The sequence below is a fragment of the Phoenix dactylifera genome, unplaced genomic scaffold (genome assembly GCF_009389715.1).
Source record: "Phoenix dactylifera cultivar Barhee BC4 unplaced genomic scaffold, palm_55x_up_171113_PBpolish2nd_filt_p 000275F, whole genome shotgun sequence".
Taxonomy (NCBI): Eukaryota; Viridiplantae; Streptophyta; class Magnoliopsida; order Arecales; family Arecaceae; genus Phoenix; species Phoenix dactylifera.
Window position 1 is genome coordinate 540,578 of NW_024067760.1, and position 144,179 is coordinate 684,756.

Below are 144,179 nucleotides of genomic sequence, written 5' to 3' on the forward strand. Positions count from 1 at the left end.
TCTGATTTTGTTGGCTGCACTCGTACACGTTTTGTATATGGGCCGTTGTACCTAAAAAATTAAAAAAAAAAAGATTAAGAGTAGAACTGGCATTATAGTTTTCTTATTGACCCAAAAACGCTTGAGGGGGAAGGAAAGCCTTGAGAATTAACAGCCGATGAAAAGAAAGATTGGAGGACCAATGGCTGAGGATCAAGGAGCACGCAGATACGTAACCTTACATGTGAGATTTGTACATCAGGGTGTACGGTGGTCTCGGGGCGTACATCACCCGGTGGTGGGGCAACTCGGATGGACGAAGGTTTCCGTCTCCAACATAAACTTGATCAAAATATAAATATGGTTGGGATTGGTATATATTGGGATTGAGAGTTATGTGAGAGGAGAAACATGAGTCAAAAAACTATGGACTATCAACGGAATATCGCACAGATGGAACCATTGTGTAGCGGGCATGAGATGTAATCCATCAAATGCTTGTCGCAGCTTGTATTGTAGCACCAATAACATTTATCTTCTATATCACCTGAGCTAAAAATGGGCTTGGCTAGCCCGAGGTCTGATAGGCTTGGTTTCAAAGAGTAGAACACAGAGATATTTGAAGTAGGCTCGAGTAGATACTTGGCCCAAGCCAAGGCTCGACCCGAGCTCGAGCCTGAACCAGGCTTGAAAATGGATTACAAATTCAAGCTTGAAAGCATCCCAAAATCATATATGAATTAGACTTAAGACCTGACCCTTTAATAATTTACAAGTGGTCTAAATGGGTTTAGTCCAAGTTGAGGGCCTGATCGCTTGATTGAGAGGCAATTCGAAAGAAGTTTTCGAAAGTTCTCTCAGCATAGGGTTTCTCTCTACCTCCACCTTCGCCACCTCTCTATCACCTTCCAACCTGAGTGCTCATCAAGTCATTGAGTTATTGCCATCATCCATCGCTAGTCTCTAGTTGTTGCCTAAACCTAGATCCCACCCAACTCTAATAGATTTATCTATGAAGGTGACCCAGTTTTCACCGATTCTAAGCTCCATGTCCCACTGCAGTCCTCCCAACACACCCACCCAGCCATGTGGTTCGTTGCAGCCTGTTGTGCCCTCATATTGACCATTGTCATCCTCGACGGCCTAATCATCTTCATATTTTACCTCATCTTGTGCCCCAAAGGCCCTGCCTCTACATCCAAAGTGCTGCCCGTATCGTCGCCTATCTTGACATTGGGACCCTCCTCAATGCTGACATCACAACCATCGCCAACTATTCAAATACGAACCACAAGGTAGACATGGCCTTCAGTTATGTGCAGGTGGAGCTCTAGTTCATGGGGATGATAATCCCGATGGAGGCGGTGGAGCTATTTGCCAAGCAACTAGAGGAGTTGGCAGAAGAGCTTGCACGTGCTAGCAAGCAAGGTGGTGCTACCATGGAAGACAACAGAGGAGTGGCAGCAAGGGATGGCAAGGTCGGCAAAATCGAGTTTTAGGTCAAGACGAGGCTTGTGCATAAGTTAGGTTTAGGCTTGGATTTTCCAAAATTTTTGAATCTAAGCCTAACTTGGAACCTGACAAAAAAAATTTGGGCCAAGCTCAGGTAGGGACATGGCTCGTCCCCCCGCCTAGCTGTTTCTAACTCTATGTGTGACGGAATTTATGATAGGTTTTGGGATTGACACTGTGAGTCAGATAAGGTAGGCCTAGAGCCTTGTGTGTAGAAAGTATGGGTGCCAACAGTGGCAGCAAGTATGCATGGCATATGAACAAATAAGGCATGCCCATATAAGATAGATCAGCAAGAGCATGCAAAAGTCCATTACCTCTTCAAAGATTTTGCCATGGTTTTCCAAGGATCCGCTATTAAGTTGCATCTATAATCTGATAACTGTATGGTATTTTGGATTCAATGAAATATACAGCCAAACAAGTGAGGGGAGTCATTTAAGTTAAGATAGGTCCTTTATGGTTAAATAGGATGGGTCAGATCACTTGCTTCTATTCTGATTGTAGTGACAATGAAGCTTTGATTAAGAAGCTAGTGTGTTGTAATGGCTAGCTAGACATTGAGCTCAATGAATCTTCCATCATATGAACCAATTTTTTGGGTTCAATTAGTTTTTGTCAAGGATACTTTGTTTACTAACATATATGCATGTATTCTAATACTACATTAATAAGTGGTCAAATGAATGGTTTCCTCATACTTGAGAAGCAAAACAGATTTAGACGAACTAGGACGTACACTTGGACTCTAGAAAACCTACTATTAGGTACCTATTAGTTCAACTGATGGAGACTCCTATGAAGTTTGAAGAGAATAGGGTTAATTGTATTGCTCTTCAAAATGGTTGTTAATAAGCCAACCTTGAAGTAGGGAATTAAAAGAAGGCTACTCAATGGCCAATTCTCACCTCTAAAGATATTCAAGTGGCAAACTAACCAATGAAAGCTTCAGAACTATAGTTTTACTGTGGAGTGATCGATTAAAACCCCGTTTGATTTTGATGAGCTCAAAGCATTTGAGTATATCTTGTGATTACTAATGAATTCAATTGAGTGTTTCAGTGAAAATCCTGTCCAAGTGTCTCTAGACTTGGTTCATAGCATTTTGGATAAGTTAAGAAGTCTGCATGAACCAATGTCTGAGATACGAGTCGACTCCCGAGTTTCACGAGTCGACTCCAAGCGTATCAAGGTCACTGGCACGAGCTCGAGTCGACTCCTGATCAGTACGAGTCGACTCCGACTGAAAACAGACAGAAGGACAGAAGAGCAGTTTTTCAGGTCTGAGATTCGAGTCGACTCCAGTGGAATGCGAGTCGACTCCCAGCGGTACACACAGAAAAAGTCAGAGAGCGTTTTATGGACTCTGAGATTCGAGTCGACTCCAGTGGAACGCGAGTCGACTCCCAGCGGTACACAAAGAAAAGTCAGAGAGCGTTTTATGGACTCTGAGATTCGAGTCGACTCCCGCAGTACGCGAGTCGACTCCGAGACTGTGCGACCATCGACAGACAGAAGACCATGTTACTGCCTCTGAGATTCGAGTCGACTCCCAGACAGCTCGAGTCGACTCCCAGACAAGCTTCACGTCAAAAGGCAGAAGACCAACTTTCGGAAACTGAGAGCCGAGTCGACTCCAAGGAAGTTCGAGTCGACTCCAAGACTGGATGAGCCAAAAGACAGAGAATCGGGAGTTCGGGCTCTGAGATTCGAGTCGACTCCCAGGACAGTCGAGTCGACTCGAGTGGACAAAATTCAAATTTGGATCCACGGACTACAGAGGATGAGCCGACTCCAAAATTGCCAGGTCAGCGCCAGAAGTTGGCGAGTCGACTCCGGGTCAAGACGAGTCGACTCCCAGTCAAGACGGCAACTTTAATTCAAACTGGGAACAGTTGCCGAGTCGACTCCGGAAAAGCTCGAGTCGACTCCTGCTACAGCCGAGTCGACTCCTGATCGCGCGAGTCGACTCCAACCCACCAACGGTCACATTGTCAGGCTGCGCAGAGTGTGCAGAACGGCCAGAAAAAGCAGAGTAACGGCTAGTTTCCGTGGGGGTTGGCTTAAATAGCCACAGAAGACTGTAGCAAGGTAGAGAACACACATTCCACTCCTAGCATTCAAGTCTTCAAGCTCTCTAAGTGCTCTTCAACGAGAAAAAGGGAAGATCTGCATTTACTGCTCCACCAACATCTTCCCAGCATTCAAAGCTTCCTCCTCCTGCTTTCAAGTCGATCACTCTTTCAAGAGGAGACCGGAGTTCCAGAAGCCACACCTCTTCACCATCTTAAAAGCGTTTGAGGGCTTCTAACTCCTTTATGATTATATTGTTTTAAATCTGCTTTTTGAGAAGCTATTTTCTGTTTTCTTCTATCTCGTGTATTTACTTGATTCAATCGGGAGATTGAATCAAGGGAATTAAGGTTGGTTGGTGAGCCGGTTTAAAACCAACGAGTGTAAGGGTTTGATTGTGAGCCCGGGAAAACAATCGGGGTTGGTTCTAGTCGGTGAGCCTGGAAAAACCGACCGAGTTCGTTGTGAGCTCGTAAAACAACAAGTTCGGTTGTGAGCTTGCAAAACAACCGGCTGTAATCCAAGGGGGTTATAGTGAAATTCCCAAGTGAGACTTGGGGAGTGGACGTAGGAGCAAGGGTTAGCTCCGAACCACTATAAAACTTTGTGTTTGTAGTGCATTGTCTCTCATCTTCTTCCCCACACATTACTCACAGCACTTAGCTTTAATTAAATAACTGGCTATAGTATTTAGTTAATCATCCACAAAGTTTTAATTAGCTAAGTTAATTTAAAAACCCAATTCACCCCCCCCCCCTCTTGGGTTGTCTATCTGGGCAACAAGTGGTATCAGAGCCAAAAACTCTTCCACTCAAGAGTTAAAAGATCAAAATGACAACCCCATTTGGATCTTCTCACATTGAGGGTCAGTCCACCCAAAGACCTCCTTTCTTCAATGGATCCGACTACTCATACTGGAAGGCTAGGATGAGAATATTCATCCAAGCCCAAGACTATGAGATGTGGACCATTGTAGTGAATGGCCCATACATCCCATCCACATATGTAGAGGGTGTTAAGGTACCCAAACTAGAAACGGATTGGGATGAACATGACATGAGGAAGGCACAACTAAACTCTAAAGCAATGAATGTGTTTTATTGTGCCTTAGACCGTAATGAATTCAATAGAGTTTCAACTTGTAATTCTGCAAAAGAAATTTGGGACAGACTTGAAGTGACCCATGAGGGCACGAATCAAGTCAAGGAATCCAAAATAAACATCTTGGTTCATAAATATGAACTATTTAAAATGGATTCAAATGAAACAATCACAAGCATGTTCACTAGGTTTACTGATATTGTCAATGGTTTAAAAAAGCCTTGGCAAGAACTATACTAACAGTGAACTTGTCAGGAAAATCCTTCGGTGTCTACCAAGGTCGTGGGAAGCCAAGGTGACGGCGATCCAAGAAGCTAAAGACTTGAACAAGCTTCAACTTGAAGAGCTCCTTGGATCCCTGATGACGCATGAGCTTACCATGAAACAACACAACGAGGAAGAGTCCTCCCATAAGAAAAAGGTAATAGCTTTAAAATCTACTTCTTCTAACAAGGACCTGTCTTGCAGCAGCAGCAGTGAAGAGGAAGAAGATGAGGAAGATGGTGGTGAGGCACTTCTTGTGCGCAAGTTCAAGAAGTTTATCAACCACAAGAAGACGTATCATCAAAGGAGAGGTCCCTCAAATTCCTACCGCAGAGACAAAGGTAAGGAAAGGGAAAATGAGGGGATTGGGTGTTACGAGTGCAAGAAGCCGGGACACATAAGAGCAGAGTGCCCCTTACTGAAGAAGGGGAGTAAGTACAAGAAGAAGAAGACACTTGTCACCACCCTATCGGACTCCGACGCATCATCTTCATCATCGGATGAAGAACAAGAAGAGAAGGCCAATTTCTGTTTCATGGCCAACGAAAATGAGGTAATTTCCGATACGCATTTTGATTTTACATTTGATGAACTTTATGATGCGTTCAATGAATTAATGATTGAGTATAAGAATATAAATGTTAAAAACAGAGAACTAAAAGTAACTAACCAAAGTTATATTCATAAGCATGATTCATTAATTAAGGATAAAGATAATCTCACCAAAGAAAATCTAGAACTTAAGACAAGCAACCAACTCCTAATTAAGAAGACTAACACCTTAACGAAAGATATTGAGAAACTAACAAAGGAATTTTCAGATCTCAAAAACCATAAACAAGTCTTAAACAAAGATCTAACTAAAGAGCTAAATGATCTAAAAACCGAAAATCAGACATTAACTAAAGAACTAAACAAATACAAACCCTTAGTTGAAAAATTCACATATAGTTCTGAAAAGTTAAACATGATACTTAATAATCAACGAGCCGTATTTAATAAAGCGGGTTTAGGGTATAAACCAAGGAATAAGCAAAAACTTCTTAGTAACTTCTTTGTTAAAGCTGGGAAAACTAAAATTAAGAAAATAACTTGCTTTTGTTGTGGAATAGTAGGACATAAAGCAAATGCATGTAATTTTAGGAAAAGTAAAACTAAAAGAAAAAATAAAAGGGTATGGGTTCCAAAAGGAACCAACTTGACTAACCATGAAGGACCCAAGAAAACTTGGGTACCTAAGATGACATGATTTGCTTGTGTAGGAGTGTCTTGCAGCCAAGGTCAACAAAAACTGCTGGTATTTGGATAGTGGCTGTTCAAGGCACATGACGGGTGATAAAGATCAATTTTTCACCCTTGAAGCTAAGAAGGGAGGTGCTGTGACTTTTGGAGACAACAACCAAGGTCACATCATTGGTATTGGTAAAGTTCAAATCACCCCTTCTACCTTTATAGATAATGTTAGATATATTGATGGTCTTAAGCATAACTTGTTAAGCATTAGTCAATTATGTGATAAAGGATATGATGTTATGTTTAAACCATCACTATGTATTATAACAAATCCTAATGATAATAGTTTAGTTTTTAAAGGGATGAGACGTGGAAATGTATATGTGGTAGATCTAGAAGACCTTACAAAACATAACCAATGTTTAGTTGTTAATGAAATTAAAGAAAATGATGCTAGTTGGTTATGGCACCGTAAGTTAGGTCATGCAAGCATGGACACAATAACTAAACTAGTTAAAAGAGACTCCGTGATAGGTTTGCCAAAATTAAAATTTGAAAAGAACAAAATATGTGAAGTATGTCAATTTGGCAAACAATCTAGAAACTCTTTTAAATCCATAAAATGTGTCTCTACTTCTAGGCCTCTAGAATTACTACACATGGACCTATTTGGTCCAACTAGAACAACAAGCCTAGGTGGAAATAAATATGGTCTAGTTATAGTAGATGATTACTCTAGGTACACATGGGTCATGTTTCTAGCGCATAAGGATCAAGCATTTTCTATGTTTAAGAAGTTCCATAAGGAAGTAACAAATGCTAGAGAGTCCTCAGTTATAGCTATTAGAAGTGACCATGGTACCGAATTCGAAAATCAATTATTTGATGAATTTTGTAGTAAAAAGGGGATAACCCATAATTTCTCAGCACCTAGGACACCACAACAAAATGGAGTTGTGGAAAGGAAAAATAGAACCCTAGAGAAAATGGCTAGAACGATGTTATGTGAAAGTAACCTCCCTAAGTACTTTTGGGGAGAAGCCATTAATACTTCTTGCCATGTATTAAATAGAGTTCTATTAAGACCCATCATAAAGAAAACACCATATGAACTGTGGAAAAACAGAAAACCAAAGGTTAACTATTTTCATGTTTTCGGATGTAGGTGTTTTGTACATAATAATGGGAAAGATAATCTAGGAAAATTTGATCCAAAATCTGATGAAGGAATATTCCTAGGTTATTCTACAACTAGTAAAGCCTATAGAATTTTTAATAAAAGAACCCTAGTTATAGAAGAATCTATACATGTTGTTTTTGATGACTCTAGTGACATCTCATCTAGTAAGAAGGTTAATTTTGATGATGATATTGAAATACTTGAAGAAAAGATAGATGAGATGGGATTACAAGATGATAATCAAAAGTTGATTGAAGGAGAATTATCAAACCAAGAGCCTATAGTGGATCATGGGCTAACTAAAGCTTGGAGGTATGCTCATGGGCATCCTAAGGAACTAATTCTAGATGATCCATCCCAACCCGTTAGGACTAGAGCATCCCTTAGAAATTTGAATAACCATCTAGCTTTTGTTTCACACTTTGAGCCCAAACATATAGAAGAAGCCGAAAATGATGTAAATTGGATAAATGCAATGCAAGAAGAACTAAACCAATTTACTAGAAACAAAGTGTGGGATCTAGTAGAGAGACCTTCTGAATATCCAATTATAGGTACAAAATGGATATATAAAAATAAGCTAGATGAAAATGGAATTGTTATAAGGAATAAGGCTAGACTAGTAGCAAAGGGTTATAATCAAGAAGAAGGTATAGACTTTGATGAAACCTTTGCTCCCGTAGCTAGACTTGAGGCTATTAGACTATTATTAGCATATGCATGCTCTAAGGACTTCAAGCTATATCAAATGGATGTAAAAAGTGCTTTTCTAAATGGGTTTATTAATGAGGAGGTATATGTGGAACAACCTCCTGGTTTTGAAAATCATCAATACCCCAATCATGTGTATAAACTGAACAAAGCACTTTATGGTCTAAAACAAGCACCTAGAGCATGGTATGAGAGACTTAGTAAATTTCTATTAGAACATGAATTCTCTAGGGAAAATGTAGATACAACATTATTTCTGAAAAAGAAAAATAAGGATATGTTATTAGTACATATTTATGTTGATGATATCATTTTCGGTGCTACTAACAATCGCCTCTGCGAGGAATTTGCTGATTTGATGCAGAGTGAGTTTGAGATGAGCATGATGGGAGAGCTGAACTACTTCCTCGGGCTTCAAATCAAACAATCTGAAGGAGGCATCTTCATCAATCAAGCCAAATATATCAAGGAGATGCTCAAGAAGTTCGATATGGAGGGAAACAAGTCAATCAGCACCCCCATGAGCTCATCATGTAAGTTAGACCAAGATGAATCAGGTAAATCTGTAGATCAAAAACTTTATAGAGGTATGATAGGTTCTTTACTGTATCTTACTGCAAGTAGGCCTGATATTATGTTTAGTGTGTGCATGTGTGCTAGATATCAGGCTAATCCTAAAGAATCACACCTAGCTGCAGTTAAGAGAATCTTTAAATACTTAATAGAAACTAAGAACATAGGGCTGTGGTACTCTAAAGAATCTAGCCTAAACTTAATAGGGTACACAGATTCAGACTTCGCTGGATGTAAGCTTGATAGAAAAAGTACCAGCGGGTCTTGTCAATTTCTAGGAGAAAACCTAATCTCATGGTTTAGCAAGAAACAAAACTCGGTTGCATTATCCACTGCAGAAGCTGAATATGTTGCAGCCGGGAGTTGTTGTGCTCAAATCTTGTGGATTAAACAACAATTAGAAGATTATGGCATTAAACAAGATAAAATCTCCATTAATTGTGATAATACAAGTGCCATAAACCTAACTAAAAATCCAATTCAACACTCAAGAACTAAACACATTGAGATAAGACATCACTTCATAAGAGATCATGTATTGAATGGTGATGTGACTCTCCAATTTGTTTGTACTGATAATCAATTAGCAGATATTTTCACAAAACCCCTAAGTGAAGAGAGGTTCAGTGTACTTAGGAGGGGATTAGGAGTGATTGACCCATCCTAGTGGGAGTTTCCACTAGATTAATTGATTTTGATGGTTAAAATGAGGTTAAAATAGAGTTTCTATTCAATGATCATCAAATCAGATCCCAACTAGGTGATTTTCCCTCATTTGGCACGGTTATAGCATGATTTTTAAGTGCGTGCCAAGGTTAGAGACGACTCGAGTAAGTTTCAGAGCCGGCTCCTAAGGGGGAGTCGACTCGCGCATTTGGGGGAGTCGACTCGCAAAGTTGGCAGCTGAGGGGGAGTCGACTCGCACATTGTCGGGAGTCGACTCGAAGTCTACAGGCGCATAAGGAGAGTCGACTCGCGCATTTTCTGGAGTCGACTCGAGGTCGAGTGGACTCGCGACTCAGGGGAGTCGACTCGCAGTCGGGATCCGACTTTTTAACCCTAGGTTTGTCGTTTCGCAAACACTTTTTCTCAAGCCGCCACTGTTCACAAAGCCCTAGAGCCGACTCCTAGGTCATCCTCGATCGTCTCCAAGCCCTTTTCCCGTCGATTCTTCACCGGACATTGAGTTTCCGTCCGTTCCTAGGTCTTTTCAGGTCAGTCCCGAGCTTCCTCTATCGATCCTTCTTCGTTCTCTAGGTTTTCATCTCGTTTAGGTCAAGATGCCTCGCAAGGGAGTTGTTAGAAAGAGGTCCCGTCCCGTGGCCGGTCCCGAGCGGCGCTCCAAGGCGCGGCACGATCCCGCGAGGCAACCTCCTCCGGATCGTTCCCCGCCTAGGGTGGTTCATGTTAGGCCGTTGGCCGGGAAGGCCGTCACCTCCGGGAGGTATGTCACTTTCGACTATCTCTCCCGGGAAGGATTCACCATAGGCGATAGGCTTAGAGCCCAGGGTCTAGAGTACTTCCTCACCTTGGACCTTCCCACCTATCCTGGCCTAGTTCAAGAGTTCTACAGTACCGTCCATCGGGGAGATGGAGGTATTGAGGGCACGGTATTAGGTGTCCCATTGCGTGTCACAGAGGACCTCATTGCCCATATCCTCCACCTTCCATTAGTAGGGGTGGCTCCTGCACATCCTGAGGATAGATTTGAGGCCCTTACGATCGTCTTAGGGCATCCACCTCAGTCTCCCCTAGATGAGGTATCTGCTAGCTCACTTCCTATTGAAGTGAGAATCCTTTTGAGCATTTTGTCCAGGTCCATCTTCCCTAAGACAGGGAGATTTGATTTTGTGAATGAGAGGGACCTAGCTATTATGTCTTACATTCTTCAGGACACCCCGGTCAACTTCCCCAAGCTCATTTATAGGTATATGTGTGAGCCCCTGGATAGACCTAGGCTCTCCCTCCCATACGGAATGATATTCACTCTTCTCTTTAGGCAGTACGAAATTTCCATTCCTGAGAAGGAACCCTCTCGTGCCTTGCGATGGACTGATCGCTTGGGTACGGGGACCATGCACAGGATGGGATTTCGGAAGAGAGAAGGGATCTGGGTTAGGAAGTCCACTCTCACCGCTCAGACCACCAGACCATCACCCAGTCCTGAGCCAGATTCTGACTACCCAGAGTTCCCAGACCATCCAGACCTTCCATCCACTCCTCCTGCTCCTACCACCTCTGCCGGACCTTCCTCCTCAGCTCCACCATCTATGGAGGTCCGTATTGATCCAGAGCAGCTCCGGGAGCTGCGGCAGGAGATCGTCCGAGATTTGAGGGACGAGCTGCTCCGGGAGCTCCGAGGTTCCGTGCCAGCTCCCACTCCTGCACCCACTCCATCCTCAGCATTGGTCCCATCCTTGACAGCCGTGACAGACATGACGGCTGAGGTGCGGCAGGAGATCTACAACATTAGGACCCTGGTGCAGGCCCAGTTCCACAGCATGAGCGAGGTCACGAGCACCACGAGGAGGATGCGGGATGACATCCGCCGTGACATGCACACCACCACCGAGGGGGCCGAGCGCTTGTCGAATGTGCTCATCGACAAGCTGGACGCACTTCAGACCTCGGTGACTGGGCTTCAGACGTCGGTGACTGAGCTCTCCACTACACATAGCAGAGCCACCACGTCTATTATCACGCAGCTGGGCCATGTTACAGAGGCAGTCGCCCTCCTCATGGAGCAGAGCCGATTGAGAGGAGGAGTCACATCCTCGAGAGGAGGAGCTACATCCTCCAGAGGAGGAGATGTATCCTCGAGAGGGGGAGCTACATCCTCCAGAGGAGGAGATGTATCCTCGAGAGGGGGAGCCACATCCTCCAGAGGAGGAGATGTATCCTCGAGAGGGGGAGGCACATCCTCGAGGAGGTCATAGATGATTTTGAGTTGTGTTTTGTCTTCTTTTGTATTGTTCTTGCTTTACCTATTGTATGCTCAAATGTATTCACCTTCATATCAATACAATGAGTAGAAATCTTATCTTCATTTCTGTGCCATTTGATGATTGACTGTGCCATTTGTGCCATTGATTGTGTGTGATTACCTCCTTTTTGGTATGATGACAAAAAGGGGGAGAAATGTGTAAGTATAAAATATGTAAAAGGGGAGAAATATTAAAAAATATGTAAAAGAAATCAATGGAAATAAATAAAACGATAAACTCTTAAAAACACACATAAATTTGTTCTAAGTGGATTCCGTACCTCGAGGCTCATTATCTCTCTTTTGGGGCTCCTAATGGAGTAATCTCCAGAATCTATTCAAGGGATATTCGGAGATTAGCTGAATCCTACTCAAGAACAAATTGACAGATTTTTCCTCTAAAAAGAAATGTGTAAGTATAAAATATGTAAAAGGGGAGAAATATTAAAAAATATGTAAAAGAAATCAATGGAAATAAATAAAACGATAAACTCTTAAAAACACACATAAATTTGTTCTAAGTGGATTCCGTACCTCGAGGCTCATTATTTCTCTTTTGGGGCTCCTAATGGAGTAATCTCCAGAATCTATTCAAGGGATATTCGGAGATTAGCTGAATCCTACTCAAGAACAAATTGACAGATTTTTCCTCTAAAAACAAAAATTTTAGTTCAAAAATTTCAAAGCATTAAAAGAAAATTCAGAAAATCAAAACATAGTTGAATGCATATGTTGAGGGGGAGAATCTGAATTTTAATCAAGCTAAATCATTAATGTCATATAAGCCAAACAATTGATTGCAGAATATGAAGGCTTATATAATTCCAAATGAAAGGGGAAACTTTAACTCCGAAATTTAATGTTTCACTCCTTTCAAACTTGGATAAATTAAATTATCAAGACATTTGAATTCATTTATGGAGTTTATTTCATTATTTACTGAGCAACTCATTTTACATATACTCAAAGTTTTGTCATCATCAAAAAGGGGGAGATTGTGGAGTGATCGATTAAAACCCCGTTTGATTTTGATGAGCTCAAAGCATTTGAGTATATCTTGTGATTACTAATAAATTCAATTGAGTGTTTCAGTGAAAATCCTGTCCAAGTGTCTCTAGACTTGGTTCATAGCATTTTGGATAAGTTAAGAAGTCTGCATGAACCAATGTCTGAGATACGAGTCGACTCCCGAGTTTCACGAGTCGACTCCAAGCGTATCAAGGTCACTGGCACGAGCTCGAGTCGACTCCTGATCAGTACGAGTCGACTCCGACTGAAAACAGACAGAAGGACAGAAGAGCAGTTTTTCAGGTCTGAGATTCGAGTCGACTCCAGTGGAATGCGAGTCGACTCCCAGCGGTACACACAGAAAAAGTTAGAGAGCGTTTTATGGACTCTGAGATTCGAGTCGACTCCAGTGGAACGCGAGTCGACTCCCAGCGGTACACAAAGAAAAAGTCAGAGAGCGTTTTATGGACTCTGAGATTCGAGTCGACTCCCGCAGTACGCGAGTCGACTCCGAGACTGTGCGACCATCGACAGACAGAAGACCATGTTACTGCCTCTGAGATTCGAGTCGACTCCCAGACAGCTCGAGTCGACTCCAAGACAAGCTTCACGTCAAAAGGCAGAAGACCAACTTTCGGAAACTGAGAGCAGAGTCGACTCCAAGGAAGTTCGAGTCGACTCCAAGACTGGATGAGCCAAAAGACAGAGAATCGGGAGTTCGGGCTCTGAGATTCGAGTCGACTCCCAGGACAGTCGAGTCGACTCGAGTGGACAAAATTCAAATTTGGATCCACGGACTACAGAGGATGAGCCGACTCCAAAATTGCCAGGTCAGCGCCAGAAGTTGGCGAGTCGACTCCGGGTCAAGACGAGTCGACTCCCAGTCAAGACGGCAACTTTAATTCAAACTGGGAACAGTTGCCGAGTCGACTCCGGAAAAGCTCGAGTCGACTCCTGCTACAGCCGAGTCGACTCCTGATCGCGCGAGTCGACTCCAACCCACCAACGGTCACATTGTCAGGCTGCGCAGAGTGTGCAGAACGGCCAGAAAAAGCAGAGTAACGGCTAGTTTCCGTGGGGGTTGGCTTAAATAGCCACAGAAGACTGTAGCAAGGTAGAGAACACACATTCCACTCCTAGCATTCAAGTCTTCAAGCTCTCTAAGTGCTCTTCAACGAGAAAAAGGGAAGATCTGCATTTACTGCTCCACCAACATCTTCCCAGCATTCAAAGCTTCCTCCTCCTGCTTTCAAGTCGATCACTCTTTCAAGAGGAGACCGGAGTTCCAGAAGCCACACCTCTTCACCATCTTAAAAGCGTTTGAGGGCTTCTAACTCCTTTACGATTATATTGTTTTAAATCTGCTTTTTGAGAAGCTATTTTCTGTTTTCTTCTATCTCGTGTATTTACTTGATTCAATCGGAGGATTGAATCAAGGGGATTAAGGTTGGTTGGTGAGCCGGTTTAAAACCAACGAGTGTAAGGGTTTGATTGTGAGCCCGGAAAAACAATCGGGGTTGGTTCTAGTCGGTGAGCCTGGAAAAACCGACCGAGTTCGTTGTGAGCTCGTAAAACAACAAGTTCGGTTGTGAGCTTGCAAAACAACCGGCTGTAATCCAAGGGGGTTATAGTGAAATTCCCAAGTGAGACTTGGGGAGTGGACGTAGGAGCAAGGGTTAGCTCCGAACCACTATAAAACTTTGTGTTTGTAGTGCATTGTCTCTCATCTTCTTCCCCATACATTACTCACAGCACTTAGCTTTAATTAAATAACTGGCTATAGTATTTAGTTAATCATCCACAAAGTTTTAATTAGCTAAGTTAATTTAAAAACCCAATTCACCCCCCCCCCTCTTGGGTTGTCTATCTGGGCAACATTTACAATATTAAAAGCTCATCTTGCAAGAGAGATTCGAAAGGTGTAGGTATGCTAACTTACAACTGCGGAGTGTTTATCTTCTCTTATAATGCTTACCTCATAGGTTCTATTCATTTTTGTCTACAACATCGAGATATGCTTTAGTTTCATGGGTTTGGTTCTATTTATAGTACATTTGATATTTTGTTATGCATTATCAAAATGAAGACACTAGAAAAGGATATATGCTTAAAATATGTAGGTAATACAAGTAGAATATCTATAGTAGTATATTTTGATTGGCAAATCTTAGTTGTGGGTTTCTTGTAGATATATTACAAATTAGAAATTATGGTTTACATCATTTGAAAATAGAGGTGAGTTGAGCAATAACCTAGTGGTCACACCCTTGCATATTTGGAGGACGTTCAAAGTTTAAAACATGGGTTGTTTTTCCAAGTCTTTGGACTAGTTAATTCCACTATAAAGATGTTTTTTAAAGGTTTTCATTTTGAATGCATAATGTTTTTTCTTCACATGTTCATAATGGATTTGTAGAGTGCATGATATCACTCACAAAAAATTTCATTAAAAAATATCTATACTAGGTGGTTACTTCTATTGCCATTAAGATGGATGACTAGATAGCCTGCTACTAAAAGATCAATAGTTTCTAGTGAAGTTACTTTTAAAAAAAAGATACAATATGTGATTTATAAATTATTGATTAATCAAACCTTTTCTTCATTTTTGTACAAATTAATATGGATCGGGGATTCTTATACTGAGAGAGCATGGAGCATTTTGTTGGATTATGGACTAATTATTATTTGGATGTTAGAATCTTAGTGAGTAGAATTCAGCTCGTTCCTTTTACTTTCTTGTTTGCTCTTGATCTTGTGACGGAATTCAATGATTGGCAATTGAAGCTCTCTCTCTCTATGGATGTTTCGAAGCTCACTCTAAAGGGGGGCTTTAAATGATCACTTCTGAGATCAATTCTCAAGTTGAAACTCAAGAAATGGTGTTTACTTATATTTCTTTTCTTTTACCTCATCCACTCAATCTCTTTAATCCATCATCTTCTCCAATTCAATTTAGAAGCATTTATAGCTTGAAAGAAAAACTAGCTGTTGGAAGCAGTTTTGAATATTTTGTCCTCACAGAAAAACTAGCCATTAAAGCTGTCACCGCAAAGGAGTCAACTTCTAAAATTTTGGGATCAACTCCTGAAATCTTAGAATCAGCTCCTGAGATCCTAGGGTTAGCTTCTGAAATCTTGGGATCGGCTCTTGAGATCCTAGGGCTAGCTTCTGAAATCTTGGGTCGACTCTTGAAGTCTTGGGGTTGACTCCTGAGATATCTGAAAGTGGTTATCTTTTGTTTTTGCCCTATGGCTTTTTGGGGTCAACTCTTGAGGTTCTGGGTGACTCCTCCACTAAAAAATCTTCTGAAATATTTCAAATACTTCTCCAACTTTGTGATTTATTCTTCTAGTCTTATTCATGCTTCTCTAACCTTTCAAACTTACTGAGCTCCCTATGAAACAAATTGACTACTCTACAAAATTATTAGTATCATACTCAAATATTTTGTACTCATCAAAATCAATTCATTGGATCAACAAACTGAAAATAATAAGTGTTTGTACTAGATACAGAAAAAAACCTAATGGTTAAAAAATAGGATTGTAAATACTAAATTATAATCCTAATAAGAGGCCCTTTGCCCATCAATGATCGGTAATTTTAATTTTATCTTTCAGTTATCTTCAGATCTCTTAATTTATCCCCTAGTTTGTGGTTCTTAGTATAGCACCATAGTTACCGCTCTATTTCCTCATAAATCAGCATCTCATAGTGAAAGTCTTTGAATATCAAGATAGCGGAATCCACTACCATCTATATTTTCTAGGTCGAACACTAGTGACACTCTCATACAACGATCCAAACCTGCTCTCCTTTCTAATCACATGAATAACTAATTAGCAATATATTCTTACCACATGAAGTTAAAATCATCAAGAAAATTTCTTTTACAACCCACTTACAGAGGATCATTTGGTATAGCACTTTTCATACATTGGTCAGCTCAAAGTTTGAAATGCTTATCATGTAGCATATATGATGAAGATTTACTCTACAAGTGCAGGTTCTAACTCTTGCGGGCATGACAACCCTTCATTGACTTGCTAAGGTTCATTGGGAAGTTTAAAGTATGTAACAAATAATATCTAGGATTTTAGGGGCATACATAATGATTCTACCAACGAGATACAAATTGAAGAAGAAAAGTTGACTATGGAATAAAGTAACTTTTTTATAAGTAGTTTTATTTTTAAAGCAATATCTAGGATTTGAATCTCGGACCTCTTGAAACGAAATTCATTAGAGTGAAATTCCAATCAATTGTACTAATAGTTGTTGGATTTATAAAGTAAATATTGATGGAGCTATTTTTTTGCATGATGAAATAGCTAGTGTCAGGATAATGATTAGAAATGAAAAAGGAGGGTATACAACAATTCAGCAAAACATGTTGAAGCACTAGATGCTAGAGAAAGGTTTATTTTGCACTAGATTTTGAAATTTTCGATATATATTAAAATGAGGCTCAAACAAATTACTTCTACAAAAACAAAAGATGGAATTGATTGTCTAAATGTGGGTGTGATAATCAAAGATAGTAAGGTTCCTCCCATAAGTTTCAGATAAAAAGCATCACAATCCTACTTATACTTGGATCAAAAATATTCCATAGAACATCAACAAGGTGATATGGTTAGAAAATTTTCCTTTTTAATACTGAATAAGTTTATAACAATATTATTAATTCATAAAGTAACAAAATATCATATATTAAAAAATACTTTTACAATATTTTCATCTAATTGCTCATCTTTTAATTATACATAAAAATAAAAAGTAAAAACATCTTTCCCATGTGCAGCCACTCGGTTGCATCTGCCCACCTAAATCCAGTGTCCGGATTTACTGCCCGGACGGTGCCGGTCTGCTGACGTCCTCACCCAGGGAAACTTCCCGGGTTTTGTCGGAGAGAAGTCCACACTATGACGTCACGTCTCGAACTGGTCCTCCTAGCTGGCAAGAAGGAATCTCCTAAGTCGAAACTACTAAGTAGACGTCGCCGATTCGCTAAACGGAAAGGTTCTTATCTGACGTGGCACTTCATAATTCGATCAATGTGCTCCTTGGCGGGATAATTGGGCTTGCTGAAAAAGCTTGTGTAAGTGATTGGTGCGTCAAACCATTTCTATGTTGTTTTTTTTGCTAATAAAAAGGGAAGGAGGGAGAAAGGAACAAACCCATCTCCCCGTAGCAGCCCTCACTGGGCCCCCGCCCCGTCAGGAGAATGTTCGATGCGGGCAGAAATGACTGTGTGTTGGGCATCCCGATCGGTTTTACTCATATCCTTCCCATTCGTGGGCCCAGCTCAGCTATCTCTCTGGGCTCTGGCTCGAGTCCCACGTGTAAGTACGTCACACCTGCCACCACCCTAGCTATTAGAGATATAAAAAACGTTCATGTGCCTCATGTCCAAGCAGTGGCCAAAGCCATATTTTAACCAACACTGCAGCTATTCAAATTTGAAACCATGACGATAGAAATTCCGCTCTGTACCACTAGGCTACCACCAGCTTTCTATGTTTACTTTTCGAAGCGACAGAGGCAGCCACTCCCTCTAAAGCCATACCCACACGAACTACGTAGAAAATTTCACCGGCTTCCCATTTTAACCACCTCTCGCCGTCTCAGCCCCTTCTCTTCTCATACACTCTCTTTCTCTTAACTCAGATGCCTCAGGTGGACATCGAGAACCTGGTCTGCGGCGGAGACCGGAAGGTCGCCTGCGAGACTCTGGCGGAAGCCGGCGGCGACCCGGACTTCCCAGCGGAGTCCTTCGAGGTCAGGATCGGGGACGAGATCGAGTGGGCGGACCTGAACGCCGTCTACGATCGAGAGGACTCCACCAAGGGAGGCACCAATCCCAAGTCCAACCACACCAATCCGCGGCCGCTGGCAGCTTCGAATTCCCAGCGCTTCTCCGCCAATCTCAAGGCGAAGCCCCCAATTATCGGCCTTCCGGGAAAGATCCACAACTCCGGCTACGACGGCCGGAGAGCCCACCGACCGCCGCACGTCCAGATCTTCCCCAAGAAGGCTGCAGGCGGCGGCGGCGGCGGGGAAGGAAGGAAGTCTCCGGTGCCGGAGTTGGAGCCGGGATCGCCGAAGGTGTCGTGCTTCGGTAAGGTGTCGTCGGATAGGGAGCGAAAGCGGTGTCAGAGGGAGTGCCCGGGGGCGGTGGCGGCGGAGGAGGAGAGGGAGGAAAGGGAGTGCTGGAGAGTCTTTGCGGCGATTTTCTGGCGCGGTGGGGGAGATCGGGCGGCTCCGGAGGAAGTTAAAGGGGAGGAGGAGAAGAAAGAGATCACTGTGCCGTCGAAGAATATTCCAGCGCCGGCGGGGAGAGCACCAGAATCGGCCGCGCGGGGAATAGGAGGGATGATGCGGTTCGCGTCGGGAAGGAGGGCGGCGTCGTGGGGAGCGGAGGCGGAGGTGGAAGAACACGCGGCAAGATCTGTGGCGATGGATCGAGTAGGGTCGTGGGGTCAGCAATCGGGTTCGGTGGAGGGTGGGAAGTGAAAGGGAGGACGCGAGGCTCGTGCCGTGCTATGTGGAATTTTTTGTGAAGTTAGGGTGGCACCAAAGTTTTGATATAATTAATAGATTTCTTGTACGATAATTGCATCGCTTTGGTGCGTTGGATTTAACATTTTTCTCCTTTTTTTTTTAATGAGACTTGTAATTCATACAATTCTCGTGTAAATAAAATCCATTACACAATTCTCGATCGGTGACTGGTAACCTAGTTGCCATGAACATCAGATAACACATGATCTTTCTTTTTGACTGAAAAAATAAAAAAACAAATGACTTGCTGTCAAATGTAAATCCAGTACGTTGCACAAGTTTTGAAAGTCCAAAAACCACTATTGAAGGTCAAGGATGATGATAAATAACAACATAAAGTGAGAGAAGGAAAAGCAATATGTTTAAACATCAACCATCCAAGGTGTGAGGCCCAGCCTCGTTTGGCCACCCTTTTTCTGCCTTTGATCTTCTCTTTTTCTTCTTTTTTCCGCCAATGCTTATCGTTGACATTAATTGCCGAAGCCATCAGTTGCTTCCCTACATCAGTTCTTGGTGGAAGTCGGATCTCCAGCCACCAACGAGCAAGTTGGGATCCGAGTATACCAAGCCAAGAAATTCTGTTTCTCGACCCTATTTTTAGTTTAATTTTTGAACCACCGACCGCCATCGTCGGCCGCCCCCTGCCTCATATCTCCACCTTTGGCTACCACCTCGCCAGACCACCATGACCACCGCCACCAACAACCTCCTTCTTCCTCCATTTTGCCAAAAAAAGAAAAAAGAGAAAAGGAGGAGGAGGAGGGAGAGAGATAAAGAGACATCTCTCTCTTGTTTGTCTCTTATTTTCGCTCTTCCTTTTCTCTCATCTCTCTATTTTTCTCTCTAAGAAGACCCATAGATCCTTGAACCGAGTTCCATCGACTTAATCTATGAGCCTGAGTTGATCCCTAAAAAGAGATCCTAAACTGCTCTTATGCCTGGGCCGCTTACTGGATCGATCACCCTGGTCCTGTTGAATATCCCTGAAACCCCCATTGATGAACCTTGTTGATTGATCTTGGTCTTATTGAGTCCAATTCATTGAGCGAACCATCCAGACCTAACATACTCGAAACTATCGTACACCTGTTCAAGTCTTCTAGTATTATTTTATTCAAGTCATCAATTAGAAATTAATTTTGCTGTTAATATTTTAAATAGGTTTAGCAGAGATAGATGCCTAGTGAAGTTTGACAATCTAAGACAAAAGAGGTAAATAAATCTTATACTTCTTATTTTTCAAATAATTATGTTTTTCATACATAAAATTTGCTTATAGAAATATCATACTTTTCTTAAAATTATGGATCAGTATATGTATTATGAAAATCATGTTTTATTATGAAAAATAGTTTCATAAATATTTTCATAAAAGTAGCTTTGTTTGTGAGATATGAATCCGATCATGCTATTTAGTATTTTCATCTATTTATATGTATTTTTAAGAAAAAGATATAAATTTTCTAGAGGCTTTCAGATTGCTGTGATCGCTCCTAGAAATGGGGGGCAATCGATACCTTGGAACTAGCATCTAACAAAAACGACCCTCTGCCAATGGGTTAAAGTTGATAACGAATACAAACTATGACATCTTATCGATTCTGAAGATGGCCCTGTCATGGGTTATAGTGATTATGGCACGAATATCTGTGAACAATATTTTGATCCATTACAGGATTAAATGACGTGAAAAAGGATTTACGAATTTATTTGCAATATAAAGTTGGAACTATGTTTATGAAAGATGGATGATTTGTTCATGCATAATTTGCTTTATCACTTATTTTAATATATTGCACTATAAAATGCTTATTTTGGAATATCTATTGTTGTCTTTAAATGATGCATTGACATAAAAAAACTTAGTTTTGATCTGGTAAGGTAATGAAAGGTTTACTTTCTGAGCTGTGTCACTCATATACCTATATTTTTATTTTTCTCTCTCCAAACAAATAAAGTCGATAGGAACGAAGGATGTTTCAGGCTTGGAGTTCACGCTAACAAGCTTGGCAATTTTATAGAAAAATATTAGTATTTTAAATTGACTATAAATTTGTAGTTAATGATTTTCTGAATATTGAGGATTATGAATTTAGTATTTATATTTGGATTTACATGCTCTGAACTAGTCTTGGTAGCATTTAATGGATAATGAAATTGGATTGCTATTTATTCTATTATATTTGAAATGAATTTGAAAACTAAATGTAATATTGGCTTTGTGTTAACGTGGACTGTATCCCTCGGTATAGTACTTGTTGTAAGCTTCTGAAAATTTCTTCTAGATCGCACAAAAAAATACCACAATTAATGCATCCATAAGATTTGTATAAAATAGATGTAGTTTCATCTACACTTTGATAAAATTTCACCTTTCAAATAATGAATACAGTCATTGTTGCAAACTTGCAATAAGAACATCACCCAAAATAACTTATATGTGCCTCCGATAAGAAATTTAAGGTAATTCTCATCCTTCAGATACTTTAATCATAGCAGTTAAAAGGTCTTATTGCAGTCGTCCATTATTATTCTTTTTTATATTACTTCCTCTTGACGCTCTCCCAACTACTCTTTTGGATCATCTAATCACGAGTCGAGCTTCACTTTGCATGCGGTAGGTGGGCGAGATTCTCGTGGAAAACTTTGACTTGCTTTGTTTGCCATCTTTAGCGCTAGGGTTCTCGTCCACATATTTGTCAAATTGAGTAATACCAGTAAACCAGCTGAATTAAATCATAAAGTTTCACAAACCCAATTCTAAAGACCCAATCACACACTCCATCACTAACACACCGGCCCCATTCTTATATGGCATCCACATGTGAGTGATAGGGGGACCCATTGGTGTGTGAGGTGTGGGTGCATCTTGCAGGGAATGATTCGAGCCTGAAAAGTTTGGTGAAGTGGTTCATGTTTGGTTGATGTGTCTATTTATAATCATACAACATGATCATAATCCTAAAATTGATAGAATTGAATAAAAACAAAGAGGCAAGTAATATGTAGCTATACATGGTTGTTATACAAAGAAAGATACAGGGACATTTGGGGAAGCAAACAAGGACAAGTAAGTGTAGATTCTTCTCATTACATTCCATATTGTAATATAAATATAGATATTCCATATCATAAGAATATATTTCCTAGTAATAATCCCATACCATAATAGTATTTTTCATGGTAGCCATCCCGTACTATAATGGTATCTTTCTAGCGGGGTCTAGCATTCCATAATATGAGGAAAAGTCTAATAAACTAATATTCAAAATTTAAATTCAAACACAAAATCAAATACCGTAAACAAATAATGAAAAATGGAGAGGCTAGACACTAAGCTTATAGCATCCAATTATTCCAATACCATGAAGGTACTTGGTAGGCATTCGGAAGCATCTATATATAATAGAAGGTTAATATGAACTGCGGTATCCATTTATCTTGACGGACGTGATAAAGAGATTAAAGAGCTTGTTAGGGTTGTTGAGATGCGGAATGAGTGCATATACGAGATATTTCCATACAAGCAAGAACCAAGGTTGCAAATGGATCGGATTGACCTGTGACCCAACCCAACCAACCTGCTTAGACTTGACTCGTGGGACTGGGTCAGGTTCTAAAATTGAATCCGTTTCATTTTTCGAGTCGGATCTGGATTTACTGAATTCAAATCCGACCGAATCTGACCTAACTCATTTGAATTTTGGATAATTTTAGATTTTCAATTCTACGACTTGTTTCGATCTAATCTGAATCTGTAAAATTATTTGAGCCGCAGGCCACAAGTTGTGAATCAAATAACTGTAGTTAGTCGAGAACTGCCTGGCAAAGGAACGAAGGAAAAAGTGGGAGAAATGGACGGATGTTATAGCACACCCATCAGGACCTTCTGGACTACCATACTTTGTTTTAAATGCAATTTTGTGTCCATAAAAATTATGAAATTAATACTGGGATCTTTGAGCCGCCATGATCCTTCATCTCTCTGACCCTGTGCATGTACAGATGATTCTACATCAATAGGTTGGTTGGTCATCCAACCATGCCCTAAAGATTTCTCAGCTGATATTTACGAAATTATCGTAGCAATAACCAACAGAATAAAAACAAGATTAAACATCTTTTTCTATTGCATTTTCCTAATAATTAGACATCAGAAAGCCATAATGAGAATCAATTGACAACAAGATGAAGCTTGAAAGAATCTCACCCAATATATTGTGTTTTAATAGTTGAGTAGTTTATATTAGCCAAGGGACCAAGAGTCGATACTCTATGCTCAGTTCTACCAATGGAGATCAAAATCATCCTCAAGATAAGATTATTATTATTATTTATTTATTTTGCATATTCTTCCAATAAATGCTCCATTATGTTATACGTGTGAATGCCATGTTGTACTAACAATGACTGCTTTCAATGTTGCACCAAACAAGACCGTTCTCTGACCCTTACTTAGTTACTTGTTGAGCTTACCTTTTGGGCCTCTTTGATCACCGAATGTGCTCAACGGAAAAACAAAAACAAAAAAAAAGCCTCTTTTTTTGATTGAAATTTAAAAAAAAATATAAAAAGTAACATTTTCATAAAAATAAAATTCCGATGCCTTATGAGAAAAACAAATCTATAGAGCAATAAAAAAAGCTATATTCCCACTGATTGAAAATTAAGTTTTTTTTTTCTAAAAATATCCTTAAGTAATCAACGTCCATGTATAAATTTTTTTTATTAATAAGAGTATAATAGATATTTCATACCACCCTAGAATGTGTCACTTTTTTATGATCGACCAATTATGCTAAAACTATTTTTTCAGACATTATATTCTCAAAAATCATCTTTTTTTTAAAAAAAATATTTTAGCAAGAAAAATTTATTTCTTCAAACCGTTTTAGTAGCGGGAGACTCCAGGTGGTCCTGCGCCTTGGCTTGGGGAATGATGCTGATGGCGCACGGAATCCACATTTAGGAGCGGCAGAGAACCGGCTTGGAGTGTTCTGTTGATAAGATAGACAAATTTCCATTATATAGATGTCACACAGTCATAGACAATACTTGGACCTGATTTACTAAGGTGTTATCATATACTTGAAATACTCCACAATAACCACATTCATATCAGTTTGAGAAAAAGGTTTGATATTGGCAATGAAATTCTAAACAGCTAACAGCACTGCAACTGAGATAAAGAAATTCCAAGAACCTTTTTCAGTGACAACAGAAGCATCCGGTTGGTCCTGATACATTTCAAACATTACCCCAAGCATATTTGTAGCAATCAATAAAGCTCACTTTCCTTATGAGTGTGAATAACACAGTCTTCCTTTGGGTAGGAGATGCATGTCAGGACATACCCCTTTTCCATTTGTGCTTCATCAAGGAAGGATCCATCGGACTGGTCGACTTTACCGGACGCCAGGCGTCCGGCACAAGTGGAGCATGCCCCAGCCCTGCATGAGTAAGGCAGCTCCACTCCTGCGGTCTCAGCGGCATCCAGAATGTAAGTGTCATCTGGAGCTTCAATTTCGTGCTCCTGACCCTCTGGCCCAATGAGCTTCACCTTGTAGACAGCCATGGCAGATGCCCTGAAGCAGTTAGATACTTTCAGACTGGAAGCTTTTGAGATGCTACTTATGGAGCTCAGGGACAAAGGGCTCTTCATCAGCATGGCAGGGCCCTGGCTTCTGATGCTGCTTGTGGCCATGCAGGCAGTAGGGATGGTAACAGCTGACATTATGCCACCTGAAGATTCTGAAAAACAAAAGGGACAATAATTATCTAACCATTTCATACATGAAGTCTATCTGATAACACAGTTAATAATCTGATCTGGGATTAGTGGGATGCAACTTGTGCACAAGGACTCGATTTAGCACTAATTTTAAGGACATGCTGAATGCAACAGATGATCTTAAAAGTTCTTAGAAACAGTGTTAGATTTGAATTTCTATGTAATTCCACCAAATTCAGCATATCTCATGCATGAGTATAGAAGATATTTGAAAATGAAAGACTTTGAATAACATAATAAAGGATATAGATTGATGGACTTAACACAACATGCAATCTTAAAACATAAAAAAATATTGTATGTCCAATTATAGCTAAGAATCTAGCAGAAAAGACTCAAGCATAAAATGAACTAGCAACTATGTTATGTTGAACACAACAATCATGGGGCTGCCAAGGGCTAAGAAATTAAAGCATTCTTGACAGGAGATTTTGAGGATAGATTATTATCTGTACATTTTTAGGAACAATAAGCTAAGACTCCACCATGTCAGGATGATTTTGACTCTGAAACCCCCAGAGTAAACAATATTCATTCCGAAATTAGCTGGAAAGATTTTCTAACTTTCCATTACATTGGAAGTAATGCTACTTGAATTGGCAAATGAGAGACAAGATCATATCATGGTAATTGCATCAACCTTGAGTCCTGATAAAAGCCAATATATGCCAAGAGACTAATATATGCCACATGAATGTCATAGAGAATCAAAATAGAGGTCAACATTTTGCTCTCATGAGATGGCATATTCACTCTCTGGAGCTTTATGAGAAAGGCAAGCATGTATCTCCTTACCCTTCACTCGAAGCTCCATTATCGGAGGGGAAAAACAGAGTATGACCCTTGATTCTAGGCCTCTGGCCAAAGGGTGGGATAAGATGCTGTTTTTAGGGCCTCACAAATAAATATCATGAATAATTGTGACAAAATTCCACAGGAAAGCTATCGATATAAAATACGTAAAGCTTATTTTAAAAAAATAGAAGGCTTACAAAACTAAAGGGACAAAAAAATTTTGTCACATGAATTGTCATACTCCAAGCTCAATCCTTAACCATTTCTACTATATAAAACATCATAAGTGTCAAACTAGAACGAACTTTGAGATATGGACAATTCAAGGGTAAAGTATTTTAGAGACTAATCTGGTCTCAACATCATCAGTGTCCTCACCATTGTACTCAAGTCCATCTAGGAATTGCAAAAAAAATTAGCATACCCTTCTCATGTCGTATCCAAGTAAGATGAAACTAATCCCTGAGTACCATAATCAAAAGTTTCATCTTCCTTTTACTACTATTACAAATAGCCTTAGCCAATGTCCAATTCAAAAAATTGTCTCAAGTCAGATACTACCACCAAACCAAAAAAAAAAAAAAAAATGGTTCCACAATCATCTTTTTTCCCTATATTATAATCTAATTAAACTCATCAGGGCAACTAGGTTGAAAAGGAAGACCAATATAACAATCTATGACGCGACAACTCCAAATCATCAACATCATAAATTTTCGCATATGAAAATCGCAAGACTCTATGCATACATAGATATATATATATACACATACATATACACATACATAGACATATATACATACATATACACATACATATATACATACATACATATACAAATACATACATATACGCATACATACATATACGCATACATACATATCCATACATACATACATACACACACACACATACATACATACATACATATACATACATACATATACATATATATATACATAGATATATATATATACACACGCGCGCGCGTAGAAACACACATATGTATATATATGTATGTATGAATATGTGAATATAGGTATATGTACATATATGTACATGTACACACATACACACATACATACATCCATCCTTAGCGATGTTAGTATAATCGAACACCAAAAAAAAAATCATGAGATGGTTAGTTTAAAACTGAATTTTGAATTTCAACAGCCAATACTGCACAGCTTAAAAACACCGCCAAGATGTTAATATATTCATCAAACCAGAGTGTCCAAGCGACAAGCAAAATCACTTTTTTATATAAAAAATTGATCACAAGGAAAAAGAATAGAAATCCAAGATATTCTAGAATACCAAAACCTAAACAGTAAGGAAAAGCGGATCGAGAAAAGGAACATGAAGAATTCGACCCACGAAAAGAGGGGGAATCGATCATCTTTATCCAATAAAAAAGAAATCTAGAAGAGAAAGGATCTGGAAAGGAAGAAATCTTCACCTCGATCGGAAGATGGCGGGTGTGGGGAGAAATCTTGGGGGAGAGAGGAGGGCGGAGATTGAAGGGGGGAACAAGAGGCGACAGTGGAGCGTGCCCTAATCCCAAAGCGGCGCGGTTGGGGACGGTCGGATGGGGGCCCACGTCCTCCCCACCTCCGGCGGCTATTTATTGGACAAGATACCGGCGTGGGAATTGAGACGTTGGAGAAAGAGGAATTTGGAACCATCGAGATGGTAGCACGAGTAATCCAAGTTCGTAATATACGGGCATCAATTTAATATAAAAATCGAATGCCCTCCGTCCGTTTTATCGGTTGAAAATACTACCAATCCTCTGATACCGAGATGATACTAGAGTGACCTATTTCCATGAAGGTTAACCCATGCTGATGAAATGGTTTTTTAACTGCGTCGAGCATTCTCTGATGGAAGAAGGATCCAATGGAACTGCTTTGCAGATGGGGTTAATTCCCACTCCCTCCTCTTTTTGCTTAAGCACAAAAAAAAAAAAAAGGGATTTGGAAAGATACCGCCGAGGGCCAAGTCCCCAGACCAATACAAAACGGTTGGCAGCTTAATTTAAACTTTTAAAAAATCCTATGTATTTATATTTAAAAAAAATCACCAAAGCTTATAAAACTATAGATTTAGGTAAAAAGATTTTTTTTTGTGTGTGTGTGTTTTAGATTGGATAGAAGACCTTTAATTGCATGCTACAAAAGACAGTTATAAGGCTACTTTACTAAAATTTTAAATAAAAGGATGGAGATGAATTCATTTTTAATTAATTTTTAAAAAAATATGCAAGAAGAGTATAGTCATTTTTATTTATAGATTTGATTTTTTTTAAAAAAAATTACACATCTAGTACAAATTTTTGAAACTCCTACAAAATTATCCCTTCTCCTTTCCAGCTAGCTCCTCCACTCACAATGTGGGTACAAGTTGCACAAATTATGAATAGAATTTGAAAAAATTGTAAATAGCTGACTTTAGAATATAGTTAGTATAATTGAAGCCTAATAAATCATATGAAAGTTTGTTATTTTATACTTTCTAGTTTATTTTTTAAAATAATTTATAGTATTATTTATTTATTATGGATGCTTATTGTTACTAAAAATTTATAATGTATTTTAAACTCAATTTTTTTTATATACAAATCCTATTTAAAACTTGTTTAAATTGTATTAAAAACTTGTGCACCAACATGACACGATAAAAAAAGAAATCAACCTTGGAAGGTCCAGAGGCACCCTTCCATAATACTTCACTGAACTATAACAGTGGTCTATGTTGTATAACATTTTACTAGAATTTGCACCGAGTTGTCGATAGCTTATTGAGAATATAGTTAGTACAATAGAAAACTTACATAGAACTTGTGCAAGTTTGCCAATATATTAGCTTTATATTCTAGTTGTTTATTGTGCTCTAACAAGTTCTGATATAGATTAATTTACCTATATATTTGTTATTGATTAATTTTATAGACAAGTTAGCATGTAACGTTTGTCTTTATAATCCATCCTTTTAAATTCTATGTAAACCTTGTTCAAAACTTGTGTAAAAGGTATTGACAACTTGATGTAAAATCTCAATATGCCAACATCGAAGGCAAAGAAATCTAACTCGAGAAGAATGTCTAGAGTTTGTCCAAATTTAAAAAAATGGTATGGAAACTATAAAAAATAAAACAATACTAAATATTACAAGTGTATTTTTCTTGTAAAATACTTAAGTTTTAAAGTGATAGCATGATTTAAAAGAAGAATGTCGCAAACTTATAATGTGACACCTTGGTAAAGCCTAAGCGCAACTTACTTCTTGACAAAAATAATAGATATTTAAATCATAATTTTACTTTTTAGAAAAATAAATATAAATTAGTTATAATAAAATTTTTACAAATGTGATATTAAAAAATGGTTTCTATATGACATTTTTATTATTCATTCTTAAAATAGAATTATTTCTTTAACATTTCTTATATGCTAGTTTCAAGGTATTTTCATTCCATAGATAGTCAATAACCTAACAATTTAATGAATAACCTTTTTTTTTTTTTTACTTTCTTATCATTCTGATTAATAATTACAATAATTCTATGTTAGCCTTAAAAAAATATCATCAAAATTTTTTAGTTAGCAAATAGTAGCTCAGATATATTGTGGTGGAAAATATCAACTTTGAAGGGGTCTATTATCAGGAGATCTCGATACCATTGAAACCTTAATCCAAGTTTTAGAGTATTAATTTGCATTATATAAAAATAAAATGATAAATGATGTTATCAAAATAGACTCTAACAACTATTATATTATTTCTATAACTGCAATAAATCACTATTATTTAAATATGTATTATGTATTGTTACCGCTAGATCCTGAAATACTGATTTGGATTGCCTTCATGGACCTACGAGACAACAAACAATGGATGAAGGCTTATTGAATTGGCTCCGATTTGACCCTCCAATATATAAGTTAGTATTAGGAATCTAGGTTTGGTCTGTCAGTGGCATGGTTATCACTGCATCCAGTCCACGGCTAAAGCAGAGGAAATAACAACTAGAGAAGAAAAACAAGATTTTTTATTATAATAATTAATAAATAAGGAAAATGGGAAGAAAATGAAGAAATTAAAGGAGGAGGGAGAAGAAAAAAATTGGGAGAAGAGAGGGAAGAGGAAAAAGAAGAGAGACCAGGGGGATGGCAACCAGTTGTGATGGTGGCGGAGGGATTGGTAGTGAAGGCGATGCTCAATGGTAGCCGCCGGCGACTAGCGAAGATGGAATGACCAAGAAGAGCATCTCGGTTTGGCCCAATATAGAGGAGTAGGATTGGGTTTAGAACTACCTAAAGATGATGAGAAGAGGGAGAGGGAGGCCAGGGTGGCATGGGTCACAGACATAGTGGCTACGGCTCGTCCTGTGCAATGGTGCTTCGAGCGCGTGCATAGAAAATAGGGCATGGGAGAAGAAAAAAGGATAGCGTCCCTAGCCACGATGGTTGCAACTTCTCTAACTAAAAGGGCCATAGATAGATAGAGAGAGAGAGAGAGCTTATAGACGAGTGTCATGGTGGTGGATCTCGGCCAACAGTGATGCATTCCGATAAGACAATATATCTCAGAACAAGGGAGGCCGAGCAACCAGAATCTAAAGAGAGGAAGGAGGGGGGTTGGTCAGTGGCGGTCGACTATGGTGGCACGACAGCTGTCAGAGATGAGAAAAGAAAATGAAGATCAGTGGTGGTTCATCCGGATGGAAAGAAGGGATTAAATAGAGCGATCGAGAAAAGGGAGGGTGGAAGATAAAGTCGGCGGTTCCAAGGATTGTGTCGGCCTTTCGACGATTAGGGGTGGCTCAAACGACTGTCAGCCATTCATATCGGCCATGCCTTGCACCAGAGGTGGATGCTCGAACAGGGGTCGTGATTTTTCTATTCCGATCATCTTTTTTTTCTTTAAAGTTTAGATTGAAATCGGTTGGGCCTGCCAACTTCAGTCCAATATGGGCCTAATTTGGGCCGGTTATCACATGCCCTTCACTATGCCTACCGGAATCACAACTAAAATACTTACCGGAGAAAAGGTATGAAGCCCCAAGTCCTTTTCAATATTCTTTTCCTAATTTTTTCCTTATTTGTTGAGTGATTTCCGGCCAGACTCCATCAAGATATCGTCCAAAAAAACAACATGGAACCACTCCCCTATTTTCTACTTGTCTTCCTTCATTTCTCTCCTTCCGTCCATCATTGTCGTCGCTACTTGCAACTGGAGCCCTATGATGATGCTCCGTGATCGGACACCAAGGTTCAATCGCCGGCAAGCATGTTAGAAGCATTGTTTCACGAGCTATGAACCCAAGTTTCATCAACCTCTTTTCTTTTTGGTTTCTCTGCTACCAACCACCTGTTGTTGATGGTTGTCACCATTCATAGTGGCCCTCTATCGTCGACCCTCTAGATATTGCCCATCACCACCATGGCCACCCGTTCATAGTCCTTCTTCCTCCTCTTCTTAATCTTTCTCTCTTTTGTTTTATCCCTCTTTCTCTATGATTTTCATTTAAAAAATATGATTTGGCCCTCTTTGTTCAATCTTCTGCTATCAGTCGCTGGCATGATTTCGTTATCTATGGTGGTCGTCGATCCTTGCCTCCGGCCACTATTGCTCCGACACCTAAAATGCTCTCTCTATAGCCTATTTCTCTTTTTTGTTTTATCTTTCTCTCTCGTCTCTCTTCCTTTCTCTCTTAGATGGCAGGTGACCCTAGAGGGTCCCTCTCTTGCAACTCGCATTGTTCTCAATAAAGGGGCCCTGACTTATGGTTATCGGATAGTGTACCAGCCCCCACATTGGCCTATATTAGATCCTATTAGAATTGGTCATCCTCGATTGCACTAATCAACCTGTATCCCACCTTGACCCCACATTACCCGGATTGAACGGTTCGGGTCATCGGGCTCTGCCACTTGACTAGCCTATCCTTGTTCTATCTTGATTCAAGTATGAAGTCACACCTTAGTCGTACCCCTAGTTGGGTTATTCTACTCACCTAACCTATTTTAATTCTTCAAGAGTTCTTATTTGTTGGGTTTTGAAGACATTGACTATAAAATTAATTAAATTTCGATGACCTTGAATGGGTGTATTTGACATGCTTGATTGAAGTGGAAATTCGAAGCGATAAAAGGTAAGTAACTTAACACTTCAAAGTGTGTTTTCTAAATAATTTTGAAAAATTATAGTTATATTGCTTAATAACATAGTTTTTATAGTTTCCTTCATTTATTTGATTAAATGGTCAAGCATGTTACGTTTTACCTTTGATATGAGAATAAAATATATATTTTGATATTTTTATAAATAAGTTAATTCGGATATATGATCTGTTTTGAGCAATGATTTTGGCAAATTGGACCGGTAACTTGTAATAATGCTTTTATATATATTTAGCATACCTATGATCTATTCTAATCCTGCTAATAGGAATTATATCCTTTATCGATTTGTAATTTGAGAAACTAATTTCGACACTGTGTAATCGGTTATTGGACTAGTGGTATTTGGGTCCATTATCTGCTATTTGTTATCAATTATATGGCCCATGCCACTAGGTTATATGGTCATAACCAATATTTTAGATTTAAAAAGAAAAAATATATTATTTCTAAAATTTGATGAGGAAGAAATTTTGCCAAGTTAATAATATGTTATATTTGCATTTGATTTGCTATCTGCTAGCATGCTTTAGCTCCACCCTGAAGTATTTTGTTACTTACTGGACTAGTGTAGCTTATTATTTTTTTCTATATTCCAAATCCTGAATCATAAATTACTCGAGAGATGAGGGGATGCACTAGATCTTCCGAAAATATTGGTGATTATTTGAGCTTCTTAATTTTGTTTTATTTATTTTTTTAATTTTTTATTTAGTTTAAATGATAGTAAGTGCTCGGAATAATATGATTCTTATTACTTTGAGATATTTGTTTATAACAATGATTTAATTCGATCTTTAGTACATTAATTTTGAAGAGTGAGATTATTTTGATATTGATTTAAAAGTTTTACAAAATAATTAAGTAGGCTATGGTTTGTCTTGCGGGCATGCAGCGTCTGTTATGCTCTGAGTTCCAGATGTGACACTGCAATTAGATAGGAATTTAGAAAACACTTTAGGGCGCTCAATTAAGTGCACACAAAAGGTTCCTAGGTTCAGTCATGATAGCTTGGCAACTTGATTTCATATAAATTCCTGCAGGTTACACCAATCCCCTCGAGGCATGCAGTACAACTTTTCATGCCCACAAACTGGGCACCGGCAAGCATCACTCGATAAGCTGATGCATCCATACTAGTAACAAAACAAACATCTGAAACATTCGGCTTTATCCATATTGTGCAAAAATAGTTTCGTGCAGAAAGCAATTCTACCACATGCACAAGAGACAATTACTGTTTACACTCAAAATTTTAATAAAAGAAGAGTAGCCATCCTCTCACATTTCAAAAAATAGAAGATCATACACTTGCACTGTAAGATGGTATAGGTTTTACAAGTACATCAACAGGACAAAATTCCCCCTAAATCACATAAAATGTCAGGTTATGAAAGGAACTTTGTATCAGCGTCGCGACATAATGTCATGATGCAAGGAACTTTGTATCCACAATCTAGAGAAAAAATTACAAAAGGAATCACCAAAACACAGGCTTCCTGGTACTGGATTGAACCTCCAATTGTGTAGCTCCCTTAAAGGGACAAAAAATTCGGTCCCAAAAGCACATCTGCAGGATCACAAAAGCCATTTAACTCAGTTAAAGACTTCACATCATTCATTTTCAATTTTATGATAGATTAAAGTAAAATTATAAAGTATATAATACAACATACAGCAAAACATTCAATTCTAATGGCTTCAAGAAAGGTTCATGAAAGTATTCAAAGAGGTAAAACCGTCTAGTTACATATGATCCAATACAATTTAACAAGCCAGTGAGCAAGAATGAAAAAGTGATTGCACCAGAGTCATTTAAGCTTGCATGTCCTCTCCAACTAACCAAAAGATATTTTGATACATAAGGGTGCCTCCTAATGTGGTGCCGTGCTCAGCAGAATTTATCCATGACTGTGACTCTATGTCAAGTAAGGAGGAGATCTTGGATGACCATATAAGATTACAACTGGTTTTAGGGTGACAATTGGATCCTATGTTGTATAGAGACATTTTCAGTAGCTTTTTCAACAAAAATGAATGATTGTGACTAGCAAACTAAGTTGGAAGCCATTCACATTGCATGGTCTCCAAGGTAATCGGGTGTCATTACCAGGAAGGACAGCCTGTCGGCGGTAGTCATATTAGTTGAGACAAGAATTCGTATGTAGCCAAGCATTTCAAGAATAAATAACAGTTGACATATGACCATGTTATAAAGCACAAGCTACAATGTGTTATATTCAATTAGGACTCATGAACAGGGAACCACAGACTATACCTGATCTAAACCATCAAAAATATATACTCCTGCAATTGAATTGTGAAATACTTGCAGTTGTCTAAACAGTAAGAAGTAGAAATCTTTGACCTAAAACCCGGACTAATCATGCTCTTTATCACTCTTACTCACTGCTATTAGATTGTGACATCCTTGCAGTTTTGTCAACAGTAAGGAGTAGAAATATTTGACCCAAAACCTGAACTAGCCTTGCTGGGTATAGGGCAAGCACCAGAGGACCTGTTGGGTATTGGTCTACAGTCGCCGGACAAGGATGGTTCAGCCAGTTTTATTGTGGTTAGAGTGATTTTGTTTCATTTTGCTGGCCTTTGGGCTTACTTAAGTGTATTTATCTTCGTGGACCCTTTGTGGAATTGTTTTCTTTGTAGAGGGATCCTTGCATTTTGGGTTTTGTATACATGTTGGACCATACGTTTGCATGGGGTATGCTATGAATGAAGAATTGGTTCTCTTTCTTTAGCCCTGGTGTGAAGCCAAGAGCAAAAGCTAGGCATGAAGCCTAGTTCCCTTCCTCCCCCTCCTTTTCTTTTTTCCTTCTTCTCCCCCTCCCTCTTCCTTGCTGTCCAGCATCAATTTTACTGTCAACATGCTACTTTTGCTGCTCAAATGGTAAATACGTTTCAGGAGGAAAGTGGAGGAAATTGATAGGTGTTTAAGGGTGTAGATTTTGTAATCATTGAAATGATGTTTTAAAATAAGATCAGCATGGTGAGGCATAACGAGAATGCATGTTATGTGATGATTATTTTTCCCCAGCCAATTTATTGGATGATTTAACCATCAACTATAGATACCACTAGTTGAGAACACATGTGACATGTATGCGACAATCACTAGTGGGGCCCAACATTTGTATATATTTCCTGAAGAGCTAATATAATCATCTTAAGATGCCTCTGCAGACTCGATTCTTTCCAGAAATGTCCCTAAAAATTCAATTCATAATCCTTCTCATTAAATTCCCATCATGGTTGGAAGTACCAGACAATGCCGAGTCATATTGGTCATGAACCAATATTCGGTACAGCCTCATATTGAGTGTGGATAGCAAAAACTGAACCACACCCAGACTGTACAAGTTGGGTACCGGTACAGGCACCGAAATCCGTAGTGCAAACCTTGCTCCCCATTCTTCTAACTTTTGAAAAGTATCTCAGCCCTTAGTTCTCTCCAAAATGAGCATCAACCATCCTCTACCCCATGCTTGAAACAATTGTGCTCTGGTTGTTCTCGATGAGTATCCCTCCTAATTATTTTTATAAATCTGATATTGCCACCACATTGTTTAAAGCTTTGCAGCAATCCTTCTCTGTGCCTCCACCCTTATTATTGGGGCATCAATTCAGGTCACTTCAAAGCCTACTCCAACCTGCATGCCTGTACTGTCCAGATTCCACACCAGAATGGTTCGATACACCCCAAACGGGCCAGTTTTGGGCAGTATGGTGAGTAATGGATAGGATAAAGTAAAGGCTTCATGATTCCAATTCAGGATCCCAGTTCAGAATTTAGAACTATGGTTTACTGTAATAAGGTTAAGACTTAAGATTGGAAAGGGAGTTAGTGGGTTGTGCATAATTTTAGCATGAACTCAGAAATTAATCATGAAAGATCTGATCAGTCTTTTCGACAGAAGGGATAGTAGAAAGAAGAAGATAGATGGGGAAAAAGGGATATAGATGCCGAAAGCCAGCAAGAATTGGTGCACATTTTAATACTAGTACTCAAACCTCTAAACATAACCCCTTGGCATGTGATTGATTACCCAGTAACAAGGGTCAGTTGCTTGCCCCCAACTGTTGTCATTATGCTCACTGAAAAATCTCAGCTTCCAATATGTAAGCAAAATAGAAAGAAAAGGAAAAAAGAAAACATTATGGATGCACGGTATGGCCTTAAATTCCCTCATTCATGATATTTTAAAATGTTAGTAATACTCGCTAGCACATACAGAAACAACAAATAGCAGATCTGCCCTTAAATGACCTTACAAGCTTCAAATTAGCCCCTATTATCTTCAAATGCAGTGGGACTATTACCTAGGTCTTCCTTGGATCCTGTTGGGAGCATGAACAAGAGCTAAAGGGGAGATGAATTAAATGATTAGACATCATGCTGTGATGCTGTCCATTGTAACCCAACAAATAAAACATAATTTATCAAATAAGATGTAGCAAGTCAATGGAAAGTATCAACTTGGGATGTTTCTTGTGCACCCTCAGTCTCTTGTAATGTATATTTCGATCAATATTGCACTAGTCACATCTAAAAGTTTGCTTGATAGTAAATATTTCTGTTAATCAAACAAAAAAGAGAACTAGTAAAGGAATATAGCCCTTGTTTCCTGCTATCTATGAATTCTAGCTGTTCATATACACCATACAGTCTTCAATAAACTACTTGGATATTACCCAAAGCATACAAAATCATAACCAGGACAGGGAAAATCAATTATGACGTAATATCTGCTGTTGGTCACTAATCTGACTTCATGAAATTACCTACCTTCTATGGGGAATAAATAGTTTTCCAACTTTAAACATTATTTTCCTAGCTTGAGCATTTAACATAAAGCTATCATATACAGACCACAATACAAAACCTCTAATATAACTCCACATGTAATAATTTGCAGAACACATTCACCCTATAAAATGTAGGGGAATAAAAGAAAATCTGTATTTACCTGTTTGTTTGGTTCATAGGAATAAGTTCCAACAACTGAAAGGCGACCTAAGACTGTACGACAACCTCTAGTTCATTGGCCTGGCCTATCATCCAAACTCTATCACCACAGCCACCACTACCAACTAGAAGAAAAGGAATAAAGAACTGAAACTTCCACCATTCCCTTCATTTGCATATTTTGCGTCATCTTAACTTACCTGTCCAGGAGGTTTTTTACCTTTTGTGTAATAAAATCTGATGAAATATTAAAATTCATATAATAAAATTTAGCTAAGAAAGAATCCTAAGAAAATCAAAGATAATATAGCTTTGGTCTTTATCAAGTTATGCAATTATTCCGAGTAATTTAACAATTTAGTTCTGTAAACTAAATAAATTCTTCTTAGCCATATTTTGCACTCTTATGCTTCTTATATGTTACAACATATCGAATGACTCTTAACTTAAACATGTAGAACCACCACAGCATTTAGAACAAGAAATTGATAAAATTTTGTCATTTGCCAATTCCAATACTCATTTGTTTCTCCCATGAAATGTTTTCCCACATATGCACCAAACTATTACTGGATTCCAAATTCTAATGCTACAAAAATGATACACTAATTTGCATTTCTCCAGAATTCCAGAGTCCATATGATCCAACAATAAAAAGACCATGTTCCATGTCAAAAGGTTTTTCTTGTGAGTGTGCATGTTATAACATTTAGAAGTCAAAAGAGAAGAACAAACCAATTAATAGAAGGACATAGAAATGCATATTGAATCAAAAATTTGAAGTCCCCAATGTGTCATTGAGAAGATAACCTAAACCCCTCTTCAGACAATCTAGTGCAATAGTTTACAGATGAATGAATTAAATTGCGTTCCTAGCAAATTCCGTTTCGCAAAGGCAGTTAATTTTCATTACCCAGAACTAGGATGGAACAGCAAAAATCACTAAAAGGCAAGCCTTCCCAAATCCAAAGCCACAAAATCCAAATCCAAAAAAAAAAAACAAAATCAAGACATTTCTTCAAATTTAAACCCCAGAGAAAGGGCAAAAGTACATAACAACTGCGACCTATGAGAATTTTAACTTTACGTCCGAATAAATCAATATTGAGCGAAAAAAAAACAAATCTTTTTTCCGATTCTAGGCGTCCAGAATCAAAATAAGAGGCCAGAATCGAACACATACGGTCGCAGCGGCAAGGGATCCCTCCGATCAATGCCCCCCTCCATGGGAGCAGCAGCCACTGGGGCCGGCCCCGTCCTTCCCGGCGGGACCACCGCCGCTGCCGCCGTCGTCATCGTCGCTACCGTCCTCGTCGAAAGGCTTCTGTTTGTCGAAGATGCAGCACTTCTTGGATCTCTTCCGGTTGAGGAACTCATTGTCCACGGTCCCCTCCTTCCACGTTACCTTCTTCTTAGGCCGCCGGAGTTGGAGAACCACGGTCTCGGGCTGTTGCTGCCGCTGCTGAGAAGAAGACGAGGAGGAGGAAGTCTCTTCTAGGGTTAGGGTTTGGGTTCGGGTGGTCGGAGCGGAAGTCCGAGCGGCGGACCTCGCCATCGTTCTCTCTGGAAATTGGAACGGGAATCACCGAGGAACGAAGATATGGTCAACAAATCTAAATGGCGAGGATGGCGAGAAGGGAAATGGCTTTTGGCACCCACCGAAAAGATTTAGAAGAAAAGGCCAGGGATAGATAAATCTTAAATTCTTAATCCCCGGTCGGCCCGATTTAAGCCGAAATCTTAATCCCCCTTTTTCTCTAAGCCCAGGCTAGGGATAGGCAAAACAAGGAACCCAAACAGAAAATTCGTGCCGGAGCTTAGAAGAGTAACCGAGCCAAATTTATGAATAGAAAAGATATGAGTAAAATCGGCCGAAATGCCCAACACACGGTCATTTCTATCCGTATCAAACATTCTCCTAGCGGGGTGGGAGTCCAGTAGAGTCTACTACACAGAGGTGGGCTTGTCCCTTCCTTCTCCCTTTTTCTTTATTTTACAAAAAAAAAAAAGACTAGGCCAGGGATAGACAAGTCTTAAATTCTTAATCCCCGGTTGGACCGATTTAAGCCCAAATCTTAATCCCCCTTTTCCTTCGAGAAGCCGGAAGCTCGGAACCAAGGCCAGTGATAGGCAAAACAAGGTAAAAGTTATCGTGGTGGTTTAGCTTATACCGGGTTTAGTGAATGTTTAAAAATTAAGTTTATTATATTAACTAAATTATAATAGTATATTATATTATACTATTAATTTTTGAGTAATATTTATATGTTATAATATACTATAAAAAATATGAGATGGAATATAAAATAGGCCATGGATGATACAATAATATTATAATTTGTTGTAACAAAGATGAAATTTTTATATTGTTAACTATAATTAAAATAATAATACAAAATTATAATATGAACTTTTGATCATGCTTCTAAAAGGTTTTTTTTTGGAGCAGATGCCAAGCATGAAACCGTTCCCTTGCATTTATGTTTTATTAACATTATAAAAAAGGTAGGAATGGCATTTTTTGTTTAACTTTTTTGGAAAAAAATTTGATTAAATTTGGTATTTTTGAAATGAGACTCGGACAATGCCTTGATATATCTCAAGTGCATAAACCTTCGAAATTAATTGGGCTTATCTAATGTCAAATTTGGACTATTTGTTTATCAAGATGTTAAGCAATTAGACATTTCTACGTCTATATCACCTGATTTTTCAAATAATCTTGACCTGGGAAATTATGATCTAGTTTGATTAATTGTAACTTAATTGGTACTAATTTCAAACCTAACCAAACTGAAGCCTGTTTCAAGCAGCTTGTAATACTTATCAAGATAAAATCAACTCAATCCTTGTGAAGATCCAATAAAGCTTGAGCTAAGCCTAGTTTAGTTTTAGTTCTAACTTCAGTCAAGCTCACTTCATGCTTGATTCAAGCTTGGTTCAATACTTAATCATATACAAAGTGAATTAAAAGTTAGCTATTGAATTAGATCCAATGGTTGATTATATGCTAACATATATTACACATATTTTGCCAATTTTTAAATCTTGTCAAGCCAAGCTTGATTGAGTTAGATTCTGTTCAAACTTGGTCCAAAGTTGACTTCTAATCTATAAACCATGTTCAAACTTGATTGAATTGCATTTGAATTGGGCTAGCTTTGAGCTTATTGGGAGCCAACCTCGAGCTTTTTAGATTAACTAGCTTCCCCACCGGCATCTTTTAACATTTTATGCATGGGTAGTCCCTCCAATCATGGCACGAATGCATCTTCAAGGCTAGCCTACTCCTATAATTTGCATATGTTGCAGCGATTAAGCAAGAACAAACATGTTTTGATGATAATTTACCATGCATGAAGTGTTGAATTAAATTAAATATTTTAAATTTTTTTGAAAACCAAGCACATTGGATCATGACCAACCAAGCGCAATCCAAGAGGCCACGCATCAGCCAGAACAAGCGCATGCCAAACAAAGCAAGCTGCGGCCAGCCAAACCATGGACTTGGTCAATGGCTAAGTGTCAAGCATCCGCGCGCAAGCAAGAGAGCAAACATATAAACATGCCGCATGATTAAAGAAGCACAAAAAGACATGTCGTCAATCCGCGAGAGGAGATTATACTTTTTTTGGCCTACGTCTGCTTTGACTTGGTCAATGGCCAAGTGTCAAGCATCCGCGTGCAAGCAAGGGAGTAAATATGAAAATAGGCCGCAAGAATCAAAGAAGCACAAGAAGACATGTCATCAATCTGCCGGAGGAGATTCTGCTTCTTTTGGCCCGCGTCTACTTTGACTTGGTCAACGCCTGTTATTTTTTTTGGGTGGCTCACGAGCTTATTTAAAGGGCCTAGGGATCATTTCAAACACAAGAAAAATTTCTCTTCTCACTCTTGTTCTTACTCACTTCTCCTCATAATTTCAATTATTTTTATGAGTTTATTTTGAGCTATTTACGAGCGTGAACGTGCTTTTCTTTCTTATCTGAATGCGCACTGATGGAGAAGACGTGGTTCTGTACTGGATCGTCGTATCTCTAGGAGATCTGTGCCAGCGGATCCGTGCATGGGGAGAATAAACTTTTATAAGACATCGCGCCAGCATGCTTCGATCCACAGATAATTTTTTTCATTTCTTTATTTTATTATTCTATTATTAAGTAAATAATCTGGTAGTTTATTGTTCTTATTTACTGTTTATGAATATTAGAAATATTGAATTATTGATTTATCAATTATATTTATGCATCTAGGCTAACATGAAGAACATGAGATAACGTGCAAATATCATTCGCATCTTTTAAATTTTACCATAAACTAACACATATTGTTACATCCTATGGTGGAAATTGTTCACGTCACTTGCATTCATATCCAATAACTTTACTAGCTAAATAAATTGGTAATTAGTACTATAAAGATTTGGAAACTTCAGATCTCATAGATAGAAACCCTGAATCACGCTTCTAAAGTGTCTACTGAACACCTAAGCCTTTTTTTTTTTGGCACACTTTGACTCCTTTGTATCACACGCTAACATACCTCACATATCGCATTACATTTTTGTCCTGAGAGACATATTCCAGTGGCATTTCCGTAATTTTCTCCTCCCCGGGCTCTAAAAGCCGCGTTGAAGTTTTTATTTATTTATTTTTCGTCGAAAGGGAGACAGCGCGTGAGCTTTGTCTTCCTCGAAATTGACACCGGTCGCCGTCGCCTCTAGGGCCCGCCGCCTCCTCACCATCGGATCAGCTCCTCTGTCCCAACAGCGAATTTCCCCAATACACGTCCCCACTGAGCCACGTCGCATTCGCATATGGTGCATGCCCAGTAAACGACGTAACGTCGCCGCGGAGAGGGAATTATGTCCGCACAAAAATGTACTTACGGACGCCTGGTTTGCTCCGCATCGCTATGAGGCCGTCCTGACAGAGAAAACTGACGTTACAAATGGGCGGTAGCAGATGCGCCAGGTGGCACAATGAACGTACGAAATGTTCCCGCATAAAACCTATTCTGAATTTAGTACCATCATCGATATCAAATCAGAAGTCAACGTACGTACTCTAGTCAACGTCGAAGAGCACCTCAAAAAAGTACTCCCATATAAAGGAACTATAAAAGGAAAGAATACAACGAGCCGAGAGAGGGAGGGAGGGAGCCGGGCCGCGGAAATCCGCCCGCCTCTCGCCCTCGTTGTCTGTTCGATCGGGGAGCAGAAGAAAGAGTTTTGGTTTGGGCTCCGTAGGTTTTAGAGCGTGGAGAGAACGGAGGAATTTTGAACGGAACCTAGGGTTTTAGGAGTGCTGGTGAGATCGAAGTGTTTCTTTTACTTTTGGTTTGGTATTTCGTACCGTGTGCGCGGAGCTGCTGTTCTCTGACTCTTGGGAGTCGTAATCGAGTAGCTAAGGTTATTCTCCCTTTCGTGTTTGGTTATCGAGGGCTTCACAAGAGAAAAAAAATATTATTTGGCTCTAGAGCTATTGAGCTTGGCGATTTGATCGAAGGATTTCAGTTCATGTTAGGGGAATCTACGGTTCATGTAAGTTAAATCAGTAAATTTGGTAATCTAGAATTTGATAGTCTTCTTTCCTTTTCAATGGATTGGAACTGAGTATTTGTAGTTCTGGTGAGTCAGATGCATAGAAAGTGAGCCCTTTGCTTCGGCATTTTGTGGGATTTGAACACAGGTTTCTTTCGGAGAAGTGCATGTAATGCTGGTTACTTGGTAATATGTCTGGCTGCTAGAAACGGCGGGATCTTGAGCTCCCAGGACTAAATTCTCCTACAAAATAGGGTTCTGATTGACTTTATAGCAACTTCAGAGCTTCTCTTATGTTAAAATTGGGTCTTGCCAGTAACAGGTGTTGCTCGATTTGCTGATTTCTGCTACCGGAAACACAAGTATATCAAAGTTTTGGGTTTTCGCTAAAAGTTCAAGAAATGGCTCTCAAGGCTTCACCGCTAGAAGCTGCTGAGATTGCAATTCGCTCGATTGGGCTAGGGTATGACATAACTGATGATATCCGGCTCAAGTACTGCAAAAGGGACTCACCAGATCCTTTCCTGATCGATCTCGGTAACGATCAAGTTCAAGAAATTGTTCTTCCGGATGGTATTTCTATTCTCAAGGTTCCGAAGTCCATTAAATGTGATAAAGGAGAGAGGATGAGGTTCGGGTCTGATGTTCTCTCTTTTCAACAGGTACGCCTTTTTTTTCCCTCTCTAATTTATTGAACTGTAAAGTTTGATCTTTTTCCCTGTAACTTCATTTGGCAATTTATTACATTATTTACATTCGCTTTGTGTTCAGCAATATTGTTTGGCATAGATTTATGCGGTAGAGATGAAGACTTTGTTAGGCTCTTATGTTACCATAGAGGGCCATATATTGAATTTGTTGACTTTGCATTTGTTTCCACTGTATGCATTTGTGATGACAGGATATGTGGCCAAGACTTTAACGAAGCAAACTTAGGCCAAAATATTTGTGAATTCGTTTACTTTTGTGCTTTAAGCTGAGGTACCACTTTTGGTGTTTGAATTTTCATTATAAGGGATTGCCCTGATATACATGTTTACTAGAAGTATCGATCCCACAAAGTTAATGAGTGAAAGTTGAGTACATATATGTGTGTGCACATCTAGATATTTTGCAATCATACGTACAGTCAATCCAATTCACAGCAAATCATGGATCGAGTGTATATATCCGTTAAATTCTGTAAGCGTACACAGTGCAGTGCTTTACGGATTCATGTGAAAAACATTGAGTTGCTTAAAATGGTATAGAGAAGTGACTGGGTGTTAAGATAGAAATGTCATACAATTTGATGATCAAACCTGATATGCTTGGGCCACCATACAGAACTTGATGCTTTGCTATTTGGATAGCTTCAGCTACTACGATATAGTCAGTGGAAATCAAAGCAATATTTACATCAAAATTAAAATGTAAATTTGGATATAGCCCAGTGGTTGCTCTTCCAAAGTAGTGCTAATGTAGACTTCTGTTGAATAAGTTTCTTAAGGTGTCCCCTTTAGTAGGTGAAATTAGATGAATCTCAGTCCAAGGACTTGCTAATTCTCGTACCAGAAAAGCACTTTGTGTAAATTTAGAGGTGTACTTCTTGTGAGTCAGCTAGTATTCATGCAACTTGGGACATGTTGGTTGCATTGTCAAAAACAGGTAATCACATACCAATTTGCTGTTGTACTGGTTTTGTCCAGTTGGTCTTCAAGTAACAGAGAAAAACGTGTGACATTAATGATGCAAAAGAGTTCCTATAGAACTTTGTTAAACAGAGTTCTTCTCAGATCAGCTGCAGATTCGAGGATTTTATTTCTGTTTACTCTGTTACAGCAGAAAAGTTCGCAGCAAAAGTGGGGGAATAAAGAGAGACAGAGTAGAAGAGGACGCAAGAGAGGGAAGGGGCATGGCCGATTGAAGAGGAATAAGAAGGATAAGGGAAGAAGCCTGCAGCCTTTTTTTTTCGATACTACTTCTAATTTACAAAGCCAATCAAACTCCCAAAACAGTGGGGCATAAGCCCCCTGTCCCTTTCATAGGTTTAATTGGTCAAGTATAAACAATAAAGCAAGATCTAAACCAGCTAGCAATTACTTATAGATATGGACCAGCCAGCTATCCTCTTGATCCTTACATAGAGTCCCTTAGTACTTAATAAAGCAGAAATTAGTGCTGAAAGTCTGGGCACTCATAACTAACTTCTTTGGCAGTCCAATACATCTCCACTGGTTGGCTTGAAATAATATATGTCTCCCACGGTTGTGTTCCCAGAAAGCTTTAAAAAGCAATCTTTGAAAAAATCAGCAAAATAAATCTTATCGCAATCTGGAAAGCATCCAGGTAAAATTGAGTTAAAGTGGTAAGTCAAGGCTCAATAAAGGGCCAGACAAATCTATTCTGGCTAGCTTTTCTATGACCAGCAAAGGCTGGCTATGGCCCCATTTGTCCGACCTTCTGCTGTCCTTCACCTCACCAACTTAGAGAAAACAGTGAAAGAGATAAAATAGAGGAAATGAGTCCAAAGAAGAAAAAAACTGCCTCAATGTGGTTTCTTGCTTTTGTTAATTTAGGAGAAATATGGCCTCTTTTTTTTCTTCAAGAACTCCTAAAATGCAAAACTACTTCCAGACGCATATGCTCAAGTAGCTCAACTTTTACATTTTAAATGAGAAAATGTGAGTGCAGCTAACACATAACACTTTTGATTTTCACTTGCTAAATCATTACTGAGGAGATTTATACGCTTTTTCTAAAGAGAAGGGGGGGGGGTATCTCTGTCATATATAGAAAGTTGTAAAATGTTTTTCTATATTATGAAGTCAATTTCTATATATTTATGTCCTATCCCTTCCTCTTAAACGGTTAAAACTAGACTACTGTGACTCTTGGTTTTACAATTAATTGTGCATTTATTGCATAGGAAACCAGTGATATTTAATATTTGTTATGCATGAGTTTATTTATTTGTTGCCTATATTCCATGAAATCTATATTTATCCATTCAATCAAGATTTCTTCACATCTTCTTGTTTTTTTTTTTTTTTTTTTTGGTTAAAACGGCAATTCATATAGCTCTAACTTGAGTACATCCTGCCAAATCAGAAAAAAGCAAAAGATACAGATCAGGCGGGAGTTCTGCCGTGGATGACCAACATAACTCCCCAGAATGCCGTGCAGCATAGGAGGCGACCCAGTCTGCTGCCCTGTTCGCCTCCCGGAAAACATGTACTGCCTGAAACTCCTCCATCGCCATAGCCAGCCTGCGGGTCTCCCGAATAAGTGGGTGGCCATCTCCATATCTATCCGCCCCCCGGATCCAATCTATAACAATAGAAGTGTCCCCCTCAAGAAACACCCGCCCGGCCCCGAGCACCCGCCTCACGTAGGAAACACCGGCCCATGCTGCCCATAGCTCTGCTCCCACAACCGAGAACCCTGTCGAGCCCCGGCCACCCGCCGCAATCAACCTCCCATGGTGGTCTCTGATAACAAAACCGACTCCTCCTGACCTCCCATTCCTCGCCACACTGCCATCGAAATTCACTTTGAGATAACCAGGGGGTGGGGGTACCCAAGAAACCACCGCAAAACTCGGCGCTGAAACAGCACTACGGATACCCCAGATGTCCCTAGTTGGCCCAAGTGAAGACGAGGCCATGCAGGAGAGGACCTCCTCCGCCTGAAGCACCGCTCTCTCCACCACCATCATCGCCGAGAGCCTCCTACCCTCAAACAGACGAGCGTTCCGGTCCAACCAAATATGGTAGGCCAGATACGCTCTAAGTATCCCTGCCTCTGCGAACATAGGGCTCCGTACCGAGGCTCGCAGCAAGTGCAACAAATCTTGTGCCGTCTCTACCGAGTGATGAATAGGAACAGGAGAGCGCCTCCAAATCTCCCTAGCCCTATGGCAGTGTAGTAGAACATGTCGAATAGTCTCCTCTGTATCCGAACACACCTCGCACTCCTGAGGAACCCGAACACCCCGCCTGACTAGTATACTCCTGGTAGGGAGGCAGCCCCAAGCCACCTTCCATAAAAACAGCGCAACCCTCGGGTGAATCCTCATCCGCCAGATCCAACCTCCCTCAATCACTCTCGCTGGCTCCCCCCTGAACAAAGCCTGAAGGTCCCTGGCTCGCACCTGTGATCGGCCCGACGGCGCCCAGACCAACCTGTCGGTCTCCCCCTGAACTGGCACCGGGAGGCCCAAAATCGTCTCAGCCAACTGAGCCCCAAATGCCTCTCGGATCAATCCCTCCCTCCACCTGCCCTCCTCTGAGTCCAACAGGTCGCTAACCCTCCGGCCTGCTAATCGCACCGTGTCCACCATGGTCGGCATGCGGCCGATCGGCACTGCAGTCACCCAACAGTCCTCCAATATATCAATGGAGCATCCATCACCAATCGCCCATCTGATCTCCGAAAGGACCACCCCAGCTCTGGCACACATCTCCCTCCACACCGGGGAGTGAGAACGGGCCGCTCGCACTCCGGGCACCAGAACGCCATACTTGGCCCTCATCAGTGAGGACCACAAACTATCGGGCTCCATAACAAATCTAGCTACATGGCGTGCCGCTAGAGCCTCCCTCCGCACCAACAGGGACTGCACCCCTAGACCACCACATCTGGTAGGCTGGCACACCACCTCCCATGCCAGCAAATGAATACCACCTCTACCACCTTGCCTACCCCAAATAAAGTTCCTAACCAGCTGCTCAATATTCCTCAAGGTCGACACTGGAATAATAGAATGGGAAAGTAAATAAACAGGGATCGAGGAGAGAACTGACCTAACCAGGGTAATCCTCCCCATCATAGATAGAGAGCGCATCTGCCAACCCTCCATCCTCTGCCTAATGCTGGTCTCCAGATAGGAACAGTCACTCCCACGCAAGCGCCGGCCAGAGAGCGGGACCCCCAAGTATCTCATCGTGCCATCCTGCTCACCTATCCCCAAGATCTCCCTAATAGAATGTCTCATCTCCTGTCTGGTCGACGGGCTAAAGCACACAGCAGATTTCGAAAAGTTGACCCTCTGACCAGATATAGCACAATAGTCCTGAAGGACTCTAGTAAGAATCAGAGCATCTCGGCAAGTCGCACGGGCTAGCAGCAAACAATCATCCGCAAAGAGCAAATGTGAGATCGATGGGGCATCCAGCGCGGGCCTGTAAATCTCCAGCTCCTGGGCGAGCACAACCTGATGCAGAGCTCTGGATAGTGCATCCGCACATAGAATAAACAGATAAGGGGATAAGGGACACCCCTGTCGTAGCCCTCCCGTAGACACAAAATAGCTAGAAGGCGTGCCATTCACCAAGATGGCAAAAGAAGGAGTCCTGACACAACCCATGATCCACTGAATCCACACCCCAGGAAAACCAAACCCCAGCAGAGACTGATATAGAAACTCCCATCGCATCCTATCATAGGCCCGCTCCATATCTAGCTTGACTCCCATCAAGCTCCTCCTCATCGGAGCCCTCTCCAAATCAAACATGAACTCCTGGGCTATCATCACATTGTCGGATATACTCCGACCACCTATGAAAGCACCCTGCTCCGGACTGATCAAACTCGGCAGAACATCCCGCAACCTGACGGCAAGAATCTTCGCCGTAGCCTTGTACAAAGTGGTACAGAGGCTAATCGGTCGAAAGTGACCCGGCTCAGAGGCATCCTGCCGTTTCGGTATCAGGGTAATGAAAGTCCGCTGCCAATCCGAGGACATCACTGCTGAAGTAAAAAACTGCTGTATGGCCGCCGTCACATCCTGTCCCACTATCCTCCAGTACCTCCGAAAGAAGAGCGGTGGAAAGCCATCCGGCCCTGGCGCCTTGTCCCCCTCAAGAGACCAAACCGCCCCCGAATCTCCTCCACCGAGACCGGCCTAGTCAGCTCAACAGCCTCCTCCCCCGACACCCTCACTCCCGGTACCGGCGGCTCCACTCGGCCCCCCTCTCCCCTCTGCTCCGTCCACCTCGCTCTGAAGAAGCACTCAACAATCCTCCGGATAACCACCGGGTCATCTGATACCTGGCCGTCCTCACCCCTGATAGATCTGATCCTGTTCTGGTTCCTCCTAATCACCGTAGACTGGTGAAAGAACTTTGTATTTCGGTCCCCCTCCAAAATCCACTGTACCCTGGACTTCTGTCTCCATAGTGTATCCTGCTGTCTGAGAAGGGAGTCATGCAATGCCAAGTGAGATCTAAGCTCCCCCATCAGAACCTCCGATAATCCTCCCATCTGTGCCTCCTGAACCTGAAGTCTGGAAATGGCCTCCTCTTCTTCCTCTGCCCTCCTAAAGATGTTCCCCACTTCCTCCCGATTCCACCTTCTCAACCTCCGCCTAGTCAACTCCAACCTTCGGGATACCCGATACATAGCATCGCCCCTAACCGGGGAACACCACGCCTCCCTCACCATCTCCCAAGAACGTGGATAGCTAAGCCAGAACTTCTCAAATCTGAAAGGGGGGCGAACTGGGGTGTATATCTCAGTACTCACCAGCAATGGATGATGATCCGAGGCAATCCTCGGCAGATGTCTGACATGATGGTCCGGAAAGCACTGAACCCACCCGGCTGTAGCACAGGCTCTGTCCAATCTCTCCCATACTCGGGCCCGCCCCTGCTGATTGTTACACCATGTATACCTAGGCCCTGAGAAGCCCAAGTCAATCAAACCATTGGCAGTAAGAAAATCCTGGAACTCCTTGATCTTCCTGTTGAGAGTAAAAGGGTTCCCCCCCAACTTTTCCGAAGCATCCACAATACAATTGAAATCTCCTGCTACCAACATAGGGTGACCATGACTTATCAGTCGCGTAGCCTCCTCCCATAGTGTCCTCCTGACCCTATAATCAGTACTGGCATAAACTGCTGAGAGAACCCAAGGACGCCTGTTACCCTCTGAGATCACCAAGATCACCTCTTGAGAGCAAACATTAAAACACCCCAATGTACATCGACCCAAATCCCATGTGACGATGATACCTCCCGACAATCCTTGAGAATCCACAGCATAGAAGCCCCACGCTCGCGGGATCACCCTTCTCACCTTCTGCAAACTACTGCCACAAAGCCGAGACTCTAATAGCACACAAATATCCGGGTTGTGCTGTTGCACCAACCGACGAAAAGCCGGAGCAAAGGAGGGTTTCCCCGCCCCCCGGCAGTTCCATAGTAGGATTTTCATAAAGCACCCAATGGTCCCGCACAACTCCCAACACCGGAGCTGTGGCTACCCCCTGCATCCTCATCCATGCACTCTACACCTCCTAGTGAGTCACTTCGCATTCCCTTAGCCGAAGCCATAAGCTGAGCTAGAATTTGAGGATGCTAACTGTTGCCCTGTGCCATATGGCACAAACCGTCCACCGACCCCGTGCCAATTGTGCCAGTCTCCCCCCCTTCCCTACACATTCAGAGAGGTCCTTCCCTCCGCCGCTTTTTAGAGCCAGCTCCCCAGCATCAGAGGCCACTATTTTCCCCTTCACCTTTGAAGCTTCTGGTTCACTGTACACCCGTGCCATTTGGCACGGACTATTCCCCTTCAAAGCCGATGTCACCTGCCCATCCGAGCCACTCCCAGTACCACTAACAACATCGGTCGACACCGTCAGCAACTCCCCCGAAGCCATCGTCTGCGACGCCGTCCGGCCAAGCTCCGTCAGGTCCGCCGCCAGCGACAACGAACGCGCCAGACGGCCACCTGTGCTCGCGGCCGGCTCCAGCCGCACGTCACCGCCCGCCGATTGCTGGTCCACCCGGGGAGGTCGTTCACCAACAGGCGCGAGGGGCGGAGGTGAGCTCCGACTCCTCCGCCGGAAGAACACCGCCGGCCTCCGGCCCTTCACCTGGACAGGAGTCTTCCCCTCACCCGAGGTCGTCGAGTCGCCCGTAGACAGGCCAGCGCCCACAGCTCTCCTGGGCGGGCTTCTAAAGCGCTTCATCGGACTCTGAGTCGGGCCCCCCAGTCGAAGGCCCCCACTGGCGTTGGGCCGCTCTTCAAGCCGGCCCACACACGGAGCCACCCGGCCCGAGTCCTGAGTCAACTCAGCATCCGACCCGGAACCCGCACCAGGTTGACTCGGTCCACCCATCGGCCGGCTCGCACCCGCCTCCGACACGTCTTTCTCCGGCGTCCTCCGACGAGCCACCTTGGATGGCTTCTGCCACCCTTCAAGGTCGATCGGAGAGGCCGGCCCGTCCCCCGGCCGGCTCGGACTGGCCCCGGACGCCGCTGGCCCCGCCGTCTTCCCAGCATCAGGACGCGGGGACTCCTTCTTCCGGAACGCCGGCGGGGTTGGCCCAATCCGATTCGTCACCAACCATGGACCAAAGGCCCCTGCCTCCCGAGGTCGTTCCCTCCCTGTCTCCGCTTCCTTAGGCGTCTCCGAGGCGTCAATCCCATCACGGACCTCCTCAGACCCACCACTTACCTCCTCCGGATTCAACCTCCCCTCCGCCGGAGGCACAAACACACATCCCACCGCCGAATGGCCTACTCGTCCACATTTAGCGCACGGCACTGGCAGGTTTTCATAAACAAAACCCTGCCAGAAAGGGGCCCCTCCATCCGCCGAGCTCCCCCGCACCCATGTTCCGGGCACAAGCGGAGCAGAGGCGTCGAGTTCCACCTTCACCCTGGCGAAGCCATACCTCCGCCTCTGCTCTATGAAGCCATCCAGCGCCAAGGGGGTACCGGCCCTCGCCGCCACCCTGAAGATCGCTTCCTTCTTCCAGAAATCCATCGGCAGACTGGGGAGCCGTAACCAGACAACCACCCGCCCGAAACACCCGGGCTTCGGAACAAAGCTGGACCGCCACCGGATATTTAACGTTTCAGTTCAATAATTATTCTCTGAAAAGAATTAATAGACTGATCGATACACTTTATCATAACTGCATTGGTTGGTCTGTAATATTTGTAAAGCATCAGTAACTTTAGGAAACTGTTCCTTGAAGTTTGTATGTGCCAGTATCATTACAGGTGAATCAATTAGTCATAGATACCACTAAAAGTTGGTGCAAGTTGTAGATGGACTTTAAAAACTGTTGAAAACTTGACTTCCCCCTCTCAGTAATCGTGCATAAAATCTGGTGTCGTGTAAATGGTTGCCTCCTTCCAAAAATGATGTTAGACAGCATGAATCATTATAACCACTTCAACATACAAGTAGCCTGAAAGGTATACTGTGTTAATATTGTAATAGCATAAGCAGAGGGAACCGTCTTCTTGTTGTTCGTGTCGATCATTTTCTCAAGAGACATTTGAATCTGATGGCTGCTCCGCCATAAGTTGCACTATTTGAACTGCTATATGCAAACAATATCTGATCTAGGTTATTGCACTAAGTTTGGTTTAAAAATAATGGATAATACGATTTTCACTTCTGTAACTGTGAATTTGATATATCATGTTTGTAACTTATTGAAAGCTAATAATTTTAGTGTCCTGATATGGCTTTCTAAGGACTTCATTTCGCAGACTTTTTTGCTTGTGGATAACTAGACTGGTTGATCAGATTGGGGGGCAGGGATAGGAATCAGCTTTGGTTGACTTTTACATCAATTACCATATCAAAAACCAATCAAATTATCTCTTTTACAATGGAGAAAAGAACTTATTAATTCTATTTCTGATGTTTATGAACTTCTTTACAGATGTCTGAGCAGTTCAACCAGCAGCTATCTTTGTCAGGAAAAATTCCTTCTGGCTTGTTCAACCATATGTTTGAATTTTCAGGCTGTTGGCAGAAAGATGCAGCAAACACCAAATTCCTTGCGGTCAATGGGTGGTTTATTACCCTATACACTGTTGCCTTAACAAAATCTCAGATTGTCCTTCATGATCATGTTAAGCAAGCTGTTCCATCATCATGGGATCCTGCTGCCTTGGCAAGGTTAATGAACCAAACAAACGACTGAGTTCATAGTTTATGTGTGGTTGCTCAAGGCCCAAAATTTTCATTAAATATGACATTTTTTTTTTTAATTCTGCTCTTAATGTATTGTGATTTGATTCATTTGCTACGTGGGTAAGTTATTAAGTTTTACATTATATATCCATTTGATTATATTTTTTGTTTCTCATGAAACATTGCTGCATATGCAAATGTTCTTGATGCTGACTTGACATAATTATGCAAGTCTCCATCAGTTTTTTTTCCTTTTGCAGCATATCAGTTGCATTAAGAACAAAATATTTTGTTTAGTGTAAAATATGTCATTTTCTATAGTTACATATTTGTATCTTTTATATTCAGATTAAAGATCCATAGCTACTAGCTTCATGGTACTCACATTTCTTTTTTGTTGATCTCATTCACCGTAGAATGCTGATGACCCTTCATGCTCTTATACTAATTTGCAGGTTTATTGAAAAATTTGGCACCCATGTTATTGTTGGTGTGAAGATGGGAGGGAAGGATGTAATTTATGTGCGACAGCAGCACTCATCAAATCTCCAACCAATTGAAGTTCAGAAGAGGTTAAAGGACATGGCAGATAAGAGGTTTCCAGATGCGAATGGGCAGTATGGAACGAATGCTGATGAAGCATATGAGAAAGATAAGGTATTTCTTTTTCTCATTGGTGTCATTTTCTTCTATGTGTGCATGGTGAAATTTCTTATTGAAACCAAAAAAAGAATATCACTAATGACAACTTGTAGAAAGGGTACTATTGTTAATTTGTTATGATATAACAAAATGATCTTTAAGTTGATGCTGAAGCATCGATGAGCTCATGAAGTATGCCCAGATATCTTTGTCTTGTACTATCTAGTAACTTTTGGATTAGCACAATATATTATGAGAATATAAGAAAGTATGTCAGCCTACATACAGTGTGTAGTAAGTTTTAGGATTTAAGATTGTTCAGTTTGTTGCTTCTTTGACTTTTACTGTCTGGAGCATTCTATCTCAAGAAGAACGCAACTTCAGATTACCTTAACTGATAATCTGTTTTTTGACATCATATTTTGATTCTATAGTAGACAATTTTCGATATCTGAGTCGCTATCTAAACTTGCAAGTAACAATCTTGTTTCTGGTACATATTTTCAGTTCTCTATCCTATAGATGCATAGGTAGTTACCTAGCAAACACATGCAATTTCACTTAAAAGGGATATTGTGGATTTATTATTTTAGTTCCAAAAGTTTTCTAGGCATCCCCTAAAAATTTTCATGATTTCTTACCTAGAGGATTTTAAATTTCTAAAGATGCTTCCTATAATCTTTCCAGTACTAGAACTGTCAAAGGTTGCACGACTATGTCATAGTTGCATGTGCTTAAATTGTGTAATCAATCAAGTAGATCTCCCTACTTCCCAAGATGACTGGGATCCCCATAATATTGAACAGCTGACAATAATACATGGAGGGTGAATGCATCAATGATGTCAGGCCAAATAGAATGTGCTAATTGAGCATTACAACTCTACCCATGTACACATGTTCTTTTGTATGATTTCCATTTAAAAATATATATACACTTTGTGTTTCAACTATTTTTCAATGACAATCTAGGATCTTACCCAAAAAGGCTAGCCGAAAGATAATATTTGGGCTCTTTAGTTTTATATAAGTACACAAGGTTTCTCAGGTAAATAACTGATGTGGGCAAGGATCGCTGAACTGGGCGGTTTGGTATGGTAAATAATTGATGTGGGCAAGGATCGCCGAACCGGGCGATTCAGTACGGGCCGAACCGCCTCGGTGCGGGACTGGATCGGTTCGGATGTGGGATTCCATTTCGAACCCGAACTGGTTGGAATCGGTGCAAATTGGGCTGGAACCGTTTGGAACTGGTGTGAACCAACCGGTTCGTACCGGTTCGGGTTCGGGCCAACTTAGTCTCCTTTTTTTTAATATGGGTTAAGTTGGGAAGGTATGAGAACCTTCCCAACTCTTCCATTGAAGTGTTCTTCAAACCCCTTCAGCCAAAAATGCGACCATTCAAAGAGGATCTAACCCAAATAAGGTATGCTTCCCCTCCCCTACCTCTTTTTTAAGCCGAAAATGCCTCAAAATTTCCAAAATAAGGAGAGATTATGCCAAAATTTTTGATTTTGGCATAATTTTATAATATGTTGTAGATTCATGGATGATCTATACAATCCTACTAATTTTTTTTATTTTTTGATTAAATATAATTTTTTTTAAAAAAAATATATTTTCGGATTAAAAATTAAAAAATAAAATAAAATTCAAAAAATAACTGTAACATCAAAAGCTTATTTAAGGGCATGCAAGCTACTCCCTAGATAAAGTTGGTGTCCATTTATTCAAGTTTTTGCGTGACCATGCGTGTAGTGGCCTAGGCCTAAAAGTTGAAAAAAATTGAGAACCAATAAATCAAACCTAAAAAAAATCAAAAAAAAAATTTTGGCACGCCGGTTCCGAACCGGCACGTCTTATTATACTGTGTGCTGGTACGGTGTCGAACCGGTTGCCGACTGATACGATGCCAAACCGGTCGTCGACTGATATGGGTCTCGGTACCGGTTCGGCGATCCTTGGATGTGGGACTAAAAATACACCCGTACAAATCCTCACATACTCTTCCCATTTAATCCTTAGCTCCTCGCTAGGCTAAGGATTTAAATCCAGTCACACGTACCACAACTCCAATCTAGATCCGTGCTGTAGTATCTCCTAATCTATATAGGTCATGCTGGGCTCGCTCTGATACCATATGTCATAACTCAAGACCTCACCTAAAAAATTTGGTCGGAAGGTATTATATGAGTTCATTAGTCCTGTATAAGTACCCAAAATCTTGGATAACCCAGGATGAAGGAACTCAAATAATATCTTCTAGCCAGCCTTTTTGGGTGAGGTCCTCGGTTGTGACAAACTATATCAAAGCAGATCCGGCCTATAGCCTATGTGGACTAGGGGACATTGCACCACGGGTCTAGATTGGATTTGAATAGATTTGGATCCTTAGCCTGGCGAGGATGCCAAGGCTTAAATGGAGGAAATATGTGAGGATCCATGCGGGCGTGTGTTTTTTAGTCTCACATCGACTATACATAGGATAGATCTTAGGTACTTATACAAGGCCAAGAAACCAAATAATACCTTCCGGTTAGCCTCTTTGGGTGAGGTGCCAGGTTACGCTTTCCTAATTAGATTTGCTCAAACACATTTTTATCATTTATTAGATTTTTTACAATAGTTTCTTTTGTTCTATCACTGGCAACATGATCTTCAAGCTTTAATCTTGCTACTAGTCATCCTTTATCACTAGAAGATTTCCTCTCTACATTGCTAAATTGTTCACTTTTTTTTTTGGCAGGTTGATTTTAGAGAGCGACGCATGAGGTTTGTAGAGTCCACTCCATCAAGTTCTTACTCAGCAAAGGAGGTATAATTTGTTAGTAATTGTTTTCTTGGTTACCCATTTCCTTTCTGTTATTTCAGAAAATTATGACATAGACCAGACTTATATACTGCATCCTTTCATGATTTCTTATTTTCAAATCTCAGGATATTATGCAAATATTCAAAAGGAGGGGGGGAAATGAGAATAAGGATTTATCACATTACGAGTGGTTGAACAGTGTCCCATCAGAACCTGATGTTATCTCAATGTCCTTTGTACCGATCAGTTCTCTCTTGAATGGAGTTCCCGGCAGTGGATTCTTGACCCATGCCATCAATCTATATCTGCGCTGTAAGTACCGTCATTTTCCTTTGAACAAATGTATCTGCTGTCATTCAGTCTGACTTCAGTTGCATCACTTCTATGTGCTAAGGCCAGCTATGCATTTTTGATCCATCCCCTAACAGTTTATTTTAAGCTTCTGGGGCTAGTGGTACATTAACAACGTATCGGAGACCAAATTCATAGGTTTAAATCCCCATTTAGACCAATTCTACCTATTTATTTGCTCGACTCTTTTCCTCTCTTGATTGTTCTTGGTTGAGTCATTCTTGACTCATTCTTATCTTGAGTCATTGTTAGCTCATTAATGTCTTCACATGCATGGTACCCGGGCTGCATGTGGAGGAGGTGGGGTGTTTAAGGCTGGACATACATTGTTGATCCCTTCCCTAATAGCTTTAGCTTTTGGGGTCTGGTGGTAAGTTTTAACACCATGCAAAACTTAATGGTGGACCAAAACATCATTTACTTCCATGTGACATGGTCACCCACTCTCCAATTACACAGCTTTTTTTTTTTTTTGATACAGCTTCATTTACGCAGTTAACAGCATTAAACATTTATAAATTAGTAACATGGACAATTGTTTATTTTCAGCCAACATAATGCTTTCTGAGTAATCGTAATTACATGACATAGTCAATGTTAACAGACTGCAGGCCAGTTAAACTTGTGAACAGAGTCTCCTGGGCAATTTATTCTTTATCATTCAGAAATTGATTTAATTGTTGAGCAGGATTATAGACCAAGATATCACCTTTGCTAACAATATCATTTTTTCATTTTGGCTTGTGTATTAGCTCTGTTCAAGATGAATTAGAGATTATTTTCCATCGATTTTGAGAGTTTAGAGAAAACTATCTTAAGTGAGGTAGAAAAGCTATCATTTTATTTAACATTGAATAGAGATGTAAGCTATTAAGCTTATTTGTTTGTTTAGTGTGCAGACAGAAAAGTACCCACAAACTGGTTTAAAGATATTTCAACGATTTCATGTTCCTTCCCAGCTTGAAATATTCGGAAACTTATGGTCATTAGAGTTTGAAGTGAATAAGTTACTGGAATTTATGTGTTAACTTTCAATGGAATTATTCACATGAATATTCTATGATTATTCTATTATCAAGACGCAAAGATTAATTTAAGCTACAGAATTTCATTCATCTACAGTATTTAAGCTACAGTATTTCATTCATCATTCTCAGTTTCTACTATATATAGTGAAACTTGGGCAATTGTCTAAACAGTCCATTTCTAGTTTCATTTTGTGCCTTTCAGTTATCAATTCTGAAACGATAAAAGAAAAGGAATTTTGCTTTGGTGCCCTCAAAAATTCCTTTTGGCATATTTACCCTTAAAAAAGCAGAAACTGCGTATATGCCCCTCTAGAAATCTAAAATTTGCATGTTTACACTTCTATCATGATGCATTCGTTTCTGTTTTACCATAGATAGGTGGGTTAAAACTCAACGACTATGTTGGCCTTACTAAATCTTGAGGGGTGCATCTGAAATTTCATGCCAACAATAGGTACACACTTTTCAGTTTTCACTTTATGAGGGGATGGGGAAAGTAGTCAAGCAATCTTTAAAGTATTTAGGCTGTCTTCTTTTGCCTCTTTTTTCAGGAAGTGCGATAGGGGTGTATTGGGGTCAGGATTTGTGGAGAGGCAGCTATATTCTTGTATTCCGTCCTTTTTGATTATAGTGTAATCTTTGCTCCATCATTGTCTGTGGATGTAGGCCTATGTTCAAGCGACACAAATCTATCTGTTCCAACAAATTGCTATAAGAGGACTTTTGTGGTTGTCACCTGATGCTTATGTTGGCTGCCGAGATGTGTGATTGCTCCATTATAGATTGAATTGCGGTGGGCCCAGCCTCTCTAGGACAAGATATACCCATCCTAGAGGTTTCAAAGTGACTAGGAAAAGAAAAAAAATTAAATTAGGTTAGTTAGGTGTAGAAGACTAAATCTAAACTAAAAATTGAAGAACTAATTGCATTGATGCTAACTGGGAATTTTGCAAGCTAATATGTGAAAGTAAACTGTGCTAGTAGAAAATGAAAATTATGCTAAATTAAAGAAGAAAGGAAAAGAGATTAAAGATCTTCCCTGGCGTGCTAAGCCCTAGGCCAAATCTCTCCATGAGCCCTATTAAGTCTTCTGCACCCTCTAGGATCGCAAAAGATTAGAAATCACAGTCTCCATCAGTACAAGACAATCTTAGTCTCTCAAAGTATGCTCTTGCAAAGGCTTGAAGCTCCTTTTACTGAGATTCAATGATTTCTTGATAGATTCTGGCTCTAGGGGCTAAGGGGTTTTTATAGGGCCTTTAGGAGTTGCCTGGAGCTTGTGTAACTAATGTGGAACTAAAAGGATTAGGGAAAAATCGCTTAAAAACTTGTGAAAGTTGAGTAAAACTTAACTTGTGGGGCCCTTCTGATGGTCAAGGTTGTGTTGTTGGGAGGCAACCAATGCCAATTAGTATGTTGTTGATGGTAAACTGATGATAGGGATCCTCCGTCAGTTGACTCCGTCCTTCTGCAGTCTCGGACCATATGATGCCAAAAGTATGGCATTGAATGTGTACCAATGTTGGGTATCTTATTGTTGGTTGATCCCAAGTGCGCTTGAAGCCCTGTAAAATCGAAGGATGTGGTGCATGTAATGCAGCAATTCCAGGCCCTTTATCTTGGAATGTGAAACCCTAGGGAATTGCTATTAAAACCACTTTGGTCTTTCCCATGGGGTGTCAAATGCCGGGTGTCTACAAGCTGTTCATGTTCCGTTTGAGTTTGACCATATCGATATCTTAAGCTAACAAATATCTAGTCATGTATTTTGTGACACGTTTGGACCATTTCTTCGAATTATTTGATACACCAAAAATTCTACATCATGAACTATGAAAAAAAAATAATGATATAGAAAAATAAAAAATATATATGAGAGAGGATATCTATTCAACTATTACCTTCGTTACCTAAGTATCTCTGCAATCAAAAGATATTAAGAATGAAAATAAATCCTATAAGAATCAAGCTCGGTATAAACATTAAATTACAACAATATATTGTAAAATGATGACCAAAAATTACATAGATAGGAATTTGGTGGAACAAGATGGATTACAGTATATATGTTTGAACATACACGTTTAATCGGGGGGGGGGGGGGGGGGGGGGGTTTGAATTTTTGGGTATGTATCTACCCAAAACCAACCTGATCCAATAAGACTTTGGGTCTAATTTCAAAATCCAAACCAAATTAAATTGCTTGTTGGGTTCATTTTTCATACCCAAATCCAATGTTTTGGATCGGTTTCGGATCGGGCTAGCAGTTTATCAGCCTCCATTGACACCTCAATCGTCAAATCTCCATTGAATCTTGAGTTTATTGGATGCTATAAATCAGGTTTCATCAGATTCATGGAGCACAATCTAACATCAAATGACTCTTCTGTGATAACCATAAAAGCCTGAATTTATCATGAAGTTCAAAAGCTGCCCCCTGATAATGTGTAAAGATAAGTGTTGGTTGGCCATGATTTCTGGGAGTGGGAAGTGAACCAGCCACATTCACCTCAAGCTCCATTCACCATACAAGGGCTCTATTGGAAGCTTCACCCACCTAAGGAATCATTTAGGGAACTTAATGCTCCATAAACGGCCATGGTAATAGCATGACCGTTGATGATGTATGAAGTTCCAGAAAGAGCCCATGAGAAGCAAAGCACGGCCAACAAATTCCATGGGTAGCAAGAGTTGGTTTGTAAAGCTGAAAAGCCGACAGACTTATGATCAATGAAATGTGGCTCATATAGACATGATCCTATGGGCTTTTGAAGGAATAATAGCCAACTGAGTCATGAAGGACAAGAGCCAACCGGATACATTTATAAAAGGAAAATAAACAGGAGATCTATCTTTGTGATGGGTCGATGATTCGACAAGGAAAACCCTTTTTCTCAAGGCTTGTATAAAGAAGATTAAAAAAACTAATGAGAACATTTAAGCTAGCCCTTGCCGAACTGGTTAATTCAGGAACTTTGGTTTCACATATTTGGATTAAGGCGCATTTGCATGAAGGTCTTCTTTCGGTCAGTATCTAAACCTGGTTAGCATGCCTAGGCTCGCTTTTGTATCCATAATTATGAGGGATCTTAAGCCTATTTCATGTTCAACAAAACTAAATTTTCACTTTGTTTATATCTTTATGGCTCGAAGCCTCAAACCCATCTTAATCTTCATGGTTTTAGGCTAGTTCAATGGAATTCAATTATGGACCAATGGACTTCAATGCTGGCTTGGTTCACATCCGGCAGGTATTAGGGGTCTTCTTGGTGCATGTTTATTAATTTTCACATTGCATTTTGATGAACTTTCATCTGCATGCATTGACATAGAGGTATGGCCTCTTTTGGGATATGAATATAGATATGCACTTATACACATGCATCTTTATTTCCGTGTGCATATATAATTGATAATTCATTTGTATCTCTCTGACATATCAATGTCCCTATGAATCCTATAATGAATGGTGAGGGACGAGATTTGGCCACTGATTGTTGGAATGCTATATGACTATAATATGCCCCATTAGAAAAACCATTAAGGGAGAAAGAGAGAAAATGAACTGGGGAAACATAGGGGCACAGAATAACTGCACCACACAGTGATGTTTATTATGAGTCAATGAAACTGATGCTTCAACTATCAATCCATCCTTGTAATGTTTTGATTATTTAGTGAAGGAAAAAGGATGGGCATGTTAAAAGAACAAAACTATCATGCAAAATGCAGCTGGTTCTGGCCCTACTGCAGCTATGACATTTTGAGGCAATGCAAATGGGACTGCCATCAAAGGATAAGGGCCAACAAGTTCAATGACCATGTGAGCTCTGGCTCATGGGGAAGAAATTCAAGGGGATTTGTTGAGAGACGACCTTGGTTCACGAAGAACAAGAGCCATGGTTCTAAAACCTTCAAGCTGCAACTTGAGATAGAAACAAGGCCTTATATCGGGATAAAAAGAACCATGGTTCTATTAGCCATTGCTTGAATGGAAAATAGCTGTACCTTTTAGATCTATGAATCATATCTCAAAATAACGAGCCATAGCTTGGTAAATATATGAGCCATAGCTCAATATGTAAAGGAGACACAGCCCTGGCTCTGTAGATATATGAGCCGCAGCTGGGGATAAAGAGCCATAGCTCTGTAGATATATGACCTGTAGCTCAATATAAAATGTCATAGCTCTAAAGAATGTAAGGCACACCTTGAGTAGCTAAGGAAGAGGTCGAAAGATGAGATGAGAGAGTGTTTGGTGGGAGAAGAAGAGGAGAAAGGTAGAAGTCAATGGTGTACTGGAGTCCTCGCTAGCTCTGTTCAGAGTATTATATAGATGGGAGGAAGAGAGTTGTGGGATGAGACATGGGTTAGTTTGAGAGATTGGAGGGTGAGTGGGGAGCACACTGACTTGGTCATGGGGGCACAAGGACTTAAGGATGATAAGAGAGAGAAAGTTAAGATGTCTCTTTTTGGTAGTTTGAGGGGTTATGCAGATAGGGCGAAGGAGTTAGGGAAAATATGGGATTAGGAGAGAGAAAAGAAAGAACCTTAAATTGTTTTCAGCTTGGCTTGTGACTCTTTCGATCAATGCTTGGCCTAAACAATTAGGCATTGGCAGCCACAGGGATGATTTATCATGATGTGGTTAAGTGAGGTTCTCTTTATTTGGGTATGGACCAATATGATTAATATTGAAGATAGCCTACCAATATGATGAGAGGCTTACATAGTGTGCTGCTGTAGCTTATGAAGCTAGAACTGGCTTGACAAATTGGTGCAGGCTGCACATATATTGTTCCTCTCCCTTGGTCATATCACATTCATTAATGATTGGATGGTAGCACATTTGATAGATCCCCATAATAGCACCTTTGGGATGTGCCTCAAATGACATGGCATAAATTGTTTGATAATATGGTGTGGCATGTAACGGATGGACTCTTGTAGTGATATAGGGTGATGGATCCTAGCATCTGATCAGCATATTGATGGTTCAATTAAATCAAATCCAAAATGACCTCAAACACTTACTCATCTCAAACTCCCTCGACAACTCAATGCAGATGTTGGCATCATTCCTTCCATGCTTGCTCCTGTTGATCTCCCTCAATAACTCTGCAACAACCTCCCTCAATGCATCGATGCCAGTGTTGTTGTTTGTCCTTTCATGCCTGCGCCCTTGCTTACCTTGATCTCCCTTGATGACTTGATACCAACATTTGTCTTTTTCTTCCAATGCTTTAGACATAGGCAACAATCTCAAACTTACTGTAGGAATCACATTGGGCTAGGAAACTCTCTAGCGAGGAAAGATAAGATTGTGATGAAGAAGACAAAGTAGCTGCAGGATCCCAGTGGATAGAGTTTTCATGTGCAGGTGATCTACTCATGGAAGGTCTGCATTTCCTTATATAACATTTCACCGACCCCATCATACTCACCGTCTCCACTACTGCTGCCGCCGCCACCACTGCTGATGATGTTTCCGCAGGTGTTTGTCTCGATGAGAAAACAGTTAGAGAGGTCATAGGCAGAATTGACCTCATTGAGGCCATTAGTATCAAGGAATTAGAGAGCATCAATGCTGTCATTGTAGAAGGTGAGGAAGTGGTGCATGGTGGCTAGGCAATAGTTGATGAAACTGAAAATGTTGGGTTGAGCAACAAAGGCGACCGCAAAGGGCACTGTCGATGACAGAAGTGGTGGAGGGGAAGATGAGGCTACTGCCAGATGGCAAGGGGGAGTTGGTGGGTGTTAGGGAGGGGATGAAGAGGCAGAGCCAGTGGTTAGGGTGCACACTGAACAAAGGAGTAGTCATGGAAGGAGAAAGGGGAATATAGGAAGTAACCTTTCATACCTAACCTTAGAGAGTTTTTCATTTTAACCTACCACATGGCAGACGTACACACGTGTACGCTTCTCTCACACCTCTTTGAATTGCAATTTGTTTATTGATTAGGATTGTTGTCATCATCTTACTATATTATATTTCTTTGGTCTTTTTGTTTTGCTTCTTGAATTAAAAGAAAATCCATGTGCATTTTTTTTATGAGATGCAAGCAAACTAGGTAGATTTTTTGGCTTTAAGAAGACTCGAAATATAATTCTCACACACTCAAAGAAAAATTTTTGGCTGATTTAGTTTAATTATTGCGAAATGAGTAGACTTGATCAGACATTTATTTAGTTCAGCTCCTGCTAAATGGAACTGTAGTAGGTTTTGAATGTGGTTTTATTATCGCTCTTGCTTTTGAAGCCATGGACTACTTATCCCTTGTCCCCAGCGCACTTTTTGGATCCAGCATAATATCTACTAGGTGTTTGCATGTGTTATTAATATTTATAATACCATATATCTGCAGTATACTTCACTACATGATCTATAAATTCTGTGCGATTTAAGTTGCCATCTTGGTGACTACATTGCCTTATACCATGTACATATATTTTGTTATTGATCTCATCAATGGATAGGCGGCACATATTATATATTGTTTTTGTTCATGACCATTCCTCAATGTGCACAGTAGCTTTCATTGGCATTAAATCATAAGGTGGAGCTGAGAGACTAACTTGCAAGATTTTGTGTCACACCATACAATGAATATGTGCTTAATCTCACTTCTGAGGTTGTACACTATTAGGAAGGTGTAGTCAAAATTAGTGTAGATAGCAAGTTATCACAATGTCTTGCAGATGAAACAACCCTAATGATGGATGGCACGTATCAAGGGCAAATTCCAAGAATTTTGACCATTTTGTCATCCCAGATGTTAGCAAATAGAGAATGCATAGGGTTATCTGGAACCCCATTCACAAGTGTTCTTTAACTGCCTATTGACTAGGATTATGCATAAAATTAACCTGCATTGATGATGGATATTTAATATTACCTAAATGCCCACACCACTTTTATATCATCGCCGTGTATCTGGCTACTTCCGTTGTTCATTTATTGTGTGCATTTTTTGCATTCTTACCAACAATTTTTCTCCTTGTAATAGGAGGAGCTATTCTCCTTGGTAGTGTGAAAGGCTGTGTTTTGTGGACCTCATATTTGCATATTGACATATGCTGCTGCATTGGAGGATTGTGAGGAATATAGAGGGTATCAAAAAAGTTTGTTTTACACTAATAGGATGTCAAACAACTGATTTAAAATCTGCGTCCAAATCAAGTTTTTCACTAAAAGCTTTTTTAGCTCCGCTATATCATGGCCAAACAAAGGAAATTAAAATTCGTCTCCCACCACATACAATACCATATCATAGTTCCTCTCTTTTACTGCTGACTTGTGCTTAATCTGAATTTATAATATTTTTCTCTGTTTACAGATAAACCACCAGTTACAGAACTTCATCAGTTTTTGGCGTTTCAGTTACCAAGGCAATGGGCCCCTGTTTTTGGTGACCTTCCCCTTGGACCTCAGGGAAAGCAACAGAGCAGTGCACATCTACAGTTCACCATCATGGGTCCTAAGCTTTATGTCAATACTAATGTGGTAATGGTTTAATTTTATTGACTCTGGGGATCATTCTCTTCTTGTGTTCGTGTTCTATTTTATGATTTTAGTGGTGAATATTGGTTGTTTTGCACATATAGGCCATTTTAGGTTTTCACCTTTGAAAAACATCGCTAGAAAATGTCTCATGCAAATAGAGTAACAAACATCCCTTTGTCCATGATGTGCTCATTAATGCAGTGTGAGTTACATATTACTCAAGATGTCAGGGGAAATAGTACTATCTTTAAGACCAGATAAAAATGTTCTCAGACTTGGCACCCTCTTCCTAGGAGGAGAACCAGGAGATTAATCAACTCAAGAACTTGGTAAATAGCTCACTCACATTCACTCGTGGCCTGTGTATTTTACTCACTCCTGGCTTTATAGTTAAATTCAATCATGTGATTCCATCTAGCAGCAAACTAAGGGCTGCAAACCTATCTTAAGATGAAGCAGCTGCCTCCGCTGAGTAGGCTATATTTAACCATTAACCATGAATGATTATGGTGAAACTTAAATGGAGAGACTGTCATCTTTTTCTATTCATGACATTCAAATTTGTTTGATTGGATTTTGAGCTAAAATTTGTGTTCTGACCATGATATGTTGTACCGTACCATACCGGACGGTACCAAGCATACCGTACCATATCTATGCTAGTTCTGACCATGGTGGCGTATTGACCCTCCGTACATCAAAAATCTCCGTACCGTACCGTACCAATCTATGCTAGTGCGACCGGTACGGGATCTGGTATTAGTACGGTGAACCTTGGTTCTGACAAAGTTAATGTTCATTGAACTAGTCAAATGGAAAGTGGAATCTTTGTTTAAGGTAAAATCCATTAATCCTATGCCTTATGGATGCGATATTAGGCAAACTGTAGCTTTTCTGAAATTTTCAATGCAGTTCCAAGTTGTTTCAGTTCTGCAGTAAGATTTAACCTGTTGTTCTGGAATATTTTTCTCAAATGAGAATTAGAAAACAGTGAAAAACCCTCAAACTAGAAGTCACAGTAGAACCTGGTATAGCTGTTGTCTATAATTGGTAATTCACATTCACAATCTCTACTGTTTCCTGCTAATGTATACTATAATAGGGTTCTATTCATATAGGTTTCTGAGTCGGCTGTGATGCAGGTTGATGTAGGCAAGAGGCCAGTGACTGGCCTTCGCTTGTACTTGGAAGGGAGGAGAAGCAACAGATTAGCAATTCATCTGCAACATCTGTCTTCTCTTCCTCGAATCTTTGAGCTCCAGGATGACCCCACCAACAGCTTCTCTCATGAATCACATGATCGCAAATACTATGAACCTCTTCAATGGAGACACTTTTCCCACATCTGCACTGCCCCTGTTGAATCTAGTGATTTCTCAATCGTCACTGGGGCTCAGTTGCATGTAGCGCACCATGGCCTCAAGAAAGTCCTTTTCCTTCGCCTACACTTCTCAACTGTTACTAATGCTACGCTGGTCAAGAATCCAGAGTGGGGGGGATCTCCTGGCTTGGCTCAAAAATCTGGCCTCATCTCAACACTGATCAGCACCCACTTTACTGCTGCCTTCCAAAAGCAGCCACCTCGGCCTGCAGATGTGAACATCAACTCAGCAGTATATCCTGGTGGACCTCCAGTTCCAATACAGACTCCGAAGCTTCTTAAATTAATTGATACAACTGAGATGGTGCGGGGTCCGCAGGATATGCCTGGTTACTGGGTGGTCTCTGGAGCAAAACTGCACGTGGAGAGGGGTAAGATCTCTCTGCATGTTAGGTACTCACTTTTGACAGTTTGTTTGCCTGATGATGAAGTGTTTATGGAATAGAAGGTTAAAAAGAGAAGTTGGAAGTGGAGTGAATGGAAAATTTGGTGTCAGATGTAAGTATTCTCTGTATGCGCGGTAAAACAGAAAGTCTTAAGAAAAGATTACTGGAAATGGTTGAGGGGGAATGATGGAGTCTCTAGGGTTGTTATGATGTATAGGGTCGGTATGATTTACCAATTACCACAGTTTCCGGAAGTTTTTTTTTTTCTCATGATATACATCCATGTTCATTGGGTGGTTGCCTGTACTTGGGTTATATCTTTCGATGCAGTATTGCATCTGTTGTTATTTCTCTTAACATCTTGTAAATTGTTTAGCATTTCTTGGGGAAAAAAAACAAACATATAATCTTTGGTAAGCAAATGAGATTTTTTTTCTTAAGAAAGTCTGCAGAGCTCGTATCTAAATCTTAATTTTCAGCATGCATGGAAGTTGTCTCAGTCGAAATAAAATTGCCATATTGAAAAACTTGGAGCTGTCCCATGTGGTCTGGGTTGGAGTACAACCCTTGTTGTTTGAACTGAAAATCAATGAAGTACAACCCTTGTTGTTTGAACTGAAAATCAATTTTCCAGCAAGAGTGAGATTGTATTTGGGAGAACTGAGGCCTTTTTTTTTGGTACTGATGGACTTTTGGGTGGAAGAAGCCTGTTAAGCGATGAGCTCCCAGATACTCTAAATACTATAGATCTTAGTGAACTGAGACTTTGAACACAAGTGACCTGATATATCAAACAAAGAAACAAAAGGCCTATATGACGTAAATCAATTGTCACTAATGCAATCTTAATCCTTTTGACTTTTTATATATCATTGCTGCGCGAGTGTTGAGCGCGATGCATGCGGAAGTGAAGAAGTTTGGATGACTAAGGTATGCCAATTATATAATCACATTTTTATTTTTGTAATCCTGTTAGAAATCTTGAATTTCTCAGGAGAACAAGATGGTGGTAAGATGTTGATTTGTTGAGATTTGTCATGGAGAGAATTTGGTCTTAGTTGGAAGTTTGATTCTATTTCTGATTGGCTTCAATGTTGTTAAAGGCTTGATTCTGGGAGCATGCAATTTAGGTAAGTGGGAGCTTGAAGTAAATGAGAAAGAGATGTGAAGTATAAAAAAACAAAAGGTATGATTTTTTTTTTTGGGACTCTGTATTAAATTTCATAACCTTACATTCCAGCAATCTTCCTTAAAAGTCATACATATTTTTGTCTTAACATGTGATGATATGAGATAGGTGAACAAGAAACCCCGACCCGGCCCGATCTTTTATTGAGTTGAGTTTGGGTCCAAAATTAGACCCCGAACAAGAAATCGAGTGGGGTCGGGGTTACTCGTGTCCTGCTCCGATCATACCTATTTGCGCCCCTAAGAAGTATTAATCTAGGTCCAGACCTGAGAAGTCCTAAATTGAAACACAACAATACTTAATCCCTGCCGATCCTGTAAAAGGAACGGTGCATGATGGATGTTTCGTACTTGCTACATGAAGAAGAGAGTCCTAGCGGTCTCCTATAATGAAACTTGGCCCTACATGAAGAAGAGAGTCCTTGCGAAGCCGTCAAAATTTACCTTCAACACTGCGAGGGGAGAGGAGAGGGGGTAACCAAGCACATCCTGACCGTCCAAAAATATTTTCATCCATCATTGATCACATGGCTCCCCTCCCTTCCCCAAGCTGGTCATCACGTAAACAGAAAGCATAAGAGGTGGGGGGAAGGGGCGAGAGAAAGCGGCGCCTTCTCCCGTTCAACCCTCCCCCCCAAAAAAAACCCTAGAATAGAAGACACCCTTGAGGGAGGCCCAAAGTCCTCCGCCGCAAGTTCGCCTCACCGCGCGGTAAGAATCCGTCGTCCTCTTCCTTCTATTCGGAGAGATTTCGACCTCCATTTTGATGCGAACTGTGGCGGGCTTTGCTCTCTTTTCTCTCTAGGGTTTAGGGGTTTTGAGGAGGAGAGAAGGGGAAAAAGAGAGAGACCGAGACAGAGGTGGCGATGAATTTTAAGAATGTTAAGGTGCCGAGTCCCGGCCCGGGGGCGGGGACGCTGCTCAAGGTGGCGCTCTTCGGCGGCGCCGCCGTCTACGGCGCTCTCAATAGCCTCTACAACGTCGAGGGTGGCCACCGAGCTATCGTGTTCAATCGCATCCAAGGCATCAAGGAAAAGGTCTAAAAATTAGATTGGAAAAGAGATAATGAGATTTCTTTTTTTCAGTCCAAACTTACTAATATTTGGTGGTTATTGGTTACCAGTGTTTTCCACAGGTATTTGGTTTCTTTTGTAGTTTATGACTATTTAATGCTTGAAGAAGTTCGTTCAGGCTGTATCTGTTATTTCCTCCTCTATCTTTTTCGTCTTTCAAATGTTCTTGTTTCCATTTCCTTTTGTATAATTGTTTCAGTAAATATAAATTGTATGATGGCATAGGCGGATCTGTTGTTATTGGATTATTTTGTGTGTTACATCACATGCTTGGTTTTTGACCCCGAATTATTTTTTTCAGATTCGTGTTGTGAGTTTTGGGGGTCCAGTTAAAGTATGGGGCTGAATGTGCTTTTGCTGCATTAACCACGAAATTTTGTAGTTTAGTTTACTTGAAGAACCCTTTGTTTGGGGGCCTAGAGAACCATCACTGAAGTTCTACCATGCAGCGTGCAAGCAATAGATTGGATTGTTTTTTTTCAATTGTTATGCACAATTCCCTTGGACTGTGGAGGGTTGAAGTGGGTTTTGGAACCTACACTAATTCTAGGGAGTTATAAGGTGTATGTGTGTGGCCATATCAAGCTTCTTGGAAGTTGGAACTGCTAAATCAAGAGTCAATTTTGTTTTCTTGAACATTGTGGGAATCCATAATAATATGTGAAATTTGATGATATTTAGTATGGTCATCTCTCCTAAATTTTTATCTGAAGTTAATAATGTGAACTTTATTATGTGTCGAAAAGAATAAATGCATCAGGCATTAAACTGATCCATGATGAATATTAAATGATGAATTGACAAAATCTTGATCTTCTAGATGCCAAGGACACAGCGTATTATAGGAAGCTAAAATTAATATTAAGTGATGAATTGACAAAATCTTGATCTTCTATATACCAAGGACACAGCATATTATAGGAAGCTAAAATTATATTTATATGTGGTTGAAGTTTTACGATTTTGATGTCATTCCTAAAATACAAAAGCAATGTACTTATATCTAAGATTTGAAGATGATACTTATGGTAATGATTAAAAGTGATAAATATATCTTTTGAAGCAAATATTGTTAAAGGAAAAAGATTTACCATGTTGAGATGTTGGATGCGCATAGTTTTTATAGGAGGTGAAGTTTATGTTCCCCTATTCTTTCCCTGATTAGTGCATATTTCACCAATGTGGATTATGAATCACCTTTGATGCAAAACGAGGTCCATGGATTCAGAGGTACTGACTCTCGGTATATGCAGAAGGAATTGTCGGTTGTTGGTCTCAAATGGCAGCAAACAATTTTCATTATCTTCATATCTTGCATCTCAAAGAAATTTATGAAGAGGGGAATAAAACAAGGGTGAATGAATTATTGGTTTATTGGAGCAGTTGGTATTAATTATCTGATCTTCCATTCTTGAAAGCTATACTATAGCATGGATCTGCAGGACATGCTGATATTTCTCATGATGTTTGGTCCTATTCCTTTGCTTAGTGGAATGGCTTCAATGCATCTTTTCTAATGTTGAAACTGTTGCTAGAAGTAAATTGAAAGTGTTACTTGCTATTTATTTGTGAATAAACTTTTTGGTTCTCAAAATTCCAAGTCAATTGAGGTTCTGTGGGAGTGTCCTTTTAGGAAGCAATTATGCCTAAATTTTTCAGGTAAAAGCGTCTTTTTTCCTTTCTAACTTTTATCGGAATCTTTTGAATGTGGATATGGATGGTGCCTCCTTGACAAAGGCTGGGTGAAACTGTTTTTGGTTGGATAGAATTTTGTTGTAAACTAATCTATAATCTCACCCTTGTTTCACTTGATCTTGAAGGGCACATTAAAATTATCTATTCTCATACAAGGTCCCGTTGTACCAGTACCGGTTGGCGTATCGGTGGTGGCCTGGATCGGTCTCGTACCGGTTCCGGATCAATGTTGATCCACGCTGATCCCAACTGGTATGTACCGGTCCCGTACTGGTTCTCCAACGATAAGCTACCAGTACCGGATTCCACGCTGATCCGGTACCGGCCGAATATGCATTGGTACGGTTAGACCATTTGGAATTCTCCACATAGTGTGAAGGCGAGCAATCCTAGTCACTTGCATAGATGCCAACTACTATAGGAATTCCAAGTGGTACATCAAAAAACAAAAACTCTAGGACATCTATGTAAGCTGACTAGCTGATAGTGCTAAACATACATTGTAGTATGTATACTATATTGTGAGAGTGTGGGTATTTATCAAATGCGTGAATTACGAGGGATTTTGTATTTGTATGTATGGTACTATGAATTATTGACAGTAATATGGTATTTAAGAAGGCACTTCATATCTTATTTTATGTATCCGCACTTGAAGATGATTGCAAGTTTAGCTAACTTTGTTTGAAGTATGGTATGGCCGTACTGGTGCATGCTAGATTTACTATACCATACCAATACCAAATTGGTATGCAATATGGGAGGCATTCCAAGTATCGGTATGTCGAACCAACGCCCGTATCAGGTATACTGATACTATACCAAGATGGTATCAGTACGGGTCCGGGCACGGAGATTGTGAACCATGGTTTGAAGAGCTTACTGTCATTCCATGTCATGTTTTGGCCGAGTGATAGAGTATTAGCACACTCCAAAAAGCATGAAAAAAAAGAGTTTGAGGTAGCACTAGGAATGAGGACCCATAGGTAATCATAGGTAATATAGCTGCATTGATCTTTGCAATTCTACCGCTGATTCTGGGTTACCGGTCCGAGGCTGGACCGGTACGTACCGGCCGATATGCACCGGTACGGCAGACCATGATTCTCACATGGTGTGAAGACAAGCAATCCTAGGTCACTTGGCATAGATTGCCAACTACATAGGAATTCCAAGTGGTACATCAAAAAAACAAAAGACTCTAGGACATCTATGTAAACTGACTAGCTGATAGTGCTAAACATATATTATACTATATTGTGAGAGGTGTAGGTATTTTATCAAATGCGTGAATTACGAGGGATCTTTGTATTTGTATGTATGGTACTATGAATTATTGACAGTAATATGGTATTTTAAGAAGGCACTTCATATCTTATTTTATGTATCTGCACTTGAAGATGATGCAAGTTTAGCTAACTTTGTTTGAAGCATGGTATGCCGTACTGGTGCATGCTAGACTTACTATACCATACCAATACCAAATTGGTATGCAATATGGGAGGCATTCCAAGTATCGGTATGTCGAACAACGCCCGTATCAGGTATACTGATACTATACCAAGATGGTACCAGTACGGGTCCTGCACGGAGATTGTGAACCATGGTTTGAAGAGCTTACTGTCATTCTATGTCATGTTTTGGCCGAGTGATAGAGTATTAGCACTCCAAAAAGCATTAAAAAAAGAGTTCGAGGTAGCACTGGGAATGAGGACCCATAGGTAATCATAGGTAGTATAGGTGCATTGATCTTGCAATTACACGCTGATCCGGTACCGGTCCGAGGCCAGACCGGTACGTACCGGCCGATATGCATCGGTACGGCAGATCATGAATTTTCACATGGTGTGAAGGCAAGCAATCCTAGGTCACTTGGCATAGATGCCAACTACATAGGAATTCCAAGTGGTACATCAAAAAAACAAAAGACTCTAGGACATCTATGTAAGCTGACTAGCTGATAGTGTTAAACATACCACTATACCTATATTGTGAAGAGGTGTGGGTATTTTATCAAATGCGTGAATTACGAGGGATCTTTGTATTTGTATGTATGGTACTATGAATTATTGACAGTAATATGGTATTTTAAGAAGGCACTTCATATCTTATTTTATGTATCCGCACTTGAAGATGATGCAAGTTTAGCTAACTTTGTTTGAAGCATGGTATGTCGTACTGGTGCATGCTAGACTTACTATACCATACCAATACCAAATTGGTATGCAATATGGGAGGCATTCCAAGTGTCGGACCAACGCCCGTATCAGGTATACTGATACCATACCAAGATGGTACCAGTACGGGTCCAGCACGGAGATTGTGAACCATGGTTTGAAGAGCTTACTGTCATTCCATGTCATATTTTGGCCGAGTGAGTATTAGCGCTCCAAAAAGCATGTAAAAAGAGTTCGAGGTAGCACTGGGAATGAGGACCCATAGGTAATCCATAGGTAATATAGCTGCATTGATCTTGCAATTCCACGCTAATCCGGTACCGATCCGAGGCCGGACCGGTACGTACCGGCCGATATGCACCGGTACGACAGACCATGAATTCTCATATGGTGTGAAGGCAAACAATCCTAGGTCACTTGACATAGATGCCAACTACATAGGAATGCCAAGTGGTACATCAAAAAAACAAAAGACTCTAGAACACTTATCCATGTAAGCTGACTAGTTGATAGTGCTAAACATACATTATACTATATTGTGAGAGGTGTGGGTATTTTATCAAATGCGTGAATTACGAGGGATCTTTGTATTTGTATGTATGGTACTATGAATTATTGACAGTAATATGGTATTTTAAGAAGGCACTTCATATCTTATTTTATGTATCCGCACTTGAAGATGATGCAAGTTTAGCTACTTTGTTTGAAGCATGGTATGCCGTGCTGGTACATGCTGGACTTACTATACGGCTATACCATACCAATACCAAATTGGTATGCAATATTTGAGGCATTCCCAGTATCGGTATGTCGAACCAACGCCCTTATCAGGTATACTGATATTATACCAAGATGGTACCAGTACAGGTCCGGCACGGAGATTGTGAGCCATGGTTTGAAGAGCTGACTGTCATTCCATGTCATGTTTTTGGCCGAGTGATAGAGTATAAGCACTCCAAAAAGCATTAAAAAAAGAGTTCGAGATAGCACTAGGAATGAGGACCCATAGGTAATCATAGGTAATATAGCTGCATTGATCTTGCAAATAGATACTATTATGTTGCTAGTGTTTTTCTTAGGCCTCGTCTAATGTGATACTCATATCTCTTTGTTGATGACTATTTTGGGGCCTATTGATATCAAGCTTTGACAGAAAATAGACTCAAATCTCTTTAAGCCTGTCTCCTTTCTTGTCTTTAAATTTTTATCATGTTGATTTTTATGATCACTGATCCATTCTTTTGTTCCTCATTCTTCTAAAATTTTACATGTACTAATATCTGCATGTGTGCCACAAAGGGGATTCCAGTAATGTGTGGTAGTGAGGAGGAATAAATAGATTTCCCTGAATAGTTGAAAAGTGGAATGAAGTGCAAAAATAAACCTGCCATTTGGTTGTCATGTGACTTCAAAATTGTCAATGTGGGATTTGGGACTATGAGAGGAAAAGGGGAGAAGCAAACGAATAGATGAGATTGGGATAATTGCATACACTATAGGGAGATGATAGCTCTTCCATTTTAAATTTTACACACACACACATATATACATACAATATATATATATATATATGTATATGTGTGTGTATATATAATATATATATGTATATGTGTGTGTGTATATAGATATATATATATATAATGTACATATGTATGTATATATGTACATATATATGTATATATGTATGTGTATATGTGTATATATATATATAGGGAGAACTGTTTGGGATGTATCTAACTTGAACAGTATCAAGATTTATCAATAAGTAAGGAAATTGGAGTATACTTTCCAGCTGTACATCTTTTGAACCATATTTATGTATTTGTATTTTACATGTCAGTGTGGAACCTTCATAACCTAACATATAGCTTCTAATGCAGGTTTATCCTGAGGGAACCCATTTGATGATCCCTGGTTTGAGAGGCCTATCATTTACGATGTTCGTGCTCGCCCCCATCTTGTGGAGAGTACTTCTGGGAGTCGTGATCTTCAAATGGTATGTTTTTCAGTTATTTAATTTACTTTTACAACAAGAAGTTGTGGAGTATATACTAAGTTTATTCTTAATCTGTGGTCAACATGTATTAGACATTGTCAGCTGTAGTTTCTATCTCTTTTCATGTAATGTGTTACAGGAACAATTTGACAATTCTACCGTTAGGAAAAATTGTAATATTTTTATTGTAAAAAATTGTGGGAGGTTATGGTGAAATATATCTCAGATTTGGACCCCACATGGATGATTTCTATACTTCACTATTAGCTTCAAATTAAATGAGAAATATATCTCCTCAAAGGCTGTTTTTCTTCTTTCGTAGCTAAAACGCAAGTCAGAAAAATAATTACATCAAGCAATAATGCATTACTTTTTCTTGACCTGTATCGTTCAATAATGTGATATCATGTCAACCTACAAGGTGAAAGTAGAAGGACTTGAAATGCTTGTTAGATGATTTGATGGATTGTCATGATTCCCTTGAGAGATAGAGGAGGAAGAAATAAGCTGCACTTGTAGAGAGAGGATGATCAGCGGGAACTTTGCGAAACTACATGTATAATGCAGAAGGCTTCAGAGACCAGCCTTGCGTGGCTGGAATTTGAGGCTTTCACATTGTATATATTAGATGATATGTCAGACTTGGATCATCTAATGGGTTTTGCTACTAGTATTGCCTACAATAAAATGCTTTATATTGACCGTTGCTCTTGTGACAGCCCAGGGCTGCATTGTTTGCATTGGAACTGTGTTGTGGATGTTCTTACTTATCCTTTACAGGCTTCGGAATGTGTAGGTAGTGGTGTGCATTGAAATTGGCTTGGTGTAAATTTTAAAGGTGATCTTTTAGTATATTTAAATGGCTTAATTATGAGGATTAGCTCAAGCACACTTTCCCCTTTAAGGCAAGTGTCCATGTGGATTCACTTGATTCTTCATAAATGGTTAGCTTGATCTTGACCCAAAAAGTCAAATTTGTTAACCAATAATCGTCAGTAGCCATCTGAGAAGTGGTTCGCAAGAGATTGTTATCATTACTTGCAGTATTTTTTGACCTGTTTTCTTATTATTTGTTTTTCATGGGCATCAATAAATAAATACTCCAATTTCGTATGCATGTCTTTACGAAATACTAACAGTATTCTTTTTAATTCACTTATATGCCTTATTCATCATTAATCTTTTCTACTACTTGTGATTTAAGAGCTAAAGCTGTGTCAACATTAATTTGTTTGCCAGCTTTGCCAATTTGATCCTAAGGTGGAAAATGAATCCCAAATTTCTTGGTAGCCAAATATTGAGACTAAGAAACAAAATCTAACGCATCGGCATTCAAGCACCCAGGTCCAGGATTGGTTGAAAATGTCAGCTCACACATGGGCCAGGCTGGGAATGGGCAAGGGATTAACACATGCTCAGCCAAAGACCTCTTGTGCCCTGGTCTGCCCCACTTGATGTGTATCATCAATAACTATGCGATGTGAAGCAATTGGAGATTGCAACTATATCATGAATCTAATAGGAGCAATAGCACGATATATACGGTTGCAATACAAAGTCCCTCTCATGAACTTTATGAGTTTATTGATGTAAATGCATGATTTATTACATAAACCATCCATTACAGTGTATCTGGTCCATAACACTGAAAAATGCTGTTGCTAGCGATGTTAGCTTAGTAGATTCTTGAAAACAAAGCATGTAGGTTTTATTTATTATCCAAAAATTGAGCAAGGAGCCTGCTTTTAATCCAGCACGTAAAAGATGTCTTATCATGCTGACAAGATCAGATTTAAGCACAAACTTTTCATAATATATCACATCAAATGTGCTACAAGTGACTAAAAAGACAACAATGTGATTCCTTGCATAACCTAATAGAAATTACTATTTATACTTTTCACAAAAGAGAACCTAGTGTTAGAAGTGAAAAGGAAGCAGTTTAAATTACTTTATTGTGCTAGGTAGTTATCTCCAATTTGTACTTTCATCATGAGTGCATGACATGTATAAGGTTTGTGGTTTTGTTTTTTTCTCCTGTTACTTCTATTCTTTTTAATTTGTTAAGATTGTCACCTTTTATTGACTCTAGACTTTACCATTTTCTATTAGATAAGCTTACTGTTTTTGCATGTTGTTAGAATCAATGATGGCAGTGTCTAGTGATCTAACCTAAAGAGAGTTGAGCTTGCCCAAGTCTGTCTTGATTTGTATATTGCAGTTTTAGTAATCACTTAAGTTGTGTGCTGCCATTTTCTTATGTGGCTGCATATTTGACTCTTCCACTGCAAGACTCTACTATGGTCAATTTGCATTTCCTTATCTTCATCAATGTCTGCCATGATAAATTTGAATCTTTTATATTTTCTTAGGTGAAGATCGGGCTTCGGGTTCTTACAAGACCCCTACCAGACCAGCTACCAACAATCTATCGAACAATTGGGGAGAACTATAATGAGAGGGTTCTGCCTTCAATTATTCATGAAACTCTGAAGGCTGTGGTAGCACAATACAATGCCAGCCAGCTGATCACACAAAGAGAGGTGTTCTCGGGCAAAAATCTTTTAGATATTATTGCCCATGTTCTGTTGTGTTTTGCATTGTACTTCAGAAAATAAGCACGAAACTCATGCAGAGAAATTGTTAAATGTGGTTGTGTTGCAGGCTGTAAGTAGGGAGATACGGAAGATATTGACAGAGAGGGCCCGAAACTTCAATATTGCGCTGGATGATGTGTCCATTACGACCCTGAGTTTTGGGAAGGAATTTACTCATGCGATTGAAGCTAAACAGGTGGCTGCACAAGACGCTGAGCGTGCTAAGTTCATTGTTGAAAAAGCAGAGCAAGACAAAAGAAGTGCTGTTATCAGAGCACAGGTCAGTAAAATTGCACATTTGTTCAGGTGGTTCCTTATAGTTCTTGTAGGAATGAACCATGGTCATGCTGGCATGTTTACCGTGCATGCACATGATTGCATCAAGATGGTTATCCATGGAATACAAAACTTAGCCTACGCTCTCTGCCCTTCCCCACAACCCATCAAGAGGTCGCTTATGCTTTAGTCAAGGCCCTATTTATCGTGCCCCGTGGTGGGCCTCAAATTGTCATTTTAGACAATTTTCACCAATCCTTTCTGGCCATTTGAAAATGAGCTTTTGTTTTATCAGTTTTTTGTAATTTTCTTTCGGTAGTTATGGCCCCTCAAATCACATGCAATGGGAAATATGTTGATGACAGCAGTCAGAATTATAATCATTTGTCTTTCTCTTACTGACAGGGTGAGGCCAAGAGTGCCCAGCTTATAGGTCAAGCTATCGCAAGTAACCCTGCATTTGTTGCCTTACGGCAGATTGAGGCTGCAAGGGAAATAGCTCATACAATTGCAAATTCGTCCAACCGAGTGTTCTTGAATTCCAGTGATCTCTTGCTGAATCTTCAAGAGCTGAATGCGGACAACACAACCAAACTGAAGAAGTGAAATAGTCTGATTTTCCCCTGTGGTAGGAAAAAGAAACTTCCAAGTGGAACAATGATGATAATTGGAAAAGTTTCATCGGTTCCCTATTTTTCATAGAAAACTTTGCTAGAGGAAAACTTTCATACCAGTCCTCGTCAGACAAGTTGTCTGGTAATGTTCTGATTATTTCATGTGTTTGTCAACTCTAGACCATCATAAACCGTTTCTTGCTTCTCCAAATGGGTCCAATTTTCAGTCTATGTTTTTGTTAAAATAGACCATCTGCATTTAGGTGACACAGGTGCTGTTTGCCCCCTGATCAACAAGTTAATTGTATTGTGGACGGCAGCAAGTTGAGGTGATCAGTCCCTGCGGCTACACGGCTACTTCAGAGGAGAAACCGCCTCAAGTGGAGAATAAAGGAAAAACTTTAGCAAGGCATTTCATTAATGCCGTCAATGGCGTTAGAATGATCTTTTGGGGGGTTGACGAAGTAAAGAACTGCTTATAAGTGAAAAGTGTGATATAAGGATGGCTGTAGCAGACCATTGCGGTCTTGCTGCAGATCATGGATGGGTGGTCTATTTGTATTATTTGATGTTGTGATTGCCATCCAACAGCTCTTCCATGAGGTTATGTGCAACCATGCTGGAGTTTTGTGGTTGCATATCCCTAGTCCCTACAGATTCCAATTGTCTCCGTCGGTGGAGAATATACAAATTGTATTGCTCTTAATGCAAGTGTCTCTGCTGATTTTCTTTACTGCAAATAACACTGGTTTGACAACGAAATTTGGTTACACGCAACACAAAGTACACTATTAAAATATAGTTGTATCTGCTGACTTATGATATGCACGGCGAGCATGAAGTTGGTGCTCCTGATAAAACAGGTGGGGTTTTATGTTGGAAAAATCACTCCTTTCTTAGGAGCAAAGCTATTATTGAGGTTCGAGTTTGTTTAGAAGGCAGTGAAACTTTGAACCAAGATCTTTTGTAGGGAGGTTGATAGGTGAAGCATGAGACACTCCATGCTTTCGGGGGGACTGCAAAGAATGAGCGAAAAAGCATTTCATTTCATCGTGGTCTTGCAGGTACAATTCCATTGACTCCTTAGTCAGGTAATCAGAGAGGTGATTTCAGACTGTGGACTATTTGTTCTGTGAGTTGGATTAGGGTTGTCACTTGTATGAACCATTAAGGACCCATTTGTGCTCTCCTTGGTTACAATTCTCAGAAATCAGCATTACCTTTTTCCATAGACAAGGCACCAAAAGGCTTACACAATTCCAGATCGTGAACATAAACAACATGAGCATCCGTGCCACAAATGAAGACGAGAAATAAATTCCTGAGATTTATGTAAAGGGTCTTATCATCTACTATATTCCTGCTAGGGCTATGTTACCAAGAGTTGCAAACTAACCAGATCCATGGCTTGTAACCTGCAACCAGCTCTAGAGCTGAGTTGCCTAGCTATGTCCGGATTGAGATCTGATGGCATTCATAACACGTCAGAGTTCTATGAAAATCGTATATATTAATGATAGATCTGTTGATCTATGAACACATAGCATGCAAGCTTTTGGAACTGAAGGAGCAGGAAGCTCAAAAATATCATTCCTTAGGTTAAAACGGTCCCAGAAATGGAACCCATATATGGACGGATGTACTGGAAATTTCTTATAGAAAAAATTATAGGTAAGTTCAATGGATAATTGTTAATTTTCAAAATTTTTGGCTCTGCAATTTTTAATATATAAAACCATAATATGCCGTACCGGCTCAAATCGAACGGTACGGGCTATTGTACTATACTGATTTGGTACCGGTACCTGCTATGGGTGGCGTACCAACATTCGGTATGCCACAAAAACTTCATATTGTACTGATGCTATGTTAGTGTAGAACTGGTACTAGGGGTGGCAAAATATGACCCGACCCGCCAACCCGACCCGTGTTCGACCCGCCATAAACAGGTTTGAGTTTGGCCTAAACAGGTTCGGGTCGTAAACAGGTCAACCCGTTTAACCTGTTTATTAATTGGGTCGGATACGGGTTGTAGATGTCTGACCCGTTTAAACCGTTTAACCCGTTTAACTGTTGGGCAGGTTAAACAGGTCTAAACAGGTTAAATGGGTTAAACAGGTTAAACGGGTTAAACAGGTTAAACAGGTCCAAACAGGTTAAATGGGTCTAAACAGGTCTAAACAGGTCGGGTTGAGCAGGTTAAACAGGTTGGGTTGGACAGATTAAACAGGTCTAAACAGGTTAAACGGGTTAGGTTAGGCAAACAGGTTAAACAGGTCGGGTCGGGTTGGGTAAACAGGTTACCTGTTTATTAAACAGGTTAAACGGGTCGGGTCGGGTTACCTGTTTAATAAACAGGTCAGGTTTAGGTTTGTAATTCCTGACCCGTTTAATAAATAGGTCGGGTTCAGATTTATAGTTTTCTGACCCGACCTGTATTTGACCCGACCTGTTTATGCCTGACTCGACCCGATTGCCACCTCTAACTGGTACGGAGTTCAGAACCGAGGCGACGAATCTTGTATAAAACAGTTTCCGTTGAACATGAATATTTTTTTCCAATCCTCTCTCGCGCATGACTGCATAGAATCACCATATTTGTAGGACCATGGAGAGCTGAAGGCATGATTACGATCATGGGGGCGTGGGGGTTGGGCAAGGAAGAGGTATGGGTTGAGCTACATAGGTAAGATATTACTGCCCAGCCATTAACACCGAGTAATCGCACTGGTATGAAGTTCCTTCCTGCCATCACCAGGATACTCTAGCTATATATTGTTTCTTAAACCTCAGTAACTGCTCAAAGTTTGCAAAGATTAAATAGAGAATAAGAAAGTAAGCCTGTAGAATCCATGTACAAGGCTCCAAATATTAAATAGACAATAAGAAAGTAAGGCTGCACAGAATCCATCTACAAGGCTCAACAAGCATTGTGAATCTATTTATAAAGTATAATCATTGCAAGTAAACTTGCAGCTGGTGAATTCCGAAACTTTCCAAGTGAATGGTTCTGAGCCTGTGACTGGCTTGACTCCAAGGATCCTTGGGAATCATTTTAAGACCGAAGGAGGCTCTAGGTTTGATAAATGTTCAAATATTACGATGGTGAGGAACATAGAAACTAAGATTGCCGTTGCAGCAAAACCAAAGAAAATAGCATTCATAGATGTGCCAAAGTCCTTCCAAGTTGCATCTTGATAAGTTGGTTTTGATGAAGTAGGGTCTCCAATCCATTCATGGTATTTGGTTTTGGCCTCTATTTCGCAGCAACTATCAATGTTCTATAATGAACTCGGTTAAAGAATTGGCATGATCAGGTACATAAACAATAAAGCATTATAATGATAACATCAAGTCTAGTACAGAAAGCTATCTCTTCAACCCTCGAACATCTTTACTAATTTAATTAGAACATCAGAAAATAGGACAAGTTCTGCAATAAAAATCAGATTGTGTTTAGAAAACTTAAATCCTCTCCAGGAATGTAAGAAGCAAAACTAACAGTTGCATCAGGTTGAAGTGTACCAACAGACATCAAAAGTGCAAGATAAACTAGATATCAACTATTGGATCAAATTTTCATGAATGATTTCAAGTTACTTCAGGCAATGACTGTCTTGATGTTTGATATGCTCCTCCTTTTTTATCACCAACAAGCTGCAAGACTAACAGCCATAAGTTGTTTATAGAGATTTTGACTGGCTAAATCAGGAGACTATTAAGAATGGTTGGCCATAACGCTGCCTTTTTTTCTGGCCCTAAGAACGCAAGTAGCATTTACTATATTATCTAGTACATTGCTTGAAGTAACACTTTTTTGGCATATATCAAATTGGTGTTATTTTTCCAAGCCTATTGGGCTACATCCATGACTGATTTCTAGCTGCTAGTAGGTACTGAATGAAGGACAACTTAATGCAATGAGCAAATGCAGCCCCTTGACTCCCATGAAGTATCTAGATAGAAAATAGAAAGGGGGAAAGAAAACAAGGAGCAAGCAAACAAAGAAAGAAGGAGACAAATAGACAATACAACTTTAGAACCAAAACATGTATCAAAGTCCATGATTTATTTTAGATAACAATTAAGGGGAAAGAGATCACTGCCATCATTTCATTTTGAAAATAGAAAATGGATAATTGAATAGTTTATTTAATTATCAGTCAAGATGGTACGATAAGAGATACAGTAGCACATTGGCATATCTAAAGTGACCTTTTTCTGTTAAACTTTTATAATTCAAAAATTCAGTTTTTAGTTTTAATGGGCATAATTCTGTTGGTTAATCAAGAAAAGATGATTGATCAGTGGTGAAGAGGAACTGCAATTAGTTAAGAGTAATAGATTTTCAAGACCAAACAACTCTGAAAACATGCGAAAAAATTTCATCAAGATGGGTCCGAAGAATTTCACAAATGTGTGATGAAATTATATTCAAAATAGCTAGAACATCAAAGGGTATAAACCTGACCTTCATGGTCTGATGGCATCAGAAACGACAACGAGAGATTCCATGAAGGCCCTCTGGCAAATAAAACAATATTTTTTCTTGGCCAAGTAATTTCCATTCAAAAAAGTTCTCCATATACCATGGCTAAATTTTCATAATTTGTTGAAGAGCTGCAAGTACTTCATAAAAAGGGACGACGGCAGCAGCCTGAGAGCTCATGCCATGTTATTGTAGATGCATGCAAATGAGTAGGAACTGATGTGGGAGCATAGAAAGAACAGCTAACCTGTTTAACTGCAACTCTGCAACCAAGAAAAATAGTTGATCCCTGCTGCCACTTTATCTAACTGTAACTGAATGACCCACAATAACCAGCTGCAATGAGGTATAAACTGAGATAGTGATTGGATATCTTTAGTTTCCTTTGATCTTTGCTTCTTCGCTTTATATCCTACCTACTTCTCAGTTCCCATCTCCACTTTTGTAAAGAAAAGCTGCTATGAAAGCTATAAATATAGATATAGATGAAAGAAAGAATGCTGTCATAGTATAATATAATTTCTAAATCTCATTTGAGTTCCACTTCCACCAAAGAGTGATTTGATACCATATAGTGACAATGTAAAGGATTCCACAAGGAGGAAAGGAAAAAGAGGATCTGAGACTAGAGAAGATGGAAGACAAGGAAACAAGGCTTCTTAAGGATATATAATGAATTCAGGGTCCACCATGAACCTGAATGACCATAACCATGTCTGAGAAGGTATTGAAGCCTACAAAGGCCTAAGTGTGAAGAACAGGTCATCAATGACGTAAAAATAACAATATGATCTTCTCTTTGACATAAAATTGAAATGCATTTCTGTGTGCAAGGTTGTTCCTTTTCCTTCTTTATATTTAGCATTAGAAGGCTTTAGAAGGTCTACTTCCCTGCGTCAGAATAGCATGAGATTTAAGCCAAAGCTCAAAAACAAGAGTTGAGCGATTTTAAAATAATTATTTTTTACATTCATCTGTCGAGTGATAAAAAGAATTACATTTCTCTAAGTTGTGGCTAGTAAAAGCTCACAAGCTTGACAGCATGCTCGTATGTTTTCAAAGAAATTTATGAACCAAAAGACTTAAAGTGGAGGTCATTAAAATGAAACAAAAGAAATATAATTCTACAATCAGAAGCCTTCTCTCATCTGAACATATATGTTTTATTTGGAAAACCCATGCCATTGTTTATTTATCATCGAATGGAGCAAGCCATTTCTCTCTCTCTCTTGCTTGAGAAATATGTTGAGAGCAGCAGCATTCCTAGTAAGACTCTGGACTGAACTAGTCTTGGCTTCTTGCACGTTTGTTTAAAGGATAACATTTTTTTTGACGGAAAAATTAAGAAATATCAACATATATGCGTGCACATAATATACTTAAATTAAACTTATTAATGGTCATCTCAGTCCCAAAGGCAAAGGGTCCCCCATGAAAACAACAAAGACATAAAGTAGGAGCTAAAGAAGTAAATCCAAGCACATTTCTAAAGCCCTAGTCATCCTTTTTTCCTCCATCAGAACCCCAACAATAAACAAATCATTCGCCAAACGCAAAATCCCTGAATATAGAGAGAGTGGTGGGGGAAAAAAAAAGTAGGTACCCAAATCAAATCACAAAGTGCAGAAAAAAAGAATGGCATAGCTTGAGATGATATGCCTAATGAAAAATAAAAGCCCATGATGAGCTCCAGAATAACAGCAGCCTCCCCAACCTCATCTAGAATAAGCTGAAATAAATCACCAGTTTCCGGAAGTAATAAGCCAAATAGAAAATCCATGCCGAACCAATAAATTTCCAAGCAAAAATCTTTACATGCTAACTATATTATAACTGTCTGAATGAATAAGAACTCTTTTTATCACCACCAAATCATAATAAAGTGTTTGATGGAGAGAATAATATCAGACATCTTGACCTCGGGTTGAACCCACCTCTTTGACTTCGGTTAGGTCATAACCGAGGCGAATGACTTCGGTTCAGATCGGGGTGCCACTTTGCTCAAAGTGATAAAGATTAACAATTATAACAAAGCTGCAATTAGTGCACGATCAACATAATTACCGCTGCATACATCTCGCGCTGAACAGTTATTACGTTGTTAACGTGCAACCTGCCGACCTCGTTACAGAATCCAGCGGCAACAAAGTTGAGAAGCTCGAGGTCCCGTCAGAATAGGATGAAAAAGACCCATTACTCATATTATTTTATTGAAAAAGAAAAAGACAGAGAAAACATAAGAAGAGGGGGAAGTTTTTTCTTCTTTTTTTTTTTTACTAAAGAAGAGGGAGAATTGCACATATAAATTAGTTGTTTTCTTTATTCTGGCCAGCTATTTAATCCTTAAAGAAAATATTTATTTATTTATTTTTGGTGAAAAGCAAACATTTATTTACAATTTATTTCTCACACTCTTTAGCAATGATGATCACAAGAGGTACGTGGTAAAAGGGTTAACTAGAAATTGAAGAAAAGCTTTATAGAAGCTAGATATGTTCGTGAAATAATTGAAAAGGAAAAGGTAGTTGGGGACTAGTGTTGCAGTTTTCCCGCCATCCCCTGCACGCGGCGGGGACACGCTTCTCTACCTCCCATCGAGATAGAGAAGAAGAAAGGTGGATTGGAACTCCCGATCTCCTTCTTACCAAGATTCTGTTTGAAAAATTCAACAGAATTAGACTGAAATTTTTATAGAATCATGAATTATACTCTGCTTAAGGCCTATATCAACTCAAGCCTTCTGCAGTCCAAATTCTGTGAGAAAAAAAAATATAGATTTTTTTTTATTCTGCAGTCCTACATGGCCATAAATAGTATACAGAACAAAATTAGTACGGATTTTTAAAGAAAACAGGCTTAGTAGGCAAACAGATCTGATTTCTATAGAAAATCTAGTCCAATACTGCTGGATTTTTTAAACAAATCCTAAATGAGTGATCGAACCAACTGAGCTATGTAAACAAGCTAATGCGATAAAATTCTCTTATTGGTGTCAACTTAGTAGACCGTTGCAACAGCTTGCTTTCAATGTCTCCCCAACATGCTATTCATATTATACGTAGACCACCTTGTCCATGCATTCTTTGCCACCAAGATGGTAGCCTGGTGGTAAGAGAGCGATAATTTCACCCGAGTTGTCCAGGTTCGAAACGCGTGGGCGTCGATTAAATTAGGAAACCGGATGCCCCACGCCCGAACGGCTCGTTGGCGGATATGCTTTCCTTCCATCTGTATCAAGATTGCGCTAGGGTGATGTATCCACACGTGAAGCGGTGAGCCCATGGGTTGGAAAAGGCATACGAAACCTACGACCTGTATCGAATATTTTCTGGTGGAAGGAGCACCCAATAGAAGGTTCTGTTTCTTGTTTACACTGGTAAGGATCTACAGTCCATCCCTTCTGGCCCTTGCGTTGAGCTCCACCACCTCGTCTTGAGCTGTTATTCTTCTTCCTTTTTTTTGATAAAGAAGCCAAGTGAGGCCATTTAGATGACCAACTTTCAGTTATCTGCAGAACAAGAAGAGTAAGAGAAGCCCAGCTGTATAAACACCACCACCACCATCAATTTCTAATGTCACCTTCTTGGCCACCAAAACCCATGATCCAAGTTATATGGGACAGTAGCAACCAAGGCGAAGGGGAAAAATAATGCTTTGAACTACTATAACTCCTCTTGTGCTTTCCCCTGGTATGTATTAAAAATTTTATTGCTGATTGATTCTATGCATTTACTTTCCATTTCTCTCTTCTTTCTGCAAAACTCTGTTTATTTTTGTTAATAATTAATGTATCATATGAAATCCAGATAATAACTATTTGTTTAGTAAGGATTGTCATTGCATAAGTTCTGAGAAGTGTTAACAATGGATTTTTTTGGCATTGAGAGCACAAGGATGGTTGCTTTTTCTTTGCATGCACCCCCACTATGTCTCTCTCCAGCATACGTTTGTTTAGCTCTGTGACCTTGATATATATCTTAAAATTTCCATATATGATTTCAATGGTACATGATACATGCAATGCATATGACTGACACAGAGATATGGATGGGGAGCTGCACTTGTCTTGAGTTTCATCTTTTATGCTAGCTGATAAATTATACTTCTACCATGGGTTCTCTCAAGCAGTGCTCCCACAACCAGATCATATGAAGGAAGTCATTACCAAGCTGGGTGTTTCCAATCTCTGGCTGGAAGGAGACTCTTTCATGGTGGTCTCCTGGATTTCAGGAAATTCTTCATGCTCTCAGATCCCTCTGGAAGTTTACAAGGTCCCACAGACCAATTCAAAGTCTACCATACGCTTAGAGGGAACCCGGCCGCTAACTTTTTGGCCAATCTTGCTAAAGTTTGAGACCTCTATTCACTTTGAAAGTGGCAAAACTAGTGCCTCCTTACGTTTGAATATTGGAACCTCCCAATCCGTTTGCTTACATGAGGCACAATTCTTTTGTACGCATCTGCCATATAAATAATGGGCTTCATATTTCTTCATATTTTTAAAATCATCATCACATGCACTAGTTTTAAAATCATCATTATATCATTTGAAATTTACTGATCTTGACAAGCTAATAATACTACAATAGATTAATGGACCAAAAGTTTGCCTCAATATGCATATGTTTAGAATATAAATCTATTATCACATTGCCAAGTACCATTCAAGAAGTCACTCATTTTAATCCATTTTCTGGGGGTACATGTTACTAGCAACTAGCATGGCATCACAGACCAGGCGAAGGACAACAGAACATCATTCACACAATGATGCACGAGCAGCAAACATCTTATAGAACCTACAGAGAGTTAATTGGAAACTTGAGCACAGCTTGAAACACCCAAAATTCATTGTCTATTAGAAAAACATTTCAGCCAATGGTCCAAAAACAACACTGAAATTTGAACCAAACAAGAATGTAAAGCAGAGTCTTATCTGTTTAGCCTGTAACAGTCCTAATCAAGCCTTGAGCCTTCCGTAGAATTTGCCCTTCTCCTCTGTAGTTTGGAAGCGGCCATGCCCAAATTTGGAAGAGGTATCAATGAACTTAAGCTTGATCTCCTCCATAGCCACGCGTGATGTTTGCTTCAGCAACGACTGCCTCAGAGTGACAACCCGCTTCTTTGGTCCCACACAGCAGCCTTTAATCAATATGTAATCATCCTTAACCACCCCATAATGTGGGAAGCCTCCCATTGGGGTTATATCCTTCTCGGTCCTGCATTTACAGTTTAAACGTTCTTGTTCAAGTGCATTACAGCTATAGGTCCACATAACATGGATGCAGCAAACGTTAAAAATAACTAATAGTATGAACTGCTAAGCATAGACCATGGCTTGCAAGGGTTGAATGAAAACATAACCCTTTTTTAAAATGTAAACATCTAGTTTAAATTTGTTGAAGTGGCTATCTATCTCAGAACATTTTGGTCCGTCATAGCAGACAAGCATAGTACCTAAACCGCCCTATGAGCAAATTAATAAACAGGATGACTGACCTGTCGAATTCAGTGATAGCCTTATGAGACTCCTCGCCAGCCTTTCCAACCTTATAAATTTTCTTGTTCAACTCTGAGCGATGATGGTAACCATTCTGCCCAGCCCTGGCCACCGTGAATGAAACCCTAGCTGGATGCCAAGCACCGATACAAGCCACTTTGCGCAGGCCACGGTGGGTTTTGCGGGGAAGACGAGTGACACCCCAACGAGTCACCACACCTTCATAACCCTTGCCCTTGGTAACTCCTATGATGTCAATCATCTCATCCTTCTGGAAAATAGCATCTACAGGAATTTGCTTTTCGAAGAAGCTGTAAGCATAGTCAACTTTCTGAGCAACATCTCCACCATTCACCTGGATCTCCATCAGGTGTGCTTTCTTTTGTTTCAACCCCTTCATCCTTCTAATCTACAGACAGAAAAAATGGAAATAAGTTGATGTGAGACATATATGGATCTGAATACAAACCATGGAAGTTCCAAGGAACTTTGTATCTTCGGCAGAAGAATTTTGGTTCAAGCAATATGAGGAAGAAAAACCAAGGAGATGGAAATAGTGTACCATCTATGACGTACCTGATTTTCACCTTGAGGTTACCTACACCAATTAGAGACTAAAGAAAACCATTACAAAAGTGAAGGCCGTGGCTCTCCAGAGTTTGATTTTCCGTAGTTTATTAATAGTATTATCAAACTTAAGCAGCTTGCAATTTTTTTTTCTGGATTAGATCTATATACAGTGACAACTTCCAACCAAAAAGAAGCCAATAGTTCAACCCATAAAGCCTCCTAAACATTAATAATAAAAAGGGACTTCCTCCTTGTTGGCAATGAATTCCAACATCACGGATATCTGTACATATCTCTGTACTGGATTTCTCTTAGGTTCATTTTTATAGTCAATATAAACAATCTCCACCACTGAATTAGAAAAATAAATAAAAAGAGGGAGTTGTGAATCTAGCACTTGGTATCTAAAATTTTACAAGGTGCGACATGTATTCACAATTGATGTCATCCTTCGATCTGGATTTAACTTCAATATCATGAAAACACAAACATAATTTGCAAGTCCAGCTGTGCTACCAAATGGAACAAATGACACCCATTGGATTGTTTTTGATGGTCAAACATGAAAAACAGTCGATGAAAGAAAACATCAGGAACAAAGAAAGTATATGCAAGATTACCTGAGTGTGAGCCAAAACACGAATAACAGATGCATACTTCTTCATTTTCTCTAGCTGTGACTGGATTTCTTTTTTCCCATCTTCAGTTTCATACTTCTTCGAATACTTAGTAAATGCTTTCTTCTTGGACTTGTACCAGTTTTTGTAAAATCTCCTCTTTACTTCCTCACTAAGATGCTGAGCCCAAACAGTGTTCAGTGAGCGAAGACCACGGGGAGTCTTCACATAACCAACAACACCAACAACAATCATTGGAGGTGCTTCAATAATTGTTACTGCTTCACATGTCTCCTTCTTATGGAGCTCTACATGCAGAGAATGAAAAGGTGAATAAGCAGACAATACACTTTCAAAAGATTTAAGGTACATAGTTTAAATAAATTCTATCACTTTTAAAATAGAGTTTAAAACTTTTAATGATTTTGAGAACATAATATTTGTACATTAAGAAAGTCTTCATGATTAGGAATCTTATGAAAAAATTTCATTTAAAGAAAGAAAATATGCCAAACATTATAACTACCAGAAAGCAACTAGATGTCCAATCCAATCCAAAGAAATATAACATCCGAAGACTTCAGATTTAGGGATGCTAAGCTCACAATTGCAACCACCAAGCTTAATGGGAGAAAAAAAACTAAAAACTAAGAAAATTAAAACTTCCTGGCTTAAAAGATGCATGTGTATGCACAAGCACATACGTGTGTGCATGCATCACATATCTGCTGTATATAAGTACAGACAAAGCATGAACAAAAATGGTCACAACATAAAAAAAAAGGCACTGATAGAAGTTAGATAAATATTACAGTTAAATTCATAAGTTATTATATGAGAAAAATACAAATTCACTTACTTGATCCTGGTTTATCAACTTCCCTGACTATATGTGTCATCCCAGCTTTGTATCCTAGAAAGGCAGTTAGTCTAGGAGTCTTGCTTGGGTCGTCCTTTGGGAAGGATTTCACTGCATCAGAGCAAATCGAAGAAAACTTAACAAAATGCCAAGAGCAGAAAACTTGTAAATAAAATATTTAGAAGCCATTCAATTATTCTTGCAGAAGGGAAGCATGGTAAAGATTTTTCAAAAGCCCTAAGATCATCTTAGGGGAAGGACATAGTTAAGTATAAAATATGTTGATACTTATTAAAACTATAATCTATATATATTACAAATTAGATTGTCTGATACAAAAATTTGAACTTTAGAACATAGACTATCAACAGAAGGACTTAAGGACTTGCTAAAGTTGAATCAGTTTGCTTACTCTGATGGATGACAAAAGAAGCAGACCTGGCTAAGCGACTCTTAATTACAGAATGATTTGGCCAATTTTTTGGAAAATAAATGGGTAACATACAATCAATGGAGAATTATTATAATAGAGAATATTATATACACACTACAATATGCCCTGGAAAGGTACTCCCGAATTATATGACCAGTCAAATAAACCATGATTGGTGAGGCAAAAGATAAACAGACAGGAAAAAAAGTAAAAATAATTAGCTTGGTCCTTTACTCGGCCAAGTTTAAGTCTTTTACATAAGTTTATATACTTCAGTACAGCATTCAAGTTTTAAGGATTTGAGGACTTATTAACAGTGAATCGGTTTGCTTCCTTGGATGCATGATAATAGAAGCAGACCTGGCTAAGCAACTCTTTTTTTATAGAATGATTTGGCCAAATTTTTGGAAAAGAAATGACTAACTTAAAATCAATGGAGAATACTATGTACACTACAATATACTATGGAAAGGTATCCACCAATTATATGACCAGTCAAACAAACCATGATTGATGATGCAAAATATAAACAGACAGGGAAAAAAACGTAAAATAATTACCTTTGTTCTTTGCTCAGCCAAGTTTAAATCTTTTATCTACTTTATTACAGACTTTGAGTTTTAAGCTTTGATGTGATTAAATTAAGCACCAGAAGTGAACATAGTTTTAAACTTTAAGCTTTAATGGAGTTTATCTACTTTGACACAGAGTTGGAGTATAGAAGTTAAACTATGAAATGAAATTACAATGCAATCTATTAATATGGAAATGAACATATAAATACCTTCTGATACAAAGTTAAAAAAAAATCCCTTGTGATCTCGCAAAATGTCAAAACAAAAATATAGCAGAACAAACGTTGACAACAAGGAAAACATTTAAACCATGGTCAGTTAATTACTGTGACAAATGAATGTAAAGCTGACCCTTCAGCATTTAGGGGAAAGAGAAAATTATGCAAGTTTCTTAGTGTTAAGAAAAATAATGGATAGCATTCTCTCAATCATAAGAAATAGCTAACATTTCATAAAATATAGTCTAGTAAAATAAGACTCATGCAATATACATATTGCTAACATAGACACACTAGCAATGGGCAATTACTACTTCATTTTTCAAAGGATAAAACAAATATCTGAGAATGTGATTCATTAAATTTAAGTTACTATACTAAGGTGCCCATCCAAAAGGACATTTGGGCTTTGCTGACTTTACAAAACTAGTTTTGTAAGATCTGTTTTTTTTATTAGAACAGATTCTTGGTTAATATCAAAACATGTTTTCAAGGAGGTGTACCTAAAGATTGCCTTATTTGTTTGTTGTTTCATAGGAGGGTTTTGAAGGGTAGGTAAATCAAATATACCAACAGACTTGGAAAAGGGAAGATAAACAGGCTCGAAATAAAGAAAGGTCAAAGTAGCATGTGGAGGACAGGGGTTGGACGGAAAACAGAAGAAGAAAGGTGACAGAAAAAGGGGATGGTGGAGGAGACAGAAGGTTGGATGTGGGAGAAGACAGGGTAGATGGATGAAGAGGTGAGATGACTGGGGCAGAAGGAGAGGAGGAGCTGATAAGAGGGGATAGAGGAGGCAAGGTGTATAAACACTATTCGTGGAAAATTACCAATTTTCTTTTTGGAAAGCACTTCTTGCTTTAAAAGTTGCAAAGGAATCTTTTTAAGAAATACCAATCACATCCTAGGGTGGTTTTAACATAAGCAAATACTTATTTAAAAAATAAATACAAAATAAAACTAATTAAGGCCCCTCGTGACCTCAGGTAACAAATGGCATGTCCTTATGGGCTCCATAACATGGCCAGCCTATTTATTTTCTTTTTTCCCTTTCATGAATATAACCAAAACTTCAATAGACATGCATGGACTAAAGAAGTTTTCTTTCTGCTTTTTTAATATTCCTAGCAGCAGAAGAAATTCTTTTATAATTCTAATTCTTGATCCCATATCTCTGACTTCCTATGAAAAAATATGCAACTTTTGGAATTCTTTCTAAACTAGGAATCTGACCACGTCTGGTAATCAAATTAGAGACGTTTGACTTCCATGCAATATATTACTTTAAATAATGCCATGTATTGTAGCATCACAGTTCATGCATCAATACTAACCGGCACCTTTCGCTTTTCTGTTTTCCCCTTTTCTCTAACTGGCTTTATTCCTCTTTATAATCCTATTTATCTTGGCTGTTGTGCACAATAATTGATAGAATCGCTCCCACATCATATGGTTCATTTAACATCTCATAAATTCCAACATTTGGATTTCGCGATATACTTGTACCTTAAAACCAGTTTGGTAACTTGATATCCATATGAATTAGTAAAATCAGCTTTTTATAAAATCTTATTTCCTTAAACCTAAAAAAAGCCCCAAGAAGAGTTTGTGGAAAATCTGGCTCATTCTCTCCATTCACACCTTTGCAATACTTGAGAACTTCAACTGAAAATATCTTGAACTCTATGGTGCACCTGAGCATTCATTAAATGTTTTTTCCGCTTGGACCACTTCAAAATTGGATAAAAGATGAAAAACAAACCATACAAGCCTCATGGATTTACCATGTATTTATTATCGACAACATAAATTTTGTTTAGAAATAAATACACAGTGCCAAATTACTAATATCAGGGTAATACCACATGCTGTGGCATAATTGCAAAGTAGGAAGCACATTTGAAAGTAGCATCAAAGACCAAACTAGGAATGGCGCAGCTCTATTCAAGTTACCAAGAAAAAAAGCATAGAGCAAGGATAGTTCTCTCATAATAGAAGCAAACAACTAACTTTTTCATGTCCCAGCATTCATACACAAGCACACAAGGACAAGAACACATGCACCCAAACCAACCCCACCTGTACCTACACAAACTCAAAACTTCAGCATGTGCACACGGACAAACTCATCCTCATATACATGCACAAGCAGACCAGCCAACAACAAAAACCTCCCCACTCCCTCACCACATCCATGCATGCAGGTCAGCCAATGACAGCCGCATGCGCACAAACCGCAAGAGAGGGGGGGAGGGAGAGGAGAGGGCGATAACATTATGTCCAAATTACAATTTGCATGTTTTCAAAAATTAGAAATCAACAAATACTTCAAGAAATTTGAGCTCTGACAGAAAAAGAGCTTCCCTGGTGTATTTAATGCAGTTGCCAGAAATAATGAAAATGCACTCCATGCTTGTTACAGCATCGACTCGCTTGCTCGCATGCACAATTGCACACAACGGCAGACACATTTAAGCATAACCATGCGCATATACAAATATGTGAAAATGTTTGCATGCAGCCACAAGTTTGACTGATATTGATGCAATATAAGGCTCAAAGCAACATCATGGAGAGGATATATCCAATTAACAGCAAGAAAATGCAACAATTAAAACATTAATATGATCCCAGATGACACCTAAAATATCAGATGTTACAAACCAAAATAACTGACTGGAAGATCCACAAATAATCTTGTAGGCTTTCAAAATAAAGTATCCTAAGCAGCTTTAATTTCATCAATTCTTTTCTGAATATAGATATAATAAGCAACGAGATATTAAGCCCATACCAGGTCAGGTAGAAATGTAGCACACATCCAATATGGGTAAATACAGACGACAAAAATAGTAGCATGATGCAAGACTAGCAAGCGGACCTATCCAAGTAACCCAGAGAAAGAGAGCAAGCAACAAATAAAGCCATAAAAAGTAACAGAGACCTGTGGCTACAAAATCATTTCTATTATCATGCAAATGTTTAATAGAGCATTGTCCATGGAAAACAAAATAAATATTTTTTGATGGAAGAAGCAGAAACCTTTTCCTCTATGTCGGGAGGCTCTTTTTCTGGGAAGAAACCCAAGAGAACCATGTCGGGGATGCTCGAACTTACGGTGAGACATAGTGTCTTTCTTTCTTCTTCTTTCCCTCTGTAACTACAATGATTTAATTATCTCACATCTAGAAAAACACTCTTTTTGATGGCTAATAAACACAAAATGCAAGATCTGAACTGTATCCAGTATTCACAGGCCATCAAATAAAGATCAAAGAAGATTAAGGAAAATCCGAAAGCAAGAGTATATCTGAGAGGAAACAGTTCGCCAGACAACTAAAAAAATATAATAAATATAGAGAACAACATGAAACCTTCAAGAACAATTTAAAGGCTTCACAGCAAGTGCATACAGAAACGAATGATCAAAACTAAAACCAACTTTGTGAACATATAATGCTCCTTAATTATCGGAAGTTAAAAGGAGTAGAATGATAATATTAATTAGATAAATCTAAAAATCGTGCCTCCCTCCGCAGTTACTAAATTTGTATTCATAACCGACCCACTTGAATACAGTTCAATCAGAACCAGATAAAAGCACAAATCTAAACCAATGTATATTCCTTCCTAAAAAGTGCAAACATGTCTAAATTCCCTATCAAATAAGCTAAAACCCACTTAAACTCAAGACTTTTTAGCAACACGAGCATTAGGGGAAAAATTGCCTAGCAGTGCCTTGAATTTGTAAATGATTACAGAAACACCCTCAACTTTAAAAGCACAAGTAACGAACCAGATCTGGCAAAGATGGCACAAAAAAGCCTCCACCACCAAAGGCCTATGGCATCAATAAATGCCAATTCTCGGGCTCTCTGGTTTGTCTTCCCAAATACCCGGTTGTGGGTTTTGGCAAAAAAAAGCCCTTTCTGAGACTCCAGCCTTGATGTATCTCTGAGTTCTTTTTGGGAGGACAATTTTTGGCCACTTCCAGATATGGAGTTATCCAAATGCTTTAAAGCACGGGCATAGACACTCACTTACAAAATCATAGACACCACACAAGAACAAGAAATCCAAATCCTCAATAAGAGTAAAAAAGCAAGCAACTTAATCAAAAATTTAAAGATAAGTCCTTATAATAATCGCAGAAATCAAAGACTCCTCGATATCAAAAAAATAATAGAAATCCGCTTGCTTTCTGTAAATTTAGATTGACAAAACATATTTTGATTTCAAGCGATAGTTTTAGCAGCACCTCCGTAAAATCAAGTTTAATGAAATTTTTCAAGGGAAAGAATCCATAAATATCATATAAAACGGAAAGGGGAAGAAACAGACGATTAGAAAAGTAACAGTTTGGAAAATAAAGATCGTCAGAGCACTCCCTTGATCACACTATTGGGAACAAATTACAATGCCATTCACGATATCAGAGATCTTTAACCCACGAGATCTCTACAAAGCTTTCCTGATCGAGCTCATTACAAGATCAACAAAAATAGCTATTTGGCTTCTCAAAAAACGACATTGAGCTAATCTGGATCGAACATTTACAAAAAAAAAAAACAGTTTTAAAGAATCCAACCCAGTATAGGACGATACAAGGTCGAATCAACAACGCCGGATCCAAAATTGAAAGATGTATTATAGAATGATATTGTTACCACGAATGCGAGAGAACGATGGACGACGAGTGGCGAAGGATGGAGAAATGGAGCGGGGCGGGCTGAAAACCCTAGACCTCCACTAGGTTTGAATATAAAGGAAACCGAACGGCCGAGATTGGTCTCGCGTCGAATCTGACGCTGTAGAGCTATTGCGGGATAACGCGAGTCGGACGGTTGAGGAGCAAGTGGGTTTGGTCTGGAGTCCTGAACCAAACCTAATTATTTGGACCGTTGGTTGGACCAGGTATGGTCGCAGATTGTCCTCCAACTTCCTCCGGCCCGTCCCATTTGTTCCTTTTTTTTTTCCCTTTCTCTTTTTTTTTTTTTTTTGAACTGGACATTCATATTGACAAATGGTAGATAAATCTAGAAGCATCGGTACTATAGTAAGGGGCCTGGGGGCCTAAGGAATTTTTGAGATCCAATATCCAATAAGAGGTTACATTATCGATGGTCTTTATATAAAAACCTATTTAGATATTTCTGTAGAAATATTATGAAAGAATTGGGTTCATTGGAGGCCCGCCGAAGTTCTAGTCTAAATTCCAACTCGTATGTTTGTTATTTTGTAGGAAGACAAAATATTATAGGACTCGTTTGATTTGCGGAAAAAGAAGGGGAAAAATATAAGATTCAACAAACTAAGCCTCGTCCACTTGACTGCCCAGTCATATTGGCCGGAAGAGACTTTCGATCGGAGTTTTCTTCCACCCTCGAAATAAATAGATGGAATCCAACTCTAGGTCGGATTTCGGTCACGATCAAACCTATTTAGAGGCCCTTCCCGATTCCTCTCTCACCCCCACTAGAGATCCATCCTCGATCGAAGCTCACCGCCGACGTTCTACTCCTTCCCTCTTTCTTCCAGATCCTTTGGATCCCCCGATGCAGGCTAGTGATCGCCAAATTTGGCAGAAATAGGGGCACAACCTTGTTTCTCCTGTTTTCATGGATCAACTCCTATTTCTTATCGGTTCCAGCAAATTCCACCGTTGGTGCTTGTCACCAAGGCCACCCTCCTATTTCTTTCTTCCAGTTTCTACCAATAATTAACCTTAGCATCTCACCAAGGATTGCGAAGGCGTCTCACCAAAGGGGAAGAAGAGAAGTGTCTCGCCTCTAGATCACAAGCAATTTACAAACCAAAATATTTTGCATTGATTTATTCATCATGTTCACTTTATTAAATAGATGAGGCGTTAGAACAGAATAGAAAATTAATCTCATGGCAAAACTCAGATTAAGACTGATAACTAAACTCAAATACTAAAGACTAAAGGACTCCTAACCAAAGTAGGACTTAACCAAGTCAATGAACCAAACAAAACTCCTAATCAAAGTATCCCATAAACATTTCCATGCCTAAGACTCTTCGCGCCATGAAATCCTAATGAGTTAGGACTTCTCCTATGCGGATGGACACCTCATCACATCCTCAATTGGGTCCACAAAAAGTGACTTGGGTTGACCTAATTACAACTCAATTACATGGACTCAATCCACTAATCATCAATTACAAACTCAAAACAAAAACTCAAATAAACCTAAAATAAAAGAACTCAATGTGACTTAATAGACCAAATTAAAATAGACTCAATCTAATATAATTAAATGCTGGAAATCATGAACCCAATATGTTTTCGAGCACTCCCAAGCAAGAATTCAAACTCGACGTACGTCCATCATGACTTAGGCTCATGCTCCTGCATCAGTATATAGGATCACAACTTGCACAAGCATCACACCTACATGCTTCTAGACTAATAGCAGGAGTGCATTTTCCAAGAACTCCTTTAGTTTGCTGAAAAAAAAATTCTCGTTGAGAAAAGCTGATTTTCGAGATTATAATACTTGAAAAAATAATTTTAGCATATTTGGTTGACTATGTAAAAGTGGTCATTCTATAGTGGCTTATGTTTCATTGAGCATCTACCTTTAAAAAAGTTGTATGAAATATCTATTATACTTTTAATAAAAAAAATCTTAATTATGGATTTAAATGGTTTTAAGGGTAATTTTGGAAAAAACAAAAAAAAATCCAATTCTCAACCGGTGGGAAAGTAGCTTTTCTATGTCGCTCTTGAATTTTTCTTCCTCATGAAATATGAAAATCTTATTTTCATGGGAATGCTATTTTTTCATCTCTTCCTTTTGAAAACTCCAACCAAACAAAAAGTCTTTCTTCGCAAACCAAATTAGTCCTAAAAGTGGCCCTCTCAAGAAATGTTGGCTTCCCACTTTCGATCCATATCTATAACCATAGTTAGATATACTACGATACAGGCGTATCATACTGGTTCGGTACCGATATTCGGTACGAAAGGTGTACCATCATTCGGTACGCCAAAAAGATTCTATACAATACCGTACTAGTGTGATGCTGGTACAAGGTCCAGTACCGAGACAGTAAATCTTATTTGTAATCATATACGTTCCAAGATAAATGAAATATAGAAAACAGATATATTCATCAAATTCCAAACTATATAAATCATAATAGAAGATCACAGCCGTTTATATACTCGCACATTTATCCCACAATAAATTAACCATATTTTAATCCATGGGCCATATACAGTCAAGCCAATCCTATTTTGGTTCCGGCCTATTGAACCATCTCGCTCCATTGATGCCAGATCAAGCCCATGCCAAAATCCTGGCCCTGCAACCCTCCTAGGATCCTCGCAAGAACGGGCCGTTCTCATCCCCTCGTGATGCTAACCGAACCGAACGGACCTCCCGCGCGAATTAAACGTGGCGGGGGCATTTCGGGAAAAGAACGGAATTTCCAGTCCCATTTTATCCCCAGCCGCCCGTTAAGCCTCCCGTCAAATTCTTCTCTCTCTAGACGCTCCCGCCAGTCCGCCGAAGAAGGCATCCGGGCTTCTCAAACTCCTCTCCGCGCCCTAGGGTTCAGCTTGGTCTCCATTAATGGAGAGCCTCGCCCTGGCTTCCTCCATATCCCCAGTTCTCATAGGTTCTCCGAACCCCGTCGAGATCCTGAGACGGCGGTGGTCGTTTGGTCCGGCTCTTCCCTTGTTGGCGTCGAGAGGAAACAGCACCAGCCGGAGAAGAAGGACAACTTTCTCTGTGTGTTCGCTAAGAAATGGAGGGGGAGATGGTGCCTCTTCCCAGAGGATTTTGGAAACTGGTAGATCCTGCTTGATTTCTTTCCTTTTCTTAGAAATTTTAGAGCTCCCCTTCGCTCTCCTTTCTGCGGATTCTAATGATATCTTAGAATAAATGCCATATTTGATATGAGAGGAATCGTGCATGTTGTTTATTAAATTGGATCGATTAGTTCTTGAAAAGAAAATTGTTCTTTTTATAAATTTGGAACTAATTACTGCATCCTTCTTCTTTGATATGAATTGAATCTTAAAACCGGAAGCTTTTATTGTCAGAATTTAGCGAGAAATTGATACAAATTTTTTAATGGGACTCACTTTAATGCACTTTAATGCAATAAAACTTTGTACGACCAGATAGTTCAATTAACGAAATTTGTTTTAGAGTTACTTCATAAATTGATTCAATTGGACTAGACCCTCAAAAAATAAATTGATCCAATTAGATCCCTTTAAGGATCTAACCATCTCGACAAAAGGAGATGACAGATGGCGTGGTTGCAACAGAAAAAAATCAAAAAAAGACTCTAATACTTCAACCTTATAATCATGGTCAGACCATACAGATTGATTACTGCTATTGCTTTATAACATTGAATCGAACTGAAAGAATTCCCTGTAGATAAGGCATTACAACGAAATCTGCCAATTAACATTATATATAACCAAATTTCTCGTAGCATCTAGTCGAGTATCTTATAAAATTCAATCCAGTCCATTCATTAAGTATCCAAGACATCAAGACCATAAAATTCTTTCAAGGATCCAGTCAGGTTCTACAGGAAGGTCCATTTGAGTATGTGAGAAAAAGTGTTGCATGCAACAAAATCTTAAATATCAAATTCTGTGGGGTCGATATGTGGGATAACTTATGCAAACATAAATTTGCAAAGAGAATTGAGAACAAGTTAATCTTAGGGTCAAGCACCTCATGGAACTGGCAATGAATATGTGCTTGTGAGAATTCTAAGTTAGAGAAAGAATCCAGTTTCATGGGGTTGACTAGGATAACATGTTTTATACATTTTTTTTAAATGATTATAATCCTTTGCATCAATTCATTTGCAATAATTGCTGTATTCCTAGTTTCATTCAGGTTTCTTTTAAAATTGATGTGCTAAAGAAAGTTAATGTGACGTAACTACTATTTCAATATTTTCTTTCCCAATGCTCAAACATTACATCCCATGATCTTCCAGCAGAAAAGCAAGCCATTGCTTGCAGATGCATCCATATCGTGTTTCAATTTATTTATTTGCTTTCTGAGTTCGGAGTTTTTTATGGCAGTGCTGTGAAAAATGAGGTATCAATTGCATCTTTGCCGGACAATTCTGAGGGAAATCATTGTTTGATTTTTTTTCTATTTTTTTTTTATTTTTCCCTTCACATTCTGTTTTCATTATAGAAGTTATGCTTTGTGGAGCAAGTCCAAAAAAAAATGCTAGCAGCCAAAAACAAGGTCATGACTTGAAAATAAGAAGCATTGGATATGCATTATTTGACACTAACATAGATATACATTGTCTTCTTGAAGCCCCTTCTCTCCCTGTAGGTTTCTATTTTAAACCTTTGGGTCCTTATAGGGTCAGTGAAATTTGTTGCTTAGTTCTTAGATAATATGCGAACAGTTTGCTATGGGTTAGACTCCCCTTGGAGTTTGTGAGTTGTGATGTAGGATGCTTGTATCATGGACATCTAAGCCCACTTCACCCAAAGTTGCAATTGCAAAAGAAATATAGATAAAGCCTGTCACTGCAACATATTTCTGCATTGAACTCAGGGAAGCAAGTAAATATTCTCTATTAAACCATAAAACAATTTCGGAAAAAACTTCTTGTACTTTTATTAAGAACTGTTAAAAAATAGTTTCCAACTAAGATGACTTCTAGAGTGATACGAGAATAAATGTTTTATATGATATGAATGTTTTAAATCTGTGGAGATTTATATAGTTTGATCTTTGATTATCAAATTCTGACATTACCATTTTGTGCATGAAAACAAAAGTTCTTGTCTGGGGACATTCTGCAAATCTTTCTTTCGTCACCTGTGTTTCATGTTCATTGTCCTGTCTCCATGATTTGTTTACAGAGGTCTGTTTCACGCTGCTGCTTATTTTACTGTTCTATAATTCTAAGGAAAGCAGAGACACAAATTTTTGCAAGAATTTCATCTTCAAATGATAGTGGTACATCCACAGTTTGTGGCAATCCTCAATTCCAAGTGCCATCCCCAGCACCCTACTTGTAAGTTCATTTATCTTTATGGTTAATTTATGTTTTCTGCAGTTACATAATGACTCGAGTGTAAGATGGAGCTGGTTTGATGCAAATAATTGTGTAGGATTTCATTCTTTGAATTCATTATACCACTCAAATTGCAGAAGCTCGCCTCTTTTATGGATTGGAGTTGGAATTGGTCTATCAGCTACATTGTCAGTGGTGAGAAGCTTATTATTTAAGGTGGCTACTGTTATTATATGGCTATCATGATTACGTTTTAACCATTTGGCTGATGTGCCAGGTGGCAACAAAATTTAAGGTGAGACTATTCCATGCCTGCATCCCTTTTTCAAGGTATGCTTGCCCTGTGACCTGTTTGCTGTAGATATTGCCTGAAGTACCTCAAAAGGTTTTGAGAAATGGTAATAGATTAAACCACACTAAGAATTCCATGCTAAATATTACAAAATGTTTACTATATATAAACCTCTTTGGCAAGCATTTCTGAGTGTGCTTGCATGTGTATTCTTTGTTGTTGTCATTTTCAAATTTGTTGATACTTTATTTCATTTTTAAGCCACCCCTGCTCCTCCATATAAACATTTATTCTTCTTGTTAATTCCTTCATCAATATCATACTTTATGGTGGTCATTTTCTATGTAATTCCCATATACAATTGATTATAGGTCAAAGGTTCTAAGCAGGAAAATGATGAGGTTGAGTATGTCAAATCATTGATTATAAGGAAATCATAGATGCTTTTAATTAAATTATGCAACTTATATGCTGACATGTGCACAAATGCACTCTATTTGCGCTGCATCATTATTGCATGCTTACACAAACTCATGCATCGTTATCCAGAAAATTTGTACTGAAAAAATATGGTGCCTAGTTAATTTGGATGGTCTCCTTTTCTAGCTGAATCTGAAATCTTCTATAAGCTATAATATGAATCTTTGTGTGTAGTTTACTTCGACAAGAAGTTGAAGCATTAAGTCATCTGAGCTAGTTACTTTCTATGACCTTGAAGCAACCAGCAGATTTCTACCAACAACTTATATTAGGCATGATAGGGTTTATCCAAGAATATCCCTTGCATACCCTCTTCACTTGTAATGAGTTACCAGTGTGTCCTATTTCATTTTCTTGCCAATTTATGTGCTATGGCAATTATTCTTAATGAATGATAACATTTATTGTTTTTGAACTGCATATGAAGTTAACTCGCTCCATGCCATTCTTTTCATCCATGTATACCTTTAACCTCGTGTCAATTACATGTGGTTGAAGCACTGGCAGCTTGGTACATGGTCTCTTGAGGACATTGGCTGTGATCCGCCGTTGTATGTCCGTCTTTAAGTAGATTCTTGTGATTTTGATGTGAGAACTACTTCTTTCAGAGAAGGGCAATACAGCAGGCATTCAAGGCCGTGATGGGTCAAGAAGCACCACTAAATGGCCAATTTAATAATGCTGCCTTCTCTCCAGGCTCTCCATTCCCATTTCCTTCTGCATCACCATCAGCTCCAACTCCTGTTACTTCCCACCCAGTTGCAGCAGAAAATGTTGCTGCAACTAAAATAGAAGCGACTCCACAAACAAAAGACGGAGACAAAGCCGTAGTAAACAAAGAAGCAAGTAAACATGGTATTTCACCTACTTCAGATTAGCAGCACTTTTTGTGCATCCAGTGTTAAATAATGCATGCATTATATATTTCTTACTCTATAATGTTTATAAAATGTCTCTGACACTCCTGTTGCTTCCTAACCAACTGCAACAGAAGATGCTCCTGCAACTAAAATTGAAGCAACTTCTCCTGCTGAAAATGGAGATAAACCAATAATAAACAATGAAGCAATTAAACATGGTATTTGTCCTACTTCAGATTAGCAGCACTCATTCTCTGTCTGATATTAAATAATATGGGTATAATGTATGTCTTGTTATATGATATTAATAGGAGATGTCGCTGCAACACCTGTTGCTTCCCAACCAGCTGCTGCAGATAATGCCCCTGCAATCAAAGTTGAAGCAACTCCACCAAAGAAAGAAAAAGTTGAAACTGCAGTAAACAATAAAGGAACTAAACATGGTGTCTAACTTACTTTATATCAGCAGCACCTTCTGTGCATCCAATGTTTAATAACACATGCATTACTTTTTTTTTTTTAATGTTCTACTATATTAAACAGGAGATGTACCTCCAACACTTCTTGCTTCCACACCAGTTGCAGCAGAAAATGCCCTTCTTGCAGCTGAAGTTGATGCAACTCTGCCAATTAAAGACAGAGATGAAACTGTAGCAAAGGATAAAGAAACTAAACATGGTATTTGATCTACTTGATATTGGCCGCACATCTGATGCTAAATAATGCATGTTTCATATGTTCTTGTATCTATCATATTAACAGGAGATATACCTCCAAAACCTGTTGCTTCCCCACAAGTTGCAGCAGAAGATGACCCTGCAACCAACGCTGAGGCAATTCCACCAACAGAAGACAAAGTTGAAACTAATAAACAGTGAAGAAACTAAACGTGACATTTGACCTACTCCAGATTGGCGGCACCTTGTTGCATCTGATGTCAAACAATGCATATGTCATGTATTTTTTATTTTATTATGTTAATCATCAAATATGGGCATGTTTGATTGTTTTTGGCATGTTTTAAAGACTATTCTTCTTAAGAAAATTCTTGAGCCTTCCAACAAGAGGAAATGTATTGTATTCATTCATTTTTTTCTGAATGCATTGTATTCATTCATTTTTTGGGTGGAGAGGAGGGGTATCTGTTTACTGATTTATAGAATATAAAAGATTATCTTCTGGCTTGAGCTTTAACTTTACTCTCCCACCATTCCTTCATATTGCTTAGTTGTTTCTTCTATATATATATATATATATATATATATATATATATCTATATATATATATATATATATATATATATATATATATATATATATATATATATTCTTGATGCCTTTGATGGCCTTCAATCATCCTGAGTCTGATGTCCGGCTGCTGTCGCTGGCATTCGGACGTTTCCGAGCTATAAAGGCGTCAAAAAACCATTCCCAATAGCTGTTTGCCATGTTATATCGAGCTGTGACAACATAAGAAAGGGCCAAGAAGTCAGACGCCCTGAATCAAAAGTACTTACAAGGTTGTCGGATCGAAAATGTCTTAGCAAAGGGATGCGCAGATCTACAAGTATAACTCACGTAGATCCGACACGGATGAGCATAGTTTAAGCTCAAAAACTCAAGGTAGAAGAGGATTGGATATTATCCGAATCATTTTTGGATCCGAATTTTTCTGGATATGGATAAAAATTTAATCATCCGACTGCTATCTCTACCTGTATCCATATCCGTCAAAAAAAAATTAGATATGGATATAGATAAATAACTATTTGAACCATATCTGAATATTCGATTCTATTTGTAACTCTATTTAATTTTATACACCACTCATAAACTTTAAAAAACAATAAATAACCATATTAATATATTATTAACTTAATTTATTATACACTTAGCAATATTTTTGATTCTACAGCCATAAAATTTATTTATCCAATTTATATCTATATTTATATTTATATTTTTAGTATTTAATTTGTATTCGTTTAAAATCGATATAAATTTTTGTATCCGACTAACATTTATATCTATACTTTTTAAATAAAATAAATATGAATATAAATATACTAATATCTGATTCGATATCAGGCCTAATAGGAGAGGTCCAACGCCCCTCTGCCACGTGAGATTAGGCTCCATCCAGCCTACATTCTCCGCTGCAAGAGAGTGAGAGGGAGAGGAGCGCCACCGTTGCGGCTTCCACCCCAAAGGTCTCATTTTTTTCCCCCTCCTCTTCCTTTCAAGAAAGGAGAGAATAAATTATATCCACCAAGTTAAACGTATATAAAACACTTAACTTTTTTCTCGAACATTTCTTCTGTTGCAGGGGTCACATCCATCTAATATCTAAAAAGATATACTCATCTGACATAACAAAGTCCTGTTCCGTAATTCACAGCTGAATCTGTCATCTTTTTTTTCAAAAAATTTTTTTTTGAAAGACTCCTTCGAATGTAACATTTTTCTAATCCATGACATATTTTATAATTTGTTAATCCATGATGAACAAAATGTTTATAATCTGCAAATCAATTAGACATCATATTCCTCAGCTGTTTTGAAGGTGTGAAGGACGACCCATGGCCATCCACCCGCTTGGGTTACCTCAACCTATGCATTTACCAAACTATTGATGCCTCAAGTCTTCGGCAAATTACATGGAGCAGTCCATGAAATTTTATTTCTCCCTCTCGACCACAATCCACAAGGGGCCCCTATGCTTTCCCAGGCAGCCAGTAATAATAAAGAGAGAATCAAGCAACCGAAGCAATGAAAACGTCTTCAATTTTCATCAATTTATCACCAGTTTCATAAATAAGTGCGACGAAACATTCATCTGAAGTACCAACTCCTAAATAACAAATACTGGTACTGATCCATATAACAAAAAAATTAGTTTCTACTTCCAAATCAGTAGTGCAGTATCTCTCTTAAGACAGCATATCATTGGCTTATTTGCGACTTGGGCAAACAGGTCCCTTGGAAATACCAAGGCGGACTTCCATTCCATGGTGTGCGTCTGGAGGTATGAAGGTTTCTGAATCTTGTGGCACTGCAAGATGGTCAAGAACATAATGAAATAATTAGAACCCAAAATGGAAAGAAGAAAAGATTGTATTCGCAACGAAAAAATTGCCAATTTTTAGGCCTCAAAGAAACCTGGCAATAGAACGTACAATTGATGAGTTATGATGCGGTGAAGTATCATAATATGCATAATGAATTTCTATACCGGAGCAAAAGATGTCACCATTAACAAGCTCTCTGGTAGGTTACAGTAGTCACCAAAATCCAAGCATAGTCACACGTGTGTACCCACCACAAAGTACTGGTGAAATTTTATTTGTTTATTACCATGCTAAGTTAGCTACCATATATGGAAACGCCTATGAGCCACGGACTAACATTGCATACATTATTCATGATCTCGAAAACTAATAATTTTGGCTCATGGTTCTAATCGTAGACGCAGCAATGGTGCATGCAGCTCTTATGCATGCCTGTCATGCACCATGGAGCATGATAAGTAATATCAGGAATGCTAAACAGCTGATGCATTTTCAGAATAATTTTGATGGCAAATTAATCATAAAAGAATAGCAGAGCTCATCTTTAAGAAACTGGTAGTCTTAACATTGAATTGTTTGAAAGCACAGCATGCTCTTAGACAAGCTATTTTCATGCAAGAAATAGTGAACGCCCAGATAAGGGCAGAAAAAAGTAAAGGCAATCGAATACCATTCAGGTAATCTTCAAACCCAAAATCATCCAAGCCACCAGTCAGAGCCTCAAATCCAAGCATAGACGATGGTAGCGATCCCGGAGGCCTCTGGAATCTGCAAAGCATAGCTTACATGGTTAGGAACATAAACTTGGGATACTAATTTGACTTTGATGGCTCATGGTGGAAATCTTATGATATGACAATGTTATAACTTATAACTAATATATTGGTAAGAACAATTGCTTTCATGAGGCCTTTATGTACTCCAAAACAGGATCTGCAGCTATGGAAAAGAAAAATATTTACTCACTTTGCTTGGGTGCTGATGAAATATATTAGCACACTTGGGTTAAAGAATAGTTTACTGACTACAAGAATAAGACAATTAAGTTCACGGCACACAACTCAATCTTTAGCTATACCGTTGCTAACAAAATTATCAGGTACACCCAAAGTGCTTTTCAGGAGACAATTATCCATCATATATTTTCATACACCATTGATATTTTATGTGATTTTTTTTCATTTTATAAAATCTTTAAGAGAAAAAATTGCATGTTTTAGTCTGAAACACACAAAGCACATTAAATGTAGGCTAGGCTTCCTATAAAAAAAAAAGATGCATCAGCAATAGCGTTCGTAGCATAGGATTGAAACTTGGATATGCTGGCAAATATACTAGAGCTCTCATGGCATGAGTTTAACGTAATAGCATAGAAACTTGCAAACTAACTCTGAGTTGGTTTCCTCATTTAGGCAGCATAAAATTCATGAAGGTCTTCATCAGCAAACATAGTAAAATGTGGTTTTTCCTTTTCTTTCCTATTCTGTATGTAGATTTTGGTAACCAATGATTAAGATAATCAAATCACCTCGAACAAAAAAGCAATATCAGGCTAACTATAAGTTTCAAGACACTATGAGAAGCTATTATGTATTTCCCGTTAATTAAAAGGGTAAAATGAAATTGAAATATGAGAATACTACTGTCCACAAAATCCTGAAAACATATGTGTCCACTTCTATTCGAAGGCAAGGAAGAATTGAGGAACAGAACAAAGAATGAAAAGATTCCTCGGATCTAGGCATTTTTTGTGCCTAATTTTCCCTTCTTTGCAAATCAAGATGGTCCATATCAATAACACACATCACTGGATACCAGATAATTCACAAATTTTCAGTTACTAACCAATGGTTGCATATTTTCTACTTCCTAAGCAATGAATGACAACCCCTTACTATGAGGGAAGAGTATAATATGTTATTATTCCATCATATGACATAGCACTGCTGAAAACGTTTCATAAGAACTTGCAATATTGACTATTAGGAAGTTTGTCTTGATTGCTGATGAACCCTCTTATGAATAGTACATGCCAGAGGCTACCTAGAATTGGAGATACCACACCACTGTAACAGTACGAGTGCTTATCAATACATATGCTGCACTTGATCTGCATAATATCTTAACAAAGCCAAAAATATACACGTTTCCAAGGACTGCAACTGCAACAACCATGACACTTCATAACATCCCCCAGCTTATATTTATTATAATCACGTTCTATTGTTAAGTCTATTTATTATGATTAAATATTAAATTACAGTTCTACAGCACTAGCAAGCCCTCATATTAAAACATAGCGCTAACGACTGCGGAAAGTTCCATAATCTAACTTATGCAAATATATCATCAATGTATCTTCCAAAAAGACTGAACCTGATCTTGTTAATCACATTTCACTTTTTAAGCAATAACAAATGATATGATCTTACAAAAGGCACATCTACTATGACCTTCAGAGACTTCATTCTCCCTTCTTTGTAATGCAAATTACAAGAGAGCAAAAAAAAAAATTATATGTCAATGCTGAAAAGGCAGGAATTTGATTGCTGCATATACCTTCTCGATGTTCCATTGTTGTGATAGCAATAAGATTCAGAAGACTCTGATTTATTGACACAGGTGGATCCAAAAGAGTTTAAGACCCCAAATAAATCAAGATAATTAAGTTCTTGGCACATAAACAGACAAAGGGAAATCAACTAAGGCACTATGTGAAGAAGTTCCCACAAGTGAAGCACAAGTGACAAGGTTGGTCTATTCTGTTGATGTATATAACTGCAAACAATCAATTGTTCATCTTCATTGATGGTTAGTGTCTTGAGCATAGGGCACTTAAAAGTGGCAGACATGGATGAAAAAGTTGACATGGGCATTATAACTACTCCAGTCAAATCAGCAGCATTATCCAAAGAAAAGAAGTTAGGCAAGAAAAGAGCCACTCCTTGAGTCACAGGAAGGAGGGTGGAAGCTACCACAAAATAATAAAAAAAAAGATCAAGCACCTTTATCATAGCTTAGTGATTTTGGAAGCTACTAGGTAGAGAAATCCTAAAAAAACAGAAGTGATAATAATTCATGTAGTTCATAAAAAGCAAGTTGTCAAAGAAGAAGCAGGGGTTCTTTAGTTCTTGATTTTAGCTTATGGAATGCAGTGGAAGTATATGGATATGTGCCATTAAAAGAATTTAGAAAAGTCAATGGGGAAACAAGTACCATATCTTTAATACTAATAAGAAGAAAGATGCTTGAGTTCCAAGCGAAAGGGCAAAGCCAAAGTGAGAGTTGCAAAATCATAGGCTAAATACTAGCACTTGCAATGGACAAGAGGGCGAGCCTTGGCACAAACATGAGGTTGCTCCATGGCAACCTAGATGTCATAGGTTTGAAACATGGAAACAACTCCTTTGCATGTAGGGGCAAGACTATATACATCTGACCCTTCCTAGACCCCCCTCCTAATGATGGGAGCCTCGTGCATTAGGATGCCCTTTTTTTTTGCAATAACCAAGAAAGTCAAGTTGCACATAATATTGTAAAAGCACCACTATGTCTTTTGATGAAGGTTTCCAATCTATTGGCGTACCCCATACACTCACATGCAGGAATGGCATGAGATGAGGTATGCCTCTTGTAAACTACTCACGATTTGTTGAACCAAATGATACTCCGATGTCAATAAAGGTCAATATGCACACAAATGAAGAGTTGATACAATATAAGATGCATACACCCCCAGCATTTGCACGTGGTTGCTGAAGTAGATGATAACCTTGTGGCAACACAAGTCGACATAGCATGATATGCAAAGTTGATACGGTATGGTAGGGTCAAGTTTTGAAAAAAATGCTGCAATAATCTTCAAATGAGAAGGGCAATTCCTCAATTGCATCTAAATGTCATTAGCACCAAGATGAAAAGAAATGAATGATGACACCAAAAAAGTATGCCAAGCCTATAAAGCTTAAATATGGTTGTCGTTTGAAACATATCAACTTTCTCATATGTGTAAAGATTACCAACATCCAGAGGACTTACAGTTCCATGCATAAAGATGCTCCTGAGAAAAAAATCATGAAATATATCACAAGATCTATGAAAACCATCGCAATATAACCAATATTATAGGCAAGGTATTAAAATTTCCAAAAAATGGTACAACAATGTGACTTCAGCAAGTTTAGCATTGGGAACAAGTCGACAAGATTGAGAAGTTCAGAATTTGGTAAAAATCTAGTAAATTCAGGAAAAGTGCGAAAAAAGTTTGGGATATTTAAATATAAAACTTTTTAGATATTTGCAAAAGTGTATAGATATATAATACTTATGTATAATACAATATGACAGATATTTATAACCAAAGCCACCAAATTTTCAAAATTGATAACCAAGCCAATTTGTGCAAACCACAAGTTAAAAAAATTATCTAAAATTACAGCCTGCACATTTGAAGAAAGACTAGGAATGGGAAATAATATAAACTAAAAATTGAAATTTTCAGATAAATAAGAGATTTGGAGCGTACCTACTCAAAGCTTATAGTAAGAGTATGGATGAAAAAGACAGCCAATCAGCTTCTTTAAGGAAGCCCCCAACCCATAAGCTGTTGCGTGGGCGTTTAAGGAAAAAAGGCAATGTGTAGTGGAGAAGAAAGAGAACAGGAGTAAAAGAACAAAAGAAAGGGAGCGAGAAAAAGAAAGGTCCTTTTAGTTTGCTTGCTAGGACTTGGAAAAATATCTTGGTTGCCACTTTGACTTATCAGGTCCTTTAACAACCCACACGATCATGACCCACAGATGTGTCCTGAGCATAACAACATCTTGAAATTTGCATGTCGACGTGGAGCCGCAGCCCACAGGCTCTTTACACTATCGGCAAACAATTTGGAAAATCAACAATTATTTGTGATTTTTACAAATTTAATGAATTTTGTGTAATCCACTTGTGCATTGACAAATAATTCATCAGACAATTTGGCCAAACAGCCAGGAGCAAATTATTTGTGTATTTTTTTCAAAAAATCACCAAGTTCTGTTACCATGAATTCAAATGATGAAATATATTTTCAGCTGATCTTTTGGAGTAGAGGTTGTTTCTTGCTAAGGTTTCTAAAATCATGATTCTCATTGAGATATGCAAGTATGATAATAGCACTCATGAAGCCCTTGTTATTATTTTCCTTCTCATTGAGATATGCAAGTATGATAATAGCACTCATGAAGCCCTTGTTATTATTTTCCTTCTCACTTCTCATTACAAGATCTATTCCTATCTTTGTTTTTCCTACTTACCACATGAACAAGGAATATGCATTACAAAAATATATATAATAAAAAATAAAGTCATTCAGAGAAAGGTAAGGGTAGCACTAATTGAGAATAAAATTGCGAGAAGAATGACTTAGATGGTTTGGGTATTTACAACGACACATGGTTTGGGCATTTACAATGTAGGTTGAGAGATGCACTCGCTGAAAAAATGGTTTGATACACAGAAGGAAAGAGAGTAGAGTTAGACCAAAAATCACATATGATGATTTTGTAAAGAAGGATCAGATATTGCTATATCTTTCAAAAAGTGAAGCCTCAAACTGAGGAGAACGAAGGAAAGGAATTTATGCAGCTCAATCCAACTAGCTCAGGATTAACGCTTAGTTGAGCTGAGTTGGGTTTCTGATTTGTTTCCAGTGTTCCATCTATTTCCTTTCCTTTGAGAGGCAAACCATGTGTCTGCATGTCAGAAAATGGCATCTCATGTTAGCTCTACAAAATCCATCAGACAGTCTAGACTTAACTTTAACCTCAATAAAATGCAATAGTCAAGAACAACATCAGAGCACTTCTTGCTGCTTCAATGACGTATCAAACACTGGAAAGTGCACCACCAATCGTCCTCTATTCTAACAAAACCATTAGGCCTTGTATAAAATATCACTGTAGCTTGAAGACCATTGACTTCTAGGAAACACCTCACTAATATGCAGATATCTGAAAAGCCCGCATCCTTCTCCATTCACTCTCACACACCCACCACAACCAAACAAGGTATGCCCATTGTCATGCTGCACCAACAAAGGATCATTGAAACGAGATCATAACTTCATATCAAATGTTCCCCTGGTACAGACCACGACTGAGATGTGAGATTCAAAAGAAGAAAAGAGGTCAAGAAAAGTCAATCGAGACTCGAGAGATCATTGATCTATAACAGCCCAAATCTCAAGCATCTGATAACCAGGTTACAATCATCAATAGCAACTTAATTATAACCACTATGTCTCCCAGTTTATCAACAGTTTCAAATACACTCAGAATACACTCCGGCCAGGCGCTGGGCGAGATATTTCAGTGAAAGCCAATATCTTTATTAAGACAGCAAGATATGAATCTCCGCCGCTACTAACATTTGAGAAAAAAATAGTGAATTTTGAGTTTAGGGTTCGCCAACGAATTGAAAATTTTCATCTTGTATATGAATTGAAATCAAACGTAGCCCCCACAATTACGATTTCCATACCTCGAAAGGATCTGAGCATCAAGATCCTTCCTCAAATTAAAAGCCGATCCATAGGTTAGAGCTAATCCAGTCCGCTTCTTCTCCTCCCAAAACCTACTTGTCTGGACAAGAAAAAAATATTAAAAAACAAAAAAAAATAGGGCTAAGACTAGGGTTTCGATTCAGAGATAAAAAAAATCAGAAACTACGACCTTCAGACATAAAACTAAGAGCAGAAATTAGACGAACGAGAAAAACGATCGAAGAGGTTGGAGAACGAGAGGATTACGGATTCACGAAGCGATTCGAGCGGATGATATCCAACGATGTCACCTTTAATCCCGTTCAATCCGAGACGGAGGATGTCATGGTTCGCTGCCACATCGTGTTCGATCGATTTGGACGCCATTTTCCTTTTTTCTCCTCCTCCAATTTCTCTCTCTTGGTTCGCTTGCTCCAGGGGACGAACGCTTCTGTTTTCCCTCTTTGGCCGAGAGAGAGAGAGAGAGGGGCGGCCAATGGAAAGGAAGAAACTTTGGCAACAAGAAAGTATGGATCAGCTGCGTCGAGACAGAGTAGGACACTCTTAATAGATGATTGACACGTGGAGAATACCAAAATATCTCGATCATCTCGGTCTATATCGCCGGTGAGAAGCGATTTCGCGGTCCCTTTTTCTGAAATAACCAAGATATCAAGATATATCGAGCGATATATCTCGATATCTTGGCTCCAGTATACCGGCTAAGATTGAAATTTGATTCACTACAAAAATAATTATTCTTTACTTAGTAAACATAACATTATTTAATTAATTATATACCACTCACCATTTCTTTCACTTCTCCAATTAATTCAATTAAAAGTCAGTATACAAAGATTTAAGATCATTTCTTCAATTTACTTTTCATTTCTAAGTTCATAAATTTCATAATTCTTTTTTGGATAGACAGATAAACTTTTCAAACATAATTTGATGTTGAGCTATTGAATGAGGTCACGGTGAATTTGTTTAAATTTTTAATTTTTAAAATAATAAATAAAATTAAACGAGCTAGCTTGTACTGAGCCAAGTTAGAGCTAGGCTTAGCTCCGATACTGAATCTAGCTAATGATTGATAACAATTAAGCCTGCTTTTTAAATTTCTTTTTATTCTTAAATCTTAATCGACAAATATATTTGTACAATGCAGCGCTCGTCATGAGTCAGTTTCATACCTTTCTTCAATCCATGAAGTCTCAAATTGAATAACATAATTAAACTAATACAAAATACAAAGACCAGTTTCTTATCATTTGAGAAAAGTCATCCACCATTTTCGCTCCACAATAACTCCATGTCACGTCACCATCTCTTGTTTTTCATCTCAATTGCCCTCTTCTTCAAACCTCCCGTCAGCCCACGATCTCACAAGTCACAATGGTAGGCCCTCAAATGATTTATGTCAGCATCTTTAGATTTCTATCTGCATGGGAATGCAAATTTATGCACCGGTGGGTACTAGAAAATGAGGAGATAAAATTTGATGAATCAAATTCGCCATAGATCTAGAATGAAATTATGCTAGATTAATTTATTTCACTCTAGAAGCCCATTTGATTAGGGATAATCTTGTATAAAAAATAAATCTCATATCAGATTATCATATTTAGCATGAAAAAAAAAGAGAGAAATAGTAAAAAAAATAGTAGGCCCATATATTTTTTCAAAAGGTAAACAAATACTAACAAAGCTGATGGTATTTGTTTTACAATGTTGGATTGCTGAGCGGTGGTAATTTGAAAATATTATTTTTTGATAGAAATATTTTTACTTATATTAATATTAATATTAATATTAATTATATTAACATATTACAAAATATTAATTAATTGATTAATAATATTTATAAGATAATATGTTTAATATATTTACTAATAAATAGTTAACAAAAATTTATTATTTTTTAATAAATCTAGCATAGAATTTATTAATAATTAATATATTTATTTATATCGCAGAATATACCAAAATTTGTTTATAATAAATATATATTTTTGTACAATTAAATTTAAAATATTTATTAACACATATAATATTTCAATATTCGAAATAACACATTATTTATATAAGTGGAGTCATAAATGGCTACAAATAAACTGAAAAAAAATTTATTATTTGAATTAATTTAAGAACACTGTTAGAAATTTGGCAATATTTTTATATTATATTATCTCCAATCAAATATTGCAATATTTTTTAATGCTATTTTTAGAATAATTTTTCAACCAACTAAATTTAATAAAATATTTTTTTAAAATTATTTTTTTAGATAAATGATTCTGTCGGATAAAAAAAATCTGGTATATCCCAATCCAATGAACTCTATGGTGAAATTATTGGGTGAATTTGGTCAACCTTTGGTCCGTAATGGATTTGGTCAATTCTTAGCGGGGCCTGGGCCCTACATGCTAGAGAAATGAACGGTTTGAAGGATCCGGTTACCTTTCATACGATGACCTCGATCCTACCATATTATGTAGCGTCTTCATATCCGGGCTACTTTTATCCCCACGAGGGTACGCACAATGAGTGTTTTGTTTATCCAAGGAGAGCAGAGATAGGATGCAGATATTGTTAGGTGGATGTTTGGTGAGCAGCTTGCAAAGTGGGTGCTGACTTTACCAATCTCGATAGGGATGGCAACGGATAGGAGGATATGGAGTCTATCCGGCCGGACGACAGTGAGTTCCCGCGACATAACGCAGATGAGAGGAGGAGCGGTGGCCCGACAGTTTGATGGTAGCTGGATCTGGAGACTACGTGTTCATCCACGCGTCGCACTGTTCCTGTGAAAGGTAGCATGGGGATGTCTACTCACTAGGAATGTCCTGGCGCAGCGGGGAGTGCGGATAGCTGCAGATCGTGGAGTATGTCCGGAGGTGGAGGAGTTCATCTATCATGTGTTAGTCAAATGCCCGCGGGCCAATCAGATTGGGAGGTGTGCGGGGCTCTCCTATGATCCGAGGCAGAGGTGGTCGTCCATTATTGAGTTCCTGCGCTTTCTGGAGGTCCCGGGGTCAGGGCCTGGGTTGGAGGAGAGAGGGATTCGTGTTGCCTACTTGGCCTACCATTGCTAGTTGGACAGGAATGCGCGAGTCAGGGCATTACTGCATGCGGAGGAGTTCTTTAGTACTGCTGTGAGTTCACCTACCGGGTTGGCTAGGGACATCTGGGGTACTCCTTCTGCTCTTGCAGCATCCAGATATGTTTTCGTATCTTGGGTGCCCCCACCCCCTAGCTTCCTGAAGGTGAATTTTGATGGCAATATCGTTGCTGATGGGAGAGGCGGAGATGTTGGCTTCGTCATTCGAGATCATGATTCCAGACTAGTGGCGACGGGGGCCCAATGGATCTTCAATTCGTTGGTTGTGTGTGCTAAGCTCCGAGCCGCCTGGAAGGGCATATCCTATGCGAGACATACACTTGGTACAGATCAGATTATCCTTGAGGGCGACTCGGCCACTATGATTGACTGGATTAGGGGTCGGGATCATGCAGGTGAGGGCAGGCCGCTGCTTCTGGACATTCGCAGACTTTTGCAGGTATGTGGCACCCATCAGGCTACACACGTCTGCAGGGAAGCGAATTGTGCAGCTGATTGGGTCGCTTCCTATGCGGCTCACCATTCTGAAGGCTTTGTCTAGAGGGAGCGCGACACAGTGCCGGAGTCTCTTTCTGCTTTGTTATTTTTGGATTTTGTTGGCCGTATCCACATCCGTAAGGTGTGAGCCGCCGTTGTTAAAAAAAAAAAAAAAAAAAAAAGAAAGAAAGGAGAAAAAAAGAGGAGGAAAAAGAAAGAAAGAAAAAAAAAAAGAAGAAGAAAAGAAGAAGAAGAAGAAAAAGAAAAGAAAAGAAAAGAAAAGAAAAAAAAAAGTAAAAAAGAAGAAGAAGAAGAAGAGCCGTCTTCAGCCGCCGCACCTCTCCCTCGAAGAAGCGGTGACGGGATCTCCGCGCTCGCTCCCCCTAGATTCCTCGCCGTCGTAGTCTCGTGTCCGAGAGCCCCGGAGCCTATAGAAAGGCTGTAAAGAGCTCGAGCGAGCGAGACACACAGAGAGAGAGAGAGAGAGAGAGAGCGGCCATGGTTTCTTTGGGCATCTCCTTCTCCTGTGTAGCGGCAGCGAGGACAACGCCTTCGCTGGCTTCTTCTCCTTCTTGCTCGAACAACAAGCCCTTTGCCTCTCTCCACACAACTCGCTCTTTGGAGACTTCGAGGGTTCCCTTCCGTCTTGAAATCAGCTACGATCGCCGGTTCTCCGCCGAGCTGCGGTGGAAGCCATCGGCCGCCGCCCGATCAGGCTCGGTCAGTGCTCTGGAGCTCGATATTTCTGTTTCCATCTATTCGGTTGGATTGTTATGCTTTGTGCTAGCCATAATCGGAGATCGTTTTAGGGTTTCTCCATTCTGTTCCTGTCAATAATTTCATCAGTTCTGCTTTTTGATGAAAAATAATATGTGGATTTGTTGAAATCGGAATCTTATGTGCCGGTGCTTGGTTTGGACTTTCGCCGTCTTTTTTACCTTTTCTCTATATGGATGAGTACTTTGGAGCAGCAAGTTGGGATTTTTGAATTGATAACGGGGCTAATGGTTTGGGAAAAATTAAAAAAGGCAATTTTTTTTTTTTTTAACATTAGCTTTTCTCCTGCTGCTATCTTTTCCCCCTTTGTTCACTGTGTTAATTATTTTAAATTCAGGTTGTAGCAACTACAAAACCGGAGCCTCTGAAGATTATGATATCAGGGGCTCCTGCGTCTGGCAAGGGAACACAATGTGAGCTCATCGAGAAGAAAGTAAGTTAAACATTCAACATTGCAGTTCTAAGTTTTCACTTTTGAATGGATATATATTGAGCATACAATAGTGCAAATACTGACTCGTTGCATAGTTGTACTAAGTTTCTTACGAGCGTGATCAAGTAAAGATGTTTTGGTCAATCCAATTTTTATTGGTGCAATACATTTTTCGGGCATAATATGTATTAAAATTCATTTGTTTTTGTAATTCTTTTGCTTCAGCTTGTCATCACTGTGCAAAAAATTGCTCCTTTCTCTGTTACTTCTAGTTGAAAGGCATCTTTAAAAGTTTACAAAATTTCTGTTTGTTCTAGATACGCAATATCCAAGTAATATTTAGTGCTACAATCGGTATTTGTTTTCAATTGTTGCTTCATTCTAATATCTTTCGTGTTAGATATAATTTTTATAATTCGATGTCTCATTTGAAATGATGAATCTGCATGCTTGAATTGCTTCTGAAGAGAGACAGATTGAATCAAATAGTGCTGATACATGCAGTATGGGCTGGTGCATATTGCTGCGGGAGATTTGCTTAGGGCGGAAATTGGAGCTGGCACTGAGAATGGGAAGCGGGCCAAAGAATATATGGAGAAGGGAATGTTGGTTCCCTCTGAAATTGTTGTCATGGTATATTGATCTACTGACCTGATGCTCCACCCCCTCCCCCCGTTTCCTTATCATCATGTCTCTTATTGGAATGCTGTGACTTGTGAATGTCAGATGGTGAAAGAACGTCTTCTGCAACCAGACGCTCAAGAAAAAGGCTGGCTTCTAGATGGATACCCAAGAAGCTTATCTCAGGCAACTGCTCTGGAAGATCTCAGAATCCGACCTGACCTTTTCATTCTCCTGGATGTGAGCGCTTCATTTTTACTGAAATTGTTATGGTGTCAAACTGATGTCACCTTCGATGCATACTCTTGGTGCTATTATAATACTGCTAATTTTATTTTTTAGTTTCTATAGGTCATATGTTTCTTTTTTACATACTATATATCAAAAACCTTCAAGTCTAATTCCAATCAGCTCGAGCTCACTTATGGATTAAGGATATCTATCACTGTTTGAGAACATTTTATATGCCAACCCTCTAATACCTTGAATTTTTAGCCAACATAATTATGTGACAGAATAAGTTAAAACTAACTAGCTAGTGTTGTTATCAAGAAGCATAACTCATTGGTACAAATTAAGGCTCATGCACCTGAGAAAAAGTGTGCAAGGCACTAACAAAGATTCTAGATGAAGAGGAAGGAAAGCAGAAAATGATGCAAGGAATGAACACACACCGCACACATCTCTGCAAGCAGAAAATGATGCAAGGAATGAACACATACTTGCAGACATCTCTAAGGCTTAAATTATAACCAAAAGAGTCAAATTGTAACACAACTCATATTCAAGTATCTCTACTTGAATTAATCGGTTTAGTTACTATAGCATGCTGTCCTTACGTCTTTCCTTTCCCCATCATGTAAATATCTGCTGTTTTGACCTACAAAAAACAGGGGATAAATTTCTGTAAAACATATCTCTCAAGTGAAGAGTAACTTTGCTGGTGTCATCATTTTTATAGTACTGGGCACCTGAAATAGTTCCGGCTCTAGCATGGAATGTCTTTTAACGCCACACATGCATAAAGTTTAATTAGTAAAGTATGTGGCTTGTCAACAAAGCCTTTTTTCCTCTTTAGGCTTTTAGCATGAACTTTTTTTGAAAGTATGATATAACATAATAATGTAATTTCTATCTCCATAGGTCAAGTAATGAGATTAGTTATATTGTCTTCGTAACTAATTTCTTTTGCAGATTTCTGAAGACATACTTATTGAAAGAGTTGTTGGGAGAAGGCTTGATCCTGTGACTGGAAAAATATACCATTTGAAGTACTCTCCACCTGAGAATGAAGAAATTGCTGCAAGGCTTACCCAACGGTTTGATGACACAGAAGAAAAGGTACCCCATATGCCAGGTCATTGATTGAATTTCCTTGTTTGATTATTTTAACTCTGAGTAAGCCACCTGAACTATTTGCTTCCATACATCAATGGCCTCTCAGTTATATGTGGGTAGATAGCAAAAAGAGCAAAAGAAAGGTTCACTTTGGGAGCATCTCTATCATATGGCTTTTATCTATATTTTCTCTTTTCTTTTGTCAAGGTAAAGTTGCGATTAAAGACCCATCATCTGAATGTTGAAGATGTCCTTTCAACATATAAAGACGTTATATTCAAGGTATCTGAAGTCTCTCTCTCTCTCTCTCTCTCTCTCTCTCTCGTTCGTACACACACACACACACACACACTCAGATGATGAGATGAAAATTTATATATGGAAATACTGATATAAAACAGATAGGTAATGCAATTCATATATATGTTGAAGCTCACGTGATCCTCTTGATGGAATAGAAAAGCAGGTCTTGTTTACGCATCTATTTTGTCTCTCTGACTGATGATAGTTGAAAATTTAGGTATAAATATAATATATTATAACCAATGCAATTTATAGAGGCAGAGTTATTGAAGTTCACATGGTGATGCCTATGGAATTAGGAACGAAAAGTCTATTTGGGGACCCTGACTTATTTTTGTTTGATCAAAACAAGCAAAAGAGATCCATTGCTGTGTTGTAAAGAAGGGAGGTGATTTTATTGATCGCTGAAAATTTAGAACTGAAAGTGGATAGTAATGCAAAAGTTTGAAGACTTAAAGACCTTGCATGTTTATGCTTAGAAATTGTCAATAAAAAAGAGATAAATTTCTTTAACTTTGACATTGTTAATCAAGTGAGGCAAGACATAAAATGGAAGCCGAGTAATGGGTAAAATGAAGACTCAAAAACCTTGCACGTGCATGCATTACAAATTGTCAAAAAAAAAGTGATAAATTTCTTTACTTTGATATTGTTAATCAAGTGAGGCAAGACATAAAATGGAAACCAAGTAATGGGGCAAGGCTTGTTTCTTGTAGTTGGCCGATATTTTTAATTTCCTTCGCTGTCGATTGATTTTGTTATTATATGAATACAACAAAGATTACCTCCTCTATTTAGTATTAATAGCAAGGAGCAAAGAAAGAGCAAGAAGAGCACTGGTTCTTTGTGACTATAGTCAAATGCAAATGCATTGAAAGTAACTCTAATAAATTAAAAACAAAGTAGAATTTAGCTAAAAGAAGTTTCTGACTCCCCCCAAAATAAATGCCAAGAGGGAGGTAATTAAACATGGGGACCTAATTCTTTATAATACAATTACAAATCCTTGGCTGGTCTAGTGTTAACAGTTAAGTCACTACTTCCTTGGCCACAAAGGCTTGGCTAATATTCGGGGGGAAAAAGGAAAGATGAGACCCATTTTTGTTGGCTAGGGGATTGGAGTTTGTCGTAATGGAAATGCAGTCCAAACTCTAAAGCTGGGGTTGCAAGGGCAATATCAATTTTTACCGCATCTTGTACATCTTATCTCTGTAATGGACACCTGCATACAACTTCAGATACATAACCTTGAGCATGCATGCCAAAAACTCTGGTAGTTTTAGACATACACTCTATGGTGTCCCCACTCTTTCAGTCAACACCTTCTTAACAACCCTTCTCAGAATGGAGATTTTAACCTTCCTTCAATAGCTAATGGAGTTGTTTCAGCTTGGGCCTCACTAGAAAGTTTTTGATTAGTGAGTTCTTGACAGACTTCAGGGTTGCTAGTAGATTGCTCAGAATGTTGCAGTGAAATGTGAAAAGCCTGTAAAGGAGTGAAGAGCCAGTATGGACTTTATCCTTGACCCTTGATTATTCCTTTTACACCAGTATTTTAATCACCCCCTATTGTTTTCCTGAACTTTTCAAATTTTATGCTGCTAACTTTTTCGATATACAATCCACTGCTTGGTCATGTGTCTTCATTGCCTGCATTTCTCTCTCCATTTGGCACCTTTTCTCTTATAAAGTGACATAGTAATAATGTGCATCCGGATGCTTGCTTTTGGCATAAAAAGGATTTTCTGCCTCAAGTTGGCTGACTCGTTGCATCAGTGTAGTGACACCAGATCATCTATTGTTTTCTGTACATCCTTCATTAGTTGTTTTAACTCCGTGCTCTCTCTCTCTCTCTCTCTCACTCTCTCATAAGACTATAGGATCTAGTCTGCTGTCATTATAAAGATGAAAGTAAACCTCAAAAACCACCTGGAGGTGGTAAGAGTCTAAAAAACAAGAAAGGAAGGATGGAAAAAAGAAAAAAAGACTAAACCAGGTCCTCAAAACCTCCACCACCTTAGACCCAACCTGGAATTTTCAATTTTACAAAGATTCTCTGTTTAGCCTGTCTCTTTCTATCTGGTATAGCCAAAGCCCATTGTCCAATCAGCACCTTTATTCTCCTCACTAGATTCGTAACCTAGCTTTGGGATCTCTTATGCTACCATAACCTTTTAAGTTTTATCCCTTCGGCATTGATTAGTTTAGTTGACAAGCTTCAAGAAGAGAACTTGTTTAAGTCTGCTAATCTCTAGGACTGCATTTGAAGGTTTTAAGTTCCAAACCCATGATTCCTTTGTTTCCAATAGGTTTGACCTGCTAGTGGGTAGCTAAAGTTAAATTCTAATGGATCTACGCATCAGCCTACTGTTGGTTATGGTGTTTTTGAAGCTGGTGATACTCTATTATTATACTATGGTCTACGCATCAGCCAAATGCTGGTTGCGGCGTTTTGGTTAGGGATGAAGCTGGCGATACTCTATTGTTGTACTATGGTAGGTCTTTGTTCCCACACTTCTTGTTGTACTATGGCAGGTCTTTGTTCCATCCACATGTATCATATGATGAATTCTTGGGTGCTTGTCAGGTATCAGGGCATGCCATACAGCTGGAAGAAGACCGTATAAAACTATGGATTGACTTAGAAAAAAACACTTGTGGAGTGGATTAATAAGAAAAGGGAACCATCTTAGGATGTTAGCCACCTTCTTGTGAAATTATGGAAGTGTCTAGCCTCGTTGGAAGATTATTGAGTCACTCGTGTATGGAGAGAAGGGAACCATGCTGCAAATATTTTGTCTAAAACTGTTCCACCTGGTACTCTAGGGGAGGATCTAGTTGTCGCTTATCTGAAATTATCCGTCTTACCTGTGTCTTGTTTGTATTATTGAAGATGATAGGTAGGTAAGAGCATACAATAGAATAGATCTTGAAATTTATACCACTTTGTCCTTTACATTATAAATATCAAAAGAAGTTTTAAATTTAATCAGAAAAGTTTAGCCATTCTAAGTGTCCAGAAAAGATTTAACTGCTTCCCTACTATTCAAGTAGTTAAAGTCACTTGCATGCTATTAACTGCTTTGTTTTATGACCATCATTGGATGAGATTTTGACCTCTGCCAATATAAATCATCGTTCTCCAACTCATCCAAAATTGTAGGAAATATTTACTGAGTCAAACTGCTGAGACTGCTCACACATTTGATCATCATGTGGTCCAATTTGTTACCTTTTTTCGAACAGCTTGTGCTTTTAACATACAATGTGCTCTTCTAACTAGTCATTTGCAGGTTAATGGGGATGCCCCTATTGAAGATGTATTCGTTGAAATAGACAAGGCATTATCTTCAATTCTTGAGGAAAAATCAAGAATAGATTCAGCATCCATGGCTGCTGGTATGACTCATTAGATTTGCTAGTACCCATACATTACAGATAGGACAGGAGAATTGGCATGACATTATGGTGGGTTTTAATTTTTCCGGCAGACACCAAAAGGCCCCATTCTGCATTGTTTTTGATTAAATCAAAGAAAATTTTTACAGCTCTATGCATCTAAAGCTGATGCATTTTTATTTAAAGAAGCTTCGATTTTTCTATAGTTTGTCGTACATTTTGAGCTTTGAAACCTGCTCTTGGACAACACTTCCAATGTAAATGTAACAATTATACTCAATCACATACAGGAGCTCCTTTGAATATACATGTATTAGAAGGTAATATAACTCTTTATCTAGCAGTCTCTTGGTCAATCCAACCGAACCACCGATTTCAAGCTCGTGAAGGCTGTCGTTGGCTCATTTCAAGCCTGTGCATCCTGCAGTTGTCTCCCCTGTGTTCATGGCTGCCCTTCCACTCAGAGCAGCCCAAAATTTCCAGACAAACTCTAATGATCACTCCCACCTCAGAAATCAGAATCAGCCTACTGTGGATTGCTTCAATCACTGCCTTGGAGTCTGCTTGCACCAGGACCTTCCCTATCCCGAGCTTCTTATCCAGTTGGCAACCCTCTACTTGATGCTATGGCCTTGGCATCTGAACTCCTCTGGTAGCACAATGGGGTTGAGAAGTGAGCAATCCTTGTGGCCGGGAGGGCTTTGTGTGATGCCTCCGGCTCCTGCCGAACCGACGTTCCCCTTTCTCGAGCCATCAAACATGAGACTAGACCTTCCTGTTCCTTTATTAAGCTCGTAAATACCATCATTATTTTCTCTGGCGGTACAGAGGAGCAAGAGAAGCCTGATCGTGGTTCAGTAGCTCAACAACAAAATATACACCCCTGAACAGCAGCAACGAAGCGTAGCTCGTGGAGATGGCAATGGAAGGCAAGAGGATTCAACCTATATTGTGTCCCTAGAAAGAGACCAAAACTCAGGTCGTCCAAAATTCAGGTAGTTCAGTACAAACCATAGGAGGCTGCTATGGATTGCATGAAGCTTGGGGTCGATATCTGTGTTCATAAAATAGCCACGTTTAGCGGCTGCATGCGTGCTTCCCACACGGCCTCATAGCATTTCGAACTTTAAAGATTTTTCAGTGCTAGAGAGAGGTTTCCCATCACTGACTGCTAATCATCACCAGCACCAGTATCATAGAAAAGTTCACTGAAATGGCTGCTATCCGTCTAATCTATTCGTGTTCTCTTTTATCTATCAATTAGATATGCAAATCCTAGAATCAGAGGATTAGGTGTTATGCAGTACGATAAGAATCTTTCAAATAAGGTGAGAATGTGAGATGACCAATGATATGATAAAATCTCCATTCCTACTAAGAAAGAAATGTACTGACTGATGTAGTGGGTCAGAACATTTTGTAGTCTGATGTTTAATCGTCATGGCGTGATGACCCTTTTGCTCCACCCCTTGCCTTCAAGAATTGATTTTGATCGACCGCGTAATGAGCAAAAATGACTTGCTTTACTAACATCAGCACCTGCCATGGGCTTTACTGGCTAACGAGTTCTCTGTTGCTATCCCTCTAGAAGATTGTTAAAATGGGTTTTTTCCTGGGACGGTTGAATAATGTTGCCATCTCTCTAGAATTTGTTCTAATCACTCCCCACTTTTGCTTGAAATTCTCTCCCCAACTCTTTCTGGACCGAAGCCTTTCAGATTTCAGCAGATGCGGGTAGAGCATCGTAACTTTTTGAAGTTTGTAAAAATGGAACCTCAATATGACTTAGCTTTAGAAGTATTTGCTCGAAGTTAGGAAATCAGAGGAATGCATTAAAGCAATAGAACTAGTATTTTATTTTGTAAATTTAGGATCAAAGCGTAAGATTTGCAAAAGCTTCCTCTATGAAAAAGTCAAGCTGGCCTAGCAGTGCAAGTCCAGCTTCAACCAGGTGTACTGCTTGTCCCAGTCCATCTGTGTCACTTATATTCTCCTTATTTAGATAATACTCGTTTTTCCTCTTGGGAGAAAAACTGGATCATGACCTGGTGGGGGCGGGGCCAGTAAGGCTTCGCGTACAATTGATCATGACTCCCACCAACTTACAGAGCTTCATCATGTCTGATGATGGCTCTGTAGCTTGTGCTGAGCGTTTTGTGGAGTGTGACTGGAATAACCTTTTCTTCTTAATGGAAAAGGAGGAAAGGAGGGGGACGGGGTGACGGTTTACTTGCAATTCATTTAAGGGCTAGGTTAGAATTCAACTTACTTAGCTCTATAAATTGCCTTCTACCAAGTTCTTTAAGATACTTTATTGCTGATTTTTCAGAGTTAATAAAGCTTGTAGCTACAGGGTGAGGAATCCATCTCCTTGCTTTCCCTTTCTCTTTTCTTCCCAAGTTTATTCTTCCTACCGTCATATTCTTGGTACAAGAGCAGGAAAAGCCTCACCATTTGGAATCAAAACTTACACGGCTCCGTCAGGATACACAATCGACATCAATAAGCGCTAAATGTTGGGGAGGACAAATGTAAGCAAGCTTCCGACGTGGTTATGAGGCTTTTCTTCTATGAATCCCCAGCTTGACAATGTTTACTTCCAACACGTCAAGAAATATAGTCATGCATACAACTACTAAGAAATAATATCATGGAAGTAGGAGGCTTGAAACCGAATTCAAAAAAGATTGAAACTGAATTCAAAAAAGAGAGCAATATGTTATGAAAATTCAAGTTTTTTTTCTTTCTTTTGGCTAGAATCCTAGGTTTCTCAAGTTGTTGGTTTTCTGCACGGAGGATTTTGAGAAAATATATAATGCAACCAACATGCTAAAAAAATATGTAATAAAATTAATTTTTTTATTAGTTTTATTGTCCGCATGGAAAAAGACAGTGATTGACCTCTAGGAAGAACACTTTATCCCTTAATGTGCTGGCTAATTGTGACAGATAATTATCCAGGCAAAAGATAATGTCATGCCAAAACCAAACTGCCTATGCATCTTCAACTACATGATCTCAACTACTGCTCGTCCAACAATTTTCCCACGGTCAAGATCCTCGTATGCGCTATTTGCTTCCTCGAATTTGCATTTTCTTGATACAGTATTCTGGAGATTGAAAATGCCAGTCTCTGCAAGCTTCACCACTTGGGGAAGATCTTGTCTTGCTCTCGCCCCATATGAACCAACTATCTTAACCTGCTCCAATAATCATGATAATGTATCAGATTTAGGTGAATGAAATGGATCAACAAAAAAATACAATTTTGTGTGTGTGTGTGTGTGTGTATAACTACGTATTTTAAAGGAGATAACGATTCAAAATCAATGATAGACCATCCAAATTGAAGACCAAACTATTGAACATGATCCATGCCACAAAAAAAGAGAGCCTAAAACCAAAATTCATATATTTTGATGGTCTCTCGTATATGCATCATGTCAGTGCAAAAAACGAACTGTATCAATTGCACTACTATAGTCAACTATATGACAGGGCAAACAAATTGAAAATTCATTTGATAGATCATGATCTACACATCTTAAAACATGAGCAAATTCAAATTCACTAGGCATTGATCATTAGATTATAGTAAAATAAAGTATTATGCCATTAAAACTATTTATTTTTACACCAACTTGATGTTAGATTAGAGACTACCAAAATACATAAAATTCTATTTCTAGTAATTTTGTGTAGTATAGACCGTGTTTACTGGTTCAGTTTTGAAGTTGGATGGTCCATCATTGATTTTGAATTATTAACTCTTTTTTCAAGGAGTTAATGTAAAGTATGTAATCCAATTCTATAAATATATGTATACATGTATGTATTTTATACATATGTATACATATATAAACGCAGATATGTACATGTTTACATATATATATATATATATATATATATATATATATATATATATATATATATATATATATATATATATATATATATATATATATATATATATATATATACACACGTGTATATACATATATGTAGTTGGACTACACACTTTATGTTGCCTCCTTTAAAAAGAAGCTAATAATTCAAAATGAATGATGGACCATCCAAATTCAAGATCCAAAACATTAAACAAGATCTATACTATAAAATATTCTTTGATAATCTTTTACCTAATCATTGAGTAAGTATCAAAATTGACAGTATTAATAGCATAATAGTATGTTTTACCATGATCATCAAAACCCAGTGAATTTATATCTACCTATGTTTTAATATGTAGATCTGATTCATAATGTGGGTTTTTGGTTTATGTGCCCAATCATGTATTTTACCACAATAGCACAATTGATATCTTTCATCTTTGTACCAAAGATGGATAGGTTAAAAACCACCAAAAGTCATAAATTTTCATTTCTAGGTATTTCTCTATAGTATAGATTATGTTCAATGGTTCGATTTGAATGACCTATTATTGATTTTAAAATTGTTAACTCCTTTTTTGAAATATATATATGTTTGTATGTATTTATGTATGTGTATATGTATGTATGTTTATTTGTATGCGTGTATTTTAAAATCGTTAACTCCCTTTTGAAGGATATACATGTATGTATATGTGTTTGTGTAGGTATGCACAAACAGATAAGTCTACCAAATAATTATATTATCCCATTACCTTTTTCATGTTTGAAAAATATATGTGGGGAATTATTGTTGTTTCATTATGACAAAATTTGCTTTAAAAATTAGTCATACACTAAGACTTCTCACCACATCAAGTACAATTTAAAGCAACACACTCAGGATGTTAACTAACAAAATGAAAGCAAGTCAGAGAGAAGTCTACAGGTAGCATATGACTCGAGCAGCATATGAATAAAGCAACAACTGAGGCTCTTGAATATGATCTTTCATAGAATTTCAGAAATGGAAAAGAATTCCTAAATAAACAGTAACAGAAAAATGTTAACCCACATTCAGCAGGAAAGATCTGATATATCCAGAATTCGTATGAATGACAACCTTTGATTAATAAATTGCTATAGAAAGGTCTGCAAGCTAGCATGCAGCCCATATTACAATAGGATCTTTTGAGGAACCTTATTTTTGTAGATGCTCGGTATAGATAATTTTGCAATTTGGATACCTGGACAGAACACGTAGGCACATGCTTCTAGGTTATCCAACGTAGTTTGTTTTAGATGTAGATGTTCATTGCTTGCCATTTCTAGTGCTGAAGTAATTAATGGTCTCACATAATTATCTAGGCCTTGAAACTTTCTTGGAAGTACTAGGAACAGGTGTGCATTTTGCACCACTGAACAGCTCAAATTGGGCCTGATATTGAACCATCTTTTGCAACTTTAATACATGACGCTGAATCAGAATAGGTTGATTTATTTGTACACTTATCACCAATTGCAGAGGCTCATTTATTTTTGCCTTCTCTTTTTTCTTCCCTGTGTGTCTAACTGTCCATGGTAACAATTCTGGGCTTTTTTTTGGGTGCTTTCATTTCATGTATATGGTTTTAATTCATCCCAATCTTCTTAATGTTCTGAGAAAATACTATAGTTGATTTTTTTTTTGAGTGCAAGTGACAAATATTGTTTCCTCTTCCAAGCTTTGTTGTGTTTTATGTCTATTCTTATGTTCAGGAATTTTTCAAAAAGACAAGTTATCAAGAAGTGGGCAATAGTTGGTCCAACTTAGATCAATATGTCTAATTGCTTATTGCAACTTATTGCTCCTTATTTGTGTAAGGCTTCGTCATAGCCCAGCAGCTGTCTTTAAGGGTTTAGGACACAACATGCCATTTTTGTCACCTTATCTGCTGAAGCACTCGCGAATGAAGCATCATAGCACCTTGCTTATTATGTCACTTGGCCTCCTTTATTCCCATGCCACTCTCCATTATTACTTTGGTAGCAATGATACTTTTCTTAATATGCTTGTTTTAAGGTGAGCCATCACCTTATGCACTTTCTCCTGCCTTTTGACCCTTCTCTGGCATTGTCATTACTATTATGGCTTGCAGTAGGCTGTTATATTGTGGACATAGGTAGGAATCTTCAGTTCCAACCTTCATTATCTCAAGCCTAGGCTAACAATTCCACATCCCTGACTCCCACTTCTGATCATCACCATTCTTTTGGCAACCACCATCTACAAAAGACATCCTTGCTACCATTGACTCTCATTCTCTAGCTTGTGTATGCTGTAAGATTAACTGGCACGCCTACTTACAAAAGGTTGCTAGCTGGGAGCCAAGTGCTCTTCAATTTAAATAAAATTCTATTTTATTTTTGCTAGCTATTAAGACCCCTATCTCATGCAGATGGGTTGACAAAATCAAAGAACCAGATGATTTTAAGCAAGGTTTTCAATCCTATAAAACGGAGGTGTCCCGGTTTCTCCATAGAACAGGACGCCCAACTATCCTACCTCGTCCCGACGGCAGTCCTAGTCGAGAGTCCCGTAGGTACTGTCCGTCTTTCTCCCCTTCTTCTTTCCTTTCCTTTTCTTTCTTTCTTTCCTTTCTTCCTTCTTTCCACCCTTTTTTGCTTACCTCCCTTTCTTTCCTTTTTCTTCTTTTCTTTTTCTTCTTTCTTTTTCTTATCCCTTCCTTTACTTCTTTCTTTTTCTTCCTTTTCCTTCTTCTCTCTTTCCTGCCTTTTTTCTTTCCTTCCTTTCATTCATTTTCTTCTCCCTTCCGTTCTTTCTTTCCTTTTTCTTCTTTTTTCCTCTCTTTCCCTTTTCTTCTATTTCCCTTTCTTTCTTTCCTTTTTCTTCGTTCCTTTCACTTGTCCTTTTCATCTTTCCTTCCTTTCTGTCTTTGCTTTATTCTTCTTTTTGCCCACATGGATGAGTTTCAGAGTCCCCATCCCACCCGTTTCATTTTCTCACAGGAACGGAACAGGACGGCCAGAATACCTTCCGTCCCGCCGGGACTTAAAACTTTGATTTTAAGATCATTTGATGGTGTATGGCTTTGTCTAGGAGCACAGAAGATCTTTGTCCAGTATGAAAGTCTTTTGTCTCACTGAAATTTTCAAAATCCAGACATAGCAAATTCTTAGCCTTTCTCGCCCACATCAATATTTCATTTGGTTTCATCATGTCATTTCAGGTTTCAAAAAATGTAGGGAAGGTCATATCAGATCTATTTATCCTACTGGTTGAAAGAGTACAAGTCTCATAAGTTCGATTTGAGAAGTTTAGCCAGAATAGATATCAACAAGATTCTTGCATAGTGGACATGGCTATGCCATGTTTGCTCATATTCTCCCCATTTTCTTTTGATACATTCCCTATGATTCTATTTGCAGTAACAGCTTTCTTCTTTATATGGAAAAAAAAAATCATTAGTAATGATCCCAATCACATTTGAATTGTTAAGAAAATTTACAAGCACTATCCAAAATGGAACTCAAATATCATCCTACTAACATTATTTGGCTTCAGTATCATCCTACAAATTAGGGGTTTGACAATGGTACACCCACCAGTACAAATTGTGATAGCCATTTCATTATAAAGACTGCACCAACAAAACAAAATTCCATAAACATGTGAAGAATGTTGAGATCTATTATCATTTCATTTATGATCTTAATCAAGTTAAGATGCTATTTTCCTCAAATCCATAAACATGTGAAGAATATTGAGATTTGTTGCTATTTCATTTATGATGTCAATCAAGTCAAGATGCTATTTTTCTAAAGTTCCATAAAAATGTGAAGAATATTGAAATCTATTGCCATTTCATTTCTCATTTTAATCAAGTTAAAATGTTATTTTCCTCAAATATAGGCTTCGTGGAATTACTTGTGAGGGGATCATGGTTGCATTCTTCGCACGATAGAAGGATACGTCTTCCTTCCCAGCAACCATTGGATCATCCACTGCTTGCTTTGAGATATGCACAAGTGGATGAACGGCAGAGTTCGGAATGCTTTGAGATCTGCGCAGTGGATGATCCAACAGTCGCTGGGCACAAAGGAGGCATATCCTTCTTTCGCGTAAAGGCTAGTAGGCTACAATCACATTCCCTTGTGAAGTCTTAGTCCACAAAACGTTCAATTGTCCACAATGGAGTTTGTGTAAGCTTCACACCATGTCTGGGAAAGGGTAGAAAAACATTGAGGGTATATAACCATCTTTATATACAATTCATGCTATGCAGTTTCTGTATTCTTTGTCATATGGCAAAATATTGTATTCACCATATCACTTTCACTTTGGTAGTTACAAAAAGATATAGCAAACTGCAAATTCAATCGGCATTTTCATGCAACAAGAAAGATAATAAAAAGACAATAAAATTGGATAGTTAGTTATATGTAAACATCAACTTACCTGTCTGCGGACAAGACGAGTTATATCTACCTCACCCATGGCATTCGTTGGAGCAAGTCCTATCATAACAGCTTTCCCTCCGTCTCGTACACTTTTAGTGCACTGCACAAATGTTAATGGTTTTCCCAATGCTTCTACCGCCACATCCACTCCCATTCCTCCAGTGATTTCCTATCAAGGATTACCATTAATCATATCGCTAGCAAGCTCACGTCCAATTATCTGGAGTCACTTGGCGCAAATGGCGAGAAAAAAGCTCAACCATCATAAATTTTTAAAAAATATTTTTTGGACTGAAAAAGTTTTGATACCTGAAGACCCAAAAAGAAACATTTTCAAACTAATAAAGATAAATATACTATTGCGTTGGAGAATATTCTCCTCATCCTTGATTTCAAGCAATGCCAAAGAAATCTACATTTTCTTCATCCTGCAATGTGCACTCAACACAGCATGACATGTTAAAGCTGCTTAGCTTGTGGAAATCACCACACAAATTGTCAGTGGGATGACTGTGCTCATTTGTAATAGCATACAGAACAATAAAAAACTTTAATCATGAGTAGCAGAGTTAGAAACACCAGAATAGAACAAAGGGACAGAGGCGGGGGGGATGTGGGGAATGGGCCTCATGGAGCATTATCACGTCCACTCTTAAATCAGAAAACAATGGCAATGTCCTCATAAATGATAGGCCAGTCAACTTTATAAAATCCTAACAAGTTTCGCTTCTCCATGGTGGGATGTCAAATTTTAAAGCCAACATAATAGTACAGCAAAGAAACAGCAAATATTCCGAAATGCCATTACTTTATACTGCACCAACCACAGTCAACAATAAAGAACCTATGTATTGGAACTAGAGAAAAGCATGAAGAAAAAACAAAAAAGAAGAGAAAAAGAGCCCAGCTTCCATTATCAATCCCTCTGATTCAGACAGTGTGATAAAATTACACCCATAGGGTGGTTCTTTCATCATTCTTATGTCCTAAACAGTGTACATAGGTTGTTTCTCACTCTTGTTTCAACAAATCTTGATAATACAACTGGTTCTCTTGAAAACCAAGAACCCTACAGCGGTTCCTGGGTCAAGCATGAGAGTTTATAAATCAGCTACTTCATAGAAACTATATTTTTGCATCAAAAAGTTAACAGGCATCTAGCAAAGTCGGAATAGATGACCCAATTTCTATCTCTTCTGATTTGAAATTTAATGTTTCCTCACTACACAACCATACAGCAGGAAATGCATTATGTTTTCTGGGATTTAAGGCTCACATCAAGTGAGTCTCAAGTTTCTATTTTATATTTGAAGGATGCAGGACTTAGTGAGAAAGGGATCCTAAATACAAATTTGAGTATAGAGACAGAAGAAACTAAAGAAGGCTTGGACAGTGATGAGAATTGACTGATGATTATTTTCTGCATAAGAGGAACCAGCTACGCATAAGGATCAATTTCATAGTAGGGAGAAAAAGGTTGATCCAAATTAATGAGATTAGGCTTGTTATCTATGATGACATAAATTTTCAACTCATACATATATTGGGAAGCATATTTCCTGTGCTCCCATGCATCACAAGCATTCAAAGGGAAATGTGCAGGTCACTTTAGAGAGGCATGAGATGCCTAAAGAACGGCTTGTTTCTTTATTTGCAAGTTTACTGGGAAATGACTTCCCTGTGTTTCTCACTTTTACAAGAACATCTCCTATTGCACAAATTGCATGTGCTTTTCATAAGTTGTTACACTTTTTCACCTTGTGTACCGCTTCCTGAATATGTTTCCCTCACTTGCAACTACCTACCAATCTGAAAGACAAAGTACCCAAGTATTATGCATTTATGACAAAAAGTAAAAGCCAAAAATGTTGGATCAAGGTTTGCTAAACCATGCCAAACCAGCTGGTTCGGGGTGTATTGAACCAGACTGGTCGATTACTAGCACAGTTCGGTTAACTGATTCGAAACGGAAGGAGAGGGAGAAAGAGAGAGAAAGAAAGAGAGAGAAAGAGAGAGAGAGAGAGAGAGGAAGGGGGTGAGGAGAGGCTGAGAGAGAGAGAGGGAGCTCAAAAGCCCTCTCGGCTCATCGGTAGGGGGTTGCACTTGTTTTGCTTTGAAATAGGAGAATCCTAATTTTTTTTTACAGATTTCAATTTGAAATCGGCAAAAAATTAGAATTAACAAATGATTTGCTGACTTCACTTAGCAAAAAAAAAAAAATTGGTACGTCCTGGGACAGCATGGTACAGACTCATACCATACCTATGCCGGTCGCTGACCAATACAAGTTCCATTACCGGTTTGGTGAACCTTGTGTTGGATGACTCCTGCACCATCAACAGAATACATACTTCTTCTGAAAACCATCAAGAAGGCAGAACAGTTGTTCTAGATTTCAAGTTTTCAACCAAAAAATCCATTGAGTCTTAGACTGTGCAAATAACTGCTTCCTCCTCATTTACAGCCCTTTGTTTGATAAGAGAAAGAGATAGAGAGAACAAACATCTGTTAAATTTCTACATCTAGAGGAGCATACGCAATATAAAATAAACTAGCATTACACATTATATGTCTAATTATTAGATAATCAATTGCATGAATGGCTAAGGTCAAGTGGACAAACACATCAACTTATGATTGGATTGTGGACAATGGTGATAAAAGTGGCTAGAAAGGGCTTGCATCAAAATAGCGCACACAACTAATAATCTGATCAAGTGTATTTATGGCTAGGATCAAGTGGCAAGACTGAACTATATACATGGAACTAACAATATTATTAAGGACTGATATTAGGTAGAGAGAGAGAGGAGCAAATGAGTTGCACAAGCTACTGAAGATCTGACCATGTTTGCGAGTGTTTGACCAGATAGTCCAAGAACATACATGTCCAGCTTGTGCAAATGATTAATTCAAGCAGATAGAAAGCTGAAGTGAAGAGAGACATTATATGCAAATGAACAGCAGCAGCTGATGGTCTAATCAAGTGCACAGGCAACAAAACTAAGTGGAGAAAGAATGGCAAGGATAATAGAACTATACTACTGAGTGATAAAAGAGCTTATTGAATCCATTGATGGCTAGATCGAACGGAGAAAGAAGGCATCGAGTTTGAGAGTTTGTATGTGTTACTTGACTCCACTTCTTAACTTATCTGGGTAGGTAAATGTGGAAAGAAACTCATATCATGTGACTCGCATATGTGGATCATGATGAATCAAAGATGTGGCTCTCTCAGATGCTTGTGCTATATCAGAAAAGATAATCACAAGAACCAAAGAAAAAAATTGTAAAATAATATGAGCCCATCTTTTAGAGAACGGAGATATTATGAACAAAAATGTTGTTGTCTTCCTTTTGTAAGCCTTATAATGGAGTATCAAAGCTCAAGGAGGATAAACTAAGGTTTCGCACTTCTACTATGCCATATAATAACCGTGGAAACCTGACAGGAATAATAATCAACCTATCTATATGTAGTATATAACTTAGAAAATTGATTTGATTATATTACTGTAATTTAACACAGATTTTTAACTAATCACTCTGTCTAGCAAGCATCTCTAAGAGATAATTGACGAGTGACTTGATGAGAATTCAAAGCATTTCTAATATCTAATGAATGCAGCCTAACAAATGCACGATTATTTTCTATTATCAATACAAATAAATCTAATTGTAAGACAAAAGAACAAAGAACAAAAACAAACACATAACTTGGATAGTTTTCCCATTAAACTATGTATCCATAACATGTCAACTATGAGACAAAGAATCCATTCATATTCAACCACAAAAGATAAGAATGAAAGATTGAGAAATTTACCTTGATCTTGTCGACAGCATCTTCTTTCAATGCATTTATTGTGTGTGTTGCTCCAAGCATTCTTGCACTTTGAAGTTTTTCATCTACAACATCAACTGCAATAATCTCTGCAGCCCCAAATGCCTTTGCGATCTGCAAACAACTGGTGTATGTGGTCAAATCAAAATGGTGCAATACATGAATTCAAATCATCATAGGAAATAAATATAAAAACTTATTTCAGCGAGTGCGGAAGTGGATTCAGGTGCAGGTGCAGGTGTAGGTGCACGAAACAGTCTCTCAAAAAAAAAAATAGACCAAAGACACAACAACGAAGCAAAAGCAGGGTTGAGTTTCCGAAGCTGGTATGCCACCCTAAGCAGAAGTTTCCAACTACTAATTTGTACTACTTTATGTGATAAGGAATCCTACAATTTACAATTCATATGCAAATACTTCAATTAAAACCTACCAGAAGAAAAGGCATAATCACATCATAGCCAGAATTTAAAAGCCATATAGTCAATATCTAATATAAGATATTTTGACTCCCCTTTACTATTCATCTCTATTCTGGAATGCATAGTTCAATAATACAAGCCTTACAAAACCCTCCGTGGAGGCATAAATGTGTATGCAATGGCTATAGATGTTTACTGATGTATCAACTAGTCAAACTTCTCCTTCATAAAGAATTGTTTAGTTTTAAAATTTATATGACGTGCTAGGGCTGAAATCGGATCGAATACGGATCGGATATTGGTAATATCCATATCCATATTTATTTTGTTTGACGAATACAAATACGGATACGGATATTAGTCGAATGCAAAAATTTATATCCATATTTAGTTTAAACGGATATGGATACAAATCATATATTGAAAGTATGGATATAAATACGGATATAAATCGGATAATTAAACTTTATGACCATGGAATCAAAAATATTACTAAGTGGATAATAAATCAAATTAATAGTATGTTAATATGGTCGTTTATTTTTAATTAAAAGCTTAAAGTGCTATATAAAATTAAATAAGTTACAAATGAAATCGGATATTCGGATACATATCAAATAGTTGTCCGTACCCATTTTCTTTGACAAATATGGATACAGATACAGATATTAGTCGGATGCTCAAATTTTTATCTATATCCAGATAGTTTCGGATACGAAAACAGATTCGGATGGATATTATCTCATCCACTTTCACCCCTATGACGCGCTAGTCATAGTGAACAGAGTTTTTATTTGATAGAGAAAGAGAGCAACAAGCAAAAACATAGTCACTAATCAATGCTATCTGTGGAAACATGCAGAACTACGCATATGGTAATGTAAAGGAAATAAAATATTCACAATATTCACAGATTAAGCAGACAGCATGTTCACTTGCATACTTCTACTTATTCCTAGCATTTGAAAGTAATACTTACATTACTGGTTACAACCGATAACTTGTAGCAGAGCAAATAAATTCAGCCACTCCGTTAAAAGGTCACGTAGAAATCATTGTTTTCTAAACCATGGATCAATAAATTGTTAGCATAAAATTTAAGAATGAAACATACAAAATCATGCAGTACTGAAAACTGAACAGGAACTTTTCTTGATCCACATTTATATGTTTATAGATTGAATTACAGGGAGTCAGAAAAATTAAAGGTTGGAGGACTTTAGTCATTCTAAATCAAATTCCCAATTTTCCATCAGAATATCACTGAATTATGTACAACTGCAAAATATAGCATATAAATAGTGGATAAAATGGAGAAGCTGGCAATCAAATCCAAATGAAGGTCATCACCTTGATCCAACACCACCAACTCCAATTACAGCAATTGAATCACCAGCTCGCATTTCAGCTGCATGTCTCATGGCACCATAGGCGGTGAAGACTGCACATCCTAGAATTGCTGATTCGGTGTACGGCAGTGAGTTAGGAAGAACAGCCAATGCATTAGCTGGTACAACACAATATTCAGCAAGTCCTCCCATACTGTACATGTAGACCGGCTTTCCTATGTAATACAACAAAAAATAATTAAGTAAAATGTAAAGGATCCTTAAATAATAGGGTAGTAATATTAAACGGATTTTAGAAAGTGTAACTCCACAATAGGGGAACCATATGAAATAAATTTTCCAGTCATACTAATAGAGGTTAAAAAGGGATGACTGACAGCTAGAAAGGTGAAAGGTTTCTTATTTAACAAACTTCATAAAAAAAGACAGGACATATTTTGTAGCTGACAGCAGTAAAACAGCTGTAGCCACATTTTTGAGCTCATGACAATTGACAACTGCTCCCCTAGTGCCTCTCAGGTCAAAGGTTACTACAATTTCTGAATGGCACCTTCTTTTCCTTTTGTTGAGTAATTCTATGCATTCTTCATACTGATTATCCATTTCCTATTTATTGTTTCCCTTCCGATAAGCATTGCACAAAATCTAAAAATTGAGAGGTCAGACTGCACGTGCTTACTCTATTTCGTCCATTTCATAGTTCAATAATTTTTACATCTATTCTGTGAATTACATGTTAGTAACCAAACCAGACTCTCTGAGGGATGACCATATGAGAAAGAATCCCTCTCCTTTTTTCTCTCGCAAAAAAGAAAGAAAAAGATTCCATGTTTTGAGTTTAAGACCCAACAATTCTTCATTCCCTAAAATTGTTTCTAGAGTATGCCACTTGTAACTTTCTAGTTAAGTATCAAAATTTAGTCTGTTAGTTGTTATTTCTTTAATATTAGTAGAGGTTGTCCCTCTTCCCTCCTTTCCCTATGGGGAGCGCAAATGTGAGACCCACTAATTCAAAATCTCTCTCTCTCTCTCTCTCTCTCTCTCTCTCTCTCTCATCCCGGTTACCTGGTAATCTCCTGTTTAACAGTGCAAGATAGCAAACTAGTATATATGTGAGATGTTGCGATGCATAATATTTCTTTAAGACATCACGACTGTCAAAGATTTTGCTGCAATGATATAACATTTGATGATTGAGATGAGAGTTGGACTGATCGTAATAGATGCATTAATTTATTGGTTACAGAAATAGCTTGATACATACAAAAAACTCACCCCTCATATACAACACTCATATGTAACACACAAGCCTAAGGTGTATACGAGTATCAATCACAGAGAACTTATATGCAGCAAATATATCTAAATTCTAGCCCTCCATGCACATGTGCATGCACACATGCATGCACAAAACAAAAGGAGAAGAAAAGGGAAAACCTGTGGTCTCGTCAAAACGGAAGATAAAGGTGAAGAATTAAGCAAAAAAATAGAAAAGGAAAAAGAGCAAGAGTATTCATGCAGAAGTCCACAGAGCAGTTAGTAAACTAGAGATGGGAAAGCAAAATATTAAGTTAGTCCAAAAAGAGAGTTGATCTTATTATGTTATATCTGATAGCACCACAATGTAACACAGAGGAAAGTGTTCAGAATATGTAATTACAGGACGAGTAAGGAACCAGGGTAAATAAGCTCAGTCATGAGTGATCAAAGTCATCAGACGATACTAAACATTAGAAATGAAGTGAGAAATGACCCTTATAAAAATAAGAACCTCTTCAATGAAGAACCCGAAACTAATCATAGAATATTGATAAACAACACTATATCAACTATATTAGCATCATTAAGATCAAGGCTTGCAATGACCCTTGACCAAGGGAAACTTTGGAAATATGTTGGACAATATATGGCCTGACATTTCATTTGCAGTCTGTTGCAAATCAATCTATATAAACTCCAAGCAAGCCACAACTTGATGCAATGCCATGCATCCATTGATATATCAAAAGATGTTTAGACCAAGGTATTCTGTAAGAGGGATGATCATCTTTGAGCTGAGACTTTGTTCCAATACAGGCCGGTCTAAAAAATCAATGATCAGAGATAACTACCAGATATTGTAAAATTATTGGAGGCAATATTGTTACATGGAAGAGAAAGAAAAATAAGTGTGGCAGCTAAGTTTTGCATAAAATTAAGGTATCAAGCAAGGACACATCCATTATGTGAACATTATGGCCAGCATCATATCTAGTTTTTCTCAAAGAAACATATTTAACCAAAAGGAAGCTTGGGAATGAAAAAACTTTTGAATTGTATTATGATTACAGAGCAGCTATAATTACTGAAAATAATCCAATTTAACATTATGGTCAGCGTCATATCTAGTTTTTCTCGAAGAAACATATTTAACCAAAAGGAAGCTTGAGAATGAAAAAACTGTTGAATTGTATTATGATTACAGAGCAGCTATAATTACTGAAAATAATCCAATTTTCAGTAAGAAAGAACCATACACAAGAATGAATTTATCTAACCCTCCTCCGCCACCGCCACCCCAAATGCAAAAAGCAAAAAAAAAAGAAACTGAATTTATCATCAATCTAATTTCACATCATACACAATTTCTGTTTGTGTGCATATACTCTCTTAAAGAGACTCTTTTCTTTGATGCAGACAGTCGAAAAAAATATTTTGTGACTGATTTTGGCCTTCAAGTCCCACCTAATCCATTATTGGAGACCTTTTGTTGTCATAGGTCATAATTTTCAACAAATTTGTTTGAGAAAGGGTGGATCATGGGGGGACACTTAGGAGAGTCAGATGCGAAATCCCACCTACTTTCATTATGGTGACGGCGAGACTCGAACCCAGGCCGCTAGAACCTGACCTTTACTAACTTTATGAACTCTGCCAGAGGCACCTTCATGGACAAATTTTTAGCATGCCTTTCTCTAAATATAGAATATTGTCAGTACAACAAGACTAGAATTTGAAGATAGTAAATTGTTTGCTTAAAGCAAAAGAGGCAATAATTTCAATAATAAAATATGGAAGATATTGAAGTTTAATATGGATTAATACCACTGCTGCGCAGAAATAGTCGGGTTTCGCCATCATAAAGTGTTCCCTTTGCACGATTGTAGGCAAAGAAAGCCTCACAAAGATCTTCTTGACCCTATTGGTGGAATAAAATTAAAAATTTTACTCAGGGGTAGAAACCTAATGACTCATGAATCAACATATGCAAAGCCAAAAAGAAGCATCCTGTCTCTACAAATCTACCTTCACACAGAAGAAGCAGTTACCACAAGGCATTATAAATGCTCCAACAACATGACTTCCAATAGGGAACCTGAAATTTTATACCAAAAAAGCTGGATAATAATTACATCTGCAATGATAAATTTTTTAACCTACTTCAAATGTTATATCTGGTAGTGTTTCAAAAACAGAAATAAATTAAAATGAAATTTTTTGAAAAACAATTGTCGTCATCATTCAAGAATTTCCGATTTGTACATATACCTCTTTATAACCCTAGTATCTGTGTATGCACCATGATCAACAACCTCTCCAGTTATTTCATGACCAACAACACAAGGACTTGAAAAGGGAAGTTCACCTTTCATGACATGAAGATCAGAATGACAGACTCCACAAGCTGAAAAGGAAATTGAAGGTAAAATACAATTCTATAACAGGATACTAAGAATAAAATATACAATCATAAAGAATCCCCAGAAGCAAATACTGCCAACTGGAACTTTGTTAGCATGCAAATGAACTTCAAATGCGAGGAAGTAAGAAAATTGAATGCACCTACAGGGACAGGTAACATCAAAGCCAAATTTAATAATGTATGACTACATGAAAAATGAGACTTACTCCAACTACTCAAGCTGCATTTGCAGATCCTACTTTACCATTTGATCCTAAGACCAAGCATCGGCGAGATGTCCCTTGGGACACCGGGACAGGGTACCATCCCAACTGCAGGATAGGACTATCTCGCCTTGTCCCAACATCCCGACCGGCATGTCTTGGGACATCCCCTATCCCGAGTGTCGAGATAGGGCAGGATGGCGGCACATCCCGTTCCACGAGAAAACTGGGAGAGCCCCATCCCACAGGATTTAAAACCTTAAAAATAAGTATTTAGAGAAAATCAAATAATTAGAAATTAAATAACAGCACATTGCTATGACATATATGAAAATGTATGATATTATTCTTATAAATTTTAGCTAAGTACGATAAGGATACTGATGGCATGTGTTGTTTATCAACAACATAATGTTAAAGGAACAAGTTTTAGATTCTAAACAATGGAATTATAGAAAAAATTCAAATTCTTGTGGCATATTAATTCAACATGAACAAAGGTGATAGAGTGTGAATTAGTGAAAAAAGGAAAGAACTAATTAAAACTGAGACCAACACATAATCAATTGCCATCATAAAGCTAGAATCATCCCTCCATTATATTGAAAAGGAGCACCAAAGTTGAAGGTTAAATTTGCAGTTTTGTTACCATTGCAAGTTTACATGCAAAAGATAGTTGCAAGAGAATCTAAAACTTAAAGACATAAAATAGAAGTAATGGACCCAGGAAACTATTCTTGCGGAAGGGATGAATGATACAAATAGTGACAGATGTTTTATTAGTTTATTCAATAATTGCATCGTAATAATTCTTGCATTAGGAACGTTGGTGCTTGGTGCAAGGATCTTGAATTCAAAAAATAAAAACATAGAGAGTTCATCAAGAATTTCAAACAATTTGGAAAATCAAAAATTTTAAAAAAAAAAGACAAAGGCTGAAAATGCTATTGACATAGATAAAAATTATAAATACAAGCATCAAAGAGGCAAGAATAAATGAATAATAAATAGTAGCAACACTACCACCACCAAAAACAATAAATAGAATAAGCATAGAGATTCCTTGAAGAAGTCATATGTAATTCCTGAATAAAATGCAAAATTGATTAATAATTGAAAGAACTCTTGATTGACTCCATAACTGACTGTAATTTCAAGAATCATATGGCTAGTGAAAAAAGGAATGTACTGAACAATTTGGGGTTGTTAATAACTAGGAGAATATCATTTCTAAGCAATATCATCAAAATCACTTTTGCTTGATCTCAATATTGTTTTCATACAAGATTTGTTTTGAAACTTTAGAAGCCCTATGGCGAGAAGAATATTCTAATAGGGAACAATGTGGCACATAGTTTATGAGATGAAGAGCACTAAATAAGGGATACACAGCAAAAGTTAAGTGGGATGAAGCATGCCATGGAGATAAAGAAAAGGATTATTGTGGGTGACAAGAAGATGGTAGAATTATAAAGTTATCTAAGCAGAATATTGGTGATGAGAGACAAAACAGAAGGGGCAATGCATTGGTTTGAAGGAAGCAATATTTGAATTAAAACGAGCATGGAAGGATACTTAAAGGAAAGGTATTTTGTCGTTTAAAGTTCAAAGCACAAATACAAATAAGCAAGGGTTGGGCTACAAAATAATATTACCAAGGATAATAGTATTCCATAGTGTTCTAATTAGGTCATACAAAGTTAATGAAGGTTTCAAGTTGGAATTTAACTAACATTAAAAAAAGTTTTTGTAAAATAATTATTTAAAAAACACTTGGATTGTGCCGGTCAATATTTGAAGTGACATAATGCACAAGAAGTTTCAAATCAGGGACTGTCTTTAAGCAATGGATAGGGAATGCAAGTGTTGCTTAAGCATCACTATTGTGCAACAAAGCTCCAGGATCTTCCAGAGATTGGCAAAAAGGATTTCACAAAAGCTTGAAGGAATTTTTGCAATGATGGAGATTGTTGCGGCTGCTCGAGTATGATTTTAAGGAACCTCTAGAGCACGTGTGCCTATTGAGGTAGTGTGTGGCTAAAGGATGGAAACTAATACTCTGGTAAAATTCCTTTCGAGGGGGATTTTGGCATCCTGCCACATAAGACAACCCAGATTGGGTCTTAGTGGATAGGGAACTCTTTGGGGAGTCATACAACACAAATATAACAAGATTGAATGAAAGAAAGCTAGGCCTTGCACGAGCTAGTAACACATGCTTAAGAAGAAGAACAAAACGAGGAGAAAAAGAAAAAGGGATGTCTCTTCCTTCCCTCGTATTATAACTATTATAATGTTAAACTTTGTAAGAGAAAAGTAAAAACAGTAAAAGGATTGGTCAACCATAGAAAGATGGATTAGAAGTAGAGCCACAACATAATTAGAAAAAAAAACTGACAGTCGTAACTCCTAGCTATTCCGGCTATGATTATTACAAATCCAGAGCCCCCTCCTCCCTAAATGGAATATCCCAACCTGCTCGACGCACCAACTCCCAAAAAAAGACAAGGGTTTTCAGGCACATCAAACCCCAGTCTTCCCATCAAAGATGTGCCCACTATATTCTCCAAAGAAAGAGCACCAGATCCGAGATCCCACTCGAACCAGTACCAGTAGCCACAGCTTGGCCCTAGCTTTATCGGAAAGCCATTGCCTTATATAAGGTGGTCTTCTACTTCAGTAGCCATTTGATGAACAAAGGGGAGCAAGACTCTTACTCTGTTGTTATCTACGGTGAAGTTAAAAGGATAAGCAGCAAGTGAGCAGATCCTGAAACAAGGTATGACAGACCAACTACTTACAGTCAATGTAGGAATCAATTAAGTGATTCAGCTATCAAGTTAAAAACCGAGATGAATCCAATAAATTAGGAGATAAGATTAATAGATTTGAAGTATAAACATGGAAAAAAAAAATTCAAGAACATGACTCAAAGAAAAGGATTCGTGACCTTTAGTCTTGATGAGGAGCTCGCCGGCTTTGGGGCGGGGCATGTGGAACTCCTCGATGGTGAGGGGCCGGTTGGGCTCCCAGAAGACGGTTCCCCGCATGAAGGACGGACCGCCGGCGACGTTATAGCCGGCGACGTCGACCCTCTCCTCCTTGGAGGCGGCGCCGGAAAGCGATCGCCAGAGAGAGGTGTGGGGCTTGGGTTGCCTCCGGAGGAGACAGCGAGAGACCGAACGAAAGAAAGCCATGGGAGATTGGAGACGGAGAGAAGGTGGTGGTGGTTTATTA

The 144,179-nt window shown here is 38.7% G+C and overlaps 9 protein-coding genes and 2 long non-coding RNA genes across 15 annotated transcripts in view; 6 read left to right on the plus strand and 5 right to left on the minus strand.

Moving 5' to 3' along the window:
- Nucleotides 1–18,169: 18,169 nt before the first annotated feature.
- LOC103706586 lies at nucleotides 18,170–19,329 on the plus strand. The gene has a single exon (XM_008790735.4). It carries the CDS (start codon nucleotides 18,291–18,293, stop codon nucleotides 19,134–19,136), a length of 846 nt encoding a protein of 281 aa, XP_008788957.2. The 5' UTR covers nucleotides 18,170–18,290; the 3' UTR covers nucleotides 19,137–19,329.
- Nucleotides 19,330–24,249: 4,920 nt separating this feature from the next.
- On the minus strand, nucleotides 24,250–27,488 carry LOC103706587 (ferredoxin-3, chloroplastic-like). The gene is made up of 2 exons (XM_008790736.4): nucleotides 27,230–27,488; nucleotides 24,250–24,935 (listed from the first exon to the last, which is right to left on the minus strand). The coding sequence occupies exons 1-2, from the start codon at nucleotides 27,453–27,455 to the stop codon at nucleotides 24,463–24,465; spliced, it is 699 nt and encodes a 232-aa protein (XP_008788958.2). The 5' UTR covers nucleotides 27,456–27,488; the 3' UTR covers nucleotides 24,250–24,462.
- A 5,621-nt stretch (nucleotides 27,489–33,109) lies between these two features.
- On the minus strand, nucleotides 33,110–38,645 carry LOC103706588. Its single transcript, XR_603993.4, has 2 exons — nucleotides 38,123–38,645; nucleotides 33,110–33,525 (listed from the first exon to the last, which is right to left on the minus strand). It is a non-coding gene; the product is annotated as an uncharacterized LOC103706588 (long non-coding RNA).
- Nucleotides 38,646–42,085: 3,440 nt separating this feature from the next.
- On the plus strand, nucleotides 42,086–66,947 carry LOC103706615 (MACPF domain-containing protein At4g24290-like). 3 transcript variants are annotated; one of them, XM_039117800.1, is made up of 8 exons: nucleotides 42,086–42,481; nucleotides 42,578–43,143; nucleotides 52,147–52,385; nucleotides 52,856–53,057; nucleotides 55,788–55,856; nucleotides 55,979–56,165; nucleotides 64,570–64,736; nucleotides 65,879–66,947. In XM_039117800.1, the coding sequence occupies exons 2-8, from the start codon at nucleotides 42,883–42,885 to the stop codon at nucleotides 66,560–66,562; spliced, it is 1,809 nt and encodes a 602-aa protein (XP_038973728.1). In that variant the 5' UTR covers nucleotides 42,086–42,481; nucleotides 42,578–42,882; the 3' UTR covers nucleotides 66,563–66,947. The 3 variants fall into 3 exon arrangements, with proteins under 3 accessions (XP_038973728.1, XP_038973729.1, XP_038973730.1); XM_039117801.1 differs by having other exon boundaries at nucleotides 42,630–43,143; XM_039117802.1 differs by having other exon boundaries at nucleotides 42,798–43,143.
- Nucleotides 66,948–68,247: 1,300 nt separating this feature from the next.
- LOC120103976 (prohibitin-1, mitochondrial-like) lies at nucleotides 68,248–78,348 on the plus strand. Its single transcript, XM_039117803.1, is given in 7 exon segments — nucleotides 68,248–68,402; nucleotides 68,497–68,728; nucleotides 74,517–74,541; nucleotides 74,544–74,632; nucleotides 77,005–77,175; nucleotides 77,297–77,509; nucleotides 77,911–78,348. Coding segments are annotated over 6 exon segments (870 nt in total). The 5' UTR covers nucleotides 68,248–68,402; nucleotides 68,497–68,557; the 3' UTR covers nucleotides 78,112–78,348.
- A 9,019-nt stretch (nucleotides 78,349–87,367) lies between these two features.
- Nucleotides 87,368–96,164, minus strand: LOC103717160 (60S ribosomal protein L3-like). Its single transcript, XM_008805444.4, has 6 exons — nucleotides 96,048–96,164; nucleotides 94,423–94,534; nucleotides 90,155–90,265; nucleotides 89,299–89,603; nucleotides 88,108–88,517; nucleotides 87,368–87,827 (listed from the first exon to the last, which is right to left on the minus strand). Exons 2-6 carry the CDS (start codon nucleotides 94,505–94,507, stop codon nucleotides 87,569–87,571), a joined length of 1,170 nt encoding a protein of 389 aa, XP_008803666.1. The 5' UTR covers nucleotides 94,508–94,534; nucleotides 96,048–96,164; the 3' UTR covers nucleotides 87,368–87,568.
- A 5,123-nt stretch (nucleotides 96,165–101,287) lies between these two features.
- Nucleotides 101,288–104,266, plus strand: LOC120105395 (neuromodulin-like). The gene is made up of 8 exons (XM_039117805.1): nucleotides 101,288–101,424; nucleotides 101,562–101,619; nucleotides 101,702–101,719; nucleotides 102,805–103,051; nucleotides 103,188–103,274; nucleotides 103,368–103,499; nucleotides 103,600–103,734; nucleotides 103,819–104,266. Exons 4-8 carry the CDS (start codon nucleotides 102,838–102,840, stop codon nucleotides 103,932–103,934), a joined length of 684 nt encoding a protein of 227 aa, XP_038973733.1. The 5' UTR covers nucleotides 101,288–101,424; nucleotides 101,562–101,619; nucleotides 101,702–101,719; nucleotides 102,805–102,837; the 3' UTR covers nucleotides 103,935–104,266.
- A 1,552-nt stretch (nucleotides 104,267–105,818) lies between these two features.
- Nucleotides 105,819–113,181, minus strand: LOC120105396 (cyclin-B1-2-like). 2 transcript variants are annotated; one of them, XM_039117806.1, is made up of 4 exons: nucleotides 112,908–113,173; nucleotides 112,640–112,740; nucleotides 106,794–106,891; nucleotides 105,819–106,107 (listed from the first exon to the last, which is right to left on the minus strand). In XM_039117806.1, the coding sequence occupies exons 1-4, from the start codon at nucleotides 113,025–113,027 to the stop codon at nucleotides 106,007–106,009; spliced, it is 420 nt and encodes a 139-aa protein (XP_038973734.1). In that variant the 5' UTR covers nucleotides 113,028–113,173; the 3' UTR covers nucleotides 105,819–106,006. The 2 variants fall into 2 exon arrangements, with proteins under 2 accessions (XP_038973734.1, XP_038973735.1); XM_039117807.1 differs by lacking the exons at nucleotides 105,819–106,107; nucleotides 106,794–106,891 and adding an exon at nucleotides 107,882–110,183 and having other exon boundaries at nucleotides 112,908–113,181.
- A 3,359-nt stretch (nucleotides 113,182–116,540) lies between these two features.
- LOC103717163 (adenylate kinase, chloroplastic-like) lies at nucleotides 116,541–123,422 on the plus strand. 2 transcript variants are annotated; one of them, XM_008805448.3, is made up of 7 exons: nucleotides 116,541–116,961; nucleotides 117,356–117,451; nucleotides 117,956–118,084; nucleotides 118,178–118,312; nucleotides 119,267–119,413; nucleotides 119,618–119,692; nucleotides 122,997–123,419. In XM_008805448.3, exons 1-7 carry the CDS (start codon nucleotides 116,740–116,742, stop codon nucleotides 123,009–123,011), a joined length of 819 nt encoding a protein of 272 aa, XP_008803670.1. In that variant the 5' UTR covers nucleotides 116,541–116,739; the 3' UTR covers nucleotides 123,012–123,419. The 2 variants fall into 2 exon arrangements, with proteins under 2 accessions (XP_008803670.1, XP_008803669.1); XM_008805447.3 differs by having other exon boundaries at nucleotides 116,542–116,961; nucleotides 123,007–123,422.
- Nucleotides 119,704–122,719, plus strand: LOC113463384. Its single transcript, XR_003387533.2, has 2 exons — nucleotides 119,704–122,208; nucleotides 122,301–122,719. It is a non-coding gene; the product is annotated as an uncharacterized LOC113463384 (long non-coding RNA).
- Nucleotides 123,423–125,952: 2,530 nt separating the features above from the next.
- Nucleotides 125,953–144,179, minus strand: part of LOC120105397 (alcohol dehydrogenase-like) — an 18,322-nt gene continuing 95 nt past the window's right edge. The window contains exons 1-8 of the mRNA XM_039117808.1: nucleotides 143,893–144,179; nucleotides 140,586–140,721; nucleotides 140,343–140,412; nucleotides 140,142–140,235; nucleotides 137,059–137,272; nucleotides 135,269–135,410; nucleotides 131,441–131,611; nucleotides 125,953–126,312 (exon numbers count right to left, since the gene is read on the minus strand). The exon at nucleotides 143,893–144,179 is cut by the window's right edge and continues 95 nt beyond it. Coding sequence (XP_038973736.1) covers nucleotides 126,121–126,312; nucleotides 131,441–131,611; nucleotides 135,269–135,410; nucleotides 137,059–137,272; nucleotides 140,142–140,235; nucleotides 140,343–140,412; nucleotides 140,586–140,721; nucleotides 143,893–144,139 — 1,266 coding nt within the window. The 5' untranslated portion in view covers nucleotides 144,140–144,179 and the 3' untranslated portion in view covers nucleotides 125,953–126,120. The remainder of the gene's footprint in view (nucleotides 126,313–131,440; nucleotides 131,612–135,268; nucleotides 135,411–137,058; nucleotides 137,273–140,141; nucleotides 140,236–140,342; nucleotides 140,413–140,585; nucleotides 140,722–143,892) is intronic.

Bases quoted from the DNA above. Each gene is read 5' to 3' on its own strand.
- LOC103706586 (XM_008790735.4), top strand. From the start codon at position 18,291: ATGCCTCAGGTGGACATCGAGAACCTGGTCTGCGGCGGAGACCGGAAG.
- LOC103706587 (XM_008790736.4), bottom strand. From the start codon at position 27,455: ATGGTTCCAAATTCCTCTTTCTCCAACGTCTCAATTCCCACGCCGGTA. The intron at 24,936-27,229 runs GTGAAGATTTCT...TTTGTTTTTCAG, and splicing joins CCCGCCATCTTCCGATCGAG to AATCTTCAGGTGGCATAATG.
- LOC103706615 (XM_039117800.1), top strand. From the start codon at position 42,883: ATGGCTCTCAAGGCTTCACCGCTAGAAGCTGCTGAGATTGCAATTCGC. The intron at 43,144-52,146 runs GTACGCCTTTTT...ACTTCTTTACAG, and splicing joins ATGTTCTCTCTTTTCAACAG to ATGTCTGAGCAGTTCAACCA. The intron at 52,386-52,855 runs GTTAATGAACCA...ACTAATTTGCAG, and splicing joins GATCCTGCTGCCTTGGCAAG to GTTTATTGAAAAATTTGGCA.
- LOC103717160 (XM_008805444.4), bottom strand. From the start codon at position 94,507: ATGTCTCACCGTAAGTTCGAGCATCCCCGACATGGTTCTCTTGGGTTT. The intron at 90,266-94,422 runs GTTTCTGCTTCT...GCTCTGATGCAG, and splicing joins CTCCCGACATAGAGGAAAAG to TGAAATCCTTCCCAAAGGAC. The intron at 87,828-88,107 runs GTCAGTCATCCT...CTGTAAATGCAG, and splicing joins GCTATCACTGAATTCGACAG to GACCGAGAAGGATATAACCC.
- LOC120105395 (XM_039117805.1), top strand. From the start codon at position 102,838: ATGGGTCAAGAAGCACCACTAAATGGCCAATTTAATAATGCTGCCTTC. The intron at 103,052-103,187 runs GTATTTCACCTA...CAACTGCAACAG, and splicing joins CAAAGAAGCAAGTAAACATG to AAGATGCTCCTGCAACTAAA. The intron at 103,275-103,367 runs GTATTTGTCCTA...TGATATTAATAG, and splicing joins CAATGAAGCAATTAAACATG to GAGATGTCGCTGCAACACCT.
- LOC120105396 (XM_039117806.1), bottom strand. From the start codon at position 113,027: ATGGCGTCCAAATCGATCGAACACGATGTGGCAGCGAACCATGACATC. The intron at 112,741-112,907 runs GTAATCCTCTCG...TTTCTTGTCCAG, and splicing joins TCGAATCGCTTCGTGAATCC to ACAAGTAGGTTTTGGGAGGA. The intron at 106,108-106,793 runs GTATTCGATTGC...ACCATCTTGCAG, and splicing joins GTTTGAAGATTACCTGAATG to TGCCACAAGATTCAGAAACC.
- LOC103717163 (XM_008805447.3), top strand. From the start codon at position 116,740: ATGGTTTCTTTGGGCATCTCCTTCTCCTGTGTAGCGGCAGCGAGGACA. The intron at 117,452-117,955 runs GTAAGTTAAACA...TGATACATGCAG, and splicing joins GTGAGCTCATCGAGAAGAAA to TATGGGCTGGTGCATATTGC. The intron at 119,414-119,617 runs GTACCCCATATG...TCTTTTGTCAAG, and splicing joins TTGATGACACAGAAGAAAAG to GTAAAGTTGCGATTAAAGAC.